Genomic DNA, 144,179 nt, shown 5'->3' on the forward strand with positions numbered 1-144,179 from the left:
GGAATAACCATAGTCTTGACTAGATGGACCTTTGTCGGCAAAGTAATGTCTCTGCTTTTTAATATGTTGTCTAGGTTGGTCATAGCTTTTCTTCCAAGGAGCAAGTGTCTTTTAATTTCATGGCTGCCGCCACCATCTTTAGTGATTCTGGAGCCCCAAAAATAGTGTCTCACTGTTTCCATTGTTTCCCCAACTATTTGCCATGAAGTGATGGGACAGAATGCCATGATATTAGTTTTCTAAATGTTGAGTTTTAAGCCAGCTTTTTCACTCTCCTCTTTCACGTTCATCAAGAGGCTCTTTAGTTCTTTACTTTATGCCATAAGGGCCGTGTCATCTGCATATCTGAGGTTATTGATATTTCTCCTGGCAATCTTGATTCCAGCCTGTGTTTCATCCAGCCTGGCATTTGGAATGATGTACCCTGCATATAAGTTAGATAAGCAGGGTGACAATATACAGCCTTGATGTACTCCGTTTCCTATTTGGAACCAGTCTGTTATTCCATGTCCAGTTCTAACTGCTGCTTCCTGACCTACATACAGATTTCTCAGGAGGCATGTCAGGTGGTCTGGTATTCCCATCTCTTCAAGAATTTTTCATAGTTTGTTGTGATCCACACAGTCAAAGAGTATTCAATGAAGCAGAAGTAGATGGAAGGAATATTCTATTTAAGGGGCAGGGTTTCTGGGAATTGGGCCTCTGCCTGCCTTTTGGCCTTTTGTGGTTATCCTGTGATCTATCATTGTGCCTGTGCGTGTGTCGTTTAGGTGATGTGTTAGAGTGAGAGTGTAATGAGGCTTAAGGTCAACTGGAAGTAGACTCTACCACCATCTTTTGTCTAGTTTTTGTCATATCCTTTTTTCTCAATGACTGTGTCATCCCGTCCCCCCACTCCTTTTAATGGTTGTGCCCCGCCCCCTTCCTTCTGTCTCATTGTGATCCTTTAGAATATTGAGAATGTTGTCTTCTAAGGAGTGATGTGGCTTTGTGCCAGAGGAAGAAAAATTGATCTTTATGGTTGAGCAGGTTCTTCCTTCGAGGTTTGGTTAACAGAGGGCTCATGCAAAAGGAGAGAGGGGGCCAAAATGGGCAGAGGGAAAGTGTGCATTTAATTTTCCTGTCTTGCCTTAAACTGTTGAGTTTTCATTTCATCAGTGCTCTCTCAGGAGGCCGACATCTTAGTGCATCCCACCTACTCTGAATGTGTGGGCAAGAGGGGTCAGGAGACAGAGTGACTGAGAGAAATAGAAACGTGAGGAGAACAGAAGAGTGGGTGAGATCAGAGGGCAGTGTGGAGGATGGGTGTTTTGCAAAGAGATGGTAAGAATGAAAGAATAAACAGTGAAAGTAGCAAATTGTAAAAAACAAAGTGAAAGAAAGCTGGGATCTCTTGGGACATGAAGGAGTAAAGACAGAATAGGAGAGGAGCCCCTGATCAGTATGAAAAGGGAAGGTTAGTCCCTTAGTTGTGTCTGACTTTTTGTGATTCCCATGAACTGTAGTCCACTAGGCTCCTCTGTCCATGGAATTCTCCAGGCGAGAATACTGGAGTGGGTTGCCATTTCCTGCTCCAGGGCTGATCAGTATAGTGAGGGTATAAAAGGGTAGGAGACATGACCTAGGGAGAGACTTGATGCTGGGAGAGAAGGGCTGGAGTGGGGACAAAGTGAGCAGAGGAAGAGAGGGTGGAAAGGTAGTTCGGCCACCAGAGGCGGGGCAGAGTGGGGTGAAGGGCGTGTCATGGATTCAATGGTGGTGACCTGGAGGACTGAAAGAGAGGGACACAAGGAAAACAGGTCAGAAATGTTGAGGGGGAACAACGTGCAGAGACGCAGGACAGCAGAGGGGACCAGAGAGACAAACCAAATGAAAGGGAGATGTGGAAGTGAGGGGGTGCAGATCTGGACCCAGATGAGTGCTGAGCTTTTTCTTATACATGATTAAGTTGTGATGTATTTGATTTGTGGCTTTGGACTCCAAAAAATACCTTGTAAAATTATTCTGATCAGGATGAGAATTGAAACTGCCCTGTCTGTATGTGTGCATCTTGTAACTATTTGTATCATAATAGAGCTTCCATCTGCCATCCTGTTCAGCCCTGGGGACAGTGACTGGACTCAGACAGCTGTGGGTCACCCCTTCTGTTTCCTGGTGTGGAGTAGAGGACGGGGAGACTGGTGGAGCCAGAAATGACATCTGTCACCATGCAGTGCCTCTCTGAAGGAATGTTAAAGGTGCTTTTATTCCTTCTGGTGATGGTTTTTCTTTTTGCTTTACATTGAATTGTTTTCTATAAAGAATTATTCTGAAATGTACTTTGCTGGCTTCCTATAATCCACTCTTATTCTTATGCTATATTCTAAAAGCCTTTAAAATATTTGGCTATGCTGGATCCTAGTTTTAGCATGTGGGATCTTAGCCACTGGACCACTAGGGTAGAAGAACCGTGACACCAGACTTTAATTTAAAAAAACTTTATAGTTTTTTTTTTTCATTCATTTCAAGTTTAGATCAGGACTTGTATGCTTTCTCCTCTTTATGTTACATGTTGAAAAAGTTCGTTGGTAATAACTTAATAATTTTACACTTTTGATGAGTACTTGGTAAGAGGTATTACCAAGCATTACCAAGTACTTGCACTGTAGTCTGCCAGGCTCCTCCATCCATGGGATTTCCCAGGCAAAAATACTGGAGTGGATTGCCATGCCCTCCTCCAGGGGATCTTCTGGACAAAGGGATAGAACTGGGGTCTCCGAATTGCAGACAGACTCTTTACCATCTGAGCCACCAGGAAAGCCCAGTAAAGAAAGTTGATGATCATTTAACAGTCTCTTTTCTTCCCTTTTTTATAATGTAAAACAGTGAGCTGTGAGGTACTAAATAGACATTCACCTAAGTCCCTTCTCTGTAAATGAGAATCTGTCTACTTATGATGAGATAAATAGACATGAATGTTCAGCATATTTCTAACAACTCCATTTCAGTGTTTTCCTGAGGAGTAGCTATGTTTTTGAAACTCAGTAATTTTTTTAAAGTATTTTATTTAGATTTTTCTGGCAAAGAGGAATTACATGGTTGTTATCTATGTGACTAGGGATTCCTTGTTTGCTCAGTGGCAAAGATTACACCTGCCATGCAGGAGGCACGGAAAGACCCTCTAGAGAAGGAAATGGCAACCCACTCCAGTGTTCTTGCCTGAATTCCATGCACAGAGGCGCCTGGCAGGCTATATAGTCCATGGGGTGGCAAAGTTGGACACTGAGCAACTAAACCACCACCAGTGTGATCAGATCTTGAAAGAGAGCTTTCCTTTGTGTTTATGGACACAGAAGATGGTCCCAGTGTTTTTAAGTGGGATGCACACTAAGGACAAACTGTCCAGTGACTAGCCCATCATGCGACCTCTCCAGAATTCAGTTATACCTGGTTCTTTCACTCAACTCAAGACAGTTTCAGAAATGTCTCCCTGGTGGGCCTGAGGGAGATTGAGAGACCCCTGAAGTGACTGGCTCAGTTGGGTGTGTGTCTGTGTGTTCACGAGGGCAGTGCCTACTTGTAATTCAAATTTTGAATGGATCCCAACAAATTCTCTGGCCGTCCAGTGGTTAGGACTCAGTATTTTCACTGCCTCCGGCAGGGACTAGAGGAAGTAAGATGCACAAGTCATGTGGAATGCCAGTCCTTTCAGAATGAAAAACAAAAAATGGCAGAGTGCAGGCTGGTGGAGTCATATGTCTTTCTCTGCATTAGGATAAACATGAAAAATTATGTGCTCCACAGGCTTCTAATTGTCTGTCCTCTGGACATGTAGTCACAACCCCACCCTAGGCACAGGCCGTTTTCTCATGGTTCACTCTGCTCCGGTCACTTTCACCTTTTCTTTCTCAAAGCTGAGGTTCCTGTTCCTCTCCTTTGTCTCTCAGATCCTCAGGTCTAGGCTCAAAGATACCTTCCCGTCTATCATGTACTTTTACCATGGTTTTATGGCCTCCCTGTCAATAACCTATCAACAACCACATCAGAACTGCCCATCTCCTTTGATTGAGTTTTCCTTCCTTTCTCTTCATCGACGGACACACAATGTTGATTTTCTTCCCTGAATGCCTGCAACATGTCAGTCTGGGGATGTGTGTAGGCATGTGTGTAGGGGTTAGGATGAACTGTGAACTTCCAGATGTTAAAGCTGGTTTTAGAAAAGGCGAAGAAACCAGATATCATATTGCCAACATCCGCTGGATCATGGAAAAAGCAAGAGAGTTCCAGAAAAACATCTATTTATGCTTTATTGACTATGCCAAAGCCTTTGACTGTGTGGATCACAAGAAACTGTGGATAGTTCTGAAAGAGATGGGAATACCAGACCACCTGACCCACCTCTTGAGAAATCTGTATGCAAATCAGGAAGCAACAGTTAGAACTAGACATGGAACAACAGACTGGTTCCAAATAGGAAAAGGAGGACGTCAAGGCTGTATATTGTCACCCTGCTTATTTAACTTCTATGCAGAGTACATCATGAGAAACGCTGGACTGGAAGAAACACAAGCTGGAATCAAGATTGCCGGGAGAAATATCAATAACCTCAGATATGCAGATGACACCACCCTTATGGCAGAAAGTGAAAAGGAACTAAAAAGCCTCTTGATGAAAGTGAAAGAGGAGAGCGAAAAAGTTGGCTTAAAGCTCAACATTCAGAAAACGAAGATCATGGCATCTGGTCTTATCACTTCATGGGAAACAGATGGACAACCAGTGGAAACAGTGGCAGACTTTATTTTTTTGGGCTCCAAAATCACTGCAGATGATGACTGCAGCCATGAAATTAAAAGACGCTTACTCCTTGGAAGAAAAGTTTTGACCAACCTAGATAGCATATTCCAAAGCAGAGACATTACTTTGCTGACTAAGGTCCATCTGGTCAAGGCTATGGTTTTTCCAGTGGTCATGTATGGATGTGAGAGTTGGACTGTGAAGAAGGCTGAGCACTGAAGAATTGATGCCTTTGAACTGTGGTATTGGAGAAGACTCTTGAGAGTCCCTTGGACTGCAAGGAGATCCAACCAGTCCATTCTGAAGGAGATCAGCCCTGGGATTTCTTTGGAAGGAATGATGCTAAAGCTGAAACTCCAGTACTTTGGCCACCTCATGCGAAGAGCTGACTCATTGGAAAAGACTTTGATGCTGTGAGGGATTGGGGGCAGGAGGAGAAGGGGACAACAGATAATGAGATGGCTGGTTGGCATCACCAACCCGATGGACGTGAGTCTGAGTGAACTCCAGGAGTTGGTGATGGACAGGGAGGCCTGGCGTGCTGCGATTCATGGGGTCGCAAAGAGTCGGACACGACTGAGAGACTTAACTGAACTGAACTGAACTGAATGTATGGTCCATTTTCGCCTGTTACTAAAGAGCTTCTAAATGTTGTGGCATCTTCTATTGGAAATTTTATTCCCTATGATTGGCGAACTTTAATAAAAGCTCTCCTCAAACCAGGAGAATATCTTCAATGGACAATGTGGTTTCATGATACAGCCAGAGATCATGCTAACAAGAATGCTCGAGCTGGAACTCCCCCAAACCAAATTACTTTTGAAATGTTAACTGGCGCCAGACAATTTGACCATAGAAGCTCAAATACAATGCCCTCCCTTATTGCATGAACAATGGAAAACAGTGGTCCTTGAAGCTTGGGATTGAATTACTCCTCAAAGAGAGCCTACAGGTAGCTACACTAAAACATTACAAGGACCTAATCAACGTTATGCTGTTTTTTTAGCTAGATTAGAAACTGCTATTTCCTGTACTGTAATCGGAGAAGCCCAAAAGTAGCTAGAGAAATTACTTGCTTATGAGAATGCAAATCAGGAATGTCAAAGAGCTACCGTTCCAATTCGTGAGACTGGGACTATCATTGATTATTTGAAGGCTTGTGGCAATCTAGAATCAGAAACTGAAAAGATGCAAATGCTAGCTAAGACAATGGCTGCTGCCTTCCAGAAAGGGAAATGAAGCATACTTTACATGTGGAGATAAAAACCATTTAGAAAGGGACTGCCCTAAGAAGGCTACTAAAAAACTTCAAAGAATCTGCCCTCGCTGCCATAGAGGAATGCATTGGGCCAGAGACTGTAAATCTAAATTTGATATTGAAGGAAAACCTATTCCGGGAAACTCCAAACAGGGACGCCCCCCCCCCGCCCCCCACAGGTCCCCTACAACAAAAACCAGGGGCAACTTCTATCTTTTCCCTCAAACCTCAACATCCGGCAGTGTTGCAGTCGATATACCAGCCCTAAATGATTTTTTCCTTTATCCTCAAGCAGTCCCTTCTAGAGTACCTACCGGACATTTTGGACCCCTGCCCCCACAAACCTTCGGTCTCTTGCTTGGCCAATCTAGTCTGACTTCTAAAGGAATTACTGGTCACCCTGGAGTAATTGATTCAGATTATAAGGGAGAGATTCAAATTATGATGTCATCTCAGATTCTATGGCAATTCAAAAAGGGGGACAAAATTGCTCAATTACTTCTTTTGCCTTACATTTCTATTAACTCCTCTAATAACGTACAGACAAGCAGATTGGGCAGATCAAAAACAATCCTTAAGGACATCATTGGTATCTCAATATGCCCGACCACATATAAATATCAAAATTAACGGTACAAGATTTTCTGGTCTCCTCGACACTGGATCTGATATTACTATTATTTCCAAACACTTATGGCCCCAAACCTGGCCTATACAAAACATCTCTTGCCAAATTGCAGGAATTTCTCAAACCAAAGTACAGGAAATTTATCAAAATATTCAAATCTACCCATATGAAGGACCAAAAGGCCAGCCTGCAACATTAAGACCTTATGTGATAGATGTACCCCTTAATCTAATAGGAAGGAACTTACTTATGCAATGGCAAACTCAGATATACATTCCACATTTTTCCAAGGGGCCACTGCTCATTTAACAAACAAAGCAATGATTAAAATAACTTGGAAGAATGACGAGCCTATTTGCACAGAACAATGGCCCCTTAAGAAAGAAACATTACAGGCTACTAAAGAACTTATAGATACACAATTAGAATTAAAAGATATTGAGGAATCTTACTCTCCTTGGAACTCTCCTATTTTTGTTATAAAAAAAGAAATCTAACAAATGACATCTCTTAACAGGCCTTAGAAAAGTTAATGCATCTATGAATCCCATGGGTGCACGACAACCAGGGATCCCATCTCCTACTACTGTTCCTCAAAATTGGCACATTATTATTACTGATTTACAAGTTTGCTTTTTAAATATGCCTTTACACCCTTTAGACTGAGAGAGATTCACTTTCTCTCTCCCTTTTCCTAATCACATCGGGCCTCATAAAAGATTTCAATAGACTGTGTTACCTCAAGGTATACTTAACAGTTCCATTTGTCAAAATTTTGTAGCCAAGGCTTTACATCCAATGTGACAGCAATTCCCTCATGCATATATCATTAGTAATATACTGTAACTACAAAAAAGAGAACTGATATTTTTGACACCGAATGGCCATGATATTCACTCTTTAGACTCCAGAGAAAACTGATTAAAATAAAATCTTTTTAGAAATTGCAAAACCGGTTCTTCTTACATGTGCAGTTAGGAAAAGGTTAACTGGTTAAAATACTTTTTTGGAGCTCCAATTCTGCCTGGGAAACAAAAACGGGCCTAGGGAAAAACCTAAAGTTAACTCTTATCACATCCTTGGGATACACACCCCACTCCATCTGGGACTCCAGCCATAAACAAATTGGTGGAACTAAGGGGCAAAAAAAAAATATATATATAAGATATTTTAAACATCAAGTGGAAAACTATAGCTGTCTGTCTATCTAAAATTATCTATGTCTCAATGTATGTCTTTGTTTTTGGATAATATGAAATTAATGAGCTCTATTTAAATTCAAGTTCATCTGAACTGAAAAATATTCAATATTAAATATAATGTTTATTTAAATATAAATCTAATTTAAATATAATTGTTTGCTAATCTAATTGACATGTCTTAAATCATCCTTATATGATACTTTTATTGTGTCTAGATTTAAGGTAAACTAAGTTTGTCAACAAAAAAGAAACTGTTTATATAAATGAGATGAAAACTTTTAGATAAACTCTAATAAAAAATAATGTCTACCTAAAATAATCTCTTAGGATTGGGTTACCTTAAATTCATAAAATTGTACTAAACGAAATAATGTTTATTAAATAGCTAGGTCATTTCCAAATAAAGTAAGATTTTAAAACATTAATTACTGAACACAAACTTTCTCTTACAAAAAGTTTTTCTTACAGAAAAACTGGAGATTTTAGACTATTAATATATAGAAAATATATATTTATATAAAAATATATAATATATAATAAATACATTCACCAATCTATAAAATGCTAATATACAAGACACTTCATAGTTGCTAAAGAAAAGTAAGATGTGTATCAATCGAGACATGTAAGAAGGAAGAGGAAGTAAGTTCAGAGCAATGATTTCCATCCATTTGCCATAAAATTCTCTTTCATTTGTCAGAAACCTGTATTTTGCAAATACAAACATATAAAAAAGGTTTCTGACAAATGAAAGAGAATTTTATGGCAAATGGATGGAACTCATTGCTCTGAACTTTCTTCCTTTTCCTTCTTACATGTCTCGATCGATACAAATTCTTCTTTTATATCGGCCACACCTCTCTGAGATGAAACTACACAACATGTTATAACCCACCTGTTAGCTTACTTTGCAATAATGACAACACCTAATTCTATAAAGACAGACAATGCCCTGCCTATACACAACATGTTATAACCCACCTGTTAGCTTACTTTGCAATAATGACAACACCTAATTCTATAAAGACAGACAATGCCCTGCCTATATTCTAAGCATTTCAAACAATTTTTACATTCATTCTCTATTAAACAGATTACAGACATTTCTTACAATCCACAAACACAAGACACAGTTAAACACACTACATATTGAAACTACAAATGAAAAATTAAATACGGGGGAATACACAGGAACACTTTTATCTTCCTTATCCAGAGCAGACTTTACTAGATTCCAATGCAATATATTCTTTAAGCCTATAACTATTGTTAATATAGCTTTGTTTTAAATTTTTTAAACTGACTGCAAGGAGATATCTTGACATGAGCAAAAAAACATTTCCAGGAATTGAAGGACTCTTCTCTTCCTCTGCCCATTTGGTACCAAGTCAGGTTGAATAAACAATGGAAATCTTGGAAATTAATCTTATAGAAAGAGGGGTATGCTTGTATTTCCCCAGATGGATCCAATGAACCCACACGGCTTCCTCTTTGGAAGATCCGACCCAAGGGGCCCCGGGCCTTCAACATAGAAACGAGACAACAAAAACCCCAGGAGGAAGAAATTTCAATACAGGCCATGGTAGCTCTAAAGATCTCCAGAAAGCACTGTCCTCGGCGGCATCAACCTTATGATCTCCAGTCTTGGAGATAAATAAAAACCCTTACTAATCAAGCTGAAAATTCGGTTTCTCAATAGAGAATGCCTCGGAGTCCTGAAAATACTTTTGTTGCCCTGCTTGCTTTGCTTGCTGCCGCCTCCCCCTGACTCAAGCTGAACTAATCAATCACACTGGGCTTACATACCCAACCCCCCCTTTACTTCAGGTTGTAGAATGGACAGAGAAAGGACCAATCATATTAACCAATGACTTCATACATATGCCTTCTCCCTGGAGCCTTAAAGGGCCCTCTCACCCTGAAGAAGAAGGGAAACTAATGTCTCTCTAGGTTATGAAGTCCTTCCTTTGTGTATGGGCCCAGCAAAATTATGCATAAACGTTAGCAGACAAACTTGGGCTTTTGCCCTGCCTCCAAAAGAGGACTTTCATATGCTGCTTAGATTATTTACTGCCCATTCTTTGTCCATGAACCATGTTTATACTACTGAAACTTTAGGGAGTTAGGGAAAGAACAAAGAACACTATGCAAAGGGTTTACTAATAACTTTAAATATACTCCGGTTAGTTGGGACAAGTGTCAGGCCAAATCAGGAAAATTAATGTCTGTGGCTAATCATACAATTGTCGATTGGGGACGCCATGGCATGCGGTTATCTAACTGCTCAGGTGATATTAACAGCACTGCGTGTGATTATGCTTCTCAAGTAGCATAGGTTAGTAACACTATAATGCAACATTACCATGACAAAGGACTTCTTGGGTGGCTTGACGGTGGAATGGCACCCACCTCGTCCTCGAATGGTCCTCGATAACCAGATTGGGCCTGAACAATGGGACACCTGGAAACTTGCTGCGAGCACTGAAGAGCTTAGGACTTGGACTGGACATTTCAGAGAGGCTAATCAGGCAAAGCAACTATTTCTTTCATTATAATCAATCATATTTCATACAAGCTTGTGCTCCCCTTCCTTTTGTTCTAGCTATAGGAAGTTGACAATTCAATAAGACTTTACATTCTGTAGCTTGTATAAATTGCAAATTATATACTTGTCTTAACTCTGTTTCCTTAAGAAATGACTCCCTTTCAATTCCTCGATCTCAACGTAGTCTGTGGTTACCAATAAATCTCCAGCGGCCCTGGGAAGAAGGCCCCATGGCTGGACTTGCTTCCCGGTTACTTACTAAACTGCTCCAGTGATCGAGACGATTCACTGGATGGCTGATTCTTGGCATTTTGTGATTAATAGCTATTTGCACCACTGCTGCCGTCACTGGCATTGCTTTACAAACCTCAACTCAAACACATCATTTTATCCAAAATTGGACTAAAGATGCTCATACTATGTGGGCCTTTCAGGCTCAGATAGATGAGGATATTCAAGATGAAATACAGGAACTAAAAACAGTCATCAAATGGGTTGGAGATTAATTAACAGATGTACAAAAATATGTGATGCTAAAATGTGATTGGAATTTTACCCAATTTTGTGTTACACCTGTTCAATTCAACAATAGTACCTAGAACGTGGAACAAATCAATTTTCATTTACAAAACATACATGACAATGCCTCTCTGAATGTACAATGATTACAAAAAGAAATCTTTGAAACCTTTTCTAAAAATCTGCCCTCTTCCACTAATTTGCAAACTTTAGCTGAACAACCAGCTGATCAATTATCTGGGTTAGACCCACGCGGACGGCTTCAAAGCATTACTCTCAGCACTGGGTCTGGAACTGTAATTTTGGTGACTGTCTTGACAATTATATTTGTCGTTCTTCGTTGCCTTCATGCAAAATTATTAGAACTAAACAAACTCAAATGGTCAGAACCCTTTTTACAAATATTATAAATAAGTGGGAATTGTCAGGGAATGTTTAACAGGAGGATTCCAACTGCTTTGTCTCGATCCTCTTTCTTGAGATATGGATTGTCTCCTGACCTTGTGACCATTATTAATCCCTTGTTCCCTTGGTAATGGTTGCTGTACATTTGGTTTTCCGATTTTTATCGAAAGAAATTTCTTGTACAACAGCCTATGTACACTCACAGAAAGACCATTAAAGCACCTTTGCTCTATCAGAGCTTGGGTGCCGTGTCTTTCTTTCTTTCTTTCACTTTCTTATCGTCAACTCCGGACTGCCAGGTTCTGGTCCATTAAAGGACCCCAACAGATTCCAACACAATGTACTCTTTAATCCTGAAACTATTGTTAATACAGCTTTATTTGCTTAAAATTTTTAAACTTGCTACAAGGGGATACTTTGACAAAGCAGAAAAACATTTTGAGGCATTGAAGGATACCTCCCTTCCTCTCCCCATTTGGTATCAAGACGGGTTGACTAAACAATGGAAATCTGGAAAATTAATATTACAGGGAAAGGGATATGCCTGTATTTCTTCAGATGGACCCAACGAAATCAGTTGGCTCCCTCTTCGGAAGATCCACCCCAGGGGAGCCACCGGCATTCAAGATGGAGAAGAAATGGTGAAATCCCCAGGAGGAGTTTCCAGTACAAGCCATGGCAACTTGAAAAATTTCCAACAAACGCTGCACTCGAGGTCATCGACCTTATGATTTCCCCACTTGAGGACAAATAAGAACCCTTATTAATCAAGCTGAAAATCTGGTTTCTCAACAGGGAATGCCTCGGAATCCTAAAAATATTTCTGTCGCTATGCTTGCTTTTGCTTCCCCTGCTTAGGCTGACTTGATTAATCACACTTATTGGGCTTATATACCTAACACCCCCTTTATTGCAGGTTGTAGAATGGACAGATATAGGACCGGTTGTATCCACTAATGACTCAGTACATATGCCTCCTCCTTGGAGCTTGGAGGGGCCCTCTCATCCTGAGGATGAAGGAAGATTAACATTCCTCTAGGCTATAAATTCCTTCCTTTATGCATGGGCCCAGAATTATGTATTAATGTTAGTCGACAGACGTGGGCTTTCATCCTGCCTCCAAAAGAGAACTTCCACACATTGTTTAGACTGTTTACTGCCCTGTCCTTTTATGAGAACCATGCCAATACTACCAACACTCTAGGACAAGGACAAAAGTTGGAATGTAAGGGGTTTACTTATAAGGATTTTAAATATACTCCTGTTTGTTGAGATAGATGTCAAGGTAAATCATGGAAATTCATGTTTGTGGCCAATTACAGCATTGTTGATTGGGGACCCTATGGTATGTGGTTATCTAACTGCTCATATGATATTAACAGTACTATGTGTCATTATGTTACTCAAGTAACATGGAAGATTACCAACAGTTCAATGGAACACTTCCATGACAAAGGACTCCTTGGCTGGCTTGATGGTGGAATGGCACCTCCTCGCCCTCAAATTGTCCTCAATAAACAAATTGGCCCTGAACAATTGGACATCTGGAAACTTGCTACAAATACTGAAAACTTGGAAGCTGGACTGGATATTTCACAGGGACCAGTCATAGTCACAGTAACTATTCCTTCCATTATAATCATTCATATTTTATACAAGCTTGCGTTCCCCTTCCTTTTGTTATCACCATAGGAAACTTACAATTTAATAAGACTTTACATTCTGTATAGATTGCAAATTGTATACTTGTCTTAATTCCTCTATTTCTCTAAAAAAACGAATCCCTTTTGAGTCTTCAATCTCAATGTAGTCTGTGGTTGCCAGCAGATCTCCAATGACCCTGGAAAGAGGATCCCATGGCAAGACTTACCTCCCAGTTACTCATTAAATTACTCTGATGATCTAAGCGATTAATTAGATGCTTGATGCTTGGCATTTTGGGGTCAACAGCCATTTGCACCACTGCTACTGTCACAGACACTGCTTTACAAACTTCAATTCAAATAAAAAACTTCATTCAAGATTGGACTAAAGATGCTCATACTATATGGGTCACTCAGGTTCAGAAAGATGAAAAAGTTCAAGATAAAATTCAGGAATTAAAAAACAGCCATCCAATGGGTTGGAGATCAATTAATAGATTTACAAAAACAAGTATTATTAAATTGTGATTGGAACTCTACTCAATTTTGTATCACTCTTCTTCGGTTCAACCATAGCGCTTACAATTGGGAAAATATCAAATTTCATTTGCAAGATATGCATAATAATGCTTCCTTAAATGTACAATTTTGCAAAAGGAAATCCCTGAAACCTTCTCTAACAGTCTACCCTCTTCCAACAATTTGGAAACCTTAGCTGAACAGCTAGTTGATCAATAATCTGGGCTAGACCCTCAAAGATGGTTTCAAGGCATTACACATAGTATTGGATCTGGAACTATAACGCTGATAATTATCCTGGTGATTATAATTGTAACATACCGATGCCTTTCAACTAACATTGTTCAAACTAAACAAACTCACTTGCTCAGGGCCTTTTTCACAAAAGTATCTACAGTCATTCCAATTATGAAAAAGTAAAAAAGAGGGAACTGTCAGGGGACATTCAACTTTAAAGGATCCAACATGGTATTTTCTTCTTTTGTGTGCTAATTCTCAACTCTATTCTTTATCAGTTCCTGGAAAACAGGAACGAGCAGAGCTGCACGCAGTTCTCAGGACTGAGGTCATGAGAAAGAGCATCTGCTTGGATTCCCTTCAGTGACTTTTTACTTAAAGGTAATCTATTCAGTTATGCCCCCTTCCTCAGGATATGGAATGCTTTCTGGTCCTTTCATGATTGTTATTTGCTTCGCTTTGTTTTTCCTCAATGTTTTTACTGCCTAAAGCTGCCCTGTATAAAGATATATAAACATGTGTTTTTGCAAATAAAGCACCCTTGTTTCACTTGAGACTTGAGTCCCCTGCTTCCTTCTTCTCGTCGACTCCATTCCTCAGGTCCCGGTCTACAAAGACCATGACAGCTCTGTCTTCAATTTCCACAAATAAGAGTAACTCTTCTTTAATCATACATACAACAGTTATTTCTAGCCAATGGAGAACATGACCCTATTCCTATGCATTGTTCCTGGCACACCATCAGTCCCTGGTAACTCTCCCTCTCCTCCTACGAAAAGCCCAGGCCTTTTAACATCTTGCCTACTCTGTTCAAGGTCAGTTGGTAGAACATTATGTTTTATAACAGGCTGGACTATGTATGGAAGGGCTTCCTGATCCTACTGACCATGATGAGTCATTTCCTAGTTTTACATTATTGTCTCCCCTCCCTGTTGCTAACTCACACACACTATTGAATTTTGTAATTCAGGCTGTGTGTTTTTCTAGGGAACATGGATGTGAATGAATTGTATCTAATGAAGTCGGTCCCTTCATCTCATTGATTCCTTCCCAGAGACCATTGTGAAACACATGTAGCAAATGCACTTGATCAATGTATTACCAAAGCCAAGCTCTTAGAGCTCACCACACAACAGCCCAATAAACTGAGAGACTACTTGTCGGGCAAGGAATAGTGACTTTATTCAGAAAGCCAGGAGACCAAAAAGATGGCGGACTACTGTCCCAAAGAATCATCTTTGCTGAGGTAGAATTCGGGTTTCTTTTACACGAAAAGATCTCTATAGCTTCTCTTCAAATATGGACTTAATGCAGTTGCTGAGTACCTGAACTAAAGTCATCAGAGAATACATATAGTGAAAAAGGTAAAGGATTTGCCACATCCACTGAGTCTGGGAAGTATGGCTCCACTACATTCCTATCTTGTGACTTTTGGGTAAGATCCTTGCCACACACATTACATTGCTGGGTGTTTTCTCCAGGAAAAATACTCTGATACTACTGGCAAGATGTGAGGATAAGGTTGTTATTATTATTTTTTAAACATTTGTTAAATTGGTGAGGAATCTTTCTAGAATGAATTCATGCTCTAAAGACCTAATAAATACATATATATCTGGCTTCTATCCAGTATGAATTTTCTCATGAAGCCTAAGATGTTGCCACACTCATGATATTTGTATGGTTTCTCAGTAGGATGAATTCTCTGAGCAACTGTAAGGTGTGAATTTTGAACTTTGAATTTTGAAGACTTCTACCATATACCACATGAGTTTCTCTCATGTATGGATCTTCTGATGTTTAGTGAGTGCTGAGACCTGAGTAAAGGATTTTCCATAGTCGAAACATTTGAAAGGTTACTCTATATGTATTCTCCAATGTTTTTTAAGGTGTGAATTTTGACTGAAGAACTTGCCACACTCATTACATTTGAAAGGTCTCTCTCCAGTATGAATTCTCCAGTGAAGTTGAAGATGTGGTTTTTGACCAAAGACTTTTCCACACTCATCCCATTTGTAAGGTGTCTCTCCAGTATGAACTGTCTGATGACTTAAAAGGGTTAACTTTACACGAAAGGCCTTGCCACACTCATCACATTTGTAAGGTTCCTCTCCAGTATGAACCGTCTAATGATGAGCAAGCTTTGAATTTCAGCCAAAGACTTTGTCATATATATCACATTTAAATTTCTTTCCTGTATGAATTTTCTTATGTCTCCTGAGGTATTAGCGGTCAGTAAAGGCCTTGACACACTCATCACAAGGTGTCTCTCCAGTATGAACTGTCTGATGCCTTAAAAGGATTGACTTTACACGAAAGGCCTTGTGACACTCATCACATTTGTAAGGTTTCTCTCCAGTATGAACTGTCTGATGCCTTAAAAGGGTTGACTTTAGACGAAAGGCCTTGCTACACTCATCACATATGTAAGGTTTCCCTCCAGTATGAACCGACTGATGAATTAAAAGGGCTGAATTTTGGCTGAAGACTTTGTCACATATATCACATTTAAATAATTCTTTCCTGTATGAATTTTCTTATGTTTCCTGAGGTGTGAGCTCTGAGTAAAGGCCTTGCCACACTCATCACATTTGTAAGGTTTCTCTCCAGTATGAACTGTCTGATGCCTTAAAAGGATTGACTTTAGACGAAAGGCCTTGCCACACTCATCACATTTGTAAGGTTTCTCTCCAGTATGAACTGTCTGATGACTTAAAAGGGTTGACTTTACACAAAAGGCCTTGCCACACTCGTCACATTTGTAAGGTTTCTCTCCAGTATGAACTGTCTGATGACTTAAAAGGTTTGACTTTACACGAAAGGCCTTGTGACACTCATCACATTTGTAAGGTTTCTCTCCAGTATGAACTGTCTGATGACTTAAAAGGTTTGGCTTTAGACGAAAGGTCTTGCCACACTCATCACATTTGTAAGGTTTCTCTCCAGTATGAACTGTCTGATGACTCAAAAGGGTTGACTTTACACAAAAGGCCTTGCCACACTCATCACATTTGTAAGGTTTCTCACCAGTATGAACTGTCTGATGACTTAAAAGGGTTGACTTTACACAAAAGGCCTTGCCACACTCATCACATTTGTAAGGTTTCTCTCCAGTATGAACTGTCTGATGACTTAAAAGGGTTGTCTTTAGACGAAAGGTCTTGCCACACTCATCACATTTGTAAGGTTTCTCACCAGTATGAACTGTCTGATGACTGAAAAGGTTTGACTTTACACGAAAGGCTGTACCACACTCATCACATTTGTAAGGTTTCTCTCCAGTATGAACTGTCTGATGCCTTAAAAGGATTGACTTTTCACGAAAGGCTGTGCCACACTTATCACATTTGTAAGGTTTCTCTCCAGTATGAACAGTCTGATGCCTTAAAAGGACTGACTTTTCACGAAAGGCTGTGCCACACTTATCACATTTGTAAGGTTTCTCTCCAGTATGAACAGTCTGATGCCTTAAAAGGGTTGACTTTTCACGAAAGGCCTTGCCACACTCATCACATTTGTAAGGTTTCTCTCCAGTATGAACCCTCTGATGACGAGCAAGCTTTGAATTTTGGCCAAAGACTTTGTCACATATATCACATTTAAATAATTTCTTTCCTGTATGTATTTTCTTATGTCTACTGAGGTTTGAGCTCCAAGTAAAGGCCTTGCCACACACATCACATTTGTAACGTTTCTCTCCAGTATGAACCCTCTGATGACGAGCAAGGTTTGAATTTTGGCTGAAGACTTTGTCACATATATCACATTTAAATAATTTCTTTCCTGTATGAATTTTCTTATGTCTCCTGAGGTCTGAGCTGTAAGTAAAGGCCTTGCCACAATCATCACATCTGTAAGGTTTTTCCCTGTGTGCTTTGAGTTCTTGTGTTATTCCTGAAGGATTCATAAAATCATTCCCAGATATATTAGAAACACTGGTTTGGACACAAGGAGGAATTCTTTGAACTGATGAAAATGAGAAACTGTTGTTGACAGAACTCTCAACTTCATTATATTCAGAAATTATCCCGCCAGTTCGAAATATCTGCAGTTTATCTTGAGACTTAAATCCAAGCCTGTTTCCAAAGGGCTTGATGCCTGCATCCTTTCTATCATGCGAATCTCTTCCATCAGGCACATTTCCATTAAGGCTTACAGGTGTCCCTTTGTAATTTCTTTTGTCATCTCTCCCCTGACACTCAAAGTCACACATATTTTCCTGACTTTCCCAAAGATGAAAATGTTTGATTTCACAGCTTTCAGGTCTTCCCGGCATCAATGTGTAGAATGTTTCTAGTTTATCACTGTTCACTTTGGGTTGTAAATGCTTGATCACATGTGTAGGAGAGATATCTACAAGATAAAAAGAATCATAGGTATCCTGCTCATAATAATTCAAAAGTAAATGTTTCATGTTGAATATATATTACACCAAAAGTAATGCTTACATCAAGTTATGAAACACCACAATGATCACCTTAAGTGTTTAGAAACATTAAAGGAATAGAATTCTTAACTTAAGAAAGCATAACATAAATTCACCATTAAGGTAGCCTAGTTTTAAAAACCATATGCCAAACACACTCACATTGGACAATAATATGCCAACTCTCAAAAACAGAGTGTTTTTCTACCAGGACCCTTAGGAACATATCAATCAACAGTTGTCTCAAATTGAAAAGAAAAATATTACACTATCATTGTATTCTGCAAACTTACAGTACATAAATAAATTCTAAACAATATATTATATATTCTAACAGTAAATAATCCAAAACCAAGCTTACCCCATTCATAATTAACTATTCATAATTGGTTGTTTACAATTGAAAACAAATGAGAAAATGAAGAATATGACTAAAACAATTTTTTGAAACAACATAGTTTTCTACATCTGCTATAGAACTACGTACCCAAAAAGAAAAGGCATTTTACAATGTTAACAAGTAGTGTCAGCTGTATTGCAGAATACATGCTAAAAGACCATCATCTGTAAATGACACATAAATTAAGATGTAAAATAGTCACCAGTTTTCTGACAGCCAATAAACAATGCAATCCCCATCTATGTTGCTGTTGCTCAGTCATGTTTGCCTTTTTGTGACACTGTGGACTGTAGCGCACCGGACTCCTCTGTCCATGGGATTTCCCAGGCAAGAACGGTGGAGTGGGTTGCCACTACCTTCTCCATGGAATCTTCCTGACGCAGGGATCAAACCTGCATCTTCTGCATTAGAAGGTGAATTCTTGACCACTGAGCCACCAACATAGGCGAATCTCTGCTGCTGCTGCTGCTGCTAAGTCACTTCAGTCATGTCCGACTCTGTGCAACCCCATAGACAGCAGCCCACTAGGCTCCTCTGTCCCTGGGATTCTCCAAGCAAGAATACTGGAGTGGGTTGCCATTTGCTTCTCCAATGCATGAAAGTGAAAAGGAAAAGTGAAGTTGCTCAGTCTCTTAGCGACTCCATGGACTACAGCCTACCAGGCTCCTCCATCCATGGGATTTTCCAGGCGGGATTTCCCAGGCAAAAATAGTGGAGTGGGTTGCCATTTCCTTCTCCAGCAGATCTTCCTGACCCAGGGACTGAACCTGGGTCTCCTGCATTGTAGGCAGATAGCTTTACCGTCTGAGCCACCAGGGAAGTGGTATGATGATGGCACAAAACAGAAACACACATCAGAACAGGAGAGAAAACCCAGAAATAAACCAATTCACTTAGAGTCAATTATTCTATAACAAAGGAGGAAAGAATATAGAATGCAGAAGTCTCTTTAATAAGTGATGCTGGAATAAATGGATAGTTACATGAAAAAGAATGAAGTTACAACATTCTCTAACACCACATACAAGAATAAACTCAAAATGTGTTAAACATCTAAATGCAAGACCAGATACTATAAAATTCATAGTGGAAAACAAATGCAAAACACTGACATAAATGTCAGCAGAATTTTTTTGAATCTATCTCTTAGAGTCATGGTAATAAAGGCAAAATCAAACAAATGAGGCCTAATTAAATTTACAACCCTTTTGCAAAGCAAAGGAAAGCAAAAAAAGAACAAAAATTCAACTTTTGGACTACGAGACTATATATGCAAATGATGCTACCTATAAGGGATTTATTTCCAAAATATACAAACAGTTCATACAGCTTAATATCAAAACAAACAAACAACCCAATCAAAAACTGGGCCGAAGATCGAAACAGATACTTCTCCAAAGGAGACAAACAGATGGCCAACAGTCACCTGAACAGATGTTTGATGTCTCTACTTATGCGAGAAATGCAAATCAAAATCACAAAAATGTATCACCTCACACTGGTCAGAATGACCACCATCAAATAGTCTACAAACAATAAATGCTTGAGAGGGTGTGGAGAAAAGAGAACCCTCCTACACTGTTGGAAGGAACATAAATTGGTACTGCCACTTTGGAGAATAGTATGGAGGTTCCATAAAGAACTAAAAATAGAGCTATCACATGAACCAGCAATTCCAATCCTGGGCATATATCCAGAAAGGATGAAAACGAATTCAAAATGATACATGCACCCCAATGTTTTTAGCAGCACTATTTATACCAGGCAAAACATGGCAGCAACCTAAATGTTCACTGACAGACAAAGGGATACAGAATATGTGGTACATATATACATGGGAATATTGTGAAGTGAAAGTAGCTCAGCCGTGTCCAGCTCTTTAAGACCCCATGACCTGCAGCTGCCAGACTCCCCTGTCCATGAAATTCTCCAGGCAAGAACACTGGAGTGTGTTGCCACCTCCACAGCATAAAACACGATGGAGTAATGCCTTTTGCAGCAATATAGACAGACTTAGGGAGTATTCTAAGTGAAATCAGACAGAGAAAGACAAGTACCATAGGATATTATATGCTGAATTGAAATAAATGATACAGATGAACTTATTCACAAAATTAACTCACCAGCATAAAAAACAAACGTATGGTTACCAAAGGGGATAGTACAGGATGGTGATGGGGGCAGGAAAGGGAGAGATAAATTAGGAGTCTGAATATTTACAAACTAATGTATACACAAAATAGATAAACAACAAGAACATACCATACAGCTCAGGGAACTATATTGAGTATCTTGTAAACTGCTGTATACCTGAAACACAACATTGTAAATTAACTATACTTAAAAAGTGGAGAAGGAAATGGCAACCCACTCCAGTATTCTTGCCTGGAGAATCCCAGGGACAGAGGCGCCTGGTGGGCTGCCATCTATGGGGTCGCACAGAGTCAGACACAGCTGAAGCAACTTGGCATGCATGTGTTGGAGAAGGAAATGGCAACCCACGCCACTGTTTTTGCTTGGAGATTCCCAGGGACAGAGGAGCCTGGTGGGCTGCCGTCTGTGGGGTCGCATAGAGTCAGACACGACTGACACAACTTAGCAGCAGAGGCAGCAGCAGACCTAAAAAGAATGGTTAAAACAAAAACAAAAATACCTCTAGCAGAGATGTTCAAAAGATGTTTCACAAGGGTGTAAAAACTACTAAATGGGGGAAGCAGTCTATGAAACAAGACATGTTGACAAAACTGAATACCCACCAGCAAAAGAATTTACCTGGAACATTATCTTACACTACAGACAAAAACGAACTCAAAATCGTTCAAAGACCTAAACCTCAGTTTCAAATGTACAAAACTCCTAGAGGTAAACGTGCAGGAAATGTTTCTGGAAATTGGATCCAAAAATGATTTACCAGATATGACACCAAAAGCAGAGGCCACAAAATAAAACCAGATATTAATAAATTGAACTATATCAAAATTATAACTACTCTGCATTAAAGTGCAGTGAGTTTGAAAAGACAATCAACAGTAAAAGAGAAAATATGTGGAAATCATACATCTGATAGTAAGTGAATACAAAGAATATAAAGAATTGTAAGAGGGACTGATCACCAGTTCCACCATAAGGACCATTCCCAATCAACCATCCAACGCATTGCAAATACAAAACAGAAACACTAAGAGTAAGACAGAAATTTGAACTCAATGATAAAATTAAAAAATACCTACAATGCACAGAACAACAATACAGCCAATAGCCCCATAGATATGAGAATGTGAACTTGGACAAAGTTGTCCTGGGATAAATTCCCATACCATTTACAGAGGCTAAAATATATGGTCCTTGATACACATCAACAACACTGTCATGGTGCCCTTGACAGAGTCTCCAAAGCCAGAAAATAACCTGGAAAGACGTATCAGGCTCTCGTGATACTTTCTCTCTCATCATCCTAGAACATACTGACCACTCTACTGGATAGCTTCAAGTGCTGACTTTGTACAGAGCAAGAAAATAACATTAGGAATAGTGTCTCCATCACAGTTTTCTGTTACCTACTAAATCCACTCCACAGAGACTCACCAGAGGCTGCCAATTAAACATAGGTGGATTATCACAGCAAGGAAACCAGATAAAATTTCAGACCCTCAGAAATATATTTCAAAGAAATTGAAGAGGTAAAATGATACAAAGTAAGGAGAATGGAACATCAGGAACAGCTGACATTCCCAGACGGGGCAGAGCAGCACAAGAGTAAAACTAACACAACATGAAGGGCAGACATTACAGCATCTTGAGATGGGACCACGCGCTCAGCCTACAGATGGCAAGCTAAGAGCCTGCGAGATTCACACATGCTCCCCTCGTAGGATCTAGGATCAAAAAGACAATCTCTCTACCCAGTCTTACATTTTCCTAAGTAACAACCACACAGGATCCAATCCACCAACTTGTCCCACTCCTAAACAGAAAAAAAACAGCCCTTTTGAGATACTCATTTTTCTTTATGTGTTGTATTTTTGGCTACTTTTACATCACTCCCCACTGTACAAAGCTTTTTCTCAGGCTCCAATGTGGAGATAATATTCAGATCAGAAACAGAAATTCTGGGACTCCCCTGGTGATCCAGTGGTTAAGACTCTGCATTTCCAATGCAGGGGGTGCAGGTTTGATTCCTTAGTCAGGGAACTAAGATCCCACAAGCAGAATGGTGCAGTCAAAAAAAATAAACAAGCAACCGAAAACAAACAGATAGATATTCAGCATTATCAGAAGAAAGAAACCTAAAGTGCTGTGTATTTTTTTAAACACTGAGCAAAAGTCAAAAGGCAGAAAATAGGAAATCCGGTTTTTTGGTATTTTCTTTTAACATTTGCCAGTGAGCTTTGTAGATAATTAAGCTCTGGGACAACCTCAGATATGACATGAAACAGACGCAGCATCTGAAGAGGGTCAGTTTAACCTTGTGAAGCTGTCTCATGCCCCAGTCACCAGAACTCTCAGATGAAAGACATCAGGGCCTCCCAAGGGGCACACAGGGAAAATGCAGATACCCAAGGGCAGCTCTGGAAGGAAGTCATCCTCACCCACAGACAGCAGGTTCCTGTAGGTCTCCAGCATCACGTCCCTGTACAAGGCCCTCTGAGCAGGGTCCAGGAATTCCCACTCCTCCTGAGTGAATTCGATGGCCACATCCTCAGAGGTCAGTCGTTCCTGAAATGAAACCACATGTCACCAAAAGGGCCATGAAAAGTTCTCATTTTCATGCAAAAGAGAAAAGGTAGTAAGGGGTACGGATTGACTTGGTTGAAGTATGTGTTCTAACAGATCCATGCAGGGGTATCTGGAGAAATTATGGATCTCTAATTTTAATTTCTTATGCTTTTTCCTAAGACCTTATGAGATCCTCCAATTAATATGGGTTTTTCATCATTGTTCAAAATCCATGAAATATATAAAAATAAAGCTCAACACTGTTTTGGCTATACAGAAGTGTCAGATATTATGTTCTACCCAGTGAGTGCAACTCATTATCTCGATGAGGTACAGCATGAGTGGTGTCTTCAGAGATGACAAAGTCCACAGCACTTTTAATGGAAAGGCCAAAATTTTCAGGTATGATGTTGATAACAGCAGCAAAGACCAAAAGTGTCTGAAGGCTTCCTGTTGCTCTAAATTACTGTAGTATTACTCTAAACATTAAATAAGTACTTACAGGCAAGAACCTGTCATCAATATAATAGCTTATTAAAGAACCATCTGTTCCCACCTTAAAGAAGAAAACCTGTGTCACAGACACTCTGAGAAACTTGACTCAGATCAAGAAGGTAAGAAGTGTTACATGAAGCACCTGAACTCAGAAGCTTGGGCTCAGCAACTGAAGCTTAAGCATCTAACAGTGAAGTAATACAGAGAACATTACAAGTCCTTTGACAGAGGGCTCCTAAAGAAAACTTGAAAGAAGTCCAAGGTGAGCCTCTTCCCTGCCCCTCTGTCTTCTCTGCAGGGGGAGCAGCTCTTGGGCCTCGGGCCTTCATCCCTTGAACATGGACACCTGTGCCAAATTCGTCTCTACCCCCTCCCTGATCAGGAGAACTTCCCCATGTTGAGTGATCACTGTCCACAGTGGTGGTGAAGGACCAGAGACACTGACCCATGAGAGCCACAGCAGCTTGGCAGCCCCAGGTCCCCAGACCATCTCACTTATTCCTAGCCACAGCTTCCAAACCAGTGCCATTTCAAGGGACTCTGACACAGCAGCCAAGTTCCCTGGAGCTGGAGCTGCCACAGAAGGGGTGGCTGGCTCTGGGGCTGGAAGTGGGACTGTGTTCGGGAGCTTCATCACTGTTATGCCAGGAACCCTTATCTGAAACAGTAGCTCTTCCACGCCATGCGCTTGGCCCTCTCAAAGGCCATGGGGCTCTTTTGCCTGATGGTGGTCTAGCTCATCTTCTTCATGATGTGAAGGAGCTGTTTCCACCTCCCATAGTTCTTTCTCCTGTGTCTGCCCTGTATGTTCCCTTTCCTGGAACTCCCCAGGCAGCCTGGATAAAGTGGGGGGCTCACAGTTTGACAGAAGGAAAACAAATAAATATTGTATTAATATGAAAAAAAAAGTGCAATGTGGAATGGCTTGAAAGGTTATTACAGACGTGAATACAGAAACACAACTGTTAGTAATTTACTACTTAAAACACTAACAGGCTTGTTTAGAAAATTTCAATGCCACAGATTATACTGATAACAATTTCAACTGAAAAAAAAAGGTGTTATATAGTTTTTAAATCATGCTATCTTCTATCTAAACCATAAACTTGCACATGCATGCATACTTATCTATAAAAAATTAACTGACATTAGAGGATTCGTCTTTTGACAGATTTTTTGGACAATTTTATATCATCCTTTTATTCACATGTGTTTCAGCATCTTTCAGACGATAAAAATGTATCCTTTGTACTCAGTTGAGTTTGTCAACAGGATTCTATACTAGGCTACCAAAAGAAAACTGGTAAAAACATTAAAAAAAAAAAAGAATACTTGAACTCAATTCATAATAAAATTACCATATACAAAGATCCAAATATAATTTTATCCATTTAGATTTACATAGCAAGGCATTAACAGAAGCCGAAGACTTTCTTTGCTTGTTTTTCCATTGATAAAACAGTGATTTGAAATTAGAAGAGTCATTAGAGTATGACCCCCAAAAATTATCACAATAGCAAAGTAAAAAAACTTCTTGGAGAATTAAAAATCATGGCAAAAAATAATATGGAAAAAATATAGTTATTAAGCAAGACTATCTGAAGAAACATCATGATAGGAAGGAAATATTCAATACATTTCTTCTGAAATTACAGTGGCATGAAAGGAGCTGACCAGGGTGCCTCTCTTTCACCACCATACGATGCATAGGAGCAGGAGCCATTAGAAGAACTAACAGGAAGAAAAAACCAGGGCGAGACACAGAGTTTGTCAGAGACTTGAAACAGGTAGTACTCACAAACCTAAGGACATGGAAAGGTGAAAAGTGAAAGGATGGAAAAAGACAGTCCATCCTAAAGAGAGCAGGGGAGACTGCTATATCAGATAAAATAAACTGAAGAAAAAAAAGTGCAGTGACATAAATATTGTATAATGATAAATAACAGTCAATTTACCAAAAAGCTGTAACAAGTAAAAATATATATATACATCTAACATTAGAGATCTCAGAAAAATGAAGCAAACATTGAACAGGCATGTACAGATCACATGGCCCAACAAAAGCAGAAAACACATGTATCTCAAGGACACAGAAAACATTCTCTATGAGAAACCACGTTAGGCCAAAATTAACCATTTTAAGAGATTGATACCATAAAAGTATCTTCCCTAACAACAACGAAATAAACACAAGAAAAAAAGAAAATTCCTCACATGTAGACATTAAACAACTCTTACACCACAAATGGGTCTAAGAAAAAAATCACATGGAAATTTTTAAATACATGGATGAAAACGAAAAGACAACATTACAAAATTTATAACACAGAACACTGTACTAAAGGGAAAGTCTGAACTGTTAAATGCTTACAGTAAAAAAAGGATCTTAAATCTGAAATCTATTTTTAGACCTCTAGGAAGCAGAAAACAGAAAACAAACTAAACTCAAGTTTAGCAGAAGGAAACATGTAAATAAGAAAGATTAAACCAGAGATACAATAGAAAGTAGAAAAATATAAAAATCAACAAACCAAGAGTTGATGTTTTGAAAAAACTGTATAGGAAAACCCCCACCTTGACTAAGGAAGAGAGAAAAAAAGATTCAAATAACTAAAAACAGATATGAAACAGGAGTGATTACAACTGAGGTCAAAAAGATAAGGAAGTACTATGACCAATAATGCCTATAAATGACAGAATATAGGAGATACTGGCAAATTCTCAGAAACATACAAACTATTTTATTTATTAAGAAATAAAAAAATTGAGAAGTGTCGAAAGTGATAGCCACTCAGTTGTGTCTGACTCTTTGTGACCTCATGGACTGTAGCCCACAAGGCTCCTCTGTCCATGGAATTTCTCCAGACAAGAATACTGGACTAGAGAGCCATTCCTTTCTCCAAGGACTCTTCCGACCCAGGGATAGCACCTGGGTCTCCCGCACTGCAGGCAGATTCTTTATGATTTGAGCCATCAGGGAAGCCCATTTTAACTAGAGAGATTTAAAAAGGAGTCAGAAACCTCTAAGAAAAATACAGGACCAAATTCTACCAAACATTTACAGAAGAATTACCACTAATCCTGCTAATTCTATGGAGCAAGCACGGTTCTAATAGTTTGCTGATTTCCCAAAGACACAGGAAAGGAAAACTAAAAACCAATACCCCTGACGAATACTGATGCATAATTAAAATACTTGCAAACCAACTTCAACACATATTAAAAAGAACTGGGGAAACAGACACAGATAACAGATGAAGGTGGGAGGGAGGGAAGGAGAGAGTGAGATGTATGGAGACAGTAACATGGAAACTTACATTACCATTTATAGAGAGCCAGTGCGAATTTGCTGACTGACTCAGGGACTCAAACAGGGGCTCTCTAACAACCTACAGGGGTTGGATAGGGAGGAAGATGGGAGGGAGGGGACATATGTATACCTATGGCTGATTCATGCTGGTGTTTGGCAGAAAATAACAACTTCTGTAAAGCAATTATCCTTCAATTAAAATAATTTTAAAAAATAAATAAAAAGATCTGACACCATGACCAAGTGGATTTTATTCATATAAGGCAAGGAGAAGTCAACATACAAAAATTGATTAATATGACACACTACATTGACAGATTAAAGGAGGAAAAAAAAACAGGATCAACTCGATGCAGAAAAAACCATTCGACAACAATTTGACAACCTTTCAAGATGGAACACTCAACAAACTACAAACAATAAATTATACCAACATCAACATAATAAATTCCATTATGAAAAGAGCACAGCAATGGGGAAAGAATGAAAGCTTTTCCTCTGAGGTCAAGAAGAAGGCAAGGATACACACTCTGCACTGCAGTTCAACAAAGCACTGAAACCCTTAGAGTAATTAGATGAGGAAAAGAAATCAAAGGTCCCCAAATTGAAAAAGAAGTAAATGTATCTTCTTTCCCACATGACAAAGTTTCATCAATATAAATAATAAAGATTACAAGAGAAACATGCTATATCAAAACAGATTCTTTAATAACCACACAAAGGGTCAATCAACCAATTAACTCATTATCAAAATTTCCATGACAATCACTGTAGAAGCAGAATAAAACATGGTGAAAGTCACAGAACTATACAAATAGCAAACAGCAAAAATCTTGAAGAAGGAAGATGGAGGTCTTTCTTTTTCAACACCTATTACAAGGTAATCAAGGTGATGTGGTACTGGTACAAAAACAGACAAATAAGCCAACTGAACAGAACACAGTACTCAGAAATAATTCTTTGTGTATATATATGTAAGGTATATTCACAAGGATGTTAAGATACACACAAGGGAAAGGACAGGTTCAACTGATCTGATTCCCAGATTTTACCAGCTGTTGTGCATACTAACACCTGACTTCCACGTGCAGTTTCCTTACCCTGGTTGACAGAGCAGACAGCGCATCCAGATAGGCCCTAAGCAATCCCTGCTGCCCAACAGCACTGAGACCCCAGCTCCAACCCGTGGGTGAGAAGCCCTGCCCAGGACAGTGCCCAGGGGAGCCTCCTCACAAGGGCCAGGTCACCGGGTCATGGGGAGACGGGATCTAAGTGGAGTCGACAGGGCCTGAGGGAAGGCCTCGGGTGAATGTGCATGTACAGGAGTCACACAGGACACTCCAGAGTCAGAAATGATTAGCGAGTCCAGAGAAGGGCATTTCAGGAAGGAGAGACTAAATATGACCTTACCTGACAAAGAACCATGCCTCACTCCTTTTCTTTCCTCTTCCTTAACTTCAGGGCTTCCTCAGGCAACACGAGTCTTCAGAGGTCTATCATGGAAGTTGAAAACATGCTGTTTAATGCTTAGAGTTAACATATCCCCATCCTGAGCCCCAACCACACACACACACACACACACACACACACACACACACACACGGAAGCCCTCACCATGAGGAACAGACAGGCCCCTGTGGCCACTGTCTCAGGAGGGACTCAGGACAGTCAACTTCTGCAGAGAGACCAACACGGGACTTTCCCACACTTTCCCTCAGATCACATTCTCCTCCTGATGAGGCCTTATGTACACAGCAGCAGGAGGCACCTCCGCTGACCAGGCAATCTCCTTCAGGTCACACAGCAGGTCCTGATCCACCCCACTCAAAACAGAGCATCCCCTCCTCAGCCCAGATCTCAGCCCTCAGGACTGGGAGGACACAACAGTCCTGATGTTTAGTGAGGGATCCAGACTGGAATCAACTGGGCCATCTTAAACATTCTCGAGTTGTGGACCAACACAAACTACCTGAGGGTACAAAACGTGTGTTGGGAGCCGTGTTAGGCATTACTGACAAAATGGAGGCACGGCCCCAACCCCCTCTCCTTGTTCCGCAGACACGGACCCGGGATGAAGGAGTTAGGCCTTGTGATTCTGACTTGTTTTTTCCTTTCCTCGGTTGAGTTGACTGAAAAGAATGTTAAGGTGTTTATTGTCCTTGAGAGGAGCATGAGAAGGCACAAAGCCTTCTGCAGTTGCGCCCAGAGAATAATCCAAAAAGTTAACCACTGACATTTGTTCAAGGATCTTTACAAGAGTGTTCCAGGATGAGCACGTAGGCTGCAACTTGAGGCCTTGGGAAGGACTGTCATCTGAGACCTATTTGTGAGGGAAATGTTTACGGCAACGGAAGTTTGCCAAATTTAGGGTTTAGGAATAATTAAGAATACCTAGAAGCTAAAAATTTAAGGAATGTGGTAGTGCTAGCATGTTTTACTATAGCTTATACAGATTATGAATTTCAGAGATATTAATAGCTAGAAGCCTTTTTAGGAGATAGCTTAAGATGCTAGGGGCAAACAGGATTTAGAAAGATAAGAAATAAACAGGAATGTGGTTTGCAGCCCAGACATAAGCATGAGTTATAATGTAATCACAAATTAAAGTAAACAGGATTCTGAGAGAATCACTGAAGCAGAAACTCTGTTTGAAGGGCAACAATGTTTTATGGAGACAATGAATCTGGGTGAGGGGAAACTACCAAACCTCTGACCTAATGCTTTTGTCAAAGTATAAAAGAGAACCTGAACTGCAAGGAGATACAACCAGTTCATTCTGAAGCAGATCAACCCTGGGATTTCTTTGGAAGGAATGATGCTAAAGCTGAAACTGCAGTACTTTGGCCACCTCATGTGAAGAGTTGACTCATTGGAAAAGACTGATGCTGGGAGGGATTGGGGGCAGGAGAAGAAGGGGACAACAGAGGATGAGATGGCTGGATGGCCTCACTGACTCGATGTATGCGAGTCTGAGTGAACTCCGGGAGTTGGTGAGGGACAGGGAGGCCGGGCGTGCTGCGATTCATGGAGTCGCAAAGAGTCGGACACGACTGAGTGACTGAACTGAACTGAACTGAAGCTTGAAATAAACATGCAGTCCCATACCTTGAGTAAGAGGCTGTATCATTCTCCACCAACACCGCTCATCTCTTCAGGCTGATTCCCTGGCTGTTGGAGCTGGACTCTGGCACATGTGTATGCAAAATGCGTCATCAATGAAATGTGAAACCTGGACTGAGCACCATTCAGAGGAGTAAAGCACCCCCCTCCCAACTCTCTTTCTCTTTCCCAGCCTTATTAAGGTGTAACTAACAAAAATGGTATAAATGTACTGTGTATAAAGTGATCATGTTATAGACTCATACAGTGAGTATGAGTTATATTTCGACCTATGACTACACTGTATTATTTCTCTCTGGGCAAATTTCAAGGATATAGAAACACTACCGGTAGCATGCAGTACCTCAGATCCCCAGAACTTACTTACTTTACAACGGAAAACTCTCTACTCTTTGACTACCAGTGCCCCATTTCTCCCTCCACCCAGCTCCGGGTAAAAGCCTTATTACTCGATGGCTCTATGAGTTTGACAAGTCTAGTTTCCACACAGGGTCTGTCCTCCTTTGTCAGGCTTATTTAACTTGGCACAATGTTCTCTAGGTTCATTCATTCTGGCATAAATGCAGGATTCTTGATTTTTATATTCATATACGAAAAAAAATAGTTCATGAATATATAGTATATAATAAATATTTCTATACCACACTTTTGTAACCTATTCTTTTATCAAGAGACATCTGGGTTGTGTCTATGCCTTGGCTACTGCAAATCCAGTCACACTCATAGGACTGTGGACATATCCCTAAAAAACTGATTGCTTTTCCTTTGGATATCTGTCAGAAATGGGTTTGACAGATGGTAGGTCTGTTCTATATTAATTTGTTAAGGAACTTCCATTTTATTTTCCAACATAGCAGTACCATTTACATTACCACCAACAATGCAGTTAAGATTCCGTGTTTTCTGTACTGTGCCTGTGTGTGTGCTTATTTTGGGAGGGACAGGAGTGGATAACATAGAACCCAGCCTGGCAGCAAGACATTTGCAGCTGCATCTTCTAGAGGACAAGCCTCCAGGCTGCAGATCACTGTGGCATCACTGCCCTCTGATTTTTTGGAGCCATCTTCCCCTATGTCACAGGACTTTATGACTCTTCTCAGGTTGGGCCCAGAGATCCCTACCGAGCAGGACCACCTTATAACAAGCATTCTGTGATCTTAACATTAGTACTCCTATTTTCCCAGTGGGACTCAAACAAACTTACAAACTTTCATGGTGTCCAACAGGGTGTCCACAGAGCCCATAATGAGCCTCTAACCCTCTTACACAAACACAAAGCATTCCAAGCCCTGATAGCTCATGCATGAGGCAAAATACAAAAGAGGACAGACAAGGATCCACAGACACAAGACACTATATTTTCATTTACAGTGAGTGATCCAGGTCAAAGATAGCAATCTCCAAAGACTATGAAAAAGAGGGATAAATCCAATGATGCACATGGCCCACTGAGACCTCAAACTCTTCCAAGGGAACACTCCAGATTCTCTTGGTATCTTCCCAAATGCACATGAACCTTTCTGCACCGGCAACTCCAAGTACACAATGATACCAAAGTCGATGCAAAAAATGACCTGAGATTTTCCCTGTTACTCTACGGTGTCTGCCTGCTAAAAGAGCCAACAAAAGCCAGCGAGTGGAGTGGATGCTGGGGGCACCTACTAGAACCAGCCCCTCAAGCCCAAGGCTCCCATCTTCCTCCACCCACAGGTGCCTGGGGGCTCAGCCCAGGCCACTGTTCTAACAGTGGAAAAGACTTCTCTTGGCTGAATTCCACGTCCTTCATTGCTGCTCACATGTGGTCACGAGTTGTCAAATCAAACCTGTGCAGGCACATGTCAGCCTCAGCACTGCTGTCCTGGGGAACACGAGCTCAGGCAGTAGAACCTCAAACCACTCCATGTGGGCTCTCCAACAAACCTGCTTCCAGTTGCTCCAGCCTGAACGGAGACATTCTCTTTCAACAGATCCACACACCCCTTGTCCCTGCAACTACACTTGGGATGGGTGCACAATCCATTCACTGGGCTCACCTTGATGCCCCCAAGTACTGCCACAAGCCTCCTGCAGACCCCACCAGGCTCTCTCCGCTTTCCTCATTTGTCTACCTCTCCTCCCTGCATGACTGGACTAAGCAAGACTAAAGCGCACAGGGGTTTCTTGGCAAAGGGGATCACAAGAGGAGTGCCCAAGAGCTACCGCCCAAAGGACACTGCACATGCAGGATGAAAATCAAGAGACTGGCCCTCCTGGGAAAGTCTGCCACCACCTGGGGACATTATGGAGTCCAGGTACAAAGGCATTTGAGATGAGGAAGTCTCAAAGCAAGGGTCTCCAGGTCTCACTCTCTCCTATTTTCTCCACCCACACCTACTTGGAAGATATTCTAGCTCTTGGGGGGCGCAGGGACACCTCCTGCCCCATTAGGTTTTCGATTTCTGCTCATCCTCAGTGCACTGAAATCACAACGCTGACACGGAGCACATGAACTCCTAGATGGCAAAGCTGCTGTCCACGATGGTGACTGGTCCTGGATGGACAAAGCTTAGATCTGGGGGCTGCAGAGGATGAAACCCAGCAGACTAAACATTGGGACATCTTAGCCCACTGCTTGAGGACACCAGTTCTGTAGGGCTTTTCAGAACTTCCTATATTTCTTGGCTCATCTTTTGAGTAATTAAGTAGTCACACAAGGTAAAGATCAATTACAGCTGAAATGTCCAGAACATGGGAAACATCTTCATCACCTGCCCTGTTCTCTTGGTCTTCCCTGAGGATTATTTCAGCCCAACCCATAGTCCTGTCATCTAAAGACATTTCCAGTAACAGGTACTGCAGCCACGCTGGGAAGAAGAGGAACACTATGAGCCCTAAAAGAGGGGAACCAGGAAGGACTCAAAATAACCCATGAACAAGGGTATTAATTTCTGCGGATGGCAACTGATACACAGGCAATAAACTTGGGTAACATGAGAGAGACTGTTAGGAGGGGATGGGGAGACCTCTCTGAGCCTAGACTTGAAGGGTGACAAAGGGCCTGAGGCATGGTGACCTGAAGGTGAGAAAAGGAACTACAATGTCAGACAGAAATAGTTTTGGTATTTGAAAACAGAGAAAAGGTAAATGAGACCAGGACAGGCTGAACCATGAGCAAAGGGTCAACTCCCAGGATGAGGCTGGAGACACTGACAGGGCCCTGAGCTTGACAGAGGGCTGTGGAGAAACAGCGAGGAGTCAAGCTTTTGACCCAAGAACAAATGAAAGCCAGTGGAGGTCTGACCATCAGGATGTAAAAAAAAAACAAAAACTCCCTTCAGATTTAGCCTTATTTGTAGAAGTCATCTAATTCTGAGCTTGTGATCCTGCCTCCATCTTACAGTTTTCCTTTTCCTTTTTCATTCAGGGAGGACTGAGATTTATTTAAAATTCTCATTACCACCAGAAACTCCCTCCAAACCAGAACTGCCACACTCAGGCACATAGCCAATTAGCTTATCATTTCAGGGGTCAGTGTTGCTCACGCTCAGATTCCGGTCTAGTCTTTCATCTGCATGTTACAAGTGGGCTCCCTCAGGCCCAGAGAGAAGCCATTTATGAGAAGGTCTGAGCTGAGTGAAGAGAACCGGGTATAACTGAATAATGAAATGGGAGGCTGAAGGGCAAGGGGGCCAAGTTTGTCCTTACTGCCCATCCCATTTAAGACCAGGAACACCTGTCATGCATCTGAGCAAAAAGAAACTTTCCTTTTAAGATTGGGTCAAACTGACACCAAGCAGGTAATTCTTTATTATACGATTGCAGTAAAATATTTTAAAAATAAAGAACTGCAAATATATATCCACTGGTACAACAAACATTGTTAAGGGGTCAGCTTGGACATAGGATCTGGCCAATCTTTTTCATTATGAAGAGAGAGGCTCTGTTGGAAGGTTCCAGGTCAGTCCAGCCCATGCTTCCTCATTTGCACAGAAAAGTCAAAAAGGGACCTGAAGGAAACATCTTCATATCATCTCACAGCTCACTTTTTTTCACTGATCATAGAAAATGGAGAAAACAGACCATTAGGCTAACCAGTTAAACCAGGTGTGGTTTTTTTTTCTTTTTTTTGAAACGAAAGAATGAAGCATTTTGTTGCTTTTATCGTGTTAAATGTTCTTTTATTTTCCCATTTCTCAAAGAAATGCCTTTAATTTCACAAGATCTAATGTCATACCTGTGTTATTCTCTGGTAAAGAGCTGAGACCAGAAATATCCATTTGTGTGTGCACACATCAACACATACACACAATTCATGTCTTTGGTAAAACCACAGTTGAAAATACGTCTATTTTATTACAAGATGTTGAGAGGGTAACAGGCAGGAAGGCCAGGGGTCTCCAAAGGGAGGAAATAGGCTGCAAGTGTTAGACATTTTTATCTCTCTTAAGCAGGAGGAGGAAACATACTAGTGATATTTTTTTTCTTTCTCTATACAAATCTAAAAGGAGGTTTCTCTTAAAATACTGGTTTGTCATAACGACACCTGGGGTCAGACTCTCAAGACAATCAGGACTGAAGGTGCCCGGGGGCCCCACACAAGCTCCTGTCCTAATTACACCTGAGGAACCCCGGGTATTAATACCTGTGGGGGGCCAATCCGTCGATTTCCTTTTAGATACTGGGCAACTTACTCCGTGCTTACTGAAGCCTCTGGCCCACTTCCTTCCCAATCCACTTCCATTGTGGGACTGTCTGGACGGGCCAAAGGGTATTATTTCAGTTATTCTTTATGTTGTAACTGAGATTCTGTGCTATTTCACACGAGTTTCTGATTGTGCCAGAGTCTCCCTCACCTCTTTTGGGGAAGAATATACTGAACAAGGTCCATGCCTCTGTTTTCATAAATATGGAGCCCTCCATTTCTGTCCCTTTCAGTTCAGTTCAGTCGCTCAGTCGTGTCCGACTCTTTGCAACCCCATGAATCACAGCACGCCAGGCCTCCCTGTCCATCACCATCTCCCGGACTTCACTCAGACTCATGTCCATCGAGTCCGTGATGCCATCCAGCCATCCCATCCTCGGTCGTCCCCTTCTCCTACTGCCCCCAATCCCTCCCAGCATCACAGTCTTTTCCAATGAGTCAACTCTTCGCATGAGGTGACCAAAGTACTGGAGTTTCAGCTTCAGCATCATTCCCTCCAAAGAAATCCCAGGGTTGATCTCCTTCAGAATGGACTGGTTGGATCTCCTTGCAGTCCAAGGGACTCTCAAGAGTCTTCTCCAACACCACAGTTCAAAAGCATCAATTCTTCGGCGCTCAGCCTTCTTCACAGTCCAACTCTCACATCCATACATGACCACAGGAAAAACCATAGCCTTGACTAGACGGACCTTAGTCGGCAAAGTAATGTCCCTGCTTTTGAATATCCTATCTAGGTTGGTCAAAACTTTTCTTCCAAGCAGTAAGCGTCTTTTAATTTCATGGCTGCAGTCACCACCTGCGGTGATTTTGGAGCCCCCAAAAATAAAGTCTGACACTGTTTCCACTGTTTCCCCATCTATTTCCCATGAAGTGATGGGACCGGATGCCATGATCTTCATTTTCTGAATGTTGAGCTTTAAGCCAACTTTTTCACTCTCCTCTTTCACTTTCATCAAGAGGCTTTTTAGTTCCTCTTCACTTTCTGCCATAAAGGTGGTGTCATCTGCATATCTGAGGTTATTGCTATTTCTCCCGGCAATCTTGATTCCAGCTTGTGTTTCTTCCAGTCCAGCATTTCTCATGATGTACTCTGCATAGAAGTTAAATAAGCAGGGTGAGAATATACAGCCTTGACGTACACCTTTTCCTATTTGGAACCAGTCTGTTGTTCCATGTCCAGTTCTAACTGTTGCTTCCTGACCTGAATACAGATTTCTCAAGAGGCAGGTTAGGTGGTCTGGTATTCCCATCTCTCTCAGAATTTTCCACAGTTTCTTGTGATCCACACAGTCAAAGGCTTTGGCATAGTCAATAAAGCAGAAATAGATGTTTTTCTAGAACTCTCTTGCTTTTTCCATGATCCAGCGGATGTTGGCAATTTGATCTCTGGTTCCTCTGCCTTTTCTAAAACCAGCTTGAACATCAGGAAGTTCACGGTTCTCTCCCTTTAGGTGAACAAAATGTAAGTCCTGGAGTATGGGCTGATGGAAAATCTGTGGGTCAAGCACAGAATGCTATTCCTATAGTTGTCAAGCTCAAAGACCCACTTATTTCCACATTAGAGGCAGTATCCACTGAAACCTGAGGTTAAGGGTTAAAACACATCATCGAAAATTTAAAGGAGCAGGGACTATTCCCTTAACAGTCCATGCAACACTTCTATTTTGGGTATAAAGAAATCAAATGGTAAATGGAGACTAGTTCAACATTTACAAATAATAAATGAGGCTGTAGTTCCTTTACACCTCATGGTGCCTAATCCTTATACTCTATTGTCTGAAATTCCTCAACGAGACAAATATTTCTCAGTAATTGATTTGAAAGATGCTTTCTATTCTGTGCCTTTGGTGGAGGAAAGTCAATTTCTATTTGCCTTTGAAGACCCTATGCAGCCAGCTTCTCAGTTAACCTGGACAGTTTTGCCCCAGGGATTTCGTGACAGTCCTCACTTATTTGGACAAAGTTTGTCATGGGATGTCCAAAACTTTAATAGCTCTGAAGCGGTGGTGTTACAATATGTAGATGATATTTTGCTCTGTGCTGAGACAGAGGACGCTTGTTCCCGAGCCTCAGAAGATTTCTTTAACTTTCTGGCAGGCTGCACTTATAAGGCATCACGAGAAAAGGCTCAGCTTTGTCAACAATCTGTTAGATATCTGGGCCTAATCATATCAGAAGGGACTAGGGCCATAGGCCCTTAGAAAATTAAACACATACTAAATCATCCCCTACCTATGACTTTAAGACAATTGAGAAGATTTCTGGGAATCACAGGCTACTGTCATATTTGGATTTCAGGTTATGGGGAACTTGCCTGGCCTTTATATAAACTTATAGCTGAAACTCATCAGGCCCAAACAGACAAACTGCTCTAGTCTCCAGATACTCAAAAGGCTTTTAAGGTTCTTCAGACTGCCCTCCTGCAAGCTCCCAGTTTTGAGCTTGCCCACAGGGTCAGGATTTAATTTGTTTGTCACTGAAAGAAAAGGTATGGCCTTGGGAATTTTCACACAAGCCCAAGGGCCTCACCAGCAACCTACTGCTTATCTAAGCAGAAAATCAGGCGTAATTTCACGTGGGTGGCCCCACTGCCTAAGAGTAATTGGGGCAGCGGCTTTTTAGCATCTGAAGCTTTAAAAATAATTAATCGATGAAATCTTACTGTCCTGACTTCTCATGATGTGAGTGGAATCTTAAATTCTAAGATTAATATTTGGATGGAGACAGTAGGCTTCTTAAATATCAGTCATTGTTATTAGAAGGACCAGTAACTAAGCTTAAAGTGTGTGGACATATAAATCCTGCCACTTTCCTTCCTGAGAAGGAAAATGAAACACCTGATCACGATTATTCCCAATTCCTAACTTTAAACTATGCAGCTTGGGAGGATCTAATGGATACCCCATTAGACAATCCTGACATGAAGTGTTTACAGGCGGCAGTTCCTTTGTTCGGGATGGAAAGCATAAAGCAAATTACGCCATGGTGACTGCTGAACAGGTTTCAGAAACAAAATCTCTCCCCCAGGGAACCAGTGCTCAGTTAGCGGAGCTTGTGGCTCTGACCCGAGCTCTAGAGTTAAACAAAGGGTAGCAAGTAAATATCTACATGGATTCTAAGTACGCTTATTTGACTTTACATGCTCATGCTGCAATATGGAAAGAAAGACAGTTTAAAACAGCAACAGGAGAACCTATTAAGCATTTCAGAGGAATCAAGAGACTTTTAACTGCTATATATTTTCCTAAAGAAGTGGCTGTTTTGCATTGCAAAGGGCACAGCAGGGATGGGAGTAAAGCAGCTGAAAGTAATCAGCTGGCTGACTCTCAAGCCAGAAAAGCTGGCACTTTATGAAACCCCTTCACTGTAGACGCCTTTGATCTGGACAGATCCTGTGGAACAGGAAAAACCACAATATACTGAGGAAGAATTAGAAAGATATGAGAAAAGACGAGCAAAGATTACAGATAAAGGATGGTTACAGTCTGAGGATGGATGATTAATAATTCCTGAAAATGCTCAAAGGAAAATTCTTAAGGGTTTACACCAGAGTTTTCATTTGGGTGCAGAGAGTACTTATCAGATGGCTTCTCGTTTGTTTGAAGGTAAAAATGTAATGAAAACTTTAAAGAACATTATCAAAAGGTATGAGGTTCATCAGAAACTTAACCCAAAGACTGAGAAGCTAGCAATATCTGGATTACAATGAAATGGAAAGTATCCTGGAGAGGGCTGGGAAATTGATTTTGCTCATATGCCAAAAGCTAATTGATATTCTTGCTTACAAGTCTGGTTAGATACTTTTACTGGATGGATTAAGGCTTTTCCCTGTCGTAGTAAGCAGGCTAAGGAGGTTATAAAGATTCCAATCCATGAAATTATCCCCAGGTTTGGGCTGCCACGGAGCCTTCACAGTGACAATGGCCCTGCATTTAAAGTTGCTGTTAACTCAGGGGGTATCTAAACCTCTAGAAATAGAGTATCACTTACACTGTTCCTGGAGACCCCAATCTTCAGGAAAGGTTGAAAAATCTAATGACATTATCAAAAGACATCTGCGCAAATTAACTCAAGAGACGCAGGACAAGTCCTATCCATAGCTTTAATGAGGGCTTGAACTGCCCCCAAAATGGAGGGACTGTCCCCCTTTGAATGTATTTATGGAAGGCGTTTCTTACACACAGACATCATTATAGACCCTGAAGCCTTGGAATTAACTAGTTATGTAACTCAGGTCTCAGCTTTTCAACAGGCAATAACAGAACCCAGGGAGACGACTCCTGACCCAGCTTCTGAGTCAAGGAAGCCTCTATTTGAGCCAGGAACCAAGGTCCTCATAAAAACATTGGGATCTGGGGGCCCATCCCTCAAGCCCCTCTGGGAAGGCCCTTAGCAGGTTATTCTTTCTTATCCCACAGCTGTCAAAGTGCCAGGAATTGATTCGTGGGTACGAGTTAATTCGTGAGTTAAGAGGTGGCACCCTGACCACAACTAAGTGACTTCATTTTATGTCTTTACTTTCTATGCTTTGACTTTGTACTTTTCAAATGCGCTTGATAATCTATGTGAGCCTACTTCTGCTGACTCCAAATATCCTGAGTGTGCCGTTTGATCCTCAAGACAATACCTTCCTGTCGTGGGCTCACTCCTATGCTGCATTCCACAATTGGACTAACTGCTGGATCTGCGGAGCGCTCCCCTCTTCATCATGAAAGGCTTTTGTGGTGGACAACTCCACTTCAAGAAAAAGACTTTCTCCAAGTCTCCGAATACCTTCGACAACAATCATATGTGATGCCTCTTCTTCATCTGATGACATCTACCAACCCTAAAATGGACTGGTGCAACACTTTGTACTTTAACTACGGACATAACATGACTTTTAATTTTTATTATACATTGTCTTGGTTTAATGACTATTTTGCTACACATAAGGCAAATAGGTCTGGATCTAATGGTTTTTTACCTGAGGTTTATCAAATATGAGATGAGGTTATACGGCCAACTCCTGAAAAAGGACGTCTAGTATCTACTGCCCCTATATGCTGGGAACAAACAGAGCCATTCCCAAAAGTCAGCCAACAACTTCATTACAATGATTGGAAACAACTGGAATTTTTGCCTCAGGATGTATGCAACGTAATCATTCCCGTGTTTTCCAACCCCAATTCAGGTCCTCCCTTTGTCTGGTCAGGCACTAACTGGGACTGGATATCTCAGTCAGCTGGCTTGCTCCAAACGGGACCTATTGGATATGTGGCTCTTACCTATGGGCATGGCTTCCCCTTGGTTGGATAGCGAGATGCACCTTGGGTCAGCCTTTACGCACGGCTTTATATTTTCAAAGCTTCCAGAAAAGCCTGCTAATTTACCCCACCTTAAAACTCGGTTGGCAAGGTCTGTATTTCACTGGTATCATTATTTGGCTGCAGTCTTTGTTCCCTCTTTGGGAACTACAGATGTTATGCTACGAGTGGATGCTTTGACTAATTTTACTCAACAGGCATTACAAGATTCTCAAAAAGCTATTTCAGCTCTTAACGCTGAACAAGCACAAATTAGAAAGGTGGTTTTACAAAACAGATTGGCTTTAGATATTCTGACAGCTGTGCAAAGAGGAACTTGTGCCATTATTCATACCGAATGCTGTACATATATACCTGATAGGAGCCCTAATGTTATTCATTTTACTAAACACATGAACAAAATGACTGGGGCTATGGATATTCCTGAAGTCTCCATTGCCTCATTTGGGGAGATGTTAACTAGTGCCCCATGGTGGAAAACTATCTTAATTACAATAATTCTGATTGTTTTGTTTTTGCTGTTTGCTCCCTGCATCTGTAACTGTGTAACTGGATTTGTTTCTAGTTGCATGAAAGCTTTTAAGTTACAAATGGTTGTGTTAGGGGAAGCACACTGAAACCGCCCACCCTGGCCAGGCACCACAGTAACCATTTGCATGAGTTGTTTTATGACAGGAGATCCTGATAAGGAATAAGGAACTAATGAACCACCACAACCTGAAGAATTCGGGAAAGGTCAAAAGGAGACACGGAGTGTCTGTCCACTTCCCAGAATCCCTCTCGCTAGCATCCATCTTGGCTGAGCCATGCGTGCGCCACCAGGAAAGACTCCAAATTAGAATGACTGGCCAAAGACCACCCGGAAAGTAATCTCATCACCATAAAACCCGATACTGCGACCCATGTGGCAGAGCAGTTCTCCTGGGTTCCCTTACCCTACTGCTCTCCACTCGAGTGCCCCTTCCCAATAAAATCTCTTGCTTTGTCAGCACATATTATGTCTCCTTGGACAATGCATTTCCGAGCGTTAGACAAGAGCACAGTTTCGGGCCCTGGAAGGGGTCCCCCTTCCTGCAATAGTTGCTCAAACTCCTACTACTGCTGCAGCTTCTTCCAACTACTATTTGGGGGACTTGGATCAGACATCTTCGGTATGAGGGTTAGGAGAATACGTTGGCTTACCAATTTAGGGACAACACCCCTTGTCAGCTCGGAAGCAGTTATGGAACGAGAATGATGCCCCTTTTCCAAGGCAACGTAATTCTTCTAAAAGGAAAGGGAGGGCTGAGAGGGTAACAGGCAGGAAGGCCAGGGGTCTCCAAATGGAGTAAACAGGCTGCAAGTGTCAGACATTTTTATCTCTTAAGCGGCAGGAGGAAACAAACTAGCAATACTTTTTTCTTTCTCTATACAAATTTAAAAGGAAGTTTCTCTTAACATACTTTGTTGCCATAATGACAGCTGGTTTCACCTGAAGTTAACTATTATCAAACCTTGAGTTAACCAATCCATTTTTCTTATGGAAATATTTGTCTTAAGCTATGTGAATGGACTATGCACTTACCCCAGACTCTGTCTTCAAGTTGGTTCCGCCTAATGGCTCAGAACCTACTTCACAAACCAGTATGTTATACTCAGATATTGTTCGCCTAATCTGTGGAAACAAAACTATTTGTATGGTAATCTGCCCTTCTACAAGATTCAAATTAATCATTTTATGGCCTGGGATGAATCATCTGCTGCCAAGATTATCCCAAAATGCATCTTATAGATGAGGGGCCTGGTGCCATTCTCAGTTTTAAAACCTTCCTTTCCTTCATTAACAGACTACTGGTGACTGTAATGGCACCCCACTCCAGTACTCTTGCCTGGAAAATCCCATGGATGGTGGAGCCTGGTAGGCTGCAGTCCACTCGAAGAGTCAGACACGACTGAGCGACTTCACTTTCACTTTTCACTTTCACGCATTGGAGAAGGAAATGGCAACCCACTCCAGTATTCTTGCCTGGAGAATCCCAGGGACAGAGGAGCCTGTTGGGCTGCCGTCTATGGGGTCGCACAGAGTCAGACACGACTGACACGACTTAGCAGCAGAAGCAGCCCCCCTATTCTGAACCCTCTTCCACCTCCCTCCTGACCAGATCTCTCTGGGTTGTTCCAGAGCACTGGATTTGGGTGCCCTGCCTCCTGCATTGAACTTGTACCAATCCTTCTATTTTACATATGGTAATTTACATGTTAATTTGGCCTCGGAATGCGGAATAAACCAGGGCAAAGACTAATACAGTTTTGCCAAGAAAAAGCACTGGTCATAGCAGACACCCTCTTCCAACAACACAAGAGAAGACTCTACACATGGACATCACCAGATGGTAAACACCGAAATCAGATTGATTATATTCTTTGCAGCCAAAGAAGGAGAAGCTCTATACAGTCAACAAAAACAAGACCAGGAGCTGACTGTGGCTCGGATCATGAACTCCTTATTGCCAAATTCAGACTCAAATTGAAGAAAGTGGGGAAAACCGCTAGACCATTCAGGTATGACCTAAATCAAATCCCTTATGATTATACAGTGGAAGTGAGAAATAGATTTAAGGGTCTAGACTGATAGACAGAGTGCCTGATGAACTATGGAATAAGGTTTGTGACACTGTACAGGAGACAGGGATCAAGACCATCCTCATAGAAAAGAAATGCGAAAAAGCAAAATGACTGACTGGGGAGGCCTTACAAATAGCTGCAAAAAGAAGAGATGTGAAAAGCAAAGGAGAAAAGGAAAGATACAAGCCTCTGAATGCAGAGTTCCAAAGAATAGCAAGAAGAGATAAGAAAGCATTCTTCAGCAATCAGTGCAAAGAAATAGAGGAAAAGAACAGAATGGGAAAGACTAGAGATCTCTTCAAGAAAATTGGAGATACCAAGGGAACATTTCATGCAAAGATGGGCTCGATAAAGGGCAGAAATCGTATGGACCTAAAAGAAACAGAAGATATTAAGAAGAGGTGGCAAGAATACACAGAAGAACTGTACACAAAAGATCTTCACAACCTGGATAATCAGGATGGTGTGATCACTCGCATAGAGGAGACATCCTGGAATGTGAAGTCAAGTGGGCCTTAGAAAGCATCACTACGAACAAAGCTAGTGGAGGTGATGGAATTCCAGTTGAGCTATTTCAAATCCTAAAAGATGATGCTGTGAAAGTGCTGCACTCTATATGCGAGCATATTTGGAAAACTCAGCAGTGGCCACAGGACTGGAAAAGGTCAGTTTTCATTCCAATCCCAAAGAAAGGCAATGCCAAAGAATGCTCAAACTACCGCACAATTGCACTCATCTCACACACTAGTAAAGTCATGCTTAATATTCTCCAAGCCAGGCTTCAGCAATACTTGAACCATGAACTTCCTGATGTTCAAGCTGGTTTTAGAAAAGGCAGAGGAACAGAGATCAAATTGCCAACATCCGCTGGATCACGGAAAAAGTAAGAGAGTTCCAGAAAAACATTTATTTCTGCTTTATTGACTATGCCAAAGCCTTTGACTGTGTGGATCACAAGAAAATGTGGAAAATTCTGAGAGAGATGGAAATACCAGACCACCTGACCTGCCTCTTGAGAAATCTGTATGCAGGTCAGGAAGCAACAGTTAGAACTAGACATGGAACAACAAACTGGTTCCAAATAGGAAAAGGTGTACGTCAAGGCTGTATATTCTCACCCTGCTTATTTAACTTCTATGCAGAGTAGATCATGAGAAACGCTGGGCTGGAAGAAGCACAGGCTAGAATCAAGATTGCCGGGAGAAATAGCAATAATCTCACATATGCAGATGACACCACCCTTCTGGCAGAAAGTGAAAAGGAACTAAAAAGCCTCTTGATGAAAGTGAAAGAGGGGAGTGAAACAGTTGGCTTAAAGCTCAACATTCAGAAAACAAAGATCATGGCATCTGGTCCCATCACTTCATGGGAAACAGATGGGGAAAGAGTGGAAACAGTGTCAGACTTTTGGGGGGGGGCCTCCAAAATCACCGCAGGTGGTGATTGCAGCCATGGAATTAAAAGACGCTTACTGCTTGGAAGAAAAGTTATGACCAAACTACATAGCATATTCAAAAGCAGGGACATTACTTTGCCGACTAAGGTCCGTCTAGTCAAGGCTATGGTTTCTCCTGTGGTCATGTATGGATGTGAGAGTTAGACTGTGAAGAAGGCTGAGCGCTGAAGAATTGATGCTTTTGAACTGTGGTGTTGGAGAAGACTCTTGAGAGTCTCTTGAGCTGCAAGGAGATCCAACCAGTCCATTCTGAAGGAGATCAACACTGGGATTTCTTTGGAGGGAATGATGCTGAAGCTGAAACTCCAGTACTTTGGCCACCTCATGTGAAGAGTTGACTCACTGGAAAAGACTCTGATGCTGGGAGGGATTGGGGGCAGGAGGAGAAGGGGACGACAGAGGATGAGATGGCTGGATGGCATTACTGACTCGATGGACGTGAGTCTGAGTGAACTCCGGGAGTTGGTAATGGACAGGGAGACCTGGCGTGCTGCGATTCATGGGGTCGGAAAGAGTTAGACACGACTGAGCCATTGAAGTGAACCTAATTTACATGTTTCAGTGCTATTCTCTCAAATCATCCCACCCTCAACTTCTCCCACTGAGGTCCAAAGTCTGTTCTTTACATCTGTGTCTCCCTTTGTTGCCCTGCATGTAGGATCACCGGTACCATCTTTCTAAATTCCATATACATGCATTAATATACAGCAGTTGTTTTTCTCTTTCTGAGTTATTTCACTCTGTATAATAGGCTCTAGATTCATCTACCTCATCAGAACTGATAAACCAGGTGACACTTTTGCTAAGTATGGTACAAAATAGTGTACGATGATTTACTACTTACCAAAAAAATTTCAAATGCATGACATGAAGGGAAGAAAGCACTCAGGCAAGGAATGAATCTGAAAAAAAATTGTAAAAAAAAAAAAACCTGAGAATTATCTTTAATCTAAAAATCTGGTGTCAAAGTTTAAAAAAATGTGGAGAATAATCATATTTAGAAAAGGATGATAAGAGTAGAATACTGGAAACTAAAAAAGCTTATTTCTGAGGTTAAAAATGAGTACAGAAACTGAATGAATTAAGACCTAGTCCAAGCTAGAAAAAGCACCATACATAAAGAAAGGAGAAAATGTGAATCTGTTCGGAAAAAAAAAAAAGTGTTCCTTTGAAAATGCTACCCAATAATGATACAGTGATAAGAATCTGCCTGACAATGCAGGGGACATGGGCTCTATCCCTCCTTCAGGAAGATCCCCCAAGTACAAGCAACTAAGCCTGTGCACAACTACTGAGCCTGTGCTTTAGAACCTGGGAGCCACAACTCCTGAGTGCACGGCACAGCACAGCCAAAAAAATTCATTAAAAAAAAAACAAAAAAAGCTACCGCAGAGTGACATTCTAGAGTCAGTCATTTCTTGCCCCAGGTCTCTTGTTCCTTGACCTCTATCTTATGATAGGACAAGGGAAGGGGGTCTCTCACACCTCAGTGAATCAAGCCACTGCCCCAGGCTCAACAGGGTTTGCAAATGAAAGTCATCCTCTGCCACAAATAATAAAAAAAGACACAAGCCTTATAGACAGGAGTTTTGAAATTTTCATCCTTCTCTGTACAACTAAAAAAATCATCTGTATCCAAACAACTGGCCACACCTGGATCGAGCTGACCCCTCGGTTCACCTAGCTCCCTATTTCATCTGGGTCTGGTGTCTCTTTTTCTCCCCCTCTGCTCTCCTGCTGTTCCTGTCCTATTTCCTCCCTCACACGTGTCCTGTCCCAGGCTGCTGCTGCAATTCGTTCCCCCTCGAAATGCTCGTTCTCTCCAACCTTCCTGAGTCTTTCAAAAATCCATACCTATGTCTGCCTCTTTCTTCCCCCATTTCGGCTCCCTCTCTGCGCTCCAGATTACTCCCCTCCTCTCGCTGTGACTCTCCCTTCCTCCCCACTCTCTGGCAGGCCATGTGGCTATGCTTCCTTCCAGCCTTTTTTTCCTCTGCTCCTTACCTTTCTCTGTCAACACCATAAAACCGGCCACCTCAGACTGAGACTTGAACCCTTGTGGCGGGACTCCAACCGAGTGAAAACACAACTCCGGACTCTAACCCAAAAGGCCTGGACTCAAACCCGGCCAAAACCCAGTTAGGGACTCTCCACCTCTGACGTCCTCATCGCCCTTCGCCTCCCCGCTCCCATCACTGAGACAGGGCAGTTCTCCCTATGCTGTTTTGCAATCCCTGGAGATCTGGCTTTCTAATTTATTAATACTTCTCTATTTTACTCGCTTGGCTATTTTCAAGGCTTAACTTCTTTGACTTGACTATCCCTTTGCAAATCCCTCAGCCATTCTGTGTTCCCATTGGTTCTCCCTGATGCTTTTCTCCTCGGTTTCAGTTATTTCTCTCAGTCCTTCTGACTCTGCCTCTCCTGCTCCTCCTGCCTCCTGAATTTACTGAGTGGGCGACAGAACGAGACGCCCCCGGACCGGAAGATCACCTTTTCCGACCGAGTTGAATTGGGCATGCAACAGCACTGGCGGTCACATGGCCCTATGGGGGGTGAGGGGACGGGCTGACAGGAAAAGGGGCTGCTGCGGGGCAAAAGGAGCGGCCTCAGGAGAAGCGAGGACAGAGGGGCTGGGAGGGAGGGGGCTCAGGAGCGGGGCGGCCTCTCTGGAATCCCGGGACCGGGGAGAGGGCGCGCGGCCTATCTGGGCTCTGCCTCCAGCGGTCGAGAAGGCGACGCGGCGGGCGCGACTCCAGCTCGGGAGAGAGGGCTTTACTTGGCGAGGCAGAGGCGGTGTCTACGCGGACCGAGGGCCGAAACCGCCTCAGCAACACTTAAAACCCAAACGAAAAGATAACTAACTGGGCCGCAACGGCGCGGCAGCGTCTATTCGGGGCCGAGCACCGGGTGCCAGGGTTTTCAGGTCGCTGGCAATTCCCACACCATGAGGACGAGACAGCGAGGGCGGAGGTGGGGACTGGAGGGGTGGCGAGCTCTGCACTTACTCTAGAAGGAAGCTTAGGCGCCGCTCGGGGACCTCGGCTCCGCGCTCTCCAACTTCCGGCTCTGTGGGAAAGGGCTTTTGGTATTAGAGCCGCGGCTTCCGACCCAGAGCCGGGCGAGCACTCGCTGCACGCAGAGTTCCTGGGAGGGGCGGGGCGTGGAGGGGGCGGGGCCTGTTACCTTGACAGCATTAAGTTACATTAAGACAGCATTAAGTTCTGTAACACTGCTCAGGTAAAAGCTTCAAGTTATGTCAGAAGCGAAGATACTTCCTCTTAACTAAACGGGTTTATTCTCAATAAAAAGCTGTTTTTCACAGCACGGTGTGCTCAAATCCTGCTAGTGAGGCTGAAGCAATTCAGGGATCTGGGAACTTAGGCAGTTTTAAGAAACAAGAATGGGACTAGTCTCTATATTACAAAACTCTGCCTGGGTAGAAATGGGCTATTCCCTACTCATACCCTACAAAACAGCAACCTTAGCATAGTGCTGAGTTCAACAAACTCAGGGTCAGTACCTGGGTGTCTGAGATGGAGGACTTAAGGGATGTGATCATTTGGATCACTAACCACAGCCTTTTAAGAGCAAGACACTTTAAATGATTATAAACTGCGTTATTGTTTCTTTTATCCAACGTGTTTTAATTACTTCCCCTTTCTAAACCCAACTCTTTAAACAGTGACATGAAGAGGGTTGTATAAGCAACTCTTACAATGACAAATATCATTGTGTAAGTTTAAGCTACAGAGAAAAGATTAACTGATATGTATACTGTGAAACAATTATCCCAACAGGTTTGCCTAGCATCCATAATTTCGTATAGATAACCTAAAAATGATTCTCAACAGTGGATTCACCAATGATTTATCAGATACAAACCAAAAGCTCACCCCAACAAAATTAAAAGAGGTAGATTGCACACATCCTAATTATCAAATATTGTGCAGTAAACCATCCTCAGCAGTGAAAATACAATGTACACTATAATACCAAAAAATTGCCAAGCATATATTCAATAATAGTTTAAGTCATCAAGAATACATAAAGAAAATAGTTTAAATAGTTTAAATCATCAAGAATACATAAGAGCTCTAAAATGTACTGATCACCAATTCCACCATAGGGGTGGGGGAGCTTTCTTAACCAACCATCCCACACATGGCAAATAAAATACAAAAATTAACATAAAATAGAGACTTAATGACAAAAATAAAAGACCATCATTTATAATGCATACAAATATAAAAAAAGAGGAAAGTAGCTATGCCTTGAAAAAAAAACAAATGATGGTTCATCACTGAAGTTATCACTCCACTACATAAGCTCTGTCATTAAGTTGCTACAAAATTAAGTGTGGAGGCAGAATGATCAATAGCACCCAGGTGACAAGCATGCAGCAACAGCAACAGTTTAGTCAACAGCCTCACAACTATGAGGGTGTGAACCTGGACAGTACCCTTGTCAGGAGAAGTTCCTACACCTCTTGGTGAGGCTCAAAGGGCATGGTGATAGCACACGTGAACAACACTATCACAGTGGCCTTCACGCAGGCTTCTCTGACATCACTCAAAGCCAGGAAAAGATGTACAGGTCAAGGTCTTCAGATACTTTCTCATATCACAGAACACGCTGACCACTATACTAAGTAGCTTCAAGTGGTAATTCTGTATGCAGCAGGAAAATATTACAACCAATAAGGGAAAGGATTCTCCTTGAAAAATTTTCTCTTACCCAGTAAACCCACACCACAGAGAGTCCATGAGGAGCTGCCCCTTAAACACAGGAGGATTACCACCGCAAAGAAACTGGACATGACTTCAGACCCTAGGGCCACATACATCAAAATCAAATTTAAAAGGAAAAATTATACAAATTAAGGAGAAAGCAAAGTCAGGAAGAGTCTACACTCCCAGACTAGATAGACCAGTACAAGAGTGGAAAACTATGAGATGTGGGGGTCTCATATCCTAAGACCTTGAGATGGGACTATTTGGTCCACCCAGAGATGCCAAGTTAAGAGCCTGAAAGATTCACACATATTCCCTTTGTTGGACTGCTGTCCTTACAGTTTTCCTAAGTAAGAGGCACAGAAGATCCAATCCACCAGCCTATTCCACACACCCTGACATGTATGGCAGCAAAAGGAGAACAGCAAAAATGGCTGAGCGATCTCAAGAGGCAGACAGGGACTAAGACAGTTCATTACAGGTTCTGAGGTGCCAGATAAAATTAAAGAGCAGCCAGTACTTTCCCATTTGCCGATTCTATCTCCCAAATATGACAGCTGTGATGAAAGCAGCACCGGATCAGGGGTTAGACGCTTGGGGCATCAGCTCTGATCTATATGGACTAAGAATTGAGTAGCCAATACATCCAAGCCCACAAAGAGAGAAGAGGGGGCAAGGCAGCCCACCTCATGCTCCTCACACTCAAGAACAACCAGCTCACGGCATGGAGATGGCTAGTGTTGTGGATACAAACCTTGCCTTTGTGTCTGATGGAGCTGTAGCACCACTGGCGGGTGAAAGAACACATGATACATGTTGAAGGACAGGCTGAGAACTTGGGGAAAGGTTAAGCTTCCTCTGGGATTTTAATAAACAAACTTCTCTTTGGCCAACGAGGTGAGAGAGTCAATTCCTAGGTAGTTTGAGAAGTCCAGGGTACCCGAGGAGGAGAAAGGGGTCTGGGGCTCTCGAGGAGGACAGAAAGCGGTCTGGAATTATCAAGGAGGAGAAAAGGATAAACTTTTTTCTTTAACACAGAGCTGATGATTACACAACAAAACGACTCCACGTAAACTCTGTACTAAGCAGAGGCATTACTTTGCCAACAAAGGTCCATCTACTCAAGGCTATGGTTTTTCCAGTGGTCACGTATGGATGTGAGAGTTGGACTGTGAAGAAAGCTGAGCGCTAAAGAACTGATGCTTTTGAACTGTGGTGTTGGAGAAGACTCTTGAGAGTCCCTTGGACTGCAAGGAGATCCAACTAGTCCATTCTGAAGGAGATCAGTCCTGGGTGTTCTTTGGAAGGAATGATGCTAAAGCTGAAACTCCAGTACTTTGGCCACCTCATGCGAAGAGCTGACTCATCAGAAAAGACTCTGATGCTGGGAGGGATTGGGGGCAGGAGGAGAAGCGGACGACAGAGGATGAGATGGCTGGATGGCATCACCGACTCGATGAACATGAGTTTGAGTGAACTCCGGGAGTTGGTGATGGACAGGGAGGCCTGGCGTGCTGTGATTCATGGGGTTGCAAAGAGTTGGACACGACTGAGTGACTGCACTGAACTGAAGATAATAGAACAACAATGTATCCTGCTTGAGGACAGGTTTCTCCTTCTTGAGAACCTTCTGACTAATCCTGTCATCTTGAAATGTCAATTCTGGGCATGGGTCTGGTTAAGACCTTTACCTTGAGACATTCTTTTGACTTACTGTAATAACCAGTTGAGAAAGTATATAGCTCCCTTGCTAAGACTAGCGAGGGGGGGCATTCTCCATCTCCCTTCTGATGTCTATGTCAGAAGTTTTCTCTGTCCCATTTCATACTTTAATAAAACTCTGCTACACAAAAGCTCTTTAGCGATCAAGTCTGGTCCCTGGTCCCAAAACTGTATCTTCTTCTTCGGAGATCATGAATCTGACGTTGTTCACTGTAAGTTCTCATCTCTATGTACCATTACAAGAAGTTTCCAACCACTATTAATGTGCTTTCCTCTCTGCCCTGAAATCTCATCTCTGTTCACACTTTTGATACATTCCCATCCATTTGGGGGTTTTGTTTTGTTTTCAAAACAAGTATCTCAAACTAGGTGTGAAAAGAGCACACCTAACATTGTTCTCAATGGTGAAAGACTGAAAACTTTTCCTCTGAGACTGGGAAGAAGGCAAGGACATGCACTCTGCATCACTGTTCAACAAAGGACTGAAACCCCTAACCAGAGCAATTAGACAAGAGAAAGAAATCAAAGCTTCCCAAAGTGAAAAATTAGAAAGTTACCTTCTTCCCTAGAGGACAAGGTCTTTTGTGTATACACTGTAGATTCCACACAGACACAAAAAACCTCCTGCCACATCAAATAGAAATTTTAGCAAACTTGCAGGATACAAAAGTCAACGTGCAAATCAGCTGCATTTCTATACACAGTGAACAATGTTAAAAGAAAATCACATAACAACTTTATTTACTATTGTATTAAAAATGGATGAAATATTTAGGAATAATTCACCAAGGAGGTGAAACATATACACTGAAAACTACTTAACCATTTCTAAAAGAAATCCAAAATAAACAAATAAATCTAGTAGTCATGGACTGGAAATCTCAGTACTCTATATTTCCAAGTTACTCTAAGTGTCCCACAGATTTAATGAATTCATTATGAAACTTACAATGGAAATGTTTGCAGAAACAGAAAAAACTTGCAAGAAGTCATAAAGAGTCTCAAGGGGACCATAAACTGCAAAAATACTCTTCAGGAAGTACAAGGATGAAAGATGAAGGTCACCCTTTTTAAAATTTCAAGCCATATCACAATATCATCCAGACGGTGTAGCACTGGCATAAACACGGATTTATACACCAAGGGAACAGAAGGGAATGTTCAGAAATAACCATTTGCATATATTTGCCTATATTTAAAATATAACCATATGCATATAAATATTTGCATATATTTAAAATCTAATGACAAGGATGCTAAGAAAACCCAGTGGAAAAAAGACAGTTGCCATAACAAATAGTGAATCTATGGGTTAAACAATGAAGAGGAAACCTCACCTGCATCAAAAGTAAAAACATCTCTGTGCCAAACCACAAAATGAACACAGTGAAAAGACAAAATCTGAACAATGAAGGCAATGAAAGTGAATTTCCAGCTCTCAGAGATTTAGATTCATGCCACAGTTTCAAACAGATGATGGAATAGCACACTATCACTGATACCTGATTCTGAATTTTCCATCCCATTTCCAATCAAGATTTTGAAGTCAGTGACTCACTCACTTAGCTTCAATTACCTTAGAACAAATTTCCCTTTTTAGGTCTACTTCCAGATTTTACCAGGTACTGTGCATGTTAATACCTGACTTCCACCCACAGCTTCTTAATCCTGATTGACAGAGAGCAGACTGCACAGCTAAAAGGACAGGAGGCAATCCCTCCTGCCCAACAGCACTGAGACCCCTTCTCAAACCTGTGGGTGTGAAGCCCTGCCCAGGATGGTGCCCTCCACACAAGGTCCAGGACACTGGGTCTTGGGGAGATGGGATCTCAGTGGAGACGACAGGCCCTGAGGGAAGTTCCCTGGTGAGTGTGCATGTACAAGTATCAGGAAGGATACTTCAGAGTCAGAGATGATTAGTAAGTCCAAAGAAGGGATTTCAGAAAGGACTGAGAATCAACTGAGAATATGATTTTACCTGAGAAAGAGCCATTCCTCTTTTCTTGCCTTTTTTCCTCCTCTTCCCAGCTTCTTCCTCAGACAATCTAAGTTTTTAGAAGTTGATCTGGAAAGTGGAAAACAGGCTGCTTAAGGCTTAAAATCAACGTCCCCCCTTCGTTTGCCACAACCAGAAAAACAGGAAGACCTCACTATGTGGAACAGTGCTTTGGTGTCCACTGCCTCAGGTGGGATGCTGTTTCTGCCCTCCTATTTCTTCCCTCACACCTGTCCTGCCCACCTCGGCAACTTGTTTCTCCTCTTGCTGCTCTTCTCCCCACCCCACCCTTCTAACTGTTCTAAACATCTATACATCTGTCTCTTTCTTTCTCCAACTCTGCTCCCTCTCTGCCTTCTAGTCACACCCCTTCTCTCCCTGTTACACTCCCACTCTGGGGCACTCCAGGTGTCTAGGCTTACTTCCTTCTCTTCTCTTCTAGTCAACACCTATCCCTGTTTCTCTCCCAGGATCACCCCTGTCAGCCCTCCTACCGCAGACGCACGGCCCCTGTCTCCTTGTCTCCAACTCCTGGAGATCCCACGCCTTTGTCCATTTCTCTTTCACCCACCCGCTACTTTAAGAGCTAAGTCTATTTCATTTTACCATCCCTTTACAACCGCTTCAGCCATCCTGGGCGACCCCGTGGGTTCTCTCATTGTTTTCCACTTCTGAGTTTGCCTTTCACTCTCAGTCACTGCTGCTTCTGATCCCCCTCGCCCACGTATCTACAGAAATGATGAGTAAATGAAACGCCCACCTATCAAAAGAGCACCTTTTCCAACGAGACGGACTCGTGACGGAAAAACACTGGGTGTCACACGTCCAGCCCAGGGGTGAGGAAAATGGACTGACCAGGAAGGGAGGCCTGCGGGGCAGAACGATCGGCCTGAGGAGACGCGAGGGCAGAGAGGCTGGCAGCCAGAGGCGTCTCGGGCCGGGCGAGCTCTCCAGAATCCCAGGACCGGGGAGAGGACGCGGCTTCTCCGGGAGCGGGGCTGCCGACGCGACCTCCAGGGGCCGACAGGGTGAGGCGGTGGAGGTGGGCGTGCCCGAATGCCCCTCGCACCCGGGACTTTACAAGGCACAGGCGTAGGTACTAACGGTTAAGTTTTAAGCAGGAAAATATCCCGAAAAGCGGTGTCTCTGGGGCCGAAGGCCGAAAAGCAAACGGCAAGGACAAGCCTCAGAGCGATTTCGAACACTCGACCTGCAAACGCGGCCTCTGGGTTTATTTGGGGCGGACGGCGTGGTGTTGGGATATTACTGCCGCGGAACCAGTAGGACTCTGAACATGGGCGTGGCGAGGGCGGGTTGGACGGCTAAGCGCGCAGCACACGTTTACACTGGGAAAAAAAACCTCAAGGGTCGCGGGGCTACCTTCTCTAGCGGCCTTCCGCTTCCGCAGGAAACTGCGCACGCGCGGACTCCGAGGCGGAGCTTCCGGGTCGGGGGCGGGGCGGATCGCTGCAGGCGAGGGGCGGGGCGAGGAGCGTATGTCTGTGGCGCGAGAGCAAGGCGGGGCAAGGGGCCCGGGAGGTGTTTAACAGTCCTGTGATGCCCCATGAATTACAGCCTGTTTTTTTAAATTTGTTGCCTTTAGCGTCTAAATAGATAGCATAGTCTCCTATAATTACAATATGGAAATGTCTATGAATAAAATAAACTGTTTGTCATACGTTGAGGAAAGAACGGTGGTAGTAGTGAAAGTCGCTCAGTCCTGTCCGACTCTGCGACCCCATGGTCTATACAGTCCATGGAATTCTCCAGGCCAGAACACTGGAGTGGGTAGTCTTTCCCTGCTGCGTGGGATCTTCCCAAGCCAGGGATCTAACCCAGGTCTCCCGCGTTGCAGGTGGATTCTTTACCAGCTGAGCCACAAAGGAAGCCCCTGTTTGTAAGATTCATCCAGTGTTTTAGCAACAACATCTAAGCAGCCAGGGTATGGGGACAGACTTATCTGGAATCCGTGCCTAGCTTTGATTTCTTCTTTTAGTGCCTGTTGGCTGCTAGACAGTTCTCTTCTTAAATTATTCCGATTTAATTTGAATTTTATACATTCCCCCACAGCCTCCTGGAAATTTTGAGGATTTGAGTCACTTTTAGCTCCCCTTCGGGATGCGAGGAAAACATGCACTGGGCACAGTGGAGACGAGGAAGCTGGTGGGTTCCGCGGACCAGAGGCACTGCTGCAGCGGGGCTCCACTCAGCCGTGCAGGCAGAGGCGGCCGGCCTTCCCAGGTCGCTGTGTCCCCCCCTTACACTTTTAAGGCAAAAGCTTATAACTTTGGAGACCAGTATGTTGGAAACTAGGATATGTCCTCCTAACAAGTAGAAAAGTTTCAATAAAGATTTTATTTTCCTTTCTAAAATTTTTTGAAATTACGAAAGTATGACAACACATTTACATGAGGCTTTCCAAATAGTTACAGACAGTTCCACTATATATTACAATTTTTACGTAGACAAATTAAGATTTTCAGTTGGAATTTCAATATTAAACTCTCAAAAATTAATAGAATGGACAGGAAAGTAGGATATACTAGACCTGAAAAGAATTGTGAACCAATTCAACCTAATTAAGACTTATACAATTTTCACACAAGAGCAGGATACAAATTTTATTCAAGTTCCCATAGACTATTAACCAGGAGACACTGGAACATGATGTAAAACAAGGTGCAAAAGTTTCATGGCCTAAATAAAGAGTATTGAAATCATACAGGGCCTGCTCTCTTAATGATGTTAAACTATGTGAGAATCAATACCAAAGGTATTTGGAAATAACCCACATAGTTTCAAGTGCAATAAATAAATAAATGTTTTTGTCAGCAGGTTCTTGCCTGTCCTGTTCCTGGCACTTCAGGGGTTGGGAACCCGGGTCTCTGAAGAGTTCTTGTAGGGCGGTAATTGGATGCAGAACATTTCCTGCCATTAGAATAATTTAACCATCTTAAGAAAACAAATTTTTGTGGATTTCTCTCTGTACTGCAAACTAAAATAAATACAAAACTATCCCTGGGGAAAATGTGCCGTTTTACAGTGACATCCTGTATCACAACTTTTCCTCTTTCCACATGGCTCAATTCCTGAGACACAAGGTCAAAACCTACAGTCTGAGACTGGAGGACTAAGGTATGGGATGGGAACTTCTGTCAGTACATTGATTTTTTGTTTTTTTGTTTTTGTTTTTTTGAAATTGACAGTTTACTAACCATTGCTTTTAAAAGAGCAATTTTCGTTGATCAGTTGCTAAGTCAAATCTGACTCTTTCCAACTCCATGAACTGCAGCACACCAGGCTTCCCTGTCCTTCACTATCTCCCAGAGTTTTCTCAAACTTGTCTTCATTGAGTGGGTAATGCCATCCAACCATGTCATCCTCTGTCACCCTCTTCTCCTGCCTGCAATCTTTCCCAGCAGCAGGGTCTTTTCCATTGAGTCCACTCTTTGCATCATGTGGCCAAAAAGAGCAATACATCTTTAAAAATTGATGAAAACCGCATTGTTCCTTTAGTACACATTCTAAGCTTCTACTGCTCTCCACACAACAGGCCAGTAATTGAGAGACAAGTTGCTGGGGCAGGAATAATGACTTTATTCAGAAAGTCAGCAAACCGAAAATACGGTGGACTTGTACCCCCAAAACCATCTCATCCGACTTAGAACTCAGTCCCCTTTTATACTAAAAGTGGAGGGAGTAAAGTCAAGTCAAATTCCTTTGAACCTAAGGAATCAAACAGTTAAGTAACAGAGCATACAAGTCCATCAATAAGAGTGCCCTGAGCAAACTAAAATAACATCAAGGAATTTGAAGAGCAATGGAAGGCTATGAAAGGTCATTGTATAGGGTCACGCCTCAACCTCTCCCCCGCAACACAATATCAGTAATCTTATTACTATTGAAATCATTCATGTGCTGGGGTAGAAAAAACTTAAGGCTACATAATATATTTAAGATATAATTTCAACTGTTAAAAAAGTACAAAGCTTATCTATGAGATGATGTTTTGCAATAAAACCATGGAGTTGCATATCCATGCACACATGCATGCACATGTAAGCACAACTGACTGAAATGAAGAGCTGCCTCTTGACACATTTTAAAATCATTTTCTCATTATCACGTTTAGTCATATGTATTTCAGCATCTCTGGGGCCATGAAAATGAATCAACTGTACTTAAGTGTGTCAATATTACCTTTTTTAAAAAAACATGTTTATTTATTTAGGTTGTGCTGGTCTTTGTAACTTTGTGTGGCTTTTTCTAGTTGCACTGAGCAGGAGATACTCTGTAGTTGTGGTGAGTGGGCTTCTCACTGCAGTGGCATCTCTTGTTAACAACAGGTTGCAGGTGAACTGCAGGCACAAGGCTTCTGTAGTTACAACACATGGGGTCTGCAGTTTTGGCTCACAGGCTCTCGAGCATGGGCTCAGTAGTTGTGGTGGATGGGCTTAGTTACTCCCAGGCATGCAGAATCTTCTCGGACCTGGGAGATCAAACCCATATCCCCTGCATTGGCAGGCACATTCTTATCCACTGTACCAATGGGGAAGTCTCAACTCTAATACTATATTAGTTTTAAAAAAAGAAGAAGTAGCATACGTATAAAAAACATATATAGAATACTTTGAGTGCAATCTCTATAAAATACCTATATTCAAAAATAATATGAGGGCATCTCTCCTGGCACAATGGTAAAGAATCCACCCACAAATGCGGAAGGCATGGGTTCTGCTTCAGGATAATGCCACATGCCTCGGGGCAACTAAGACCAAGTGACACCACTACTGAGCCTGTGCTGTAACGCCCAAGAGCCCAAACTACTAGGCTCACGTGCTGAAACTACTGAAGCCCAAGCCTCATACAGCCATGCTCTGCAACAAGATACCACAACGAGAATCGCATGCACCAGGACTAGAGAACAGCCCCCACTGCTGGCAACTAGAGAGAAGACCAAACAGCAACAAAGACCCAGAACACCTAAATAAATAATTTTTGTAAAAAAGTGATTTTATATGCAGTTAATTTTAGGTATGTAGTTACTAAAAAAATCCAAAGTTTACTTGTTAATTCCACAATAAAACAATCAACCAAGGTTAGTAAAGTTGGGGACTTCCCTGGCAGTCCCGTGGTTAAGACCTCAGGCTTCCATTTCAGGAGTTTCAGGTTCAATCTATACTCAGGGAATTAAGATTCTGCAAGCTGCCCCATGTGACAAAGAAGACAAAAAAAATACCAGTGAACTTGGATTTCATAGTGAAAAATAAATGATGGAATGAAAAGCCCCCTAGCCCTGAGGTCTCTTTCTGCACTTTGCATTCCATTCCCAAACAGCAAGATTTTCAAGGAGGTCCTCATTTAGTTTTAAATGTACTATAAATAGTCAGGACTGATTTCCCCTTACTGGCCTCTTTTCCAGATTTTACCACATATTCTGAGTGTTAATACCTGATGTCCACGTGCAGCTTCTTTACCCTGGTTGACAGAGAGCAGACAGTGCATCCAGATGGCCCCTAAGCAATCCCTGCTGCCCAACAGCACTGAGACCCCATCTCCAACCCGTGGGTGAGAAGCCCTGCCCAGGACAGTGCCCAGGGGAGCCTTCTCACAAGGACCAGGTCACCGGGTCATGGGGAGACAGGATCTAAGTGGAGACAACAGGCCTTGAGGGAAGGCCCCGGGTAAGTCTGCACATACAGGAGTCAGACAGGATTCTTCAGAGTCAGACACAATTAGCAAGTCCAAGTAAGGGCATTTCAGGAAGGACAGACTGAGAATCAACTGAGAATATGACCTTACCTAAGAAAGAGCCATTCCTGACTCTTTTTCTCCCCTCTTCCAGGTTTCTCCTCAGGCATTCTGCAGAGGTTGATACTGAAAGTTGAAAACATGTGTTTAATGCCTACAGTCAACATTCCCCGTTCCTGAGCTCCAACCACACATACAGGGAAACACTCACCATGGGGAATAGACAGTCCTCTGTGGTCACTGTCTCAGGAGGGACTCAGGAAAGGCAATTCCCACACAGAGACCAACACAGGAGCTTTCCCACACTTTCCTTCGGATCACAGTCCCCTCCTGGTGAGGCCTCGTGCACACAGCAGCAAGGGGCACCTCAGCTGACCCAACAATCCCCTTCAGATCACAGAGCAGGCCCCGGTCCATCCCAACTCAGAACAGAGTGGCCTCCTCATCCCTGGGGCTGATCTCAGTCTCAGAAGTGGAGGCTAAGAGCCTTGGTGCTCAATGCAGGATCCCGATCAGATTTGCTGCACTGTGAACATACCTGGGACTAGGACCCACACAAGTATCTGAGGACGTCTGATACGGCAGGGGGTACCACACATGGTTTTGTAAAATGCTTCATGGATCTCATGGGAAATATGGGTTGAACACCATTAAAGGTGGCAAACCCAGCCCACCTCCTACTTTCTTCTTTTCCAGCCTTACTGAGATAGAACTAATCAAATGGATATTTGTATTCTTATCATGCATGACGTGACCATTTGAGAGATATATACACTGTGAAATATTTATCACAATCCAGTCATCAACACATCCATCAACTCCCAGTTCCCATGTTTTGTATGGTGACAACACTTAAGATTTACGCTACTGGCACATTTAAAGCATTTAGTAACACAGAAGAATTTACTACAGTTAGAATGGTGCACATAGCTCCCCAGAACTTACTCATTTTACAACTCAAAGTTCATACCTTAACATCTCCCCATCTTCCCCAACTCCCAGATCCAGAAAACCACCGTCCTATTGGCTGTTACTGACTTTCACTCTAGTAGATTCTACATGTAAGTGAGATCATACAATAGCTGTCTTTCTCTGCCTTAGTTCACTTAGCATAATGTTCTCTACATTCATCCAGGTTATCCTAAGTGGCAAAAATCTTCATTTGTTAATGGCTCAATAATATGTCATCTACTACTCCTTCAGTGACTATTCTAAAGCCTTTGACTGTGTGGATCTCAACCCACTATGGGAATTTATTAGAGATGGGAGTACCAGACCACCTTACCTGTCTCCTGAGGAACCTGTATGCAGATGAAGCAACAGAACTAGAAATGGAACAGCTGGCTGGTTTAAAATTAGGAAAGCAGTAAGTTGTCACTTGGCTTATTTAACTTATATGCAGAGTGCATCATGAGAAATGCTGGGCTGGATGAATCAAAAGCTAGAGTCAAGAGTTCTGAGAGAAATCTCAACAACCTCAGATATGCAGATGATGCCATCCTAATGGCAGAAAGTGAAGAGGAACTAAAGAGCCTCATGATGAGGGTAAAAAGAGGAGAGTGAAAAACCTGGCTTAAAACTCAACATTCAAAAAACTAAGTTCATGGCATCTGATCCCATCAATTCATGGCAAATAGATGGGTACAAAGTGGAAACTGTGGCAGATTTTATTTTCTGAGGTTCCCAAGTCACTGTAGATGGTGACTGCAGCCTATGACAAACCTAGACAGCAGATTTAAAGGCAGAGACATTACTTTGGCGCCAAAAGTATGTGTAGTCAAAGCTATGGTTTTTTCCAATAGTCATGTACAGATGTGGGAATTGTACCATAAAGAAGGCTGAGCACCAAAGAATTGATGCTTTTGAATTGTGCTAGAGAAGACGCTTGAAGAGTCCCTTAGACTGCAAGATCAAACCAGTCAATCCTAAAGGAAATCAACCTTGAATATTCATTGTAAAAACTGATGCTGAAGGTGAAACTCCAATACTTTGGCCACCTGATGCAAAGAGCTAACTGACTGGAAAAGACCCTGATGCTAGAAAAGATTGAAGGAAAAAGGAAGGGAGACAGAGACCATCACTTAGCTAGCATCACTCACTCAATGGACATGAATCTGAGCAAACTCTAGGAGGTAATGGAGGACAGAGGAGCCTAGCATGCTGCAGTCCATGGGGTCACAAAGAGTTAGACACAACTTACCAACTGAACAACAAAAAGCAGCAGCTTGCAGAATTTTATTTCTCCAAACAACTGTTGAATTCCAGCCCCCGGGGAATAAAAGATCAGTCTAACCACTGGATTGCTAGAGCATTATCTAGGTGATTTATTTATAAGTTATAAAGATATAGTCAAGGAGAGGAGTAATGCATTACTCACACCTTATTTGGCAAAAGAGTTCTCATGGCCTTGTTTAGCTGCACAGTGGCTGTGAAATTAAGAACACACATTGCTATGTATTAGGAAGGAAGAAAGTCATTACACTGTAGTGATCTTCAGTGTGAATTTATATGTGGATATAAAAATGAATGAAAGAACTGAAAACAGCAAGATAAAACTACTTCATGTCTTTGAGACAAACTTAAGTTCAAATATTGAAATAATAATTTAAAATAATTTCACAACTATAAACTTTTTATATATCCCTCAGGCTCAGGTAGGGTGGTATGAATGACATCCTAAAATGGATTTTTTTTTTCATTTACCTACTTTGATGCTAGAATCAGAATCTTTATATTAAAACTTAGAGACTCATTTTAGCTTGTTAAGATTCAGAAAAAATCTAAAGGAAAACAAATCTGTGAGTTAAAAAAAAAAAAAAACACACACAAAGGCCTCATTTAATTTTAAACTCTCATTTGGGACAAGGAAGAGACTAGCCACGGGTTACATGGGGTATTTTACACTGAGGATAGACAGTGGGTTGCTATATCTCTTTGAACAATTTTCCTTGACTGCCTTGTTATTTGGGGCTTCCAAGATGGCTCACAGAAGTTCAAGCTGGTTTTAGAAAAGGCAAAGGAACAAGAAATCAAATGGCCAACATCTGCTGGGTCATGGAAAAAGGAAGAGAGTTCAAGAAAAACATCTATTTATCGACTATGCCAAAGCTTTTGACTGTGTGGATCACAAGAAACTGTGGAAAATTCTGAAAGAGATGGGAATACCAGACCACCTAACCTGCCTCTTGAGAAACCTATATGCAGGTCAGGAAGCAACACTTAGAACTGGACATAAAACAACAGACTGGTTCCAAATAGGAAAAGGAGTACGTCAAAGGTGTATATTGTCACCCTGCTTTTTTAACTTATATGCAGAGTACATCATGAGAAACCCTGGGCTGGAAGAAGCACAAGCTAGAATCAAGATTGCTGGGAGAAATATCAATAACCTCAGATATGCAGATGACACCACCTTATGGCAGAAAGTGAAGAGGAACTAAAAAGCCTCTTGGTGAAAGTGAAAGAGGAGAGTGAAAACGTTGGTACGTCATTGTGGTTTTGATTTGCATTTCTCTGATAATGAGTGATGTTGAGCATCTTTTCATGTGTTTGTTAGCAATCTGTATGTGTTCCTTGGAGAAATGTCTGTTTACTTCTTTGGCCCACTTTTTAATTGGGTTGTTTATTTTTCTGGAATTGAAATGCATGAACTGTTTGTATATTTTGGAGATTAACTGTCAGTTGTTTCGTTTGCTATTATTTTCTCCCATTCTGAAGGCTGCCTTTTCACCTTGCTTATAGTTTCCTTTGTTATGCAAAATCTTTTAAGTGTAATTAGGTCCCATCTGTTTCTTCTTGCTTTCATTTCCATTACCCTGGGAGGTGGCTCATAGTGGATCTTGCTGTGAGAGTGTTCTGCCTATGTTTTCCTCTATCAGTTTTATGGTTTCTGGTCTTACACTTAGCTCTTTAATCCATTTTGAGTTTATTTTTGTGTATGGTTTTAGAAAGTGTTTCATTGTTTTACAGGTGGTTGACCAGGTTTCCCAGCACCACTTGTTAAAGAGATTGTCTTTTTTCCATTGTATATTTTTGCCTCCTTTGTCAAAGATAAGCTGTTCATAGGTGCATGGATTTATCTTTGGGCTTTCTATATTGCTCCAATGATCTATATTTCTGTCTCTGTGCCAGTGCCATAATGTCTTCATGACTGTAGCTTTGCAGTACAGTCTGAAATCAGGAAGGTTGATCCCTCCAGTTCCATCCCTCTTTCTCAAGGTTGCTTTGGCTATTTGAGGTTTTTTGTGTTTCTCTGACATTATTTGTTCTAGCTCTGTGAAAAATACTGATGGTAGCTTGACCAGGATTGCATTGAATCTGTAGATTGCTTTGCGTAGAATATTCATTTTCACTATATTGATTCTTCCAATCCATGAACATGGTATATTGCTCCATCTATTTGTGTCATCTTTCTTTCATTAGAGTTCTATAGTTTTCTATACAAAAGTCTTTTTGTTTCTTTAGGTGAATTTATTCATAAGTACTTTATTCTTTTCATTGCAAAGGTGGGTGGGATTGTTTCCTTCATTTTTCCTTCTGTTTTTCATTGTTAGTATATAGGAATGCAAGTGATTTCTGCATATTAATTTTATATCCTACAACTTTACTATATTAACTGATTAGTTCTAGTAAGCAAAGGAGAAAAGGAAAGATATAAACATTTGAATGCAGAGTTCCAAAGAATAGCAAGAAGAGATAAGAAAGCCTTCCTCAGTGATCAATGCAAAGAAATAGAGGAAAACAACAGAATGGGAAAGACTAGAGATCTCAAGAAAATTACAGATACCAAGAGAACATTTCATGCAAAGATGAGCTGGCTCCACAGAGGACAGAAATGGTATGGACCTAAAAGAAGCAGAAGATATTAAGATGAGGTGCCAAGAATACACAGAAGAACTGTACAAAAAAGATCTTCACGACCCAGATAACCACAATGGTGTGATCACTCACCTAGAACCAGACATCCTGGAATGTGAAGTCAAGTGGGACTTAGAAAGCATCACTATGAACAAAGCTAGTGGAGGTGATGGAATTCCAGTTGAGCTATTTCAAATCCTGAAAGATGATGCTGTGAAAATGCTGCGCTCAATATGCCAGCAAGTTTGGAAATCTCAGCAGTGGCCACAGGACTGGAATAGGTCAGTTTTCATTCCAATCCCAAAGAAAGGCAATGCCAAAGAATGCTCAAACTACCGCACAATTGCACTCATCTCACACGCTAGTAAAGCATGCTCAAAATTCTCCAAGCCAGGCTTCAGCAATATGTGAACCATGAACTTCCAGATGTTCAAGCTGGTTTTAGAAAAGGCAGAGGAACCAGAGATCAAATTGCCAACATCCGCTGGATCATGGAAAAAGCAAGAGAGTTCCAGAAAAACATCTATATCTGCTTTATTGACTATGCCAAATCCTTTGACTGTGTGTATCACAATAAACTGTGGAAAATTCTGAGAGAGATGGGAATACCAGACCACCTAACCTGCCTCTTGAGAAATCTGTATTCAGGTCAGGAAGCAACAGTTAGAACTGGACATGGAACAACAGACTGGTTCCAAATAGGAAAAGGAGTACGTCAAGGCTGTATATTGTCACCCTGCTTATTTAACTTCTATGCAGAGTACATCATGAGAAACGCTGGACTGGAAGAAACACAAGCTGGAATCAAGACTGCCGGGAGAAATATCAATAACCTCAGATATGCAGATGACACCACCCTTATGGCAAAAAGTGAGGAGGAACTAAAGAGCCTCTTGATGAAAGTAAAAGAGAAGAGTAAAAAAGTTGACCTAAAGCTCAACATTTAGAAAACGAAGATCATGGCATCCGGTCCCAATACTTCCTGGGAAATAGATGGGGAAACAGTGGAAACAGTGTCAGACTTTTTGGGGGGGGGCCTCCAAAATCACTGCAGATGGTGATTGCAGCCATGAAATAACTTACTGCTTGGAAGAAAAGTTATGACCAACCTAGATAGCATATTCAAAAGCAGAGACATTACTTTGCCGACTAAGGTCCGTCTAGTCAAGGCTATGGTTTTTCTAGTAGTCATGTATGGATGTGAGAGTTGGACTGTGAAGAAAGCCAAAGAACTGATGCTTCTTATCGTTCAGAATTGCCCTGACTGCGCATGTGGGTGACTATAGTTTCTTTGGTCCCTTCCAGTGTCTTTGTGTTCTGTTGCCCAAGGAGACATTTGTCCAGGAGCAAGCCCTGCAGTAAAGGGCCTCAGGTCACAGTGTGTCTCATGTGCTGTGTGCTCAGACACTTCAGTCGTGTCCTACTTTTTGTGACGCTATGGACCTTAACCCACCAGGGTCCTCTGTCCATGGGATTCTCCAGTCAAGAATACCGGAGTGGATTGGCATGCCCCCCCTTCAGGGCATCTTCCCAACCCAGGGGTCAAACCTTCGTCTCTTATGTATCCTGTAGGGGCAGGTGGGAAGCCTGTCACACACATGTTTTTATAATTGAATTATTTGTCAACAGACATTTAGTTTATTTCTACAACAAATGATTGTTGTGAATAAAGAAATATTGGTTATACGAATGCAGGTAACTCGTTCAAATCACTGATTTTTCACAGGACATTCCTGGTGGTCACAGGAATTCTAGGTTAAGAACCTGCCTTGCAACAAAGAGAACTCGTGTTCAGTCCTTCATAAAAGCAGGGCACACCCCTGCTTTTGCTTCTGGAGCCTCAGATATAACATGGGGACGTAAATCCCACATGAGATGGAGCAACTAAGCCCAGGCACTACAAAGACAGAGGCTGCATACTCCAGAGCCCCCATGCCACGATGAAACGTCCTGTGTGATGCAATGAAGATCCCATGATCCACAACTAAGACCCACTGGAGTCAAATAAATGAACAAATATTCTTTAAAAATATACTGATTCTGCTTCCTTTGGATATAATAATCAGAAGTGAGACTGTGAGGTCCTATGCATGTTCTATTTGTAGTATTTGAGGAAACTCCGTACTGTTTTCCATGTACCATTTACATTCCCACCAACCATTCACTAGAGTTCCTGCTTACCTGTATTGTGCAGGTTTGTGGCACATGCGCGTGATTTGGAAAGACATGGAGAGAAGCCCGCTGCACTGGCAGCAAGAAATAGCAGCTGCATCATCTCCAGAATAAGCCTCTGTACTCCAGATTGCTATGGAGCTGATGGTCCCCGGAGTCTACGAATAATCCTTCCCTGTGCCTGTGAGCCAAGACACTTCAGTCATGTCTGACTCTTTGCGACCCTGTGGACTGTAGTCCACCAGACTCCTCTGATCATGGAGTAGGTTGCCATGCCCTGCCCCCAACTCAGGGATCAAACCCGAGTCTCTTATGCCTCTGCATTGGCAGGTGATTCTTTATCACTAGCGCCACCTGGGGAGCCCGATCCTTCCTTACATCCTGAGATTTTTTACGGCCCCTCCCTCACAAAATCCCTCTGCCATCAAAGTTTAGCATCATTTTCCATCTAGGTTGAAAGACCCTTATGAAACTTCATCTGGTTCAACAGACAATCCACACATGCAGTAATAATCCATCCATCGTGCTATGCAATCCCCAGAAAGATTCCAAGGTTTAACAACTCATGCATTTACGATGGAATAATACACATGAAGGCGCCCAAGGAGCAAACTGGTTTCAAGACAGCTTCTTATCAGTCACAGTGACCTCAGCCAGCCCAAAAACTGTCATCTCCAAACTCTAATAATAAAAAGTACATGTGTACGCTGATGTACATGCTCCAGTGAGACTTCAACATCTAACAAGGATACACTCCAAGGTCTCTTTTGTTGTCCTTCCAAATGCACTGGAAACCTTCTTCATTACAACTCAAAATAACAGAAAATACTAAACGGAAGCAACAAAATCATCTCCGGAATTTTCAGTTCAGTTCAGTTCAATTACTCAGTCGTGTCCGACTCTTTGCAACTCCATGAACAGCAGCACACAAGGCCTCCCTGTCAATCACCACTTCCAGAGTTTACTCAAACCCATGTCTATCAAGTTAGTGATGCCATCCAGCCATCTCATCCTCTGTCATCCACTTCTCCTCCTGCCCCCAATCCTTCCCAGCATTAGGGTCTTTTCTAATGAGTCAACTCTTGCATGAGATGGCCAAAGTATTGGAGATTTAGCTTCAACATCAGTCCTTCCAATGAACACTCAGGTCTGATCGCCTTTAGGATGGACGTGTTGGATCTCCTTGCAGTCCAAGGGACTCTCAAGAGTCTTCTCCAACACCACAGTTCAAAAGCATCAACTCTTTGGCGCTCAGCTTTTTTCACAGTCCAACTCTCAATCCATACATGACCACTGGAAAATCCATAGCCTTGACTAGACAGACCTTTGTTGGAAAGGTAATGTCTCTGACTTTAAATATGTTATCTAGGTTGGTCATAACATCCTTCCAAGGAATAAGCGTCTTTTAATTTCATGGCTGCAATCACCATCTGCAGTGATTTTGGAGCCCCCCCCCAAAAGTCTGACACTGTTTCCACTGTTTCCCCATCCATTTCCCATGAAGTGATGGGACCGAATGCCATGATCTTCGTTTTCTGAATGTTGAGCTTTAAGTCAACTTTTTCACTCTCCTCTTTCACTTTCATCAAGAGGCTCTTTAGTTCTTCACTTTCTGCCATAAGGGTGGTGTCATCTGCATATCTGAGGTTATTGATATTTCTCCCTGCAATCTTGATTCCAGCTTGCGCTTCTTCCAGCCCAGCATTTCTCATGATGTACTCTGCATATAAGGTAAAAAAGCAGGGTGACAATATGCAGCTTTGACGTACTCCTTTTCCTACTTGGAACCAGTCTGTTGTTCCATGTCCAGTTCTAACTGTTACTTCCTGACCTGCATAAAGGTCTCTCAAGAGACAGCTCAGATGGTCTGGTATTGGGATCGAACCCAGGTCTCCCACATTGCAGGTGGATTCTTTACCAACTGAGCTATGAGGGAGGCCCCTCTGGGATTTTACCAACAGTTATTTTAGAGGTTGCATAATGATTCTTGCCCTTCCAAAAGACATCACAAAATCCACTCCATGGAATCAATGCTGTGGGGAACCTTCTGGATTCTACCTCCAGGGCCAATGCACCCATCCCTCCCTGTGGGCTCAGCTCAGGCCTTGATTCTAACACACTGCAGGGTAACAGTCCTCTTCCCAACTCCACTTTCTTCCTTCCTTCGTAAGTGTGATCATGACTTTCCCAATCAACCAAAGCACACAAACCTCAGTCATAGCATCTGTGTCCCAGGGAAACTGAGCTAAGACACTGTGGCGCGCTGCCCTTCCAGGCAACCCACAATTAGCCATGAGCCCACATCTAGGTCCTACAGTCAAAACTGAGACCACCCTTGTCAACAGTTCCACACAACGTGATCCCACAACTGTTGCGGGGAAGAGCCAATGCTGATTCCAAGTTGGAACTGTTTCTTTGCCTTGCTTCTCACTGCTGTGGTTATTGTAATCATCCATAATGGCTGGCCTCAGAGGACCCTACCTCTTGGCCTGACTGTTAAACTAAAGTGCCTTTGTTGAGCTCACAGTGAGATGCTCTGATCTCACAACCTGTGAATGCCTGCAGGAAAGAAGAGATGAACACAGAAGGCTGGCTGTCCCTGAGATGTACTGCAAGACTGATGGCCCTTTACTGATGGCCCTTTTTACCTTACTTCCCCACTGCCTCTCCCTCTCGATCCTCCCTTCTGACTTTATTTCCTCACTGCTTCTTTAGTTTCATAAAAGAATCTGGCATCCAGACACCAACAAGATGGCTATTTTGAGATATTAGTTAGCCATCTTCTTGGTCAGCTGGTTTTCAAAATGAAATCCCATTGTTTGCCTCAAGAAGTTGTCTTCCCAAAGGACTGGCCTCTCTCATAGGTGGCAGAGTGAGCCTGCACTGGGTCCCACCACTATGCTTGCAACACACGGATATACCATTCATAACCCTCATCCAGAGGCCAAAATTTGCCTCCTCTCACTACTCTCCTAGACCCCCAATAGCTTCCTCTCCACTTTCCCACGTTTTCACCAGTTTTCTGTGCTCTGTTGAGCAACAGGGCTAAACAGCAGACACCACTGGGCCTGGGCAACACACAGAAATATACAAGCCACAAATGCAAGGGCACTGGGCACTCAGTATGCTGCTGCTGCTGCTGCTGCTGCTAAGTCGCTTCAGTAGTGTCCGACTCTGTGCGACCCCATAGACGGCAGCCCACCAGGCTCACCCGTCCCTGGGATTCTTCAGGCAAGAACACTGGAGTGGGTTGCCATTTCCTTCTCCAATGCATGAAAGTGAAAAGTGAAAGTCAAGTCACTCAGTGGTGCCCAACTTCGCTACCCCATGGACTGCAGCCTACCAGGCTTCTCCATCCATGGGATTTTCCAGGCAAGAGTACTGGAGTGGGTTGCCATTGCCTTCTCCAATGGAGACCAAGAAATGGTCCCTCCTGGGAAAACATGCCAGGAACTGGGATATCACAAACTTTTAAAGGTCTTTGAGATTTGGCTCGATTGAGCTCAGTGAAGAAGTCATAGGAAAGGCCCCAATCTCACTGCCATCTGTGGTCCCTGAGTGAGCTAAATGGAAGATACCCCAGCTCTTTAAGGAAACGGGGCCTCCTTCACAGCCCCTTAGATTCCAAAGCTTCTGGCCATTCTAACCACAGTAAAATCAGTATCCCCCACTCTGAGTAGATAAACTGCTGAAAGCAATGTGACTCCCCACTACAGCCCTCATTATGAAGTCTCCCATTAACAGGATTACCAATCCTCACAGGCTTGGATTCTTAAGATCTTATTATCCAATCACCCCAAATGTTGCACACCAAGACCTGAGCCTATTAATAACCCTGTCTCTACAACCCACACAGCTGTGTACAGCACTCGTGCCACTGGCTTCACAATTCTAGGACAAACTCCCTTCTCCAATTAATTTTAATTAATGAAGACAACCCACTCCTATTCAACTCTATCAAAGGTCTGAAAGCTGGAAACATTTTCAAAAAAAATTTTTTTTAATCTCTGACAATATTCCACCAACAGTTCAGTTTAGTTGCTCAGTCGTGTCTGACTCGTTGCAACATCAGGCCTCCCTGTTCATCACCAACTCCCGGAGTTCACTCAGACTCACGTCCGTCGAGTCCATGATGCCATCCAGCCATCACATCCTGTCGTCCCCTTCTCCTCCTGCCCCTAATCCCTCCCAGCGTCAGAGTCTTTTCCAATGAGTCAACTCTTCGCATGAGGTGGCCAAAGTACTGGAGCTTCAGCTTTAGCATCATTCCTTCCAAAGACAAATTAGGACTGATCTCCTTTAGAATGGACTGGTGGATCTCCTTGCAATCCAAGGGATTCTCAAGAATCTTCTGCAACACCACAGTTCAAAAGCATCAATTCTTCAGCGCTCAGCTTTCTTCACAGTCCAACTCTCACATCCATACAGGACCACAGGAAAAACCATAGCCTTGACTACACGAACCTTTGCTGGCAAAGTAATGTCTCTGGTTTTTAATATACCTTCTAGGTTTGGTCATAACTTTCATTCCAAGGGGTAAGCATCTTTTAATTTCATGGGTGCAATCACCATCTGCAGTGATTTTGGAGCCCAAAAAGATAAAGTCTGACACTGTTTCCACTGTTTCCCCATCTATTTCCCATGAAGTGATGGGACCAGAAGCCTTGATCTTTGTTTTCTGAATGTTAAGCTTTAACCAACTTTTTCACTCTCCTCTTTCACTTTCACCAAGGGGCTTTTTAGTTCCTCTTCACTTTCTGCCATAAAAGTGGTGTCATCTGCATATCTGAGGTTATTGATATTTCTCCTGGCAATCTTGATTCCAGCTTGTGTTTCTTCCAGTCCAGCGTTTCTCATGATGTACTCTGCATAGAAGTTAAATAAGCAGGGTGACAATATACAGCCTTGACGTACTCCTTTTCCTATTTGGACCAGTCTGTTGTTCCATGTCCAGTTCTAACTGTTGCTTCCTGACCTGAATACAGATTTCTCAAGAGGCAGGTTAGGTGGTCTGGTATTCCCACCTCTCTCAGAATTTTCCACAGTTTCTTGTGATCCACACAGTCAAAGGCTTTGGCATAGTCAATGAAGCAGAAATAGATGTTTTTCTGGAACTCTCTTCCTTTTTCCATGATCCAGCGGATGTTGGCAATTTGATCTCTGGTTCCTCTGCCTTTTCTAAAACCAGCTTGAACATCTGGAAGTTCATGGTTCACATATTGCTGAAGCCTGGCTTCGAGAATTTTGAGCAGTATTTTACTAGAGTGTGAGATGAGTGCAGTTGTGTAGTACTTTGAGCATTCTTTGGTATTGCCTTTCTTTGGGATTGGAATGAAAACTGAACTCTTCCAGTCCTGTGGCCACTGCTGAAATTTCCAAATTTGCTGGCATATAGAGTGCAGCACTTTCACAGCATCATCTTTCAGGATTTGAAACAGCTCAACTGTCCATCACATCCACTAGCTTTGTTTGTAGTGATGCTGTCTAAGGCCACTTGACTTCACATTCCAGGATGTCTAGCTCTAGGTGAGTGATCACATCATCGTGATTATCCGACTCGTGAAGATCTTTTTTGTACAGTTCTTCTGTGTATTCTTGGCACCTCTTCTTAATATTTTCTTCTTCTGTTAGGTCCATACCATTTCTGTCCTTTATCCAACCCATCTTTGCATGAAATGTTCCCTTGGTATCTCTGATTTTCTTGAAGAGATCTCTAGTCGTTCCCATTCTGTTGTTTTCCTCTATTTCTTTGCATTGATCGCTGAGGAAGGCTTTCTTGTCTCTTCTTGGTATTCTTTGGAACTCTGCATTCAGATGCTTGTATCTTTCCTTTTCTTCTTTCCTTTTCAATTCTTTTCTTTTCAGATCTATTTCTAAGGCCTCTCCAGACACCCATTTTTCTTTTTCGCATTTCTTTTCCATGGGGATGGTCTTGATCCCTGTCTCCTGTGCAACGTCACGAACCTCTGTCCGTAGTTCATCAGGCACTCTATCTGTCAGATCTAGGCGCTTAAATCTATTTCTCACTTCCACTGTATAATCATAAGGCATTAGATTTAGGTCATACCTGAATGGTCTAGTGGTTTTCCCTACTTTCTTCAATTTAAGTCGAATTTGGTAATAAGGAGTTCATGATCTGAGCCACAGTCAGCTCCTGGTCTTGTTTTTGCTGACTGTATAGAGCTTCTCCATCTTTGGCTGCAAAGAATATCATCAATCTGATTTCAGTGTTGACCATTGGTGATGCCCATATGTAGAGTCTTCTCTTGTGTTTTTGGAAGATGGTGTTTGCTATGACCAGTGTATTTTCTTGGCAAAACTCTATTAGCCTTTGCACTGCTTCATTCCATATTCCAAGGCCAAATTTGCCTGTTACTCCAGGTGTTTCTTGACTTTCTACATTTGCATTACAGTCCCCTATGATGAGAAGGGCATATTTTGGGGGTGTTAGTTCTAAAAGGTCTTGTAGGTCTTCATAGAACCGTACAACTTCAGCTTCTTCAGCGTTACTGGTTGGGGTATAGGCTTGGATCACCGTGACACTGGATAGTTTGACTTGGAAATGAACAGAGATCATTCTGTCTTTTTTGGGATTGCATCCAAGTACTGCATTTCGGACTCTTTTGTTGACCATGATGGCTACTCCATTTCTTCTAAGGGATCCCACAGCCTGGTCTAACTCAATGAAACTAAGCCATGCCTTGTGGAGCCACCCAAGACGGGCGGGTCATGGTGGAGAGGTCTGACAGAATGTGGTCCACTGGAAAAGGGAATGGCAAACCACTTCAGTATTCTTGCCTTGAGAACCCCATGAACAGTATGAAAATGCAAAATGATAGGATACTGAAAGAGGAACTCCCCAGGTCAGTAGGTGCCCAATATGGTACTGGAGATCAGTGGAGAAGTAAGTCCAGAAAGAATGATGGATGGAGCCAAAGAAAAAACAACACTCAGTTGTGGATGGGACTGGTGATAGAAGCAAGATCCGATGCTGTAAAGAGCAATATTGCATAGGAACCTGGAATGTTATGTCCATGAATCAAGGCAAATTGGAAGTGGTCAAACAGATGGCAAGAGTGAACGTCGACATTCTAGGGATCAGCAAACTAAAATGGACTGGAATGGGTGAATTTAACTCAGATGACCATTTTATCTACTACTGCGGGCAGGAATTCCACCAACAACATTCCCACAAATAACCAGGCCTCATTACTTGAAGCTAACTGCTCCTTTTCCATCTGCCCCACATAATCACCTTAGGTTTAGTGTATCACTGAGTCAACCTTGATGCACAAAAGCTAAAATTATCCCTCAATTGTCTTCAGATTCTCTGATTTCTTAAGATATTTCCCCACTATTATATGCCGCTTTCCACTGCACCTGTCAGCAATCCATAATTCAGCATTATCCACACTGAGTCTCATTGACTGGAAAACTACCAACCAAAACTCTCACTTCTTTAATTCAAATAAAAAACTAGTATCAGATCAAAGAGGCTTCCCAGGTGGCTCAGTGGTAACAATCCTCCTGCCAATGGAGATGCAAGAGATGGGGGTTTTATCCCTGAGTCAGAAGATCCCCAGGATTAGGACATGGCAACCCACTCCAGTATTCTTGCCTGGGAAATCCCATGGACACAGCAGCCTGCTGGCTTACACTTCATGGGGTCTCAGTCAGAAATGTCTGAGCAGAGTCCACTTTATATTTTTCTTTGATTCTAGAGCTCATACCAGTAACCAGCATCACTGGAAATTAGCTCCTAAAATGAAGAGTCTCTGTAGTCAATTTATTACCCTGGTCATATAAACCAGAAGAGGACAGTAATACACCTCCCTAACACTCGAGAAAGAACTCCAGCTCCACGACCAGTTGCAAAGATCAAATTCTAAGCTAGTTCCTGAACAAGAGTTTTGGTATATTAACAAAATTATCAAGTGCCATGTCTCAATTATAATGACTTTCCCCCTATAAATTACTATATATTTTATGCACGATATATGTTACCTCAGGATTTTACACTGAAAGGAAATTAGACCACGGGCCTCTCAAGGTAACAATTGAATTTACTTGGGGAGGAAAGGCTGGGGGATTAGGAAGGTCCTAAGTTACCCGAGACAGAGATATGGAGTAGAGGGGACCCTATGCGCGGAACTTAACAAGACTAAAAAGCAAAAAACAGTACCTCACTATTCCCGGGGCAACCGCACCTACCATGTTTCGGCTTCAGGAATTGCTGTAAACTCACGTCTGAGTAGAGATAGCAGAGACTTCCAAGCGGTAGGTTCCAAAGGAAAGGGAGAAAATGAGGGTCAGAGCCTAGGACACAGGCCTGCGTCTGGACAAGAAAGGGGCGGGGTCCGGCGGAGCATTCACCTACCTGCTTGTTCCTCCCTTTGGATCCAGAGGTGTCTTGTCAGGGTTAAGTAGTACTTGAGGGTCTCTCACGTCTTGTGTCATACCATTGATTGCTCATTAGTTTAAGTAACTGTACCACTTTTAATAAAACCTTAAAATTCTGTGGGTTAGTCACAATGGAAAGAAAGGTGTTGGCATAACATCTGGAGTCCTGCATGTCCAACGACAGAGGATGAGATGGTTGGATGGCATCACCGACACAATTTTGAGTAAACTCTGGGAGTTGGTGATGGACAGGGAGGCCTGGCGTGCTGCAGTCCATGGGGTCACAAAGAGTCGGACATGACTGAGCAACTGAAACAAACTGTACTTAGAGTCCTACTGATGAGGCTGAAGTGATTAAGGGGCCTGGGAAGTGAAACCTGGTCTGCTGTCCAGGTTGGGGTTGGGTGGGAGTTGATGTGGGGGGCTGGTGGGGTGGGGCTGGATGTGGTGTGCTAGCTGAACGCATGAATATTCCTGTAATTAGAATTAATTTAAGCAGTTTAAGTAAACAAGAACTGGCTTTGTGTACGGATGACAAGCTAGAATGTGAAACACACAACTCTTAGAAAGGGCTACTTCATACTAACGCTTTTAAGGAGAAAAATGGCTTGACATTTCACTTCTTCAAGGATCAAACTTATTACCCACTGCAGTGGTCCAGCGAAAGTGCACCCTGAGGGGAATGCAGGATGGAGAAAAGCAGACCTTATACTGTGTTTTGGACATTCTGGCCTTGGTATTTCAGGAAGGGTCTCTTGGGTCCATACACTTCTTCAGTGAGTCCAGAGAAGTTTGGGGGAGTCTCTCCTGGTTTTCAGATCTCCTGGTTATTGGTTGATGACCCCCATTTTGTTTGGCAGTGTATTAACATACATAGAGCCCAGTTAAAAGACACTGAGTAGAATTTCCCTGGTGGTGCAATGCTAAATAATCTACCTGCCAATGCATAGGACCTGGGTTTGATCCTGGTCTGAGAGGATGCCATATGCCTCAAGCAACTAAGCCCGTGCTACACAAGTACTGAGCCTGTGCTCTGCAACAAGAGTAGCTACAGCATGAGAAACCTGCACACAAGTAACTAGAAAGTCCCTTCTGCTTGCTGCAACTAGAGAAAGCCTACGTGCAGCAAAAAAAAAAAAGGCTTAGCACAGCCAAATAAAAAAAAAGACACTGAATCCTCTGGACTGACCAAAAGAAGCATTAAAATGCCAGTCTCCAACCATACCTGAGCCAAGTTTATGTGCAGAATTCATAGTCTGATTGCTGCAAGAAGAGAAAGGACCCAGCACAATGAAGACTTAGCATAGTCAAAAATAAATTTTAAAGATTTTTAGAGAGAAAAAAACTTTTAATGAGAAATGCATTCTTCTTGATAAAAGTTTCTGTTCCATGCTTCTGATGAGAAAGCTTCAAATACTTATATGACAAAAACTTGTTTACATCATAATATGTAATACTTAAGCCAATACTTCAATGTAATATTCAAATAATATTTCTAAAAATCAAATATCTTGTCACATAGTAACATAGGTAATTGTGAGAGTCATGTACAGAGTAGAAAGCCATGTACTACCAGGGAATACAGAGAAGTAAAGACACAGCCCAAGCTTAAGGCGTCAACAAAAGAAGTAAATATCCAAGAAGAAATGCTGTAGGGGAGGTAAGATTACTTCTTGTTGGCTGGATCAGGAAAGACCTTAGAGGGCAGAGGTAGTGAGTTATACCTTAAAAAACAAGTATAATTTTGGACTGAGAAATAGACACAGGGAGAGAGTACTCTTCAGGATGGAAATGATAAGCAAAAGAAGAGAACAGGAAACTACAGAGCTTGAAAAGAACTTACCCCCAGAACTCTGCAAAGATACAGCTCCTACCCAGCTCTACAAGGCTAGCAGCCAGGCTTACATTTATCACAAAGGAAACTTGAGAAAACCAACCATACAAAATGATACCGACATTTATGTTCCCCCATTACCATTTCCGGAAAAGGCAATGGCAACCCACTACAGTACTCTTGCCTGGAAAAACCCATGGATGGAGGAGCCTGGTAGGCTGTAGTCCATGGGGTTGCTAAGAGTCAGACACAACTGAGCAACTTCACTTTCACTTCAATTTCAATGGAATGGAATGTCAAATTACTAGATGATCACCTGACGGTAATTAGGCAATTTACTTCTTGTTGAAAATTGTAATATATTTTCTCTCATTTCTTTGTTGTCTATTTCTGAAAGATCTGTCAGTTGTGGACAATAAAGCACACTGTAAAATATGAAATCTTAAGAAGACACTAGAATTCATTTTCACCAAAATTATCAACTTGGCACTATTTATAAATATTTCTATGTGTACTAATTGATTGAACTCAAGTCCTAAAGGAACTTTCTTTATATTTACAGGGCACCTACTATGTTCCCTGCCATTGTCTACGTGCATTTTAATGTTACAAAAGTCTCAAAATAACCCACTGACTTAAGGCAGGAAAGAAATGTAAATTAAACATTAAATCTGGGTCATAACGTGGATAGAAAAAGTAACGCTAAGGAAAAACTATTGAAAAAAAGAAAAGAAATAGGATGGCAGGATTTAAGATATTACCACTGAAACATATATATTATCATATGTAAAAGAGCCAGTGGGAGTTTGATATAAGAGCGAGTGCTCTGGGACAATCTGGAGGGATACGGTGGTGAGAGAGGTGGGTTCAGGAGGGAGGGGACGTATGTATGCCTATGGCCTACTCATGTTGATGTACAGCAAAAACCATCAGAATATTGAAAAATACAAAAACAAAAAAATTAAGTGATGGTGTTAGGCCTGAACACAGAATCAAATCTTTCCCACACCTAAAACATTTGTGTAGTTTTCCTCCAGGTTGAATTTTCTGACGGTCAAAAAGATATATTTTACTGTACTTATGTGTAAGTTTTCACTGCAGTATGGATTTTCAGATAATCTGCAACATCATTCCTTGTGACCAAAGGGTTTGTCACATAAATAACATTTACGTGGTTTCTCTGCTGTATGATCTGCCTAATGGGCAGTTCATGCTGAACATGCACTAGAAACTCTGCCACATTCATTTCACTTGAATGTTTTCGATACATTATGAATTCTCTGAGTTATAAGGCCGGAATACTGACTAAAGGCTTCGTCACACTCACGACATTTGCACTAAAATGTTTCTCACAACTGTCACATCTCTAATGTTTCTCTCTAGTATGAATTCTCCGATGGTTTCTAAGTTCGTCATTTCAAGTAAAGCACCAGCCATATACATATTTACATGGTTTCACTCCTGTCTGACCTGCTTGATGATGAGTTATGCATGACTGTGCCTAAATGGTTTGTCACAACTTTTATATTTGTAAGGTTTTCTCCAGTATGAACTCTCTGATGAACTGCAAGGTTTGCATTCACACTGAAAGCCCTGCCACATATACCTCATTTATATGGTTTCTCTCCACTATGAACTCTCTGATGAACAGCAAGGTTTCCACTACAAATAAACACCTTGCCACATACAACACATTTATATGGTTTCTCTCCAGTATGAACTCTCTGATGAACTGCAAGGTTTCCAGTATTATTAAACGCTTTGGCACACACATCACATTTATATGGTTTCTCTCCAGTATGAACTCTCTGATGAACTGCAAGGCTTGAACTTTCACTGAAAGCCTTGCCACATATACCACAATTATATGGTTTCTCTCCAGTATGAACTCTCCGATGAACAGCAAGTTTGCCATTACGACTAAATGCCTTGCCACACACATCACATTTATACGGTTTCTCTCCAGTATGAACTCTCTGATGAACTGCAAGGCTTGAACTTTCACTGAAAGCCTTGCCACATATACCACAGTTATATGGTTTCTCTCCAGTATGAACTCTCCGATGACCAGCAAGGTGTCCAGTACGACTAAATGCCTTGCCACACACATCACATTTATATGGTTTCTCTCCGGTATGAACTCTCTGATGAACTGCAAGGCTTGAACTTATACTGAAAGCCTTGCCACATATACCACAAGTATATGGTTTCTCTCCAGTATGAACTCTCTGATGAACTGCAAGGCTTGAAGTTTGATTAAAGGCACTGCCACATACTTCACATTTATATGGTTTCTCTCCAGTATGAACTCTCCGATGAATAGCAAGGCTTCCAGTATGACTAAATGCCTTGCCACACACATCACACTTATATGGTTTTTCTCCAGTATGAACTCTCCGATGAACTCCAAGGTGTCCAGTATGACTAAATGCCTTGCCACACACATCACATTTATATAGTTTCTCTCCAGTATGAATTCTCTGATGAACAGCAAGGCCTGTTGTTCTAATAAAGGCCTTGCCACATACATCACACTTATATGGTTTCTCTCCAGTATGAACTCTCTGATGAACTGCAAGGCTTGAAGTTTGATTAAAGGCATTGCCACATACTTCACATTTATATGGTTTCTCTCCAGTATGAATTCTCCGATGAATAGCAAGGCTTCCAGTATGACTAAATGCCTTGCCACACACATCACACTTATATGGTTTTTCTCCAGTATGAACTCTCCGATGAACTCCAAGGTGTCCAGTATAACTAAATGCCTTGCCACACACATCACATTTATATGGTTTCTCTCCAGTGTGAATTCTCTGATGAACAGCAAGGCCTGTTGTTTGAATAAAGGCCTTGCCACATACATCACACTTATATGGTTTCTCTCCAGTATGAACTCTCCGATGAACAGCAAGTTTGCCAGTACGATTAAATGACTTGCCGCACACATCACATTTATACGGTTTCTCTCCAGTATGAACTCTCGAATGAACTGCAAGGCTTGAAATTTCACTAAAGCCTTTGCAACATTCATCACATTTATATGGTTTCTCTCCCTTATGAGTTCTCTGATGAACTTCAGGTTCTGAGTTCTGACTAAAGCATAGGCCACATACATCACATTTATATGGTTTCTTTCCAGTATGAAGTCTCTGATGAACTGCATGGCTTGCATTTTGACTAAAAGCTTTTCCAGAAACATTACATTTAGATGGTTTCACTCCAGTATGAGTACTCTGATGATTTTCAAGGTGTGTACTTTGTATAAAGCAGTGACCACACGCATCACATTTATATAGTTTCTCTCCAGTATGAATATTCTGATGAACTGCAAGGTTTCCAATTTGAATAAAAGCCTTGTCACCTACATCACATTTATGTGGTTTCTCTCCAGTATGAATTCTCCAGTGAATGGGAAGTTTGGTAGTTTGATCAAAAGCCTTGCTACACACGTCACATTTATATGGATTTCCTCCTGTATGGATTCTTTGATGTCCAGTGAGTTCTGAGTCCTGAAGAAAGGTTATGTCACATTCATTACATTTGTAAGGTCTTTTCTTTTGTGTTTCATGGTCTGGTAACAGTTCTGAAGGATGCATAATAGCATTCTCATCTTTATGACAAAAGCCTTCGCAGACATTACAAGTTCTGTGAGGTGGTAAACCTGAGGCGCTGACATTTGTCACAACTTGACTACATTCAAAAATTATCCCTTCAGATTGTACCATCTCCAATTCATCCTGAAAGCTTGATCCGTGACTTTCAAAAGGTCCATTTTCTGCATCACTTCTACTATGATGATCTCTTCCATCAGTGAGATTTTTGTTATAGGATGTAGACATTTCCTTGTCATTTCTTTCATCGTATGTCCACAGACAATCAAAGTCATGTACATTTTCCTGAATCTTCCTGAGGCGAAAATCTTTGCTTTCAAGGATTTCAGCTCTTCCAAACATCACTCTTTGAAAAATTTCCCTTTTCCCACTGTTTGCTTTGGCCTGTAATTTTTTGATCATATGTATATGAGACATATCTACAAGACATAAAGAACCACAGATATTCTATTAGTTACAATTCATAAATAAATTATTTCCTGTTGAACACATGATATTATACCAAAGGTCATATCCATCCTGAAGAGAATTATGAATCTTCACAATGATCTTAAAACGATACAACACTAAAGGAATGTAACTCTTTAAAAAGAGTGATCATAGGTAATTCAAATTAATTTTAGGGTAGTATAGTTTCAAACACATCAGAAAACATTCATTTTATGCAAACTCATGTCAGTTCACAAAGAAAATGTATTTTCCCACCATGACCTCAAAGCTCACCCTACTTTGTACTAAACACATTGCTGTCTCATAATTGAGGAGAAACTAATGGTATATTGTACACACTTTATGCACACTTATTTAAATGGTAAAGAACATACAGGCCTAGAGAGGTGACTCAGTGGTAAAGAAACTGCCTGCCAATGGAGAAGACATGGTACGGTGGGATATAATCCCTGGATAGGAAAGATCCCCTGGAGCAGGAAATCAAAACCCAGTGCACTATTCTTGTCTGAAAAAAATTCCATTGACGGGAAAGCTTGGTGGGCTACAGTTCATGAGATCACAGAGTCAGACAGGACTGAGCAACTGAGCATACAAGCGTCAATCAGGCAATACATGGGAATGGTAAACAAGGCAAAAGAAGCATTCTAATGAATAATGTGAAAAATAAATGAGAGTTAGTAACTGTTCCACAAATACTGCATTGAGAAAATAAAGAATTCTGTAAAGTATATATATAAGTTGATGAGCCACAGATACTGAGGTTGCATTGTAAAACTACTCAAGCCTGTGTGCCTAGGGCCTGTGCTTCACAACAAAAGAAATCACCACAATGAGAAACCGTGCTTCCCGCAACTAGGGAGTAGCCCTCTGTTGTCTCAAACAGACAAAAGACCACACAGCAAAAAAGACCCAGTACAAGCCAAAGGAAAAAAAAAGACTTTGCCTTCATCTCTGTGGGTGCTACAGCACCACTGGCGGGTGCTGTACATTTCACATGTCAAAGAACACAGCCGTAAGTTAGGGAGAAGAAAACTCTCCTGTGACAGTTCACAAACATTAAACATCTGTTTTCTCACAGAACTCTCCCACCTGGAGAGTTTCCCAAACACTATAAATGGTGTGGCTTCCTCTCTGTCCTTGTGACCTGTGATCACACTGTGGATACTTTCCCACTCATCTGGATGTTTGCTATTAGCATCTCATTCTCCACAATCCAGGGGTCTTCTTCCTTGTGCCACAAGAATGGAGATAACGTTCAGATCAGAAACAGAACTTCCTACTCAGAAGTAATGCCATATACTGTGGCTTCTTCCAGAATCCAACCTGTCTTTTTTAAATAAATGCTTCTGTTATTTTTAATACATTAGGGTACTCATTTCTTCTGGATCAGGTGAGTGTTCCTTGCTGCCTGGTCTTTTCTCCAAGTTCAGCAAGTAGGGGCTACGCTCCAGTTGCAGTGCCCATGCTCCTCACTTGCTGCGGCTTCTCCTGGGTGCACGGGCTTCAGTAGTTGTCCCATGTGGGCTCAGCAGTTGCAGCTTCCAGGTTCTAGAGTGCTGGCTCGTAGTTGAGGCACACAGGCGTAGCTGCTCTGTGATGTGTGGGATCTTCTCAGACCAAGGATCGAACCTGTGTCTCCTGCATTGGCAGGTGTAGAATCCAGCTCTTTTGTCAGCCAAGGAATGCAGACATTATAAACCCACAGAAAAATACTTCTCATTAAATTTACTCTCTGCCTCCTTCTGAATGCACAGGGAACAGTATAATATACAGTACAACATGCAGCAGGGATCCAGTTCCTGTCTAAGAACTACTGAACCAAGAACACAGGGCTACAAAACAGGCAACTGGTTATTTCAACATTTGAAATCAGCTTTATAAACACTTGAGCTGTGGAGAAACTCCTTCTGCATCACAACAGTGGGCAGGTCACCTGAAGGAAAGTCAAGTTTAAATGCCTGATGCCAATCAGGAAGCTTTACATGTGTGAGTCAACAAGGTTTTGAGCTTAGTCAAGAAAAACAGGGGATCTCAAAAGGTACAGAGGGAACATGCAAAGGTACCCCAAGGCAGATCCCCACTTCAGGGGGAAGTGACACTCACCCACAGACAGCAGGTTCCTGAGAATCTCCACCATCACATCCTTGTACAAGGTCCTCTGGGCAGGGTCCAGGCATTCCCACTCCTCAGGAGTGAAATCTATGAACACATCCTTGAAGGTCAATTGTGCCTGAAATGAAAACAGATTTCACCAAAGGGCCCTGAGGAGGATTCTTAGTTTCACACAAAATGAGAAGAGGTGAGAGGGGTAAAGCTCAATTCACTTGAAGTAATATACTTTCTGATAGATCCATTAAAAGCTGCTTGAAGCAAACTGTTGGTCTCTAATCTAATGTATAATTTCCTCTTTTTCCCTAAGATTATGATATCCTGCAATCAACATGAATTTGTCATGTATGTGGACAACACATGAAAAATACACAAAGTAAAACTAAGACTGGGTTGTCTATGCAGAAGTGTTCCATTCAACACAGTGAGTGACACAGTGTCACTATCTAGGTGAGTTACAGCAAGACTGGTGTCTTCAGAGACGACAAAGTCCACAGTCATCACTGATGACAGGTGTTTCACCACATCCTACACATTAAGCATTACTCTAAAGACTTCATACGGATGAACTTGTCATCAACAAAACAGCACGTTAGAGAAAGATCCGTGTCCACCTTACTGGGGAGAAAACTCTGTCACTGTAAAAAATCGCTCAGATCAAACAGTTAAGAAATGAGGCAACAGCACCTGAGCTCAGGTGGTTGGGAGAGACAAGTGAACCTAAAGAATCAACCAGTTAACTAGCAGAGAAGGAAAGAGCATCCACAGAGAGTTCCCTGAGAATACCTGAAACAAGTTCAAGGAAGCTGAAATACAATAGAACAGCATAAATGGTCACGATACAGGGTCACACCTTCTCCATGGCAACCCTCACAATGTCAATAATCTTACTACAATTTACATCATTCATGTGATGATGTAGAAAAATCAACGCCATGAAATACACTAAAGAGACAACTGAAACTGCTACAAAGCATACACCATTATTTATGAGATGATGTTTTTGTAATAAAACCATCCATATCAATTCATTCATGCATGCATGTGTAAACACACAACTGATTGAAACAAGAAGACTTGTCTTTTTTTTCTTTCATTCTATCAAAAGGCATTCAGCATCAGCTTTGTGCCTCAAACTTGAAATACAGCAGTGAACATGATGGAGCTTACAATCTAGCAGCCAGCCAGCCAATTTCATTCACAATTTTAATGTTACTACTGAAATCAGTGCTCTGACACACGGCTGGTGCTAGGACAAGATTAAACAGAAAGTCTTCACCTACATTGAGAAATCAGATAAGGTCTCTGTGAGGAAGAAACACTTAGGATTGGCAAGGTGGGAAATGGAAGAGTGTTGCAAGCAGAGAAAACAGCCTGCGTGCCTGCTGTGAGGCAGGAAGATATTTACTGAACAGAAAGTCAGCCAGTGTGACTGGGACACAAGGAATGCAGATGGGGTATGCCAGGTTGAGGCAATTTATGCAAGATCTATGGATTTTGGACTTTATTCCAAAAGCTAATGGAAGTCACTGAAGAATGTCCAGGAGGAAAGTTAGATGCTTAGATTTGTTTATCAGAGTTCTGTCTACTATGTGTGGAAGTTGTTCTTTACCTGCTTACTCATGCCAGACTCTTTGCAACCCTGCTGAGGGCAGCTCACCAGCTCCTCTATCCATGGAATTCTCCAGGCAAGAATACTGGAGTGGGTTCCCGTTCTCTTCTTTCATTGTACTTCTTCCTTCAGTAACTTTGTCAACATTCTATTTCGTTTCCAAAGCTTATTTATTTTGCTTATGTTGGGTCCTTGCTGTGAGTGGGCTTCCTCTAGTTGCAGCTGCAGTGCACAGGCTTCTCCTTGCAGTAGCTTCCCTTGTTTTGGAGCACAGGCTCTAGAGAATGCGGGCTTCCATAGTAATGGCTCCCAGGCTATAGAACACAGGCTCAGTAGTTGTGGCCCATGGGCTTAGTTGCTCTGAGGCATCTTCCTGGACCTGGGATGGAACCCGTGCACCCTACATTGGCAGGCACATTCTTAGCCACTGTACTACCAGGGAACTCCTCAACATTATCTTGTTCTAGTTCAAAAACTAATAATAATAATACAAGCAGAAAATAACATACAGGAGATTTCTTCCAATCTTTCTAAAATACCTGTATTTAACAATATGTGGCCTCCCTAGGGGTAAACGGTTAAGAATCCACTGGGCAATGCAAGAGATGTGGGTTGTTGCCTGGTCTGAGATCCCACTTGCTGAGGGGCAACTAAGCCTGTGAGTCTCAATTCCTGAGCCAGAGCTGTAGAGCCCAGGAGGTGAAACTACTGAAGCCGGTGTGCTCTACAGCCTGGGCTGCAAGACAGCAGAAGCCACCCCAGTGAGAAGTGTGCACACTGCATCCAGAGAGTGGCCACCACTCGCCAGAACTAGGGAAACGACACTGAAGCAATGAAGTCAGAGTACAGGAAATAAATATATTTTAAAATTAATAATGTGATTTTTATCCTTAGTTTTAGCTATGTACTTATTAACAAAATCCAAGATTTATTATTTTATTCCATTAGGAAAATACTGAATCAAGATTAGTAAAGTTGGAGAATTCCCTCATGGTCCAGGGGTTAAGATCCCTCACTTCCACTGCACGGTTTCAGGTTCAATCCCTACTCAGCAAACTAAGACCCTGGAAGCTGTATCATGTGGTCAAGAAGAAAGAAAAAAAAATTAGTAAGCCTGATTTCATAATTTAAATTAGATGGTGTAGCGAACCACTCTCTGGCCCTGACATCGCTTTCTGAACATACCATTCCATTCCATTCCCAAACACTTAAGTTTTCAAGGAGGTGCTCATTTAGTTTTAAATGTGCTATAAAAAGTTACAACTGATTTCCACTCATTGGCCTCTTTTGCAGATTTTCCTGTGTACTGTACATGTTAATACCTGTGGTCCACATACAGCTTCTTTACCATGGTTGACTGAGAGCAGACAGCGCATCCAGATGGGCCCTCAACAGTCCGTGTTGCCCAACAGCACTGAGACCCCGTCTCCAACCCGTGGGTGAGAAGCCCTGCCCAGGATGGTGCCCAAGGGAGCCTCCTCACAAGGGCCAGGTCACCGGGTCATAGGGAGACCGGACCTAAGTGGAGTTGACAGGGCCTGAGGGAATGCCCCGGGGCGAGTGTGTGTACAGGAATCACACAGGACACTCCAGAGTCAGACACGATTAGCGAGTCCTGAGAACGGCATTTCAGGAAGGCAGTGTGAGAATCCATTGAGAATATGACCCTACCTGAGAAAGAGCCATGCCTGACTCCTGTTCTTTCCTCTTCTGGGCCTCTTTGTCCATGAGTCTTCACAGTTCTATCATGAAAGTTGAAAACATGTTGTTTAATGCTTAGAGTCAACACATCCCTCCTTTCCTCATCCCCAGCCACACACATAAGGAAGCCCTAACCATGTGGAACAGACAGTCCTCTGTGGTCACTGTCTCAGGAGGGACTCAGCACAGTAACCTCTGCAGAGAGTCCAACACGGGACTTTACCACAATTTCCTTGGATCACACTCCCCTCCTGGTGAGGCCTCATGCACACAGCAACAGGGGGCACCTCTGCTGACCCCATGATGCCCTTCGGGTCACACAGCAGGGCCTGGTCCAGCCCCACTCAGAGCAGAGCACCCTTCCCTCTCCCAGGGCCTGATCTCAGTCTCAGAAGTGGAGGCTAAGAGCCCTGGTGCTCAGTGCAGGATCCAGATCGGAATCATCTGCGCTCTGTGCACATTCCTGGGGCGAGGCCCCACACGAGAACCTGAGGAGCCTGTCTGATCGGGGAGAACCAACTAACCAAAGGAGTATGTGTATACATACCATACACCCTGTGAGCATATGACACATGTGTACAGTGTGAAATATTTATCACAATCCACTAATGAACACATCTATCACCTCCAAATTCCCATGTTCTGTGTTTGGTGAAATCACCGATGACATAGTCTCCTGACAAATTCCCAGCATGAAGTAACAGAACAGGATTAACTATAGTCAGCATGCTGCGCATACCTCCCCAGGACGCACTCATTTTACAACTCAAAGTCTGTACATTTTGACCAACATCTCCCCATCTTCCCCACCTCCCAGCCCCAGATGACCACCTTGGGGCTAGTGAGTTTCATTTTTTTTTAATATTCCATATAATGGAAGGACATATAATACCAGTCTTTCCCTGTCTTAATTCACTTACCATAATATTCTCTACATTCATCCAACTTATCCCAAGTGAGACAAATCTCCATAATTGTTTACAAGAAAGTCGCTATTGAATGAACAAATCTTTATCCCAAGCTACAAAAATAATTAAGTGTAAAGAAAGCAGAAAGCCAAAAGTAAAACCTACACAAAGAACATGTTGAAAGTTCCTTGAAAAGGCATCATGTAGTAAGTCAGTCAGTTCTTGCCCCATTTTTTCTCTCACATAACCTCTACTCTGCATCAGGAAGAGCGAAGGGGGTGACCCACAGCTGAGAGAATCAAGTCACTGCCACAGCCCCCACCTCAACTGGCTCTACACATGGCATGCTTTTAATACAAATAATTACAAAATACACATGCCTCACAGACAGAAGTTTTGCAATTCTCATTCTGATCTGTATAATTTAAAGAAGCAAGATTTGCATTAGATTTTAAAGCCAAGAATCAATGTATAACGACTTAATAATTCTTACCCAGCTGATTCAGCACTCTTCCGGATCTAGTCCCCACCATCACCTGCACACTAGCTGTTTTCACTTCATTTGGTTGATCTGTTTCCCTGCTTCTTTCTACATCTCCCTTTCTCTGCTTGCATCTCTGCTCTCCTGCTGTGCCTGTCCTCCTCTCTACTTCTTCCCTGCCTCCCATCCCGCCTCTCTCTGCCATCTGTTCGCCTTCAAGTTGCTTTCTCTCCAACCTCCCTGGTGATCCTCAATCTCCATGGATTTCTGCTTTTCTTCTTCCACCTCTGCCCTCCCTTCCTCCCAACTCTCTGGCACTCCCAAGTGGCTATGCTTCCCTTCAACTCGCTTTTTCTCTCAGCTCCTCCAAACACTAGGAGTCCCCTTTCTCTCCCACCAGGATATTGTTGCTCTGGTTCCAGCTCTTGTATCCCGTTTGCGGGCTGTGTGAACTGCCTCTCCACTGTCGCCCTCTTTGGGACCCCTGATTTACAGCCCCTCTCCCTTGAAGGCTATAGAAGGGGGCGGTAGAAGATGAGATGGTGAGATACCATCCCTGGACTCAACAGACCTGGATTTGAGAAAACTCTGGGAGATACAGGGCTTCCAAAGAGTCGGAATGAACAACCACACCTCCCTATGTTGCTCACCCTTAACTCTACGGAGACCCTACTTTGCTCTGAATTTCTCTCCTTTCCCCACTCGCTAACTTCAACGCTCATTCTCTTTCATGAAGCTGTCTCTTCCAAGTTCCTCACCATCCTCTTCACTGCCATCTCTTGTCCCACAGGCTTTTCTCAATTTTCCATTTCTCTAGGAGTCGCTGTCTCTGCTTCTTCTGATCCCGCCTTCCGCCCACTATTTACAGGGTAGGAGACTGAATAAGAAAGGCCCTCCCGCAAGAGCCAAATTCCAGCGGGTGGTATTTGGGGCCTAAGACCCATGGGTGTCACGTGGCTGGCTCAGGTCAGCTCCCCCAATCAGGGATCAGGGGAAAGGTCACTCTGAAGGGCAGAAGGACCGTCCTGAGGAGACGTGAGGACAGACGGCTGGGAGAGAGGGGGGTCTCAGGAGCGGGGCGGGCTCCCCAGAATCCCAGGACCGGGGAGAGAACGCTGCCCCTCCGGGGGCGGGGCGGCCGGCGAGGCCTCCAAGGCCCGAGAAGGAGAGGCTGAAGAAGGTGGAGCGAATAAACCACCTCACCTAATAGAACTGTATTTGGTGCAGAAAGGATAGAGGGGTCAGTGAGGTCAGTAAACGGTTTTAAGCCGGGAAAAGGTGCGAAACGCAGTGTTTCAGTGTTCCAGAAGCAGGAACCGGCTTCAGTGCAGAGTTTAACCAAAAGGCAGGCGCCCCTTGGCCGCTTACGGAGACGTCTGAATTTGCTGGGGGTGGTGGGGCAAAAGCGGGGATTTAGAGTCAGGCTCAGAGGTTAAAGCGTCTGCCTCCAACGCTAGAGACCCGGTTCGATCCCTGGGTCGGGAAAATCCCCTGGAGAAGGAAATGGTAACCCACTCCAGTATTCTTGCCTGGAGAATGCCATGGACGGAGAAGCCTGGTAGGCTACAGTCCACGGGGTCGCAAAGAGTCGGACACGACTGAGCGACTTCACTTCAGAGTCAGTAGCGACCCTCAGATCCGGGGTACAAGGAAGAGGAGACCGCGAGAGGCAGGCTTGACTCCAAAGACAGAAACTCACCCCGCGGTGGGACCTCCAGCCGCCGCTCTCCGCCTCCGCGTAGGTCACAGTGCGCGCACGCGCAGCAAATAGCTGACCGGCCTGCAGGCGGGGCCAGGCCGTCAGCGGGTGGGTGGTGGAGAGAAGCCGGACCAGCACAGGGCCTTTGAAAGGTGAGGCGGGAACTCGCTGAGTGGCGGGGCGGGGCGGAGCGTCCCGGCGCGGAGGCGGGGCTCCTCGTTGCGGAGGGACGGGGCTACGCCGCGTGGGGCGGGCGCGTCGGGGCGGGGCGGGCGCGGGCGTCGGGGCGGGCGCGGGGCGGGCGCGGGGCGGGCGCGTCCCGGCGGGGCGGGGCGGGGCCATTCGGTGCAGGGTGGCGAAGCGTCGCGGCGCAGAGGGCGGAAGTGAAGTGAAGTGGAGTCGGTCCGTCGTGTCCGACTCTGCCATCCCATGGACTTTAGCCTACCAGGCTCCTCAGTCCAGGCAAGAATACTGGAGTGGGTTGGCATTTCCTTCTTCAGGGGATCTTCCCGACCCAGGGATCGAACCGGGGTCTCCCGCATTGTAGGCAGACGCTTTACCGTCTGAGCTACCAGGGGGTAGAGGAAACTGTAATTCAATACTGTAATCACTGCTAAAGGGGACTGCAGCCACGGGACTACTCCTTGGAAGTAAAGTTATGATAGAACTACATGATGTATTAAAAAGCAGAAGAATGACGTTGCCAACAAAGGGCCCTATAGACAAACTATGGTTTTTCCAGTAGTCAGCTAGTTCAGTTCAGTTCAGTCATTCAGTTGTGTCCTACTCTTTGCGACCCTATGAATCGCAGCACGCCAGGCCTCCCTGTCCATCACCAACTCCCAGAGTTCACTCAAACTCACGACCATCGAGTCAGTGATGCCATCCAGCCATCTCATCCTCTGTTGACCCCTTCTCCTGCCCCCAATCCCTCCCAGCATCAGAGTCTTTTCCAATGAGTCAGCTCTTCGCATGAGGTGGCCAAAGCTAGGGATGTGATTTTGAAAGGGATGTGAGAGTTGGTCCATAAAGAAGGCTGAGCATAGAAAAATCGATGCTTTTGGATTGTGGTGCTGGAGATTAGTGTTGAGAGTCCCTTGGAGAGCAAGGAGATCAAAGCAGTCAACCCGAAAGGAGACCAACCATGAATAGTCATTGAAAGGACTGATGCTGGAGCTGAGGCTCCAATACTTTGGCCACATGATGCAAATATCGGACTCACTGGAAAAGACTTCGAGGCTGGGAAAGATTGAAGGCAGGAGGAGAATGGAATGACAGAGGATGAGACGGTTAGATGGCATCACCAACTCAATGGACATGAGTTTGAGCAAACTCCAGGATATGGTGAAAGACAGGGAAGCCTGGCATCCACGAGGTTGCAGTGAGTCAGTCATGACTGAGCAACTAAACAACAACAGCACATCACTGATAGGGCATAGACTGGGAATTTGTGGAGGGTGTGTCTGGTTTTTTCCCAGGGAAACAGGGGACCTAGTGGGGGGTCTCAAATCAGTGATAATGGGGAAGGGTGGCTCTTGGCAGTAACCCTTTTCCTGGAAGTGAAGTGGGAGAATTCTTTAATCTTTGCTCTTTTCCATAATTACAGGATCTGAAGTAAGCTTCAACTCTGTCATCAGAAGCTATAATACCAAGAAAAGTCAAAGAAGATAAATACACATGTAATAGTTAAAAATGGAACCTTAGGAATATTAACCCAATAATAATAAAAACAAGGAAGGCTTGAGAACCTCGGTGTATGTACCTTAGAACGTTGGTGAGGGGCCCTGCGTGTTCCTTTGGGCTGTGTTGTGTCTGGTCCTGTCACATCTTAGAGACATCAGTACGTGTTGGAAGACGTTCCTCTGAATCAACAAGTCAGAGGTCTGGGTTGAACCAGAACCCAGAGGTTATATTGATGCCAAAATCTTGGCTCTCTGTGCAGAAACGCCAAACCGAAATATTTGAAATACAAGCACAGAGACAGAGTTATGGAGGATAAACATTGGCTTTATATATGTGTGAGGCTAAAAGGGAATACTTTAGGCCCCCTCCCTGGTGATTAGGGAAATGTTATATCGTCCGCTAGGGATATATGCTAAGGATCAGGGCAGTAACAGTCTTGTATTCTTGTTTCCTCTGCAAAGTTGTAAAAGGATGGGGTTGGTGACAAGATGAAATTGTGTGCAGGGTCTTAGGTGGTCTGGTCTCCTAATCAGTGCAGTGGTAAAGAATCCACCTGCCAGTACAGGAGACTTGGGTTTGATTCCTTGGTCGGGAAGACCACCTGGAGGAAGAAATGGCAACCTATTTTGTGTCCATTGAGTCACAAAAGAGTTGGACACGATTGACCCAGTGTCAGCATCCTTCTTTGATCAGCAACTGTTCTGCCCTTTGGAACTCACAGAAGGTCATGGAGGCTGCAGTCCTGCTTATAAGAAATGGGAACCAAAAAGTGCCTGGAAGCTCCACAGAGCCCTGCTCTGCAGCCTCAATACTAGGAAAAGTATTTTCCATTTTGCCATTTCTCTGATGATCACGGGAAAAAAAAGTCCTTGCACAGCATCCTGGATATTATGTGTATGATTAGACAGTAATGAACTATCATACTGATGTAACTAAATTATCCCCTCATCTCCTCTTTTACCGGCTGTGCTCTGGTGAAGAAATAGCCGGTGAGAATAAGCCTTTCTTCATTAATAAAGTAAAAAAGCATCAGTTGTTTTCTGTGCTCTGAGAAAAAAGCTGCATGTGAATTGTCCATGTTCCAGATGCAGACAGTACGCACGGATGTGGAGAGATGTGGTGTTACCTTAAAACGGTTTGGCCCAGACACCTCGGGGAAAGTTCATGAATTTCCAGGAGTAGATATACTGAGGATTTAGCACATATGAAGTAGTAAACACAAACTGAACTGAGTTATCCAAGAAATACTCAACATTGTTGGGAAAACGAAATTAAACACGAAAGTGATTGGGCCTGGAAATGATCATTCTGATAGGGTAACACGCAGGAAGGTCAGGGGTCTCCAAATGGAGGAAATAAGCTGCAAGTGTCAATGTTTTTTTATCTTTCTCTTAAGCTGAAGGAGGAGGAAACAATCTACAAGTGTCAGATATTTTTCCCTTCTCTATCCAAATTTTAATTTTGTATAGGAGGTTTCTCTTAAAATTCTGTGTTGCTATGACGACACCTGGTTTCACCAGAACTTAACTTTTCTCAAACCTTGAGCTAACCAATGCGTTTTTATTATGGAAGTGTTTCTATTAAGCTATGTTAATCAACTATGTATTTACCCTAGACTCTTTCTTCAGGTTGGTTCACTTAAGAGACTCAGAACGGATAATGGCTCAACAAACCAGTATGTTTTACTCATACAATTATTCTCCTAACCTATGTTAATGAAACTATTTATTTGCTCAGAAACCTGCCTGTCTTCAATATTCATGTCAATCGTTTTATGGCCCGGGACAACTCACCTTGTGCCAATGTTATCTCAAAATACATGTTGTGGGTGAGGGGCCTGATGCCAATCTCTGAGACATTGTTTTGAGACATTTCCTTTCTCCAATTAGCAGTCTGCTAGTAGCTATATAATATTCAGCTAAAGACTAGAAGGGGGGGGGGCGCTCTTTTTGTCCCCTTGTGATGTTTATGTCAGAAACCTTCTCTATCTCTCTTATACTTTAATAAAACTTTATTACACAAAAGCTCTGAGCGATCAAACCTCATCATTGGCCCCGGATTGAATTCCTCTCCTCCGGATGCCAAGAATCCTGGAGTGTTTCACGGCTCAGCAACAACCTTTCAATACTAAGTGAATAAGTCAGAGAAAGACAAAGATTAGACATCACTTATATTTGGAATCCGATTATATAGCACAGGGAGCTCTGCTCCATGTTATGTGGCAGCCTGGATGGGACAGGGGTTTGGGGGAGAATGGATACATGTATATGTGTGGCTGCGTCCCTCTATTGTCATTTATCCTGACCCCTTAAAAGATCTGAATCCTCTTGGGACCCAGCAGTACCCTACACCCATACCCACCTCAACCCCCAGTATAAATCCACCTCACCCTGCCTCATCTTTGCTCTTTTGTTAAAATTTGAAAGAAGTAGAGTAGATTCACAATGTTGTGTTAGTATCAGGCATAGAGTGAATTTACTGCATTATATTTAAAAAATTATTAAGAGAAAAAAATCTCCTTTAATGAGAACTGCATTCTTCATAAAAAGTGTTTCTGTTTCATGCTTGTGATGACATAGCTTCAAATGCTTGAGAAAAAGTTGTATAATAATATATATAATTATATATGTTATGTATAATAATTACATATAGTAATTATCATTATATAATAAATATATAACAATACATAGTTGTCAATATTTCCTCAATGTACCAGTGCCAGTGAAGTTGCTCAGTCGTGTCCGACTCTTTGCAATCCCATGGACTAGCCTACCAGGTTCTTCCATCTATGGAATTTTCCAGGCAAGAGTCCTGGAGTCGGTTGCCATTTCCTTCTCCAGGGGACCTTCCTGACCCAGGAATTGAACCCAGGTTTCCCACATTGCGGGCAGACGCTTTACTGTATGAGCTACCAGGAAAGCCCAATGTAATGGAATGTCAAATTACTATATGACCATTTGAGGGTAATAACATTCAGAAAACGAAGATCATGGCATCTGGTCCCATCACTTCATGGCAAACAGATGGGGAAACAGTAGAAACAGTGTCAGACTTTATTTTGGGGGGCTCCAAAATCACTGCAGATGGTGACTGCAGCCATGAAATTAAAAGACCCTTACTCCTTGGAAGAAAAGTTATGACCAACCTAGATAGCATATTGAGAAGCAGAGACATTACTTTGCCAACTAAGGTCCGTCTAGTCAAGGCTATGGTTTTTCCAGTAGTCATGGATGGATGTGAGAGTTGGACTGTGAAGAAGGCTGAGCGCCGAAGAATGGATGCTTTTGAACTGCGGTGTTGGAGAAGACTCTTAAGGGTCCCTTGGACTGCAAGGAGATTCAACCAGTCCATTCTGAAGGAGATCAGCCCTGGGATTTCTTTGGAGGGAATGATGCTAAAGCTGAAACTCCAGTACTTTGGCCACCTCATGCAAAGAGTTGAGTCATTGGAAAAGACTGTGATGCTGGGAGGGATTGGGGTCAGGAGGAGAAGGGGATGACAGAGGATGAGATGGTTGGATGGCATCACGGACTCGATGGACATGAGTCTGAGTGAACTCTGGGAGTCGGTGATGGACAGGGAGGCTGGGCGTGCTGCGATTCATGGGGTCGCAAAGAGTAGGACACGACTGGGCGACTGAACTGAACTGAACTGAGACAATTTACTTAAATTGTAATCTATTTTTCTCTTTTCTTTGTTGTCTCTTTGGAAGCACTGTCACATGTGAACAACAAAGCAGTGTATAAAATATAACGTTTTCAGAAAACATTAGAATTTATTTTCACCAAAATTATCAACTATACACTATTTGTAAATATTTCTGTGTATTAACTGTAAATAAATATTTGTGTATTAACTCAAGTCCTAAAGGAATTGTCTGTCTTTATAGTTATAGGGTACCTACTATGTCCTGTCACTGTCTTATGTATGTGCATTTTTCATGTTCTAAAAGTCTCAAAACAACCTACTGATGTGGATTTGTTAGAGTAAGGCAGGGAAGGAATGTAAACTAAACATTAAATCTGTGTCACAAAATGTGGACAGAAAAAATTACGGTAAGGAAAAACTATTGAAAAAACAAATAGGGTGGTGGGATTTGAAACAATAGCACTGAAACATATATTGCCATATGTCAAACAGATAGCCAGTGGAAGTTGGATGTTTGAAGCAGGACACCCAGAGCCAGTGCTCTGTGAAGACCTGGACAGATAGGCTGGGGAGGGAGGTGGGTTCAGAAAGGAGGGGACATATGTACGCCTATGGCCAATTCGTGCTGGAAAGCAAAAACCATAAACCACCACAATATTGTAAAAAGAAGAAAATTGTAAAAATACATTTAAGAATGAACAATGGAGCATATTACTTAATTCTATAATGTGACATTAAGAGTTGAATATCCCCTGGACTTCTATTTATTACCTAATAAATAATTCCAAACATTAATGTTCCTAATGTTCTTAGGCTAGTGTAAAAGTCTCACAGGCAATAGACAGTAAATAGCAATTTATCCGTCTAGTAAAATAGATTAATAGTAATTTATACCATCTTCAACACGCTATAGAACAATAGAAAATATGTGTACAGCAGGAAAAGGAACATAATAAACTCAAAGCACGAGTAAACATTCAGTGCTTTGTTAAACAGTCTCACAATGTTTTGTTTTTGTTTTTTTAATGTTTGACTACTGACATCTTTAGACTTTATTTGGTGCCATCTTCCTTCAGTGGTTGACTACAAAGTAACAAGAACCAAAACGCTAGGGACTGAATATATGAAATTTCTAGTTTAGCAAACAAACAAGTTCCCATCATATATTGTGCCTTCTAAATTATTTCCAGGGCTTCCGTGGTGGCTCAGGAGTAAGGAATTCGTCTGCCAATGCGGTAGACAAGGGATTGATAATTCCTGGTCTGGGAAATTCCCATATGATGTAGAGCTCCTGACCCCATGAGCCACAGTTATTCAGCCAACAATAAAAATTTTTTTTCAGAATGCTCCAAGCTCCAAAAGACATGTCACTTTCACCCTTATTTCCAAAGGTTTTTGTTTCCTAATTTTTGCATGTTTATTATTCCTACTTTCACTTCATGTAAATCAGGCACATCATTTTATTTGGGCACAAAAGATAACATTGGGAAATATCATATAGTGCACATATAAACGGGGGGTAGGTTTTACAGGGCCAGAATCTATAATTGCTCTGCTATGGACAAAGTGTGGAGAGAATAACTCAAGTGCGTATTGTTAGTATACAATCCCAAAATTGTCTATTTGATTTCACCATGCAAAGAACCTCTTAGAGATTCTCTCAACCTTGAGAGTCTTTGGGGCATTGCTAGTTTCTGTTAGGAAGTACTGAGGTGGATTAAAACTGTGTTGTTGGAAGAAACATGATCCATTCAGAGTTATGGATAAAATGATACAAATTTTATTGGAGCACAAGACTTATGATACATTCTGAATAAAAGAGACGCACATTGTAAATGGCAGCAGGTAATGATGAAGCAGATACATTCACATCCTGTTTCTGGTTCCTTTGATTAACATTTTTGAAGAAAACTGCTCTCTTCAATTTCCGAGTCTCCATTAATCATTTGTACACAACAGCAATTGCTAGTTAAGGGAGAAAAGGACCACCATTTCCTTGGTACAATTTCTTCCACACAATCAGTCCCCAGTAACCTGTCAACTCCCCTCCCATGAAAAGCCCAAGTCCCTCAATGTCCAGCCTGCTCTTTGCATGGTCAGATGGTAGAGCATTCAGTTCTTTAACCACGGTGACCTGTGTACAGAAGGGCACCCTGAACATGATGAGCATGCTGACTCATCTCATGGTTTTACATGGTTCTCTGTCCCTCGCTGATCCTAATTCACACACCATTGAATTTGATATCTCAGTGTCCCTGTTTTACCAGGATAGATAGATATAAATGAACCACACCTAATGAAGTCAGCCCCTTCATCTTACTCATTTCTTTGCAGAGACCATCATGAAAGTCTCTAAGAAAGCTATAAGAATTTAAAACTTTCAGGAAATAAAGAACAATAATGTGATGTTCTCAAGAAAATTCAACTAATTAAACACACACTGAAGATAATGGGCCATTTCCACACATGTGATTAAGTTTCAACATACTTAATTATTCTGCGGTAATATTGTAGGTTAGTGCTGGAGAACTGAAGATTTATTAATACCTCAAGTGAATTCTCTCTTCTGTGATCTGCTGTAAGAACTGTCACAAAAGATGGCCAAATTCATTACAATTGTAAGGATTCTCTCCAATATGAATTTGGGGGGGGACTCGAGGAAATATTCTTTTCTTAAACATGTTTCCAAATTCGGTATAGTGTATAGTTTCTGACACGCATGAATCACTTCATTATGCTCATGGTGTGAATAGTTAATGGAACAGACTACACAATATTCATTACCTGTCCAAGTTTGCTCTCCATATATATTCTCTCATGTTCCACAGTTTTGATCTTTGACTTAAAGCTTCAGTGTACACATTACTTTTCTGTGGTTTCTGGGAAAGACATATATTCTGAAGTCTAGTGTACTCTGAACCCTCCAGAAAGCCCTTGCCCGTGCATTTCTAAGACTCCTCTTCACTATGGAGTCTTGTCTAACACTTCAACTCAAGGTGAAAATTTTCCCACTCCCATTGCATTTGAGCATTGCTCCAGAATGTTCCCGAATTTGGAAGTTTGGTAAAATGCTTCCCACAAATATTACATTTATGTGGTTTAACTCCGGGATATATACTCTTACACACCTAAAGAGTGAGCAGTAACTGTGAAAACTTCCATAATGCATAAAGAATAAAACTGCCAAAGTGTAAAGTTTTGGTGAATCCTGAGTTTAAGGCAGTACCTAAAGGTTGTGCCATATTCTGTACACTGGTAAGGTTCTCTCTAGTATGGATCATCTGATGGCTAGTGCAATGTGAGCCCCAAGTAAAGGTTCTACACACTCGTGCCACTTGTAAGCTTTCTCTCCAGAATGACTTCTTTACTGAATCCTGACTTAGGGTTGTTGTCTAAAAGCCCTGACACACTCATTACATTGATATAGTTTCTATCCAGTGTGAATATTCTCAAGAAGCCTAAGGTGTAAACACCTGACAAAAGCCTGGACACACTGACTGCATTCGGATGGTCTCTCCAGTCCATCACCTGATGTCTCTTGAGGCCTGAATGCCACCTGAAGGATTTGCCACACTCTTACATTTGTGTCTCTGCATTATGACTTCTCTGATGATGGGAAAGATGACACCTGTTATTGAAGACCTGGCCACACACATTATATTTACATCATTTCCTTCAATCTTAGGAGGGACGGACTGTGCTCTAAATGTATGGATTCTCACCAATATGAATTTTCTCATGTTTTGTAAATAATTGAATGCCTTCCAAAAGACACCACATGCACTATATGGGTAAGATTTCCATTCAGAATTAATTACCTGATGGTTAGTTATGTCTGAACACAGAACCAAGGCTTTGCGCCACCTACCACATTCGTCAGGTTTCCTCTAGTTCGACTTTTCTGAGGGTCAAAAACTTGATATACTTTATGACTGAAGGGTTTGTCATATAAATTCCATTTATGTGGTTTCCCTCCTGTATCAACTGCCCAACGGTCAGTTGAGGCTAAACATGCACTACAAGCTTTACCGTATTTCTTTCATTTGTATGGTTTCTATACAGTATGAATTCGTTGGTTAATTATAAGGCCTGAACTCTGACTAAAGGCTTTGCTACACTCATTACCTCTGCACTAAAATGTTTCTCATAATTGTTGTATTTGTAACATTTTTCTCCACTATGAATTATCTGATTTCTTAGATGGTCATTTCAAGCACTGCCCACATACATCACATCTCTATGCTGTCTCTCCTGTATGAAGTGCATGATGGTGAGGCTAGCTGTGCAGCAAAATGTTTGTCAGAATGGTTACATTTGTAAGGTTTCTCTCCAGTATGAATTCTCCAATGAACTGCAAGGTTTGCATTTCAAGGCCTTGCCACTGAGATCACATTTACATGGTTTCTCTCCAGTATGAATTCTCTGATGAATTCCAAGCTGTGGGTTTCCAGTAAAGCATCAGCCACACACAACACATTTACACGGTTTCTCTCCAGTATGAATTCTCTGATGAAATGCGAGGTTTGCCGTTTGACTAAAAGGCCTTGCCACATAGATCATTATTTATATGGTTTCTCTCCAATGTTTCCAATGAACAGCAAAGACCTGCAACTGAAGACTTTGCCACATAAATTACCTTTCTACACTTTTCCTCCAGTATGAACTGCCTGATGGCAATTTAAGAATGACTGTGCACTAAAATGTTTGTCCTAATTGTTATATTTGTAAGGTTTCTCTCCAGTATGAATTCTCTGATGAATTACAAGAATTGGATTTCGACTAAAGGCCTGTCCACATACATCACATTTACATGGTTTCTCTCCAGTGTGAACTCTCCAATGAACTACAAGGCCTGAATTTCGACTAAAGGCCTTTCCACACATATCGCATTTATATGGTTTCTCTCCAGTATGAACTCTCTGATGAACTACAAGCCTTGCATTTACACTAAAGGCCTTGCGACATACATCACATTTCTATGGTTTCTCTCCAGTATGAACTCTCCAATGAATTCCAAGGTGTGACTTTCGAGTATAGCTATGGCCATATACTTCGCATATGGTTTCTCTACAGTATGAACTCACCAATGATGTTGAAGGTGTGTATACTGTTTAAAGCAGTGGCCACATACATTACGTTTATATGGTTTTGTCTCCACTATGCTTTCTCTGATGAACTACAAGGGTCGATTTATCATTAAAAGCCTTACAACATATGTTACATTTATATGCTTTTCTTCCTGTATGGATTCTTTGATGTCTAGTGAGTTCTGAGTCCTGAAGAAAAGTTATGTTGCACTCATTACAACTGTATGATTTTTTCTAGTGTGCTTCCTGCTCTAGTGCCAGTTCTGAGGGATGCATAACACCAATCTCATGTTTATGACAATTGCCTTTACGGACACTACGAGTTCTCTGAGGTGGTAAACCTGAGGCACTACTGTTGATATTCGCCACAACCTGACTACATTCAGAAACTGTCCCTTCAGATTCAAGTATCTGCAACTGATCCTGAAAGCTTGATCCATGCCTTTCAACAGGCTTATTTCCTGCATCACTTCTACTATCATGAGCTCTTCTACCAGTGAGATTTTTGTTATGGGATATAGAGGTTCCTCTGTCATTTCTTTCACATCTGTCCACACACACTCAAAATCATGCATACTTTCTTGTATCTTTCTGAGGAAAAAATCTTCAATTTCATGGCTTTTGGCTCTTCCAAACATCACTCTTTGAAAAATTTCTTCTTTACCACTGTTTCCTTTTGCCTGTAATTTCTTGATCATTTGTATTTGAGATACATCTACAAAATATAAAAACCCATATGCATTCTATCAATTACAATTCATAAATTGTTTCATGCTGAATACATGGTATTATACTAAATGACATATCCATGCTGAACAGAATTATGCATGTTCCCAATGATGATCTTTAAAATATTTGAAATGGTGAACAAATAGAACTCTTTAAAAATGAAAGAGCAATCACATGTAATTCAAATTAATTTTAGGGAAGCCTAGCTTCAAAGATACAGTCAGAACATATTAATTTTTTCCAAACTCATGTCAGTTCTCAAAGAAAAGGGTATTTTTGCACCATGACTTCTAAACTCATTCTACTTGGTAGTAAACACACTGCTGTCTCATAATTGAGGAGAAAACACAGCATATTGTACACACTTTATGCATACTTATACATAAGTAAACGGTAAAGAACAGACAGGGCTACACAGGTGACTTGGTGGTAAAGAATTAGCCTGCTAATGCAGGAGACATAGGATAGGAAGCTTCAATCCCTAGGTGGGGGAGATCCCCTGGAGGAGGAAATGGCAGTCACCGAACCATTTTTGCCTGAAAACAATTCCGTAGATAAGGAGCTTAGCAGGCTACTGTCCATGAGATCACAAAGAGTCAGACAGAATGACAAACTGAACAAGCATTCATTAACAGGCAATACACTGCAATGGTAAATAATCCCAAAGAAGCACTATAACGAATAACGGAAAACATAAATAGCAGTTGACAACTGTTCAGGAAATTCCCTACAAAAATTGGGGGGGGAGGGGGGAAGAAAACTTTTCTAAATACGTCTTATAAATCTATCAGTAGATAGACATATAGGCATTTTATGACATTGACAAGTGGTTCATGTCAGTTACATTGTATAATACATAAGGACCATCATCTTTAAATAACAAAATATTAATAAATGAAACATTGTCTCCTTAAAGAACAGTCATTCAGTACTGCAATTCCCTATCTATACAGTAACTTTAACTTATTCAGTTCATTGGTTCCAAGATACATGTCAAGGAACAAGCTTTGGGGCCTCCCTTCTGGCTCAGAGGTAAAGAATCCACCTGGTAATTAACACAGGGCACAAGGGTTCCATCCCTCATCCGAGAAGTTCCCACATAACTTGGAGCAACTAAACCTGTAGGCCACAACTCCGTGTTCCATGTTCAGGAGTCACAACTACTGTGCACAGGCATAGAGCCCACACACGGTAACAACGGAAGGCATTAGAAGAGAAGTCTGTGCACTGCAAGTAGAGAGTAGCCCTTGCCTGCCACAAGTGGCAGAAAGCCCCTGAAGCAACAAAGACCCAGTGCAACCAAAAATAAAAAAACATTTTTAAAATGTAATGTATTGGTATGAAGAAAACCAATATTATTTGAAAACCTATTAACCAGAGTCAGAGACAACACTCATAAAAATGAAAAGTAAAATAAAAACATACAAGATGTAAAGTAGACAAAGAGACGTCACAATAAGCAAGACAGGAAGTAAATGTATTCTTTAAGCAAAAGTAATCTTTGAGGCAAATTCCCTGGTGGTCCAGTCGTTAGGACTACGCACATACCCTTGAGGGGGCACAGAGTCCATCCAGGAATGGGCAACTAACATACAACCTGCCACATGGGACAGAAAAAAAAAAAAAAAAAGAAACTAACTTCTGACCTTTTCTGTAAAACAGGCAACATTCTATGCCACCTAACAGCACTAATTACCTCCATTTTACAAATAAAGGTAGTGGATTCACCGGGTTCCTGTACACAACTCCAGGGAACATGAAAGTAAATAAGCAAAAGCAGGACTGAAACCGAGACTTACAGATTCATCCATGCTCTGAACCACCAGGGCCCACTTGGGCGAAATAGAGGACAAAAAGTTACAATGAACTCCAGGAGTGTAAAAAGGAAACTTCAGATCAGACACAAGAACTGACCCGTGTTATTGTGTTACTCAGCCATCCCTCCTGGAAATCGTTTCCAAGATACTAACAAGATCTCAATTCAGGTCCTGTCTAAGAGAGGACCTCAATATCCACTGTCCTTACAGGTTTCCTGAGTTACAATCACAGAAGATCCAAACCACATTCCTGTTACACACACCCCTGAAGGATCTGGCAAAAGTAGTAACAACAGGAACAGCTGAGGGCTCTGAACAGGAAGACAGGTTGAAGGCAGCTCTGTGTAGGATCTGAGACACCAAATGCAATCGAAGAGCTGCCAGTCTTTCCCTTCTTCCAGTGAGGTCTCCCAAGTGCAGCAAATAGGAAGAGAACCAGGCTGGGTCCGAAATAATCTCTGGAGGTGTCAGCGCTGTTCCACATGGACCAAAAAGCAGGCATCTGATGGAATCCAGCACAGAAGGGGGACAAAGAGGAAATAGATCCCTTTGAAACACCTCATCACATGCTTCCCATAGTCAAGCAAAAACATTGACAGGAGTCAAATGACAGATTGTTACAGATCATATAAAGACTTTGCCTTTGGGGACCTCTTTCCCTGGAGGTCCACTTTGCATAAAAAAAAAAAAAAACTCTCTCTTTTTTTTTCCTAATTAAATCATTTTCTTCATTGAGAAACAGTCACCTGTAAATCAGACCTACTTTCTTTCTCCCTAATAAAATGTAATTTTCTGGTAGGAGACTGATGGGCTCCATGTTAAATGTCTTGAATGTGTCATCTTCCCCTTTGCATTCCCTGAGATAAGAAATACATGGGCTCCAGTTGAGGAATTTACACCCAACAAAAACAGGGTAAATACACAGTCATTCTCTAATCTCAGGGAATAATTATGGCAAGGACAAAGAAAGGGAAAAACCCTGTTTGTTAAGGGAGACACTACACATGCCCAGAAAGGCTGCTTGGAGTCAAAACTCACAGGATAATCCCAGGCCATAATGAGTCTTGCTCCTCCCAGAAGGCTTCACTTTGAGATCCAACTTGGCTAAGGTGTGGGTGCACACTCCAGGGAGGGTCCTGAGACAAATTAGCCAGGGCGAATAAACAAGGTGATTGGCCTGAGGGAAGATGAAGACCTGGAAAACTGCCCCTTTGTAAAGAATTTACACTTCCCAAAGGCATCTCTCTCTCTCTGAGGTCGCCCATGTGCCTTGCCGCATGTACTTTTCCTTTCAATAAACTTTTTCCTTTACTGTTCATCTTCTGCCTCATCAACTAAATTTGATGGACACAGATGGACAGACCGAGACCATAGTTTTCTGCCTGAGATTTAAAATGTCTCTTTAACCTTTTTCTTTCCCCTTGGTTTGAAATTCTAATTTGCCCAAGGTTGAGGCCTCAGGCAAAGTGATTTATATATTTTAAGGACTTGGTAAAGGTTGCATGCTGTGCTAAGCAGCTTCAGTTATGCCCTACTATCTGCGATCCCATGGACTGTATCCTGCCAGACTCCTCTTTCCAATGGACTCTCCAGGCAAGAACACTCTGGTGGGTTGCTATTCCCACCTCCGGGGCATCTTCCTAACCCAGGGATCAAACCCACCTTTGCCACACTTGCAGGCAGGTTGTGTACCATTAGCGTCATCTGGGATGCCCTGGTAAAGGTTAACTTCAAGCTTTTTTCTAGGCTAGCTGTCTCAACAAGTTAGTTGCTTGCAAAAAGAACCAGTTGTGGACTTTCAAAAAGAAAAAAAAAATCATTTTAACCACTTTTCTCCAGAGTCTAGAGAATATCACAGCTATCCTATGTCAAAAAAGTTACCTTTTCTTTCTATAGTCATAGTTTTGTAGCTAAAATACAGATCAAATAGTGCTCAAATTGACTGTGAAAACAAGGGCAGATGGGCTGATAAAAATCTTGGATCGTCCCTCTGGGGAAATGGGGGTCTTGGACTGTTCAGAAGAATCTGAAGGGGTAAAGAAACTTCCTAGAGTGGGGGGCAGGAGTGGGGGAAGCTGGGCTCATCCTCCCCACGAGAGACAGGGGAAGTTAGAAAGGGACCAGCTGATGGAGAGGGAGACAGAGGGGTTGGGAGGGGTGAAAGGCCACAACAGGACAGAGAATGGCGAGAGAAAGGGCAGTGGGGGACATTACTGGAGCTGTGGGCCGGCTCAATAGAGAGCTGACTGAAAAGAGTGAGGATTTGATCAGCCAGTATATAATTTTGACACTAATATGGACAAACATCCTCACTAATCGCATAATTATTTTCCAGTAACTTCTCTAAGACAGTTTTAAGTTCGCTTTATGTACCTCACAATAGGAGAGAGAAGGATCCAGCCTCTCATCCAGAAGGGCAGATTCTTATCCTTTCTCAAGGGGCAAGAGTCACGAACATTCAGTAACTTCTAAGGGTTCAGCCCTGTTTAATTTACGGTTCCACTTCTCACACAATCCAGAGAAGATGTCCCATGTATTAGCTAATGAGTAACAAGGTAAATTTTCCCATCTGGAAATAAAAATGTCATAAACCTTAATCTCTTGCTTCTTAAAGAGTGGTGTTTTGTCTCACAAATCCTGCTCACAGAGCCAATTAATGCCTTGCCAAAAGTTTTCACTTTCATCTCAGGTTCCAAGGATTTGTTAAGAAAATAAGCCACTCATTCTATACAAATAAATATTCCAATATTTATTAGAAAATTATCCAGCTGACTTTCAATATACGAATCTAACCAGTCCATCCTAAAGGTGATCAGTCCTGGGTGTTCATTGGAAGGACTGATCTTGAAGCTGAAGCTCCAGTACTTTGGTCACCTGATGTGAAGAGTTAACTCATTTGAAAGGACCCTGATGCTGGGAAAGATTGAGGGCAGGAGGAGAAGGCGAGCACAGAGGATGAGATGGTTGGATGGAATCACCAACTCAACGGACATGGGGTAAACTCCGGGTAAACTCCAGAAGTTGGTGATGGACAGGGAGGCCTGGCGTGCTACAGTTCATGGTGTTGCAAAGAGTCGGACATGACTGAGCGACTGAACTGAACTGAAAAGACAAGGAAATGGAAACAGCAGAGGATACATCACCAAATTGGCTTCTGATCAACATCCAGACTGGAACAGCCCTGGGAAGTCCCAGGACACAGCACATCTGGAGTTTCAACTGGGAAAAGGTCCCAGGCATCCTGTCCACTCCATGGGTGAGGTTTTAACATTGCGTTTCGGGGTTCCTGCTTATCATCCCAGGATGCAGACTGATATGATCAATCTGTGAGCAAACAGCAGCTCTGGTTTCATCTTAATGCTGCTTGTTTTGTCTTATGAAACTTGGATGTTCCTAAGCCTGGGGCTGGGTTGGTCAGAGCCTCTTTGAACAATCTCAAGGGTGAACAATCTCAAGATTTGTGTCCTAACTTATCTATGGTGCTGCAAGCCTTGCACTCACAGCAGGCAGTCAGGGTACTCACAGTCAGGGTGTGTCCAGGCAGGTTGGAGGCAAGCACAGAGGAATGCACTGCTTTGTCTTGAAGCCTAAACAGGACTGTTTCTTTAATTTCCCTAACACCCCGGTGGCTGCATGGTAAAAAGTTAGCTTGTTGATGCGGGAGACATGGGTTCGATCCTTGTCCTGGGAAGATCTCACATGCCAGGGAGCAACTAAGCTGAAGGACAGACATTGAGCCTGACAGATATTGAAACTACTGAAGCGCGTGTGCCTAGAGCTGGTGCTCCACAACAAAAGAAGCCACCGCAACGAGAAGCCATGCACCCTGCAAGCAGAGAGTAGCCCCAACTTGTCTCAAATAGAGAAACGGCCATACAGGAAATAGACACCCAGTACAGCCAAAACAAAACAAAACAAAAGGCCTTGCCTTTGTCTCTGTGGGCGCTACAGCACCACTGGAGGGTGATGTACGTTTCACAGGTCAAAGAACAGAGTAGGAACTTGAGGAGAAGAAAAATCTCCTGTGAGAGTTCACAAACACTAAATATCTGTTTTCTCACAGAACTCTCGCACTTCAAGAGTTTCCCAAACACGATAAATGGCGTGGCTTCCTCTCTGTCCTTGTGACAGCTGACCTGGGATCACAGTGTTGATCCTTTCCCACTCATCTGATTTTCTGCTATTAGCACCTCATTGTCCACAATCCAGGGATCTTTCTTGGCTACAAAAATAGAGTTATAATTCAGGTCACTATCAGAAATTCCTGCTTAGAAGAAATGTCACAGTTGGCTTCTTCCAGACTCCAAACGTTCTTTTTTTTAAATAAATGCGTTTGGTATCTTTAATAATTTTGTTTATTCATTTACTTTGGCTGGAGTGAGTGCTCCTTGCTGCTTGGACTTTTCCCCAAGTTGGACAAGTAGGGGTTACTCTCCAGTTGTAGTGTTTGGGCTTCTCATTTGCTTTGCCTTCTCCTGGGTGCACGGGCTTCAGTAGTTGTCCCATGTGGGCTCAGTAATTGCAGCTTCCAGGCTCTAGAGTGCTGCTTTAGTAGTTCTGGCCCATGGGCTTAGCTGCTCTGTGACATGTGGGATCTTTCAGACCAGACATCGAACCTGTGTCTCCTGCATTGGCAGGTGGAAAATCCCAGCTCTTTTGTCAGTCAAGAAGTGGGGACATTATGACAGACAGAAAAATATTTCACAAATTACTTTACTATTTGCCTCCTTCTGAATGCACAGGGAACAGTATACTATACAGTATAGTATATATCATGTATCTAGTTCCTTTCCAAGATTTACTGAACCAAGAACACAGGGGTATAACACAGGCAACTGGATATTTCAAAGTTTGAAATCAGCTTTATAAATACTCAAGCTCTGGAAAAACTCCTTGTGTATCACACAGTAGGCAGGTCACCAAAAGAAAAGACAGATTTAACCTCCTGATGCCAATCACGAAACCTTACATGTCTGAGTGAACAAGGTTTTCAGCTCAGACAAGAAAAACAGGGCTCCCAAGAGACAGCGAGGGGAAATGCAGAGATACCCCAAAGTAGATCCCTACTTCAGAGGGAAGTGATCCTCACCCACAGACAGCAGGTTCCTGAGGGTCTCTGGGCAGGGTCCAGACAGTCCCACTCCTCAGGAGTGAAATTTATGAACACATCCTTGAAGGTCAACTGTGCCTGAAATGAAAACACATTTCACCAACGGGCTCTGAGGAAGGTTCTTATTTTCACAGAAAAGGAGAAGTGAGACAGGTGAGGTCAATTCAGCTCAAGTAATATTCTGATACATCCATGCAAATCTATATGGAGCAAACTGTTGCTCTCTAATTCAATTTCCTGTTTTTTCATAAGATGATGATATCCTCCAAGCAATATGAAGTCATCATGGGTATGGACAAGGCAGAAAAAATATACAAATTACAATCAACAGTGGGTCGTTGATGCAGAAGTGTTATGTTCTACACACTGAGTGACATTCACTATCTAGATGAGTTACAGCAAGACTGCTGTCTTCAGAGAGGACTAAGTCCACATCGCTTTAAAAGAACACAGACTGTGATGAGGATGTCATCATCACACTGATGAGAGGTGTCTCAACACTTCATACACACTAATATTACTCTAAAGACTTTACCCATATGAACTTGTCATCAACATAACAGCAACAGTAGAGAAAGATCTGTGTCCATCTTACTGGAGAGAAAGCTCTGTAACTCTAATAAATAGCTCCCATCAAACAGTTAAGAAATGAGGCAACAGCACCTGAGCTCACGTGGTTGGGAGAGACAACTGAACCTAAGGATTCAAAGAGTTAAGCAACAGTACAAAAGACCATCCCCAGAGAGTTCCCTGAGAATACCTGAAACAAGTTCAAGGGAGCTGAAGTGCAACAGAACAGCATAATAGTCACTGTACAGGGTCACCCCCTCTACCCCTCAACCCACACAATGTCAATAATCTCCCTACTATTTACATTATTATTGTGATGAGGTAGAAACGGTTAAAGGCCATGGAATACACACTTAAGATACAACTGCAACTGCTCTAAGCATAAACCGTATTTATGAGATGGTTTTGTAATAAAATCATGGAGTTACATATCCATGCACTCATGCGTGCACATGGAAACACACAATTGATTGAAACAAGAAGAGTTGTCTTTATTTTTTTTCTTTCATTCAATCAAAATTTAGTGAGCATCAGTTCTGTGTCCTGAACTGGGAGTACAGCAGTGAACATGACGGAGCTTACCATCGAGCAGCCAGCCAGCCAATTACATCCATAATTTTAACATCACTATTGTTATATGTGCTCTGAAACAGGCCTGGTGCTAAGAGAAGATTCAACAGAAAGTCTTGACCTACATGGAGAAGTCAGACAAGGTCTCTGTGAGGAAGAAACACTTAGGATTGGCAAGGTGGGAAATGGAAGAGTTTTGTAAGCAGAGAGAAGAGCCTGAGTGCCGGCTCTGAGGCAGGAAGATATTTAGTGAACAGAAAGTCAGCCAGTGTGACTGGGATACAGGGAACATAGAGGGGTGATGCCAGGTAGAGGCTGATTTCTGCAAGGCCTCTAAATTGAGGATGTTATTTCAAAAGCAACTGGACAGGACTTAAGAATCTGCAGGAGGAAAGTTAGAGGTTTAGGTATGTTTTTCAGCAATCACTCTGCTATGTGAGGAGGTTGGTGTTCAGTTGACTCAGTCATGTCAGACTTTGGGACTCCATGGACTGTAGCCTGCCAGGCTCCTCTGTCCATGGGATTCTCCAGGCAAGAAAACTGGAGTGGTCGGCCATTCCCTTTTCCTATATTTTGGCATCTTTGGGACATTAAAAGTGAATCAAATGTAAGTTTGATTCAGTAAGTTTGTTAACATTCTATTTCCTTTTTACAGCTTATTTGGTTTGTTTATGCTGGGCCTTCGTTGCTGTGATCCAGCTCTCTCTACTTGTGGCTGCACTGCATGGAGTTGTGTCTGCAGTGCCCAGGCTTCTCATTGCAGTGGCTTCTCTTGTTTTGGAAGACAAGCTCAAGCATGCGGGCTTCAGTAGTTAAGGATTCCGGGCTCCAGAGCACCATCACAGCAGTTGTTGGGCATGGGCTTAGTTGCTCTGCAGCATCTTCCAGGAATTGGGATGGAACCCGTGTCCCCTACATTGGCAGACACATTGCTATCCACTGTATCACCACGGAAGTCCTCAATATTATCTTATACCATTAAAAATATAAAAAGTACAAGCAGAAAATAATACACAAAATACTTTAATGCCAATCTGTATAAAATACCTGTATTTAAAAATAATATGAGGGTTCCCCCGGTGGCTCAGTGGTAAAGAGTCCACTGACCAATGTAAGAAACACAGGTTGTTGCCTGGTCTGGTATGATCCCACATGCTGAGGGGCAATCAACCCTGTGAGCCTCAATTTCTAAGCCAGAGCTCCAGAGCCCAGGAGGTGAAACTACTGAAGCCAGTGCACTCTAAACCCTGGGCTGCAAGACAAGAGAAGCCGCAGCAATGAGAAGCCCCCACACTGCACTAGAGAGTGGCCAACACTCATCAGAATTAGATAAAAGCCATTACAGAAATGAAGAGTCACTATAGCAAATAAATATATTTTTAAAATAAAAATGTGATTTTATTCTTAATTTTAGGTATACAGTTATTAACAAAACTCAGAGTTTACTATTTTATTCCAATAATAAAACATTAAATCAAGATTACTAAAGTTGGGAAATTCCCTGGTGGTCCAGTGGTTAAGATCCCACACTTCCACTGAAGGGTTTCAGGTTGAACCACTATTCAGGGAACTAAACCCTGCAAGCGGCACTGTGCAGCCAAAATAGAAAGAAAAAAAAATAGCAAACTATATTTCATAGTTTAAAGGTGAGATGATGTAATGAAACACTCTCCAGCCCTGAGGTCTTTTTTTGATCTTTCCATTCGATTCCGAAACACTACGATTTTCAAGGAGGTCCTCATTTAGTTTTAAATGTACTATAAAAAGTGAGAACTAATTTCTCCTGGTTAGTTCCTTCTTCCAGATTTTACCACATACTCTGCATATGAACCTCTGACTCCAGGTGCAGCTTCTTTACCCTGGTTGACAGAGAGCAGACAGCGCATCCACATGGGCCTTAAGGAACCGCTGCTGCCCAACAGCACTGAGACCCCATCTCCAACCCGTGGGTGAGAAGCCCTGTCGAGGACGGTGCCCAAGGGAGCCTCCTCACAAGGGCCAGGTTACCGGGTCATGGGGAGACGAGATCTAAGTGGAGATGACAGACCCTGAGGGAAGGCCCTGGGTGAGTGTGCATGTACAGGAGTCAGACAGGATACGCCAAGTCAGATAGGATTAGAGAGTCCAGGGAAGGGCAATTCAGGAAGGACAAACTGAGAATCCACTGAGAATATGACCTTACCTGAGAAAGAGCCATGCCTGACTCCTTTTCTTTCATCTTCCTTCTCTTCTGGGCTTTCTGAGGGAACACAAGTTTTCAGAGGTCTATCATGAGAGTGGAAAACATGCTGTTTAATGTTTAGGGTCGACACATCCCCTTCCTGAGCCCCAACCACACACGCAGGGAAGCCCTCACCATCACAGACTTGATGGACAGGAGTTTGTGCAAGTTCTGGAGATGGTGAAGAGCAGGAAACTCTGCCAGCTGCAGCCCATAGGGTTGCCAAGAGTCCGACAGGACTGAGCGACTTAACAACGACCCACTCCAGTATTCTTGCCTGGGAAATCCCATGGACACAGGAGCCTGGTGGGCTACAGTCCCTGGGGATCTCAAAGAGATCTGAGCACTGCGACCATTTTATTTATTTCTCCATTATTTCTTTGATTCTAATGCTCATACAAGTAATTACCATCACTGAAAATAATCTCCTAAAATGAAGAGTCTTTGTAGTCAATTTACTACCATGCTCATATAAAACAGAAAATGACAGTAATATGCCTCCCCAACACTTGAGAAAGAACTTCAGCTCAAGCACCAGTCCCAAAGCTGAAATTCTAAACTAGTTCCTGAACACGTGATTTGATACTTATAAAATTACCAAGTGCCACGTCAAAATTAAAATGACCCTTTCCTTACAAATCACTACATATTTCATGCACTGTATGTGTTACCTCAGGATCTTACATCGAGAAGAAATCAGACCCTGGGCCTCTCACAGCAATGACAGAATTTACTTGGGCTAGAGGAAGGGGTAGGGGAATAGGTGATGTGAAGTGATTGGAGACCATGGATAGGGAGGAGAGGGGACCCCACAGGCGCAGCTTAACAACAAAAACAAAAACAAGTACCTGACATTTCCAATGGTGGACCACACCTACCAAGTCTCAGCATTGGGAATTGGCTGTAGAAGTACTTACGTTGAAGCAAGGATGCAAGACTCCTCAGCCACTGGTATCAGAAGAATGCCACAGTGAGGGGAGGGGTGTAGGGCACGCTCCTGGGCCTGGGCGTGAGAGGAGGGGCATAGGACACACGCCTGTGCCTGAGTGTGTGAGGGGCGGACCCGAGGGAGGCCGAGGGGGGCCACGCGGGGCCACACGGGCAGGGCCAGGCCGAGTGGAGAGTACACCTACGTGCTTCTTCCTCCATTTGGTTCCAGAGGTATCTTGTCACGGTTAAGTAGTGCCGGGACCCAGCATAGGGAAGCCCGCCCAAGGCAAAGGTCATGAGGAAAGGGGCCTGACAAAACACAAAGGTGGGATCAGGCCTCAGGGGTCCCCCCTGGACTTTCTCAAGCATCTACCCCCCAAACCAGAGTCTGCCTGCTTTACTGTGTTATGCTTTCCACTTATTCTTCCAACATTACAGGGGGGCTGTCCCCCACCACCTTCCTCTAAAAGAAAATTAACTTAGAGCTCCAGTTAATGAGTCTCCTGGACATATCAAGAGTGTTTCAATCCAAAAACCCTTCTGATGGCTTTCTAGCCTGCCTGACAGGTCTATCTGGACTCTTACAGCTACACATGTGATTGTTTACAGCCTCCCGACCGCAAGAAGCACAGGAAGGTTAAAACATCCTAGGAATGTAGGGGCTTCCGAGGAGTCCAAATCATTAGAATAGAACCGATTAAGCCAATACTTGCTGCCAAGTTTTCATATCTTTTAATGTAACTTTATTTAGTACTTTGAGAGTGATGCAGATTAAAGAAAAAATCCTTCAAGGGAAAAAGAGTTTTCTGGTTGATAGACATTTATCTAGGAAGAGAGCCATAAAAATGTTAACAGGCCTCTTGGCCAGAAGATAATGTAAAACACCCGAGACCTTTTGTATATGGGAAGGTATGCAAAAGAAAGCCTGGCCTCAATTAAGGGCAGGACTGCTACCCCTGCATAACTCTGCATATTCCATTATTTCTTTATGTACAACTTGGGGTATATAAGCTGATTTTGAAAATAAAGTTGTGAGTCTTGCACTGATGCTTGGCTCCCCTGTGTCGTTCTCATTCTCGTTTTCTGGCTGAATTCCCATCCGGAGCGTGGAGGCTCCCTGAGCCTACTAATTTTGCCTGGGCTTCTAAGATCTGAACGTGGAGGCGCTTTGTGTCTCCGCTCCTTTGGGAGACCGGGAAGATGCCTGTGGCCTACGTAGGCGGTGCAAGCCCCTTCTCTCGGGGTTTTATTGGCTTTCCGTGTAAACCAAGTTATTCAGCCTTTTTTCTCCACTAATTTTCCTACTACACTATTCTTTCCTAATCTCTCTTTATATCTCTAATTTAAAAATTCTTTCTTAATCACTGACTCCGTCCCCGTTTCGAATTACCCTGGATCCACTGGGGCTGGACCCCGGCAAAGTGGTACTTGAGGGTCTCTCATGTCTTGTGTAGCACCATTGATTGCTCATTAGTTTAAGTAACTGTAACATTTTTAATAAAACCTTAAAATTCTGTGGGATAATCACAATGGAAAGAAAGATGGTTTTGGCATAACATTTGGAGTCCTGAATGTCCAGTGACAGAGGATGAGATGGTTGGATGGCATCACTGACACAATGAGTTTGAGTAAACTCTGGGAGTTGGTGATGCACAGGGAGGCCTGGTGTGCTGCAGTCCATGGGGTCACAAAGAGTCAGACCTGACTGAGCGACTGAACCAAACTGTACTTGGAGTTGTGTTGATGAGGCTGAAGTGATTCAGAGGCCTGGGAACTGAAACTTGGTCTGGTCGCCAGGTTGTGGTTGGGTGGGGGTTGATGTGGAGTGCTAGCTGAACCCAGGAATATTCCTGCAATTAGAATTAATTTAAGCAGTTTAAGTAAACAAGAATTGGCTTTGTGTATGGATGACTAGCTAGAATGTGAAACACAACTGTTAGAAAGGGCTGCTGCTGCTGCTGCTGCTAAGTTGCTTCAGTTGTGTCTGACTCTGTGTGACCCCATAGACGGCAGCCCACCAGGCTCCCCCGTCCCTGGGATTCTCCAGGCAAGAATACTGGAGTGGGTTCCCATTTTCTTCTCCAGTGCATAAAAGTGAAAGTGAAGTCGTGTCTGACTCAGCGACCCCATGGATTGCAGCCCACCATGTTCTTCCGTCCACGGGATTTTCCAGACAAGAGTACTGGAGTGGGGTGCCATTGCCTTCTCCGTAGAAAGGGCTACTTCATACTAACACTTCTAAGGAGACAAATGTCTTGACATTTCACTTCTTCAAGGATCAAATTTATTAGTCACTTCAGTGGCCAGCGAAAGTGCACCCTGAGGGCAATGCAGGATTGAGAAAAGCAGGCACCATTCTGTGCTTTGGACATTCTAGCCTTGATATTTCAGCAAGGGTCTTTTGGGTTCATCCACCTCTTCAGCAAGTCCAGAGAAGTTTGGGGTAGTCTCTCCTGGTTTTCAGATCTCCCAGTCACTGGCTGAAGACCTCAATTTTGTTGGGCAATGTATGAACATACATAGCGCCCAGTTAAAACACACCAAGTAGAACTTCCCTGGTGGTCCAGTGTTAAATAAGCTACCTGCCAATGCATAGGACCCAGGTTTGATCCCTGGTCTGAGAGGATACCAAGTGCCCTGGAATAACTAAGCCCATGCAACACAAGTACTGAGCCTATGCTCCAAAGCTTGTGCGCTGCAACAAGAGTAGCCACAGCAGTGAAAAGCTGGCACACAAGTAATTAGAAAGTCGTTTCTGCTTGCTGCAACTAGAGAAAGCCCACGTGCAGCAAAAAAAAAAAAAAAAAAAAAAAAGGCTCAGCAAAGCCAAAAAAAAAAAAAAAAAAGACATTGAGTCCTCCAGACTGACTAAAAGAAGCATCAAAATGCCAGTCTCCAACCATACCACAGCCAAGTTTATGTGGAGAATTCATAGTCTGATTGCTGCAAAAAGAGAAAGAAGTCAGTATATTGAAGACTTGGCATAGACAAAAATAAAGAGAGAAAAAAACTTTTAATGAGAAATGCATATTTCTTTATAAAAGCTTCTGTTCCATGCTTATGATGAGAAAGCTTCAATTAGTTATATGAGAAAAACTTGTTTACATCATAATATATAGTACTTAAGGCAATGTAATGGAATGTCAAATTACCATATGATCACTTAACAGTAATTAGGCAATTTACTTCTTGTTGAAAATTGTAATATATTTTCTATCATTTCTTTGTTGTCTGTTTCTGATAGATCTGTCAGTTGTATACAACAAAGCACATTGTAAAATATTGTCTTAAGAAGACACTAGAATTTATTTTCACCAAAATTATCAACTTGGCACTATTTATATTTCTATGTGTATTATCTGACTGAACTCAAGTCCTAAAGGAACTGTCTTTCTTTACATTTACAGGGCACCTACTATGTTCCCTGTCATTGTCTATGTGCATTTTAATGTTATGAAAGTTTCAAAATAACCCACTGACTTCTGTATTTGATAGTGTAAGGCAGGAAAGAAATGTAAATTAAACATTAAATCTGAGTCATAAATGTGGATAGAAAAAGTAAAGCTAAGGAAAAACTATTGAAAAAAAGAAAAGAAATAGGATGGCAGGGTTTAAGAGATTAGTACTAAAACATATATATTACCATATGTAAAAGAGCCAGTGGGAGTTTGATGTATGAGCAACTGCTCTGGGACAATCTGGAGGGAAACGGTGGCGAGAGAGGGGGGTCAGGAGGGAGGGGACATATGTACGCCTATGGTCTATTCATGTTGATGTACAGCAAAAACCATCGGAGTATTGTAAGAAAAAAAAAATTAACTGATGGCGAGTTAGGCCTGAACACAGAATCAAAGCTTTCCCACACCTAAAACATTTGTGTAGTTTTCCTCCAGTTTGAATTTTCTGACGGTCAAAAAGTTGATATATTTTACTGTATTCTCTACATGTGCAAGTTTTCACTGTAATATGGATTCTCAGATGATCTGCAACATCATTCCTTGTGACTGAAAGGTTTGCAACATAAATAACATATATGTGGTTACTGTCCTGTATGAACTGCCTAATGGGCAGTTAATGCTGAACACGCACTAGAAACTCTGCCACATTCATTTCACTTGTATGTTTTCTATACAGTATGAATTCTCTGAATTATAAGGCCTGAACACTAACTAAAGGATTTGTCACACTCACGACATTTGCACTAAAATGTTTCTCACAACTGTCACGTCTCTAATGTTTCTCTCTAGTATGAATTCTCTGATAGTTTCTAAGTTCGTCATTTCAAGTAAAGCACCGGCCATATACATCATATTTATATGGTTTCTCTCCTGTCTGAATTGCCTGATGATGAATTATGGATGACTGTGCCTAAATGGTTTGTCACAATTTTTATATTTGTAAGGTTTTCTCCAGTATGAGCTCTCTGATGAATACCAAGGTTTCCACTACAAACAAACGTCTTGCCACATACATCACATTTATATGGTTTCTCTCCAGTATGAACTCTCTGATGAACAGCAAGGTTTTCAGTATGACTAAATGCCTTGCCACACACATCACATTTATAAGGTTTCTCTCCAGTATGAACTCTCCAATGAACTGCAAGCTTTGCAGTTTGACTAAAGGTTCTGCCAGATATATCACATTTACATAGTTTCTCTCCTGTATAGAATCTCCGATGAACTGCAAGCTTTGCAGCTTCATTAGGCCTTGCCACATACAACACATTTATATTGTTTCCTACAGTATGTACTCTCAAATGAACAGCAAGGTATGAAGTTATTCTGAAAGTCTTGCCACACAGATCACATTTATATGGTTTCACTCCAGTACGAAGTCTCCAATGAACAGTAAGATTTCCTGTATGATTAAACAGTATGATTAAATGCCTTGTCACATACATTGCATTTGTATGGCTTCTCTCCAGTATGATTCTCTGATGAACTGCAAGTCTTGTAGTTTGATTAAAGGCCTTGCCATACATCACATTTATATGGTTTCTCTCCAGTATGAACTCTCTGATGAACAGCAAGGCTTGAACTTAGACTGAAAGCCTTGCCACATATACCACAATTACATGGTTTCTCTCCAGTATGAATTCTCTGATGAACTGCAAAGTTTGCAGTTCGACTAAAGGCCTTGCCATATACATCACATTTATATGGTTTCTCTCCAGTATTAACTCTCTAATGAAAAGCAAGGCTTGAACTTACACTGAAAGCCTTGCCACATATACCACAATTATATGGTTTCTCTCCAGTATGAACTCTCTAATGAACAGCAAGTTTGCCATTACGACTAAATGCCTTGGCACACACATCACATTTATATGGTTTCTATCCAGGATGAATATTCTGACGAATTGCAAGGTTTCCAATTTGAATAAAAGCCTTGTCACATACATCATATTTATGTGGTTTCTCTCTAGTATCAATTCTCCAATGAATTGCAAGTCTTGTAGTTTGATTAAAGGCCTTCCCACATACATCACATTTATATAGTTTCTCTCCAGTATGAACTCTCTGATGAACTGCAAGGCTTGAACTTACACCGAAAGCCTTGCCACATATACCACAATTACTTGGTTTTTCTCCAGTATGAACTCTCTGATGAACAGCAAGGTTGCTAGTACGACTAAGTGCCTTGCCACACACATCATATTTATATGGTTTCTCTCTCATATGATATCTCCAATGATTACAAATTTTGCAGCTTGATTAAAGGCCTTGCCACATGCATCACATTTATGTGGTTTCTCTCCAGTATGAATTCTCCAATGAACTGCAAGTTTTATAGTTTGATTAAATGCCTTGCCACACACGTCACATGTGTATGGTTTTCCTCCTGTGTGGATTCTTTGATGTCCAGTGAGTTCTGAGTCCTGAAGAAAGGTTATGTCACACTCATTACATCTGTAAGGCCTTTTCTTTTGTGTTTCATGGTCTGGTAACAGTTCTGAAGGATGCATAACAGCATTCTTGTGTTTATGAGAAAAGACTTTGCAGACATTACGAGTTCTCTGAGATAATAAACTTGAGGCGTTGATGTCTGTCACAACTTGACTACATTCAAAAATTATCCCTTCAGATTGTACCATCTGCAATTCATCCTGAAAGCTTGATCCGTGCCTTTCAAAAGGTCCATTTCCTGCATCACTTCTGCTATGATGATCTCTTCCATCAGTGAGGTTTTTGTTATGGGATATAGACATTCCTTTGTCATCTCTTTCATTTTCTGTCCACAGATAATGTCAATGTCATGTATATCTTCCTGAATCTTCCTGAGGCGAAAATCTTTGCTTTCAAGGCTTTCAGCTCTTCCAAACATCACTCTTTGAAAAATTTGCCCCTTACCACTGTTTGCTTTCGCCTGTAATTTCTTCATCATATGTATATGAGACATATCTATAAGACATAAAGAACCACAGGTATTGTATTAGTTACAATTCATAAATAAATTATTTCCTGTTGAACACATGATATTATACCAAAAGTCATATCCATCCTGAACAGAATTCTGAATCTTCACAATGATGATCTTAAAACTACACAACACTAAAGGAATATAAGTATTAAAAAAAGAGTGACCATAGGTAGTTCAAATTAACTTTAGGGTAGTGTAGTTTCAAACACAATCAGAAAACATTCATTTTATGCAAACTCATGTCAGTTCATAAAGAAAAGGTATTTTCCCACCATGACCTCAAAGCTCATCCTACTTTGTACTAAACACACTGCTGTCTCATAACTGAGGAGAAACTAATGGTATATTATACACACTTTATGCACAGTTATACTTATTTAAATGGTAAAGAACATACAGGACTAGAGAGGTGACTCAGTGGTAAAGAAGCTGCCTGCCAATGCAGAAGACATGGCACAGGGGGATACAATCCCTGGGTCAGAAAGATCCCTTGAAGCAGGAAATCACAACCCAGTGCACTATTCTTGCCTGAAAAAAATTGCATAGACAGAAAATCTTGGTGGGCTATAGTCCATGAGATCACAGAGTCAGACAGGACTGAGCACCTGAGCAAACAAGCATCAAACAGGCAACGTACTGGAAGGGTAAACAATGCTAAAGAAGCATTCTAATGAATAATGTGAAAACTAAATGGCAGTTAGTAACTGTTCCACAAATACTGCATTCAGAAAATAAAGAATTCCATACACTATGTATATACATATTTTTATTTTTTGCTGGACCATGTGGTTTATGAGATCTTGGGTTAAATCCATGCTCGCTGTAGTGAAACTACTGAATCCTATCCACTGGACTGTCAGGGAATTCCCTAAAATAATTTTAAAAATAAAAAATAAACACTTTTCTAAATACCTCTTAGAAATCTATCAGTAGATAGACATATAGGCATTTGATGACATTAACAAGTGGTTCATGTCAGTTACGTTGTGTAATACAAAAAGACCGTCGTTTTTAAAAAATAAAAAATAAGCAAAACATTCTCTACTTACACAATAATCATTCAATACATCAACTCCCTATCTACACAGTAATCTAAGCTCACCCAGTTCATTGGCTCCAATATATATGTAAAGGAGCAAGCTTTAGGGCTTCCCTTGTGGCTCAGCGGTAAAGAATCCGCCTGCTAGTGCAGGGCACACAGGTTTGATCCCTGATCCAAGAAATTCCCACATGCCTGAGAACAACTAAGCCTGTAGGCCACAAGTGATGATCCTGTGCTCTAGAGCTGGGGAGTCACAACTACTGTGCAAACACACAGAGACCACGCATTGCAACAAGAGAATCCACTAGAATGAGAAGTTCATGCACTATAATTAGAGGGTAGCCCTTGCTCACTGCAAGTAGAGAAAAGCCCCTGAAGCAACAAAGACCCAGTGCAGCCAAAAACAAATACATTTTAAAGAAAATTTTAACGTACTGTTATGCAGATAAAGGAATGTGATTGGAAAACTTAGTTACTAGAGGCAGAGACAATGCTCTAGGGAACGAAATGTAAAATAACAACATACAAGATGTAATGTAGACAAAGAGACATGTGACGATAAGCATGACAGGAAGTAAATACATCTTTTAAGCAAAAGTAACCTTTGAGGCAAACTCCCTGTGGTCCAGTAGTTAGGACCATGTGCTTCCACTGTAGAGGGCACAGATTCCATCCATGAATGGGGACTAAGAACCAGACTGCCATGTGGCACAGCAAAAAAAAAAAAACTAACTTCTGATTTTTTCTATAAAGCACGCAACAGTCAATGCACCTAACAGTGCTAATTACCACAGGAGGGGGACAAGGGGAAATAGATACTTTTGAAAGACCTCATCACATGCTACCCAAAGTCAAGCAACAAAATTGACAGGAGTCAAATGACAGATTGTTGCAGAACATATAAAGACCTTGTCTTCTGGGACCTCTTTTCTTGGAGTCTACTTTCCATGAAACCTCTTTTTTTTTTTTTTTAAATCACTTTGTTCATTTAGAAACAACCATCTGTAAGTCAGAAGTACTTTCCATTTTCCTTAATAAAAAGTAATTTTGAGGTAGGAGTTGGAAGGGCTGCAGGTTGGACTTCTATAATAAGCTACCCTCCTCTTTGCATGTCCTGAAGTAAGAGAGAGGTGCGCTCAGGTGGAGAAATTGCAGTTCAGTTCAGTTCAGTCACTCAGTCCTGTCCGGCTCTTTGCGACCCCATGAATCGCAGCACGCCAGGCCTCGCTGTCCTTCACGATCTCCCAGAGTTCACTCAGACTCACGTCCATTGAGTCCGTGATGCCATTGAGCCATCTCATCCGGGGTCGTCCCCTTGTCCTCCTGCCCCCAGTCTCTCCCAGCATCAGAGTCTTTTCCAGTGAGTCAACTTTTCGCATGAGGTGTCCAAAGTACTGGAGCTTCAGCTTTAGCATCATACCTTCCAAAGAAATCCCAGGGCTGATCTTCAGAATGGACTGGTTGGATCTCCTTGCAGTCCAAGAGACCCTCAAGAGTCTTCTCCAACACCACAGTTCAAACGCATCAATTGTTCGGCGCTCAGCCTTCTTCACAGTCCAGCTCTCACATCCATACATGACCAGAGGAAAAACCATAGCCTTGACTAGATGGACCTTAGTTGGCAAAGTAGTGTATCTGCTTTTGAATATGCTATCTAGGTTGGTCATAACTTTTCTTCCAAGGAGTACGCGTCTTTTAATTTCATGGTTGCAGTCACCATCTGCAGTGATTTTGGAGCCCCCAAAAATAAAGTCTGACAGTCTTTCTACTATTTCCCCATCTATTTCCCATGAAGTGATGGGACCGGATGCCATGATCTTCGTTTTCTGAATGTTGAGCTTTAAGCCAACTTTTTCACTCTCCTCTTTCACTTTCATCAAGAGGCTTTTTAGCTCCTCTTCACTTTCTGCCATAAGGGTGGTGTCATCTGCATATCTGAGGTTATTGATAGTTCTCCCGGCAATCTTGATTCCAGCTTGTGTTTCTTCCAGTCCAGTGTTTCTCATGATATACTCTGCATAGAAGTTAAATAAGCAGGGTGACAATATACAGCCTTGACGTACTCCTTTTCCTATTTGGAACCAGTCTGTTGTTCCATGTCCAGTTCTAACTGTTGTTTCCTGACCTGCATACAGATTTCTCAAGAGACAGGTTAGGTGGTCTGGTATTCCCATCTCTTTCAGAATTTTCCACAGTTTCTTGTGATCCATACTGTCAAAGGCTTTGGTATAGTCAATAAAGCAGAAATAGATGTTTTTCTGGAACTCTCTTGCTTTTTCCATGATCCAGCGGATGTTGGCAACTTGATCTCTGGTTCCTCTGCCTTTTCTAAAACCAGCTTGAACATCAGGAAGTTCACGGTTCATGTACTGCTGAAGTTTGGCTTGGAGAATTTTGAGCATTACTTTACTAGCATGTGAGATGAGTGCAATTGTGCAGTAGTTTGAGCATTCTTTGGTATTGCCTTTCTTTGGGATTGGAATGAAAACTGACCTTTTCCAGTCCTGTGGCCACTGCTGAGTTTTCCAAATTTGCTGGCATATTGAGTGCAGCATTTTCACAGCATCATCTTTCAGGATTTGAAACAGCTCAACTGGAATTCCATTACCTCCACTAGCTTTGTTCATAGTGATGCTTTCTAAGGCCCACTTGACTTCACATTCTTAGATGTCTGGCTCTTGATTAGCGATCACATCATCATGATTATCTGGGCCGTGAAGATCTTTTTTGTACAGTTCTTCTGTGTATTCTTGCCACCTCTTCTTAGTATCTTCTGCTTCTGTTAGGTCCATACCTTTTCTGTCCTTTATCGAGCCCATCTTTGCATGAAATGTTCCCTTGGTATCTCTAATTTTCTTGAAGAGATCTCTAGTCTTTCCCATTCTGTTCTTTTCCTCTATTTCTTTGCATTGATCGCTGAAGAAGGCTTTCTTATCTCTTCTTGCTATTCTTTGGAACTCTGCATTCAGAGGCTTATATCTTTCCTTTTCTCCTTGGCTTTTCGCCTCTCTTCTTTTCACAGCTATTTGTAAGGCCTCCCCAGACAGCCTTTTTGCTTTTTTTGCATTTCTTTACCATGAGGATGGTCTTGATCCCTGTCTCCTGTACAATGTCATGAACCTCAGTCCATAGTTCATCAAGAACTCTATCTATCATATCTAGACCCTTTAATCTATTTCTCACTTCCACTGTATAATCATAAGGGATTTGATTTAGGTCATACCTGAATGGTCTAGCGGTTTTCCCTACTTTCTTCAATTTAAGTCTGAATTTGGCAATAAGGAGTTCATGATCTCAGCCACAGTCATCTCCCGGTCTTGTTTTTGCTGACTGTATAGAGGTTCTCCATCTTTGGCTGCAAAAAATATAATCAATCTGATTTCGGTGTTGACCATCTGGTGATGTCCATATGTAGAGTCTTCTCTTGTGTTGTTGGAAGAGGGGGTTTGCTATGACCAGTGCATTTTCTTGGCAAAACTCTATTAGTCTTTGCCTTGCTTCATTCCACATTCCAAGGCCAAATTTGTCTGTTACTCCAGGTGTTTCCTGACTTCCTACTTTACCATTCCAGTCCCCTATAATGAAAAGGACATCTTTTTTGGGTGTTAGTTCTAAAAAATCTTGTAGGTCTTCATACAACCACTCAACTTCAGTTTCTTCAGCATTACTGGTTGGGGCATAGACTTGGATAACTGTGATATTGAATGGTTTTCCTTGGAGACAAACAGACATCATCCTGTCGTTTTTGAGATTGCATCCAAGTACTGCATTTCGGACTCTTTTGTTGACCATGACGGCTACTCCATTTCTTCTGAGGGATTCCTGCCCGCAGTAGTAGATGTAATGGTCATCTGAGTTAAATTCATCCATTCCAGTCCATTTTAGTTTGCTGATTCCTAGAATGTCAACGTTCACCCTTGCCATCTCTTGTTTGACCACATCCAATTTGCCTTGATTCATGGACCTGACATTCCAGGTTCCTATGCAATATTGCTCTTTACAGCATCGGATCTTGCTTCCATCACCAGTCACATCCACAACCGGGTATTGTTTTTGCTTTGGCTCCATCCCTTCATTCTTTCTGGAGTTATTTCTCCACTGATCTCCAGTAGCATATTGGGCACCTAATGACCTGGGGAGTTCGTCTTTTGGTATCCTATCATTTAGCCTTTTCATACTGTTCATGGGGTTCTCAAGGCAAGAATACTGAAGTGGCTTGCCATTCCCTTCTCCAGTGGACCACATTCTGTCAGGACTCTCCACCATGACCCGCCCATCTTGGGTTGCCCCGGAGGCATGGCTTGGTTTCATTAAGTTAGACAAGGCTGTGGTCCTAGTGTGATTAGACTGACTAGTTTTCTGTGAATGTGGTTTCAGTGTGTCTGCCCTCTGATGCCCTCCTGCAACACTTACCATCTTACTTGGGTTTTTCTTAATTTGGACGTGGGGTATCTCTTCATGGCTGTTCCAGCAAAGCACAGCCGCTGTTCCTTACCTTGGACGAGGGGTATCTCCTTACCTGCACTGTTCCTGACCTTAAACGTGGGATAGCTCCTCTAAGCCCTCCTGTGCCTGCGCAGCCACCACTCCTCGGGTTGCTACTCCTGGGCGCCAGCCCTCGTCTCCGGCATGGGTGGCTCCTCCCAGCTGCTGCCCCTGGCCTTGGGCTCAGGGTGGCTCCTCAAGGTCACCGCCCCTGGCCTCGGGCGCGAGGTGGCTTCTCCTGGCCGCCCCTGATCTTGGACGAGGGGTGTCTCCTCCCGGCCGCCACTGGCCTCAGACGCAGGGTAAGTCAACAAAAACAGTGTAAACAGCCAGTTTGTCTCTTAACTCATGGGAACAATCATGGCAAGGACAAAGAAAGGAAAACGCCCTGTCTGATAAAGGAGACAGTACACAAGTGCAGAAAGGTGCCTTGGAGTCAAAAGTCAGAGGATCAGTCCAGGCCATAATGAGTTTTGCTCCTCTGAGAAGCCTTTACTTCAAGATCCAGGGTGTGCTGTGTACCCAAGGGGAGGGTCCTGAGACAAATTAACCAGGGGGGACAAAGCAAGGTGATTGGCCCACATTCCTCATACCTTTCCTTCTAAAAACACAAGTCTTTCTTACTTTCCTTAAGCAACCATGAGCTGTCGGTTATATTAGCATTTTGTAGACTGATGAACATAAATACCAGTGATAATGTCTAAGAATATTTGCTTTCTTATAGAGAACATTGCAGGGTGGCACCAAACGTATTCATTAATAGTCCAAAGTCTCTTTAGTTTGTCTGTAAGAGGAAATGAGTTTTCAGTAATCTGTGTTTCAGAATCTTATTTTATTTGGAAATGACCTAGATATCCAACAAACTTTCATCACTTAGTTTAGCACAACCCTAGAAATTCAGGTTATTCAAGTCTGGAGAGACTATTTAGACAGACATTTCTAGAGTATAATTATTCCTAACAGAGTTTATCTAAAAGCTCCAATTGCATTTGCATTCTTTCCTTAAAAGTTTCTTCACTCAAGTTACTTTAACTGTTGACAAACTTACTTAATATTTAACCTGCTAAGTCACTTCAGTCATGTCCAACTCTGTGCGACCTCTTAGACGGCAGCCCACCAGGCTCCCCGTCCCTGGGATTCTCCAGGCAAGAACACTGGAGTGGGTTGCCATTTCCTTCGCCAATGCATGAAAGTGAAAAGTGAAATTGAAGTTGTTCAGTCGTGTCCGACCCTCAGCGACCCCATGGACTGCAGCCTACCAGGCTCCTCCATCCATGGGATTTTCCAGGCAAGAGTACTGAAGTGGGTTGCCATTTCCTTCTCTGCTAGCGACGGAATGAAACATCAACACTGCAGAGTCGTTTGAATCTTTTTACTTTAATTCCTTGCTTCTTACAGCTGCTTTATTTTATATCCTTTGCACAACAGTCTACAGGGCAAGTTGCCAAGCACTATGATTCACTGACTATACAGTGCACAGGCGCAGGGCGAGATAACCTTTACCTTAACTTATTTACTGCAGCTAAGACTTTGTTTTGGAGAACGTCCTTATCAACTTAGAATCCGTTTTGTCCCTGGGTCTGTTCCTTTTGAGGAATCAGAGAAACATCCTTGTGTGTAAGAAATGTTCTTTTCCCACGGAAACAAACAGAGGATTCTTAGCTGAACATCTCGTTTGCAAGAATGTTCAGCCCTGGTTGAGAGTCTCGTTTGCAAGCACTTCTCAACCTTCCTTATACCTTGTTCCCTACACTTCTGCAATGCATGAAAGTGAAAAGTGAAAGTGAAGTCACTGAGTCATGTCCGACCCTCAGCGACCCCATGGACTGCAGCCTACCAGGCTTCTCCATCCATGGGATTTTCCAGGCAAGAGTACTGGAGTGGGTTTCCATTTCCTCTCCAATGCATGAAAGTGAAAAGTGAAAGTGAACTCACTCAGTCATGTCCGACCCTCAGTGACCCCATGGACTGCAGCCTTCCAGATTCTACCATCCATGGGATTTTCCAGGCAAGAGTACTGGAGTTGGGTGCCATTGTCTTCTCCGAATATTACACCTAGGTACAACAAAAGTATTAGACAATGTTGAAGACTCAAGACATGTCTTAATTAGATTAGCAAACAAACATTAATACTAGATTTTAGTATTGAATATTTCCCAGTTCACGTGAACCTGAAAATTTATTTAGGTGAATTTCTCTTGTAATTTTTTGATTTGTAAGTGCTTACTTTTTTTTTCTTTAACAAACAATTGAATTTGAGCTCATTTACAAATTAACCTCAGCAATATTATCCAAAAACAAAGACACACACTGAGATAAACATAAATGCAGATCGACAGACATGAGAGATCTCATACTTTCCTGCCTGAGATTTAAAATATCTCTTTCACCCTTTTCTTCCCACCCTCTGCCCCGTGGTTTAAAATTCTAATTTTCCCAAGACTGACATCCCTGGAAAAATGGGTTACATATTTCCAGGACATGGCAAAGGTTGCTCACTATGCAGGGTCGCTTCAGTCCTGTCCAACGCCCTGCAACCCGTGGACCCTAGCCCACCAGGCTCCTCTGTCCATGATGGGACTCTCCAGGCAAGAATACTGGAGCGGGTTGCCATTCACTCTTCCAGGGGATCTTCCCTACCCAGGGATCAAATCCACGTCTCCTGTGTCTCCCCCAGGGGCTGGCAGTTTCTTTACCACTAGAGTCATCTGGGAAGCTCTGGCAAAGGTTAACTTTCAGCTTTTTTTTCGGCAGGTCTTTTTAACAAGCTTGCTGTTTTTAATTCCACATGTAAAAAGAACCGGTTTTGCACTTTCAAAGAAAAAAAAATCATCTTAACCAGTTTTCTCCAGAGTCTAAACAATTTCATGGCCATCCTGTATCACCAAGCTATCTCTCCTTTCTATAATCACAGCTTTATGGCTACAATACAGATCGAACAGTGCTCAAATTGACTGTGATAACAGGGACAGAAGGACTGATAAAAATCTTGGAATGTCCCTCCAGGGAGATGGGGGTCTTTCATCAGAAGAATCTAAAGGGGTAAACAAACTTGCTAGAGTCAGGGAAACTGGGCTCCCCCTCCCCCCTCAAGACAGGGGCAGTTAGAAGGGGACCAGCTGATGGAAGGGAGACAGAGGTGTTGGGAGGGGTGTAAGGCCACAACAGGACAAAGAATGGAGAGAGAAAGGCAGTGGGGGACACTATTGGAGCTGTGGGCTGACAAAAGAGAGTCGACTTAAAAAGTAAAGATTTGATCAGCCAAAATATAATGTGAAATTGTAATATGGATAATCATCCTCACAAATCACGTAATTCTTTTTCCAGTTGTAACTTGCCTTCATCTCTGTGGGTGCTACAGCACCACTCGAGGGTGCTGTACATTTCACATGTCAAAGAACACAGCCGTAAGTTAGGGAGAAGAAAAATCTCCTGTGAGAGTTCAAAACATTAAACATCTGTTTTCTCACAGAACTCTCCCACTTAGAGAGTACCAAACACTATGAATGGTGTGGCTTCCTCTCTGTCCTTGTGACAGTTGACCTGTGATCACACTGTGGATACTTTCCCACTCATCTGGATGTTTGCTATTAGCACCTCATTCTCCACAATCCAGGGGTCTTTTCCCTTGTGTCACAAGAATGTAGATAACGTTCAGATCAGAAACAGAAATACCAACTCAGAAGTAATGCCATATACTGTGGCTTCTTCCAGAATCCAACCTCTCTCTCTCATTTTTAAATAAATGTATCTGTGATTTTTCATACATTGGTGTATTCATTTCTTTTGGCTCGGGTGAGTGTTCGTTGCTGCTTGGTCTTTTCTCCAAGTTCAGCAAGCAGGGGCTACACTCCAGTTGCAGTGCCCATGCTCCTCACTTGCTTCGGCTTCTCCTGGGTGCACGGGCTTCAGTAGTTGTCCCATGTGGGCTCAGCAGTTGCAGCTTCCAGGCTCTAGAGTGATGGCTCGTAGTTGAGGCACACAGGCATAGCTGCTCTCTGACATGTGGGATCTTCCCAGACCAAGGATCCAACCTGTCTCTCCTGCGTTGGCAGGTGTAGAATGCAGCTCTTTTGTCAGCCAAGAGTGAGGACATTACAAACTGACAGAAAAATACTTCTCAAATGAATTTACTCTGCCGCCTTCTGAATGCACAGGGAACAGTATAATATACAATACAACATGCAGCAGGTATCTAGTTCCTATCTAAGAACTACTGAACCAAGAACACAGGGCTAAAAACAGGCAACTGGATATTTCAAAATATGAAATCAGCTTTATAAACACTCAAGCTGTGGAGAAACTCCTTTTGCATCACACAATGGGCAGGTCACCTGAAGGAAAGTCAAGTTTAAACTCCTCATGCCAATCAGGAAGCATTACACATGTGAGTCAACAAGGTTTTGAGCTTAGTCAAGAAAAAGAGGGGATCTCAAAAGGTACAGAGGGAACATGCAGAGGTACCGCAGGGCAGATCCCCATGCCAAGGGAAACGATCCTCACCCACAGACAGCAGGTTCCTGAGGGTCTCCACCATCACATCCTTGTACAAGGTCCTCTGGGCAGGGTCCAGGCATTCCCACTCCTCAGGAGTGAAATCTAGGAACACATCCTTGAAGATCAACTGTGCCTGAAATGAAAACACATTGCACCATCGGGCCATTAGGAGAATTCTTAGTTTCACACAAAATGAGAAGAGGTGAGAGGGGTAAAGCTCAATTCACTTGAAGTAATATTCTGATAGATCCATTAAAAGCTGCCTGAAGCCAACTGTTGGTCTCTAATCTAATTTATAATTTCCTCTTTTTTCCTAAGATTATGATATCCTGCAATCAACATGTATTTGTCATGTATGTGGATATACATGAGAGAGAGAGGTTCGATTCTGGAAGAAGCCACAATACATGAAAAATACACAAATTCAAACCAGCACTGGGTTGTCTATGCAGAAGTGTTCCATTCAACACAGTGAGTGACACAGTGTCACTATCCAGACGAGTTACAGCAAGACTGGTGTCTTCAGAGACGACAAAGTCCACAGTGACTTTAAAACAACACATATTGTGATGATGATGACATCATCACACTGACAGGTGTTTCAGCATGACCTACACACTAAGAATTACTCCAAAGACTTCACACAGATGAACTTGTCATCAACATAACAGCATATTAGTGAAAGATCTTTGTCCACCTTACTGGGGAGAAAACTCTGTCACTCTAAGAAATTGCTCAGATCAAACAGTTAAGAAATGAGGCAACAGCACCTGAGCTCAGGTGGTTGGGAGTGACAACTGAACCTAAAGAATCAACCAGTTAACTAGCAAGAAGGAAAGTGCATCCACAGAGAGTTCCCTGAGAATACCTGAAACAAGTTCAAGGAAGCTGAAATACAATAGAACAGCATAAATGGTCACAATACAGGGTCACACCCTCTCCCATTGCAAACCCACACAATGCCAATAATCTTACTACAGTTTACATCATTCATGTGACGACGTAGAAAAACTTAACTCCATGAAATACGCTTAAGATACAACTGAAACTGCTACAAAGCATACACCATTATTTGTAAGATGATCTTTTTGTAATTAAAAAATGGAGTTACATATCCATGGATTCATGCATGCATGTGTAAACACATAACTGATTGAAACAAGAAGACTTGTCTTTATTTTTTTTTCTTTCATTCTTTCAAAATTCATTCAGCATCAGCTTTGTGCCTCAAACTTGAAATACAGCAGTGAACATGATGGAACTTACAATCTAGTAGCCAGCCAGCAAATTTCTTCCACAATTTTAATGTTACTATCGAAGTAAGTGCTCTGACACAAGCCCGGTGCAAAGACAAGATTAAACAGAAAGTCTTAACCTACACGGAGAAATCAGGTAATGTCTCTGTGAGGAAGAAACACTTAGGATTGGCAAGGTGGGAAATGGAAGAGCGTTGCAAGCAGAGAGAACACCCTGAGTGCCAGCTCTGAGGCAGGAAGATATTTACTGAACAGAAAGTCAGCCAGTGTGACTGGGACACAGGGAATGTAGATGGGGTGATGCCACATAGAGGCTCATTAATGCAAAATCTATGGATTTAGGACTTTATTTCAAAAGCTACTGGAAGTCACTGAAGAATCTGCAGGAGGAAAGTTAGATGCTTAGATTTGTTTTTCAGAGTTCTGTCTACTGTGTGTGGAAGTTGTTCTTTACCTGCTTACTCATGCCAGACTCTTTGCAACCCTGCTGAGGGCAGCTCACCAGCTCCTCTATCCATGGAATTCTCCAGGCAAGAATACCAGAGTGGGTTCCCATTCTCTTCTTTCATTGTACTTCTTCATTCAGTAACTTTGTCAACATTCTATTTCTTTTTCAAAGCTTATTTATTTTGCTTATGTTGGGTCTTTGTTGCTGTGAGTGGGCTTTCTCTAGTTGCAGCTGCAGTACATAGGCTTCTCCTTGCAGTGGCTTCTCTTGTTTTGGAGCACAGGCTCTAGAGAGTGCTGGCTTCTGTAGTAATGGCTCTCAGGCTCTAGGGCACAGGGTCAGTAGTTGTGGCCCATGGGCTTAGCTGCTCTGAGGCATCTTTCCGGACCTGGGATGGAACCCGTGCACCCTATATTGGCAGGCACATTCTTAGACACTGTACTACCAGGGAACTCCTCAACATTACCTTATTCTAGTTAAAAAAAAAATAAAAAGTAATACAAGCAGAAAATAACAATACAGAAGATTTCTTCCAATCTTTATAAAATACCTGTATTTAAAAATATGTGGGCCACCCTAGGGGTAAGTGGTTCAGAATCTACTGGGCAATGTAAGAGATGTGGGTTGTTGCCTGGTCTGAGATCCCACTTGCTGAGGGGCAACTAAGTCCGTGAGTCTCAATTCCTGAGCCAGAGCTGTAGAGTCCAGGAGGTGAAACTACTGAAGCCGGTGTGCTCTAGAGCCTGGGCTGCAAGACAACAGAAGCCACCACAATGAGAAGCATGCTCACCGTAACCAGAGTAGCCACCACTCGCCAGAACTAGGGAAAAGACACTGAAGCAACAAAGTCAGAGTACAGGAAATAAATATATTTTAGAAATAATAATGTGATTTTTATCATTAAGTTTAGATATGTACTTATTAACAAAGTCCAAAATTTATTATTTTATTCCATTAAAAAAATACTGAGTCAGTGAGAGGGTAACAGGCAGGAAGGCCAGGGGTCTCCAAATGGAGGAAATAGGCTGCAAATGTCAGACATTTTTATCTCTCTTAAGCGGCAGGAGGAATCTCTGATTCCTCTGCCCTTTCTAAATCCAGCTTGAATGTCTGGAAGTTCTTGGTTCATGTACTGTTGAAGCCTAGCTTGGAGAATTTTGAGCGTTACTTTGCTAGCATCAACACTATGAAAAGGCAAAAAGATACGACACTGGAAGATAAACTCCCCAGGTTGGTAGATGCCCAGAGGAGGAGGAAAGCAGAGAAATAGCTCCAAAAGGTATGAAGAGGCTGAGCCAAAGCAAAAACAACACCCAGTTATGGATGTCTCTGGTGGTGGAAGTAAAGTCCGAAGCTGTAAAGAACAGTATTGTGTGGGAACCTGGAATGTTAGGTCCATGAATCAAGGTAAATTGGAAGTGGTCAAACAGGAGACGGCAAGAGTGAACATCAACGTTCTAGGAATCAGTGACCTAAAACGGACCAGAATGGGTGAATTTAATTCAGATGACCATTATATTTACTACTGTGGGCAAGAATCCCTTACAAGAAATGGAGTAGCTCTCATAGTCAACAAGAGTCCAAAATGCAGGGGTGCTGCTGCTGCTAAGTCGCTTCAGTCGTGTCCGACTCTGTGAGACCCCTTAGATGGCAGCCCACCAGGCTCCCCTGTCCCTGAGATTCTACAGGCAGGAGCACTGGACTGGGTTGCCATTTCCTTCTCCAAGGCGTGAAAGTGAAAATGGAAAAGGAAGTGGCTCAGTCGTGTCCGACTCTTTGTGACCCCATGGACTGCAGCCCACCAGGCTCCTCCGTCCATGGGATTCTCCAGGCACGAGTACTGGAGTGGGGTGCCATTGCCTTCTCCGCCAAAATGCAGTACTTGGATGCAATCTCAAAAACGACAGAATGATCTCTGTTCATTTCCAAGGTAAACCATTCAATATCACAGTAATCCAAGTCTATGCCCCAACCACTGATGCCAAAGAAGCTGGTTGAACAGTTCTATGAAGACCTATAGATTTCATAGAACTAACATCAAAAAAAAAAAAGAAAGAAAAGATGTCCTTTTCATCATAGGGGACTGGAATGCAAAAGTAGGAAGTCAAGAAATACCTGGAGTAACAGGTAAGTTTGGCCTTGGAGTACAGAATGAAGCAGGGCAAAGCTAACGATTTTGTTAAGAGAAGACACTGGTCATAGCAAACGCCTGTCAACTACAAAGTGGTATTGACCAAGAGCACTGCCAGTGACTGAACAACAAAGGTGTTTGCCGTCTGCCTCTATGGAGAGTGAACCCCATGCTCCTATAGCTGTTGCCCTTCAACAGCTGTGGAGTGAGGCACTCCATGCTCCAGGGAATCCAGTGGGATGAGTCTTTAGACAATTGGATTTTTTTTTAATGTTTTTAGGAACAGATTTTATGGTCTCTATCACTGCATCTTCTCCTATCTAGAGAAGCACTAAATCCCTTTATGGTGACATCATATCCTCATGACTAACAAAAAACCTTTTGTAAAATAAGTCCTTCAGGGTACTGAACTTCCCATTCACCAAAACCTTATATATTGACCTTCCCCACTACTGCTTTGAAGCAGTCTCTCAGAGCTATCTGAGATGCTGCCTCCCGGGCTACAGTCCTCATTTTGCCCTTATTTTGTTTGGTGCCATCCTAAAATGTTCTAAGAAAGCAAAGGTTTTAGAAATTATCACTGGTATTTATGCTCACCAATCTATAAAATGTTAATATAAAAGTCAGTTCTTGGCAGTTAAGGTGTCCTCCAGGTGGAAGCAGCATGGCTCAGGCATTCATGAACAGCAAGATCCAGTCTGGGAAGTTGGTCGTGTTCATCATGCCAACCTGTCCCTACTGCAGGACTCAGGAGCTCCTCAGTCAACTGCCCTTCAAACAAGGGCTTTAGGAATTTGTCGATATCACAGCCAACAGTGAGACCAATGAGATTCAAGATTACTTGCAACAGCTCACAGGAGCCAGAACGGTACCTCAGGGCTTCATCGGTAAAGGGTGCATAGGTGGATGGATGGAAGCAACCTAGATGTCCATCAGCAGATGAATGGATAAGAAAGCTGTGGTACATACACACAATGGAGTATTACTCCGCCACTAAAAAGAATGCATTTAAATCAGTTCTAATGAGGTGGATGAAACTGCAGCCGATTATACAGAGTGAAGTAAGCCAGAAAGAAAAACACCAATCCAGTATACTGACAAATATATATGCAATTTAGAAAGATGGTAACAATAACCCTGTATGCGAGACAGCAAAAGAGACACAGATGTATAGAACAGTCTTTGGGACTCTGTGGGAGAGGGAGAGGGTGGGATGATTTGGGAGAATGGCACTGAAACATGTATAATATCATATAAGAAATGAATCGCCAGTCCAGGTTCGATGCAGGATACAGGATGCTTGGGGCTGGTGCACTGGGATGGCCCAGAGGGATGGTATGGGGAGGGAGGTGGGAGGCGGGTTCAGGATTGGGAACACGTGTACACCCGTGGCAGACTCATGTTGATGTATGGCAAAAGCAATACAATCAGTTCAGTTCAGTTCAGTCGCTCAGTCGTGTCCAACTCTTTGCAACCCCATGAATCGCAGCACGCCAGGCCTCCCTGTCCACCACCAACTCCCAGAGTTCACTCAGACTCACGTCCATCGAGTCAGTGATGCCATCCAGCCATCTCATCCTCTGTCGTCCCCTTCTCCTCCTGCCCCCAACCACCCAACATCAGAGTCTTTTCCAATAAGTCAATTCTTCGCATGAGGTGGTCAAAGTATTGGAGTTTCAGCTTTAGCATCATTCCTTCCAAAGAAATCCCAGGGCTGATCTCCTTCAGAATGGACTGGCTGCATCTCCTTGCAGTCCAAGGGACTCTCAAGAGTCTTCTCCAAAACCACAGTTCAAAAGCATCAGTTCTTCGGTGCTCAGCTTTCTTCACAGACCAACTCTCACATCCATACATGAATGAGCCTCCAATTAAAATAAATAAATTTAAATTAAAAAAAGAAAGAGTGCATAGGTGGATGCACTGATCTAGTAAATATGTATGAGAGAGTGGAACTGTGGACATGGCTAAAGCAAATTGGAGCTCTGCAATAATTACAGAGCAGATCCAGGCTGATATCCCCCTTGAAGACTGGCATTGCAGATAATGATAGCAGTTCCTGGAGGATGGACCTGGGGCAAATTTACCCAGTCACAGCAACTGTTTACTTAAAATTCTGAAATATGTTAACCTCAAGAAGGGGTGGGCATTTTGGGAGGTGAAAAACAGCTTCTTTTGACTCAGTATTAAAAATGGACCAACTTGCCAAAAAAAAAAAAAAGTCAATTCATGGTTGCTCAAGGAAAGTAGGAAGTGTGTTTTCAGTAAAGGTATGAGGAATGGAATTGCATTTTGTGAAGGGAAACGAAGTAAGCCTGACTTACAGGTGGCTTTTTAGGCTCGAAGAACAAAGTAATGGGTACAGAAAGTGATAAGGTTTGCGAAAAGTCAACCATGAGAAGTGAGTTTTGTACATGGTTTAAAAAGTGTAAAATAAATTTAATTGTTTGCCTTTTAAATAAAGTAAAAATTATTTAGCTTTGAATTTCGCTTTTCTGTCTGTTGCAAAATTTGATTTTAGCTTTTCTACCTGTTAAGATAACACCTTTTCTTCAGATGGTGAACTGCCTTTGATAACAGATTAAAGTTTCTTTATCTCTTAAATGATCTGTTCTGAAATCTTTCATTGTTACTTTGGCTATATGAATAGCTCTTGTTTCACAATGACCTATAATCCTATCTGACTGAGTGTTCTAAACCTATTTGCTATTTGTTGACAAAACTTCCTAAGTCATTGTAATGAAGAACTTGATTTCTAGCTAACTTTGGGATGCTTCAGAGGGCCCCTGAAAAACCCCAAAGAGAGATATTACACTAATTAGGCTCATTTTCTATACAGAATGACATGACAAGTATTGTCAAGTGAGGAATAAGTCTCGGGTTATATTGTATGGTAAATGTTACTAATATAGATATCGGAGAAACCATATGGTGCTGCTAAAATTCTGATATGCTTGGGTAAAATGTTATCAGGTTTAATTCTAATTACTATTTCAAAATATTATCATAACACTAATCAAGTTTTGCAAAAATACTTGCTCTTCAAGAAGACTTATAGAAAGGACTTTTGGATAAATTCCAGGTTCTGAACTGGGTAAGGATTCTAATGGAAAACCTGATGACTTCACAAAGCTTAACAGAAGGACTGATGAATATGCTTATAACTTTTATGGTTTGTATCTGAAAAATTACTGGTTTGAATATGTGTTATCCAGGTGTAAGGAAAAAAACCTTCCTCTAAAACTAATTATGACAGCAATTTGGTAAAATTATATTTTATACACAAACTGAAACATTTCTCTTTTCTATCTAAACCCTTCTGGAATGCAAAAGTAGGAAGTCAAGAAACACCTGAAGTAACAGGCAAATTTGGCCTTGGAGTACAGAATGAAGCAGGGCAAAGGCTAACAGTTCTGCCAAGAGAACGCATTGGTCATAGCAAACACCCTATTCCAACTGCACAAGAGAAGACTCTACGCATAGACATCAACAGATGGTCAACACTGAAATCAGATTGATTATATCCTTCGCAGCCAAAGATGGAGAAGCTCTATACAGTCAGCAAAGCAAGACCGGGAGCGGACTGTGGATCAGATCGTGAACTCCTTATTGCCAAATTCAGACTGAAATTGAAGAAAGTAGGGAAAACCACTAGACCATTCAGGTATGACCTAAATCAAATACCTTATGACTATACAGTGAAAGTGAGAAATAGATTTAAGGGACTAGATCTGATTGACAGAGTGCCTGATGAACTATGGACGGGGGTTCGTGACATTGTACAGGAGACAGAAATCAAGACCATCCCCAAGAAAAAGAAATGCAAAAAAGCAAAATGGCTGTCTGAGGAGGCCTTACAAATAGCTGTGAAAAGAAGAGAAGCAAAAAGCCAAGGAGAAAAGGAAAGATGTAAACATCTGAATGCAGAGTTCCAAAGAATAGCAAGGAGACATAAGAAAGCCTTTCTCAGGGATCAATGCAAAGAAATAGAGGAAAACAATAGAATAGGAAAGACTAGAGATCTCTTCAAGAAAATTAGAGATACCAAGGGAATATTTCATGCAAAGATGGGCTCGATAAAGGACAGAAATGGTATGGACCTAACAGAAGCAGAAGATATTAAGAAGAGGTGGCCAGAATACACAGAAGAAGTGTACAAAAAAAGATCTTCAAGACACAGATAATCACGAAGGTGTGATCACTCACACTCACCTAGAGCCAGACATCCTGGAATGTGAAGTCAGCTGGGCCTTAGGAAGAATTACATTGAACAAACCTAGTGGAGGTGATGGAATTCCAGTTGAGCTATTTCAAATCCTAAAAGATGATGCTGTGAAAGTGCTGCACTCAATATGCCAGCAAATTTGGAAAACTCAGCAGTGGCCACGGGACTGGAAAAAATCAGTTTTCATTCCAATTCCCAAGAAAGGCAATGCCAAAGAATACTCAAACTACAGCACAATTGTATTCATCTCACATGCTAGTAAAGTAATGCTCAAAATTCTCGAACCAAGCCTTCTGCAGTACGTGAACTGTGAACTCCCTGATGTTCAGGCTGGTTTTAGAAAAGGCAGAGGAACCAGAGATCTAATTGTCAACATCCACTGGATCATCAAAAAAGCAAAAGAGTTTCAGAAAAACATCTATTTCTGCTTTATTGACTATGCCAAAGCCTTTGACTGTGTGGATCACAAGAAACCGTGTAAAGTTCTGAAAGAGATGGGAATACCAGACTACCTGATTTGCCTCTTGAGAAACCTGTATGCAGGTCAGGAAGCAACAGTTAAAACTGGACATGGAACAACAGACTGGTTCCAAATAGGAAAAGGAGTACGTCAAGACTGTGTATTGTCACCCTGCTTTTTTAACTTATATGCAGAGTACATCATGAGAAACGCTGGACTGGAAGAAGCACAAGCTGGAATCAAGATTGCTTGGAGAAATATCAATAACCTCAGATATGCAGATGACACCACCCTTATGGCAGAAAGTGAAGCACTAAAGAGTTTCTTTAAGTGAAAGACTAGAGTGTGAAAGTTGGCTTAAAGCTCAACATTCAGAAAACTAAGATCATGGCATGCAATCACATTACTTCATGGGGAAACAGTAGAAACTGAAACAGTGTCAGACTTTATTTTTCTGGGCTCCAAAATCACTGCAGATGGTGATTTCAGCCATGAAATTAAAAGACGCTTGCTCCTTGAAAGGAAAGTTATGACCAAGCTAGATAGAATATTAAGCAGCAGAGACATTACTTTGCCAACAAAGGTCTGTCTAGTCAAGGCTATGGTTTTTCTAGTAGTAATGTATGGATGTGAGAGTTGGACTATTAAGAAAGCTGAGCGCCAGATTTGATGCTTTGAACTGTGGTGTTGGAGAAGACTCTTGAGAGTCCCTTGGACTGCAAGGAGATCCAACCAGTCCATTCTAAAGATCAGTCCTGGGTATTCTTTGGAAGGACTGATGCTAAAGCTGAAACTCCAGTACTTTGGGAGAAGAATGCACGACCTGAGAAATGAGAAGTCTGTAATGAAAACTTGGAAAATAAAACAACCAACCAAACAGAACTGAAGAATATAGTAAATGAAATGAAAAAAAAAAAAAAACAAAACAAACCAACCAACCCAGAAACTAAAATGAATCAGAACAGGCTAAATGAGGCAGAAAACACATCAGTGAGTTAGAAGAAAGAACACTGAAAATCACCACTACTGAACAGAATAAAAAAGAATAAAAGGAGGATATTTTAAGAGACCTCTGGGACAAGAAGCCACTAATATTTGCTCTGTAGGAGTCCCAGAAGACAGGAAAGATCTTAGGAGGAGAAAACGGCTGAAACCACTCTAATCTGGGAAAGGAAACATTCACCCAAGTCTAAGAAACACCAAGAGCCCATATCCAAACACTTCATAGTAAGGACAAGCCAAAAATCTGTACTAGATACACAATCAAAATGCACATGAAAATACCCTCAACATCCTGAGACTGTCCACTGTGTCAGGCTCCTTGGAGCAGCCACTTACCAGGTTGAATTCTGCCCAATGCATCAGTCATTCAATAACGCTAATTAGGAACTTCCCCAATGGTTCAGTGGTTAAGAAACCGCCTGTCAATGCAGACGATACAGGTTCCATCCTTGGTCTGAGAAGATCCCACATGCCACAGGCAATTAACAGCATGTGCTGCACCTACTGAGTCCATGCTTTAGATCCTGTGAGCTGCAACTATTGAGCCCTCGCATCTAGAGGTTGTGCTGCCCAACAAGAAAAGCCAACACACACAGCAACTAGAGAACCTTTGGATGCAGCAACAAAGACCCAGCACAGCCAAAATAAAAACTAAAATAATTAAGCAAATTAGACCTTTAAGTTTATTTGATGCAATTTTTGCACATTAATGAAAATTGGTCTAAAATGCACTGCTGTGCTATTTGGATTACAGTCATATGAATGTTCTGGTATAGAGTGCAGAGAGAGTAATTTTAGTTACAAATTATGACTATGTAACCCCCAAACTTTACGTTGTTTGATTCCACAGTAACCAGAGACTGTTCTAGATTTATTTAAACCTGAGAGCCTAATGCTGCCTTCTTAGCTGCCGTTACAAAGTACTGAAGTGAGATAAAACTGTGTTGATGGAATAACACAATTCATCCTGGGTTATGACACAAGTGTTTCTATTTTATTCATGGAAACAGGAAACCTTGATATATTCAGAATGTAGTTCTTTGAATACAACAGTACCAAATGGTAACGACAGCTGTTAAATGTGATTCATACACATACAGATATTATCCTGGTTTCAATCAAATTTGATTCTCAAAATAATTGCTCTGTGTCAGGGGACGTTCAACTTTGAGAGATCCAATATGTTATTTTCTTCTTTTGCGTGCCGTTTCTCAAGGACTCTCTATTCCTTATCAGTTCCTGGAAAACAGGAACGAGCAGAGCTGCACGCAGTTCTCAGGACTGAGGTCATGAGAAAGGGCATCTACTTGGACTCCTTTCAGTGACTCCCTTCAGTGACCTTTTACTTAAAGGTAATCTGTTCAGTTACGCCCTTCTTACTCAGGATATGGAATACTTTCTGGCCCTTTGAAGATTGTTATTTGCTTGGCTTTGTTTTTGTTCAATGTTTTTACTGCCTAAAGCTGCCTTGTATGAAGATATAGAAACGTGTGTTTCTTCAAACAAAGCACCCTTGTTTCACTCGAGACTTGGGTCCCCTGTGTCCTTCTTCTCGTCAGCTCCAGTGCCCGGGTCCTGGTCTACAAAGATGGTGACAAGTAGCGCCTGAACAGGGACCTGGTGAACACCCTTGGCAAGTGGACGGAGTGACCATTAGGACCTACGGAGGTCGGTAAGTGCAGGGTTATAGGACAAACAGCTGGAAAGCCCCACCACTTTTCTACTTTCCTTCATCATTTATTTAAGGTTCAAGGACTTTCGGTTTTGCATCAACGGATAGAGGCTTGTCTCCAAACAGTGGTTAAATATAACCCCTGGTTCCCTGATGAAGGCAGTTTCGATTTAGAAATTTGGAGCCAGGCTAAAGAATATGTTGAACAAGCTGCAAGACGGGGAGAAAATATTCCAATAAATTTCTGGCCCTTGTTGTCCCTCATTAAACCCGTGATCTTGCCATTTCAAGGCAATTCTAGCCCCCCTGGTATTCGTCAACAAGTGGAATGCTCATTATACGAATATAAATTACATGATAAGACTTTACAGAAGGCCCAATTACAGCAACATAAAATATTTCAAAACGTTCCCACCATCCCTGCTCTGGCTGTCCCAAGTGCTCCTCCTCTTCTTCTTGTAACAGGCATGAAACCAAACGTCCCCTCAATTAGAGGACAAAATTAATCTGATGATGATTCTTCTGATGCTCTCTTTGACAAAGCCAACAATACTTTTTTTGATGACAATGATAAGCCCCTAACACACACTCATATTTATGAGAACAGACGATCCACTCATTGTCCTTCACAATGAAGGCTTTCTGATTTACTGGCTTTGCAATCTCGAGTCTCTGAGGCCGATGATCTTTTGGCCTTTCCTGTGTTAGGAAATGTTTATGCTCAAGGGCAACTAATACCGCAATACGAAGGCATTAGTTTTTCTCACATGCAACAGATGAAAAAGGCTGTAACTGTGTATGGCCCTCATTTACCTTTTACTAAAGAACTTCTAAATGCTATGGCATCTTCTATTGGAAATTGTATTCCGTATGATTTGCGAATTTTGGTAAAAGCTCTTCTTAAACCACAAAAATATCTTCAATGGATAATGTGGTTTCAAGATCTGACCTGAGATCATGCCAATTCTAATGCTCGAGCTGGCACTCCCCAAAACCAAACTACTTTTAAAATGTTAACCGGTACCGGTACCGGGCAATTTGATTTGGTGAAAGCTCAGATACAATGCCCTCCTTTGTTGCATGGGCAATTGAAAGAAGTTGCCCTTGAAGCTTGGGATCGAATTACTCCTCAAGGGGAACCTGAAAGTAACTACACAAAGATATTACAAGGGCCTAATGAAGCCTATGCTGATTTTTTAACTAGACTGGGAGTTGCTATCTCCCATAATGTTGTCAGAGAAGAGACAAGAGTGCAATTAGAAAAATTGCTTGCATATGAGAATGTGAATCAGGAGCGTCAAAGAGCCATCGCTCCAATTCATGAGACCGGGAATGTTATTATTTGAAGGCTTATTGCAACTTAGGATCAGAAACTCAGAAAATGCAGATATTAGCTGAAGCAATGGCTGTTACCTTTAAAAAAGGGAATGAAGGATGTTTTGTTTTTGGAGATAAGAGCCAGTTTAAAAAGGACTGCCCTAAAAACCACACAGAAAACATTAAAACTACTAAAAAACCTCCAGGTGTCTGCCCTCAATGTCATAAAGGGATACATTGGGCTAAAAAATATTGATCTAAGTGTGATGTTTAAGGGAACCCTGTTTCGGGAAACTCAAAGATGGGGACTCCCCGGGCGGGTCCCCATCAACAAAAACCAGGGGCAAACTCCATCTTTTCCCTCAAACCTTCAACATTCAGCAGTGTTGCCATCAATATACGAGCCCTAAATGATTTTCTTCTTTTTCCTCAAGTAGTCCCTTCTAGAATACCTACCAGACTTTATGGACCCCTACCCCAACAAACCTTTGGCCTTATACTTGACCAATCTAGTCTGACTTCTAAAGAAATTATTATTCACCCTGAAATAATTGATTCTGATTATAAGAAAAAAAATTCAAATTATGACGTCATCTCAGATTCTATGGCAATTCCAAAAGGGGGGCAAAATTTCCCAATTACTTATTTTACATTTCTATTAACTCCTCTAATATGTACAGACAGGCAGATTCAGCAGTACAGATCAAAAACAATCCTTATGGACATCATTGGTATCTGAATGTGTCCGACCAAATATAAATATCAAAATTAATGGTACAAGATTTTCGGGTCTCCTCGACACCGGATCTGATATTACTATTATTTCCAAACACTTATGGCCCAAATCCTGGCCTATACAAAAAATCTCTTGCCAACTGCAGGAATCTCTCACACCAAAGTACAAGAAATTTATCAAAATGTTTAAATCTACCCATATGAAGGACCAAAAGGCCAGCCTGCAACATTACGACCTTATGTGATAGATGCACCCCTTAATTTAATAGGAAGGGACTTACTTATGCAATGGCAAACTCAAATATACATTCCACATTTTTCCCAGGGGCCACTGCTCATTTAACAAACAAAGCAATTCTTAAAATAACTTGGAAGAATGACGAGCCTATTTGGACAGAGCAGTGGCCCCTTACGAAGGAAAAATTACAAGCTACTAAAGAACTTATAGATACACAATTAGAATTAAAACATATTGAGGAATCTTACTCTTCTTGGAACTCTATTTTTATAATAAAAAAGAAATCTGGCAAATGACATCTCTTAACAGACCTTAGAAAAGTTAATGCATCTATGAAACCCATGGGTGCACTACAACCAGGGATCCCATCACCTACTACTATTCCTCAAAATTGGCACATTATTATTACTGATTTACAAGATTGCTTTTTAAATATACCTTTACACCATTTAGACCGAGGGAGAGTCACTTTCTCTCTCCCTTTTCCTAATCACATCAGGTCTCTTAAAAGATTTCAATAGACTCTGTTACCTCAAGATATGCTTAACAGTCCTACTATTTGTCAAAATTTTGTAGCCAAGGCTTTACATCCAGTGTGACAGCAATTCCCTCATGCATATATCATTAATAGTATACTGTAACTACAAAAAGGAGAAATGATATTTTTGACACTGAATAGCCATGATATTCTTTAGACTCCAGAAAAAAACTGATTAAAATAAAATTTTTTGGAATTGCAAAACCGGTTCTTCTTACACATGCAGTTAGGAAAAGGTTAATTTGTTAAAATACTTTTTTGGAGCTCCAATTCTGCCTGGGAAACAAAAACAGGACAAAGAAAAAACCTAAAGTTAACTCTTATCATGTACTTTGGATACACAGCCCACTCTATCTGGGACTCCAGCCATAAAAAAATTGGTGGAACTCAGGAAAAAAAAAAAAAAATATATATATATATATATATCAAAAAGATATTTTAAATTTCAAGCGGAAAACTATATCTATCTAAAATTCTCTGTGTCTCAATGTATGTCTTTTTTTTTGGATAGTATGAAATTAATGAGCTTTATTTAAATTCAAGTTCACGTGAACTGAAAAATATTCAATATTATATATGTTTATTTAAATATAAATATAATTAAATATTATTGCTTGCTAATCTAATTAAGACATGTCTCAAATCAACATTATATTTTTATTGTGCCTAGATTTAAGGTAAACTAAATTTCTCAACAAAAAAGTAACTCTTTATATATATATAAATCTATAAATGAGATGACAACTTTTAGATAAACTCTATTAAAAATAATTATATTTTTAAAATGTCTATCTAAAATAATCTCTTAGGATTGGGGTAACTTAAATTCATAAAATTGTACTAAACTAAATAATAAAAGTTTATTAAATAGCTAGGTCATTTCCAAATAAAGTAAGATTTTAAAACATTAATTACTGAACACTAACTTTCTCTTGGAGAAGGCAATGGCACCCCACTCCAGTACTCTTGCCGGGAAAATCCCATGGATGGAGGAGCCTGGTTGGCTGCAGTCCATGGGGTCTCAAAGAGTCAGACACGACTGAGCGACTTCACTTTCACTTTTCACTTTCATGCATTGGAGAAGAAAATGGCAACTCACTCCAGTGTTCTTGCCTGGAGAATCCCAGGAACAGTGGGGCCTGGTAGGCTGCTGTCTATGAGGTCGCACAGAGTCGGACACGACTGAAGTGACTTAGAAGCAGCAGCAGCAACAGCAGCAACTTCCTCTTACAAAAAGTTTTTCTTACGTAAAAACTAAAGAGATTTTAGACTATTAATAAATACATATAAATGTATATATAATAAACGTTATAATATATAATATAAATATATTCACCAATCTATACAATGCTAATACACAACACTTTATAGTTGCTAAAGATGTATGATTTAATAAAAAGATATAAGAAATGGCTAACAAAATGATGAATACAAACATATAAAAAAGGTTTACGACAAATGAAAGAGAATTTTATGGCAAATGGATGTAACTCATTGCCCTGAACTTCCTTCCTCTTCCTTCTTATATGTCTTGATCGATACACATTCTTCTTTTATATAGGTCACACCTCTCCGAGGTGAAACTGCATAACATGTTATAACCCACCTGTTAGCTTACTTTGCAATAATGACACCTAAATCTATAAAATCAGACAATGGCCCTGCCTATATTTCTAAGCAGTTCAAACAATTTTTACATTCATTCTCTATTAAACAGATTACAGACATTCCTTATAATCCACAAACACAAGACATAGTTAAACAAACACATTACACACTGAAACTACAAATAAAAAATCAAATAAGGGGGAATACACAGGAACACTTTTATCTTCCTTACCCAGAGCAGACTTTACTAGATTCCGATGCAATATATTTTTTTAAGCCTATAACTATTGTTAATATAGCTTTATTTGTTTTAAATTTTTTAAACGTACCGCAAGGAGATATCCTGACAAGAGCAGAAAAACATTTCAAGGAACTGAAGGACTCTTCTTCTCCTCTGCCCATATGGTACCAAGACAGGTTGAATAAACAATGGAAATCTGGGAAATTAATCTTACAGGGAAAGGGGTATGCTTGTATTTCCCCAGATGAATCCAACGAACTCACATGGCTTCCTCTTCGGAAGATCTGACCCAATGGGGCCTCCGGCCTTCAAGATAGAGGCGAGACAACAAAAACCCCAGGAGGAAGGAATTCCAACACGGGCCATGGCGGCTCTAAAGATCTCCAGAAAGCACCGCCCTCGGCGGCATCGACCTTATGATCTCCCCTCTTGGGGACAAATAAAAACCCTTACAATAATCAAGCTGAAAATGTGGTTTCTCAACAGAGAATGCCTCGGAGTCCTGAAAATATTTTTGTTGCCCTGCTTGCTTTGCTTGCTTGTGCCTCCCCGCCCGCTAAAGCTGAATTAATTAATCACACTTACTGGGCTTACATACCCAACCTCGCTTTACTTCAGGTTGTAGAATAGACAGAGAAAGGACCAATCATATTAACCAATGACTCCATACATATGCCTTCTCCCTGGAGCCTTAAAGGGCCCTCACACCCTGAAAAAGAAGGGAAACTAATTAATCTCTCTCTAGGTCATGAAGTGGAGAAGGCAATGGCACCCCACTCCAGTACTCCTGCCGGGAAAATCCCATGGATGGAGGAGCCTGAAAAGCTGCAGTCCATGGGGTCGCACACAACTGAGGGACTTCACTTTCACTTTTCACTTTCATGCATTGGAGAAGGAAATGGCAACCCACTCTAGTGTTCTTGCTTGGAGAATCCTAGGGACAGGGCAGCCTGGTGGGCTGCCATCTATGGGGTCACAGAGTTGGACACGACTGAAGTGACTTAGCAGGAGCACCAGCAGGTTATGAAGTCCTTCCTTTGTGTGTGGGCCCAGCAAAATTATGCACAAACGTTATCTGACAAACTTGGGCTTTTGCCCTGCCTCCAAAAGAGGACTTTCATATGCTGCTTAGATTATTTACTGCCCTTTCTTTGTCTGTGAACCATGTTTATACTACTGAAACTTTAGGGAAAGAGTTAGGGAAAGAACAAAGAACA

At 42.0% G+C, this 144,179-nt stretch overlaps 2 protein-coding genes and 3 pseudogenes across 2 annotated transcripts; 2 read left to right on the top strand and 3 right to left on the bottom strand.

Annotated features, from left to right (window-relative positions):
- On the bottom strand, window positions 14,887-54,053 carry LOC102172054 (zinc finger protein 665). The gene is given in 6 exon segments (XM_018062995.1): window positions 14,887-16,244; window positions 16,247-18,082; window positions 23,145-23,271; window positions 28,487-28,569; window positions 52,677-52,763; window positions 53,455-54,053. Coding segments are annotated over 4 exon segments (2,268 nt in total). The 5' UTR covers window positions 28,502-28,569; window positions 52,677-52,763; window positions 53,455-54,053; the 3' UTR covers window positions 14,887-15,954.
- LOC108638033 lies at window positions 24,067-24,709 on the top strand (annotated as a pseudogene).
- On the bottom strand, window positions 75,239-88,438 carry LOC102189578 (zinc finger protein 665). Its single transcript, XM_018062988.1, has 4 exons — window positions 88,283-88,438; window positions 85,165-85,235; window positions 81,876-82,002; window positions 75,239-79,741 (listed from the first exon to the last, which is right to left on the bottom strand). Exons 2-4 carry the CDS (start codon window positions 85,219-85,221, stop codon window positions 77,316-77,318), a joined length of 2,610 nt encoding a protein of 869 aa, XP_017918477.1. The 5' UTR covers window positions 85,222-85,235; window positions 88,283-88,438; the 3' UTR covers window positions 75,239-77,315.
- On the bottom strand, window positions 113,707-117,158 carry LOC108638029 (annotated as a pseudogene).
- LOC102188302 lies at window positions 131,594-132,920 on the top strand (annotated as a pseudogene).

The sequence above is a fragment of the Capra hircus genome, chromosome 18 (genome assembly GCF_001704415.2).
Source record: "Capra hircus breed San Clemente chromosome 18, ASM170441v1, whole genome shotgun sequence".
NCBI classification, from domain to species: domain Eukaryota; kingdom Metazoa; phylum Chordata; class Mammalia; order Artiodactyla; family Bovidae; genus Capra; species Capra hircus.

Excerpts from the sequence above, each read along its gene's own strand:
- LOC102189578 (XM_018062988.1), bottom strand. The coding sequence starts at position 85,221 with ATGGACAAAGAGGCCCAGAAGAGGAAAGAACAGGAGTCAGGCATGGCT. Across the intron at positions 82,003-85,164 it reads CAGGCATGGCTCTTTCTCAG|GCACAATTGACCTTCAAGGA; the intron begins GTAGGGTCATAT and ends TTTTCATTTCAG. Across the intron at positions 79,742-81,875 it reads CAGGAACCTGCTGTCTGTGG|ATATGTCTCATATACATATG; the intron begins GTGAGTGTCACT and ends TATGTCTTGTAG.